General features: G+C 32.2%; 8 protein-coding genes across 8 annotated transcripts; 2 read left to right on the top strand and 6 right to left on the bottom strand.

Annotated features, from left to right (window-relative positions):
- Positions 1-12,407: 12,407 nt before the first annotated feature.
- Positions 12,408-15,331, bottom strand: LOC122589019. Its single transcript, XM_043761252.1, has 2 exons — positions 15,042-15,331; positions 12,408-14,152 (listed from the first exon to the last, which is right to left on the bottom strand). The coding sequence occupies exons 1-2, from the start codon at positions 15,145-15,147 to the stop codon at positions 12,612-12,614; spliced, it is 1,647 nt and encodes a 548-aa protein (XP_043617187.1). The 5' UTR covers positions 15,148-15,331; the 3' UTR covers positions 12,408-12,611.
- A 10,257-nt stretch (positions 15,332-25,588) lies between these two features.
- On the top strand, positions 25,589-27,223 carry LOC122587536 (protein CANDIDATE G-PROTEIN COUPLED RECEPTOR 7-like). The gene has a single exon (XM_043759721.1). The coding sequence runs from the start codon at positions 25,589-25,591 to the stop codon at positions 26,900-26,902; it is 1,314 nt and encodes a 437-aa protein (XP_043615656.1). The 3' UTR covers positions 26,903-27,223.
- A 2,284-nt stretch (positions 27,224-29,507) lies between these two features.
- On the top strand, positions 29,508-33,107 carry LOC122588505. The gene is made up of 9 exons (XM_043760637.1): positions 29,508-29,773; positions 29,861-29,923; positions 30,039-30,086; positions 31,193-31,325; positions 31,415-31,491; positions 31,865-31,963; positions 32,063-32,133; positions 32,211-32,301; positions 32,802-33,107. The coding sequence occupies exons 1-9, from the start codon at positions 29,522-29,524 to the stop codon at positions 32,910-32,912; spliced, it is 945 nt and encodes a 314-aa protein (XP_043616572.1). The 5' UTR covers positions 29,508-29,521; the 3' UTR covers positions 32,913-33,107.
- Positions 33,108-34,479: 1,372 nt separating this feature from the next.
- LOC122589877 (CDT1-like protein a, chloroplastic) lies at positions 34,480-40,056 on the bottom strand. The gene is made up of 8 exons (XM_043762204.1): positions 39,835-40,056; positions 39,107-39,226; positions 38,557-38,782; positions 36,846-37,403; positions 36,073-36,271; positions 35,903-35,993; positions 35,306-35,372; positions 34,480-34,798 (listed from the first exon to the last, which is right to left on the bottom strand). Exons 1-7 carry the CDS (start codon positions 39,993-39,995, stop codon positions 35,324-35,326), a joined length of 1,404 nt encoding a protein of 467 aa, XP_043618139.1. The 5' UTR covers positions 39,996-40,056; the 3' UTR covers positions 34,480-34,798; positions 35,306-35,323.
- A 3,217-nt stretch (positions 40,057-43,273) lies between these two features.
- On the bottom strand, positions 43,274-48,986 carry LOC122588594 (exosome complex component CSL4). Its single transcript, XM_043760737.1, has 6 exons — positions 48,680-48,986; positions 45,686-45,760; positions 45,059-45,147; positions 44,820-44,904; positions 44,600-44,681; positions 43,274-43,841 (listed from the first exon to the last, which is right to left on the bottom strand). Exons 1-6 carry the CDS (start codon positions 48,854-48,856, stop codon positions 43,750-43,752), a joined length of 600 nt encoding a protein of 199 aa, XP_043616672.1. The 5' UTR covers positions 48,857-48,986; the 3' UTR covers positions 43,274-43,749.
- A 7,449-nt stretch (positions 48,987-56,435) lies between these two features.
- On the bottom strand, positions 56,436-81,359 carry LOC122589911 (protein ILITYHIA). Its single transcript, XM_043762242.1, has 59 exons — positions 81,094-81,359; positions 78,572-78,948; positions 78,349-78,480; positions 77,188-77,716; positions 76,485-76,669; positions 76,272-76,398; positions 75,818-75,891; positions 75,551-75,627; positions 75,412-75,448; positions 75,168-75,331; positions 74,402-74,585; positions 73,952-74,029; positions 73,599-73,718; positions 73,456-73,515; positions 73,158-73,283; positions 72,520-72,619; positions 72,260-72,429; positions 71,871-72,170; positions 71,298-71,414; positions 71,108-71,209; positions 70,872-71,021; positions 70,205-70,369; positions 69,955-70,131; positions 69,205-69,333; positions 68,983-69,063; positions 68,792-68,908; positions 68,490-68,662; positions 68,239-68,316; positions 68,011-68,158; positions 67,622-67,744; positions 67,257-67,313; positions 67,060-67,170; positions 66,786-66,977; positions 66,251-66,424; positions 65,841-65,951; positions 65,644-65,713; positions 65,433-65,511; positions 64,943-65,045; positions 64,313-64,483; positions 63,787-63,909; positions 63,599-63,712; positions 63,399-63,505; positions 63,263-63,314; positions 63,080-63,186; positions 62,918-62,977; positions 62,711-62,828; positions 62,211-62,321; positions 61,934-62,071; positions 61,737-61,859; positions 61,283-61,354; positions 60,626-60,738; positions 60,146-60,304; positions 59,974-60,070; positions 59,691-59,873; positions 59,018-59,212; positions 58,511-58,690; positions 58,287-58,419; positions 57,963-58,041; positions 56,436-56,753 (listed from the first exon to the last, which is right to left on the bottom strand). Exons 1-59 carry the CDS (start codon positions 81,200-81,202, stop codon positions 56,711-56,713), a joined length of 7,884 nt encoding a protein of 2,627 aa, XP_043618177.1. The 5' UTR covers positions 81,203-81,359; the 3' UTR covers positions 56,436-56,710.
- Positions 81,360-94,135: 12,776 nt separating this feature from the next.
- LOC122589488 (GDSL esterase/lipase At5g33370-like) lies at positions 94,136-96,095 on the bottom strand. The gene is made up of 5 exons (XM_043761781.1): positions 95,824-96,095; positions 95,480-95,607; positions 95,147-95,389; positions 94,540-94,792; positions 94,136-94,433 (listed from the first exon to the last, which is right to left on the bottom strand). Exons 1-5 carry the CDS (start codon positions 96,086-96,088, stop codon positions 94,210-94,212), a joined length of 1,113 nt encoding a protein of 370 aa, XP_043617716.1. The 5' UTR covers positions 96,089-96,095; the 3' UTR covers positions 94,136-94,209.
- Positions 96,096-101,750: 5,655 nt separating this feature from the next.
- LOC122587535 (GDSL esterase/lipase LTL1-like) lies at positions 101,751-106,580 on the bottom strand. Its single transcript, XM_043759720.1, has 5 exons — positions 106,163-106,580; positions 105,908-106,035; positions 105,542-105,784; positions 104,984-105,236; positions 101,751-101,986 (listed from the first exon to the last, which is right to left on the bottom strand). Exons 1-5 carry the CDS (start codon positions 106,578-106,580, stop codon positions 101,751-101,753), a joined length of 1,278 nt encoding a protein of 425 aa, XP_043615655.1.
- Between the last annotated feature and the right edge of the window lie 8,421 nt (positions 106,581-115,001).

Here is a 115,001-nt window from a genome sequence, read left to right as displayed (position 1 = left end):
GTCGTACGAATTTTCAGGAAATCACGCAGGAAGGAAAACCTCCTATTAATGTGCTAGTAAACCTTGCCCTCAAACCTAGGTATGACAAGCTAATCTCGAGCCCTCTGAGGTAACAAATCCTAAAATAGTAAGACTATAATAATGAGTCATAAACCTCATTGTTCATTTACTCTTTTTTCCCCCCCTTTTTAAGGGTATATATGTTTTTTAACATTGCTTTTCTTATTCATATTATCATTTATCTTTTGAAACAAAATAAGTCAATCTAATCAATTCATTTGACTTGATCCGTCTTAGACGAAATTAAATGAGTTAAGAAAAGACAAAAAACAATAGATAGTGTAGTGATTCAAACCCAGATAAGAAAAAGCTAATAGTAGTTTCAAAGATGAAAAAAATCAACACAAAATATTGAAATTCAACCTTCAAACTTTTTATTGTATCCCCCTTCCAAATTCGATCTTTTTCACGACAACAAACAAAAGTTAAACACAAAAAATAAAAAGTGTTAAGTAAGAGCCAAGCTTCAGACTTGCCTAAGTGATCACATAGACATGAACTTAATGATTTCTTCGACGGCGGTGTTCCCGAGAGGCAGCAATTCTCGGGCTCCATACCAATAATCCAAATGACCAACCCGAGAATCGTGGCCGTTCAACTAACATCTTCTCGACCGTTGCCATATGATGATCCGCTTCCTTGTGGCTAAAGAAATCAAAGTGTTTTTTTTTTTTTTAGAATGAAAGGAAGAATGAAGAAATGATAACTTGGTGAGTTGTTTATAATGAGTTGGCATTGGTGGGATTTTGTTAGTTTTCATTTGGTACAAGAGCGGATTCAACTAAGAAAAAGGTGATACGTATTTAATAATACAATGAGACACATATTTGTAGGGTCCATTTTGTAAAGAGACATATATTTCGTTTAATTAATAATCTTTTTTATTAAATTAGTTTTGCAAAATTAAATGGCTTGCTAGATCGAGACTAGTCACCATTAAGTTATTTTTCTCCAATTTAAAAGATTGTTTAAACAACAAGGTTTCAAGCAACTCAAAAGTTACTACTTTATTTACTTAATTTTTATGGTACGTACCACTTACCACTTGATCTTAAATTCTTATGTTTTTAACGATCTTGATCAATGAATTAAGGTTTTGGAAGCGTAGAATTTTAATTCTTATATAAACTAGTAATATCTTGATCAATTTATTGCTTGTTTTATGCTTGTAAATTAAAGATGGAAAATGACAAACATAACTTCAGGGGTTATGATTGATTTGTTTGTACATGAATATTTTTCTTAGACTTCGCTAGGTGCATTTTGGAGAAATAATTATAATCAAGAAACAATATTTTTATACATGTTCTAACTTTGAGCAAAGTTAATTATAACCCGAGGGTTATGTTTATCATTTCCTATCAAAGATTTCAAATATGTTAATCATGTTTTGATTATAAACTACATTGAGTAGATCATAAATAGAAATATAAAAAAACATGATATTTTTTGTTTTTCATTTACGAACATTTTGACGTTAATTTTGTTTAAAACAGAAAAATATATCTTTTGATATCAATATATAATAATATAAGTGGTTTAGGTTGGGCTGTGAACATAAGTGAAAAATTGAGGGAGATTGAATTGTATAAATGGAAAAGAGAGAAATTAGTGTTTAATTAAAGATTAGGTTGATGAAGTTCACTGTTATAGCCATGTGGGTAGACGGTAGTCTAATGAAACATGTGGGTAGTCTAATGAAATTTGGAAATGTAATCTGAGCATTTCAATCGGTGTTAGAGATAGTGTGATTTTTTACAAAAGTAATACATAAATTTTAGCCAATATAACTTTACTTTCTGAATATAAAAGAACAACATCGGGACACGAAGGATGGGGACCGTAACGTACTATGTAATCCATTTCTTCACGTGAACAAAATATAGGATCACTAGCCTTTTTGAACATGAAAAATCTCATGACCAAATTAAAAAGAATATTTGTAAACAGAAATCCGAACATTACATAACTTAATATGTTTACAATTTACAGGAATGCAATTTCTAATTAAGTCTTTATTAATTAGTTTAAGATTGCATGCATAATAGTTTTTATGTTGGACTGTAATTCTTTAATATTACTCATTCATATTACTCATTCAACTGATAGGTTTACGTGAAAACTATTCACATATGAACATAGATAATTTTCAGTATAACTTGATAGTTTATATATAAACGAATATCTTCACATATACCATTCGTATATGAGCATCAAGTTATAGTATAAAAGTTTTCATGATTCTTTCAAAATAGTTTTCACATTAACCTTTTTCTTTTCAACTCTTGGTATATATGTATTTTATTCGACTCATAAGTATTATATTGACATTGTATTGGATTGATATTATATCTGTATTATTTATGAGAGTGATTCGTAATAACAAAGAATTGCTTAATACACGAGTATGGTGATGTAATTACACCATTAACTTTAACTTTTGAACATTTTGGTTCCAATCGATATTTTATTGTACACATCACCTTAAAATGTCATTATATATTTTGAAGGTAAACATGGGATAATGAATGAAAAAGATACATAATTGAAATCATTTAATTAACTACATAAAGCTTGCCGATATTATCTTTTAGCTGTATCCATCATAATTAAGGACCAAATTATGTGGTTTGTTGGTATATAACGTACATATCCAAATACTAATGAAGTTAGTAATAAAAAAAAAACTATATTTTATTTATAACTTATTTATATTATTAGTTTGGCATGTTACATTGTTACTAACTTGTAAATTCATTATGCAGAACCTTATGAAGTTCCATAACTGACATAGAATTTTAAAAGGATTTATAAATATGATCATTTATCATGTATACGATCTTTCTCACAATAAAAATTTGATTTCATAAATCATCCGATATGTCATATCTTATTCCCATTTCCCACGGCTTAATTAGTTGTTTTGGTATGGTTTTAGAGTCGTTTTCATATATATTTGGTACGTTTATGGTGTTTGTTAGTGTTTCAGGTGTTAATAGGTCCTTAAGCGTTTGTCTGAAGAAAACGCTGTTTCTGGAGTGAAACGGGTGCTTACGGACGATTTACGAGGCACGAAACTGAAATTCAGAGTCGGTCAACAGACAAAATATATGAACTGAAATTCGAATTATGAACTTCATTTAATGTGCAATCTAGACATGTCGTTGAGCGAATTCAAGATGGGTGTCCTTTAAATTATTGTTTTTAATCAAAACTCTCTTTTGCGATTAATCCTTTGGAATTACTAACATATTTAACTAACTTTTGCAAAGTGGCAACTCGGCCACAAAACCCCCCTATTTCTTGAATTACTCTATTTTTATAATTGCTTACAAAAGTCCTTATGAACAGGGATGGAGTCAGGATATTTTTTGCGATGGGGCAAAATTAAAAGTTATTTGTCATATTTATAACAGTTGTATCCAAAAGTAAACAAAAAAAAACAAAACAAAAAAAAAGCCCTAGCTTGAAAATAGAAAATGGACCCTCAAAAGAATTTGTTATCTACACCAGGTCTAACACTCATATTTAAAAATACTAGTTTTTCTTAATAAATAATGACCACACGTATCAAACAAGATCTTATTAAATGAAAACGTATTCAATCATATAATACAAGAAACCAAAAGCATATACTTCTTTAGATATACTGTAATCAGCTTATATATATATATTCTCTACATTATGATAATTATAATTAATTGTTTGTGATAAATATATATAATAAATTTAAAAAAATACATTTTCTATAAACAATTCCACTATCATATACTACAAATTTACATACCCAAACAACGAAAGTTTGTCTCTCTAAACTATATTTCATTCTTTCTATTAGAAATCAAAACAATTCGGGTTTTTTTAATCTCTTAATGAAAAAATCTATATTAAAATTAATGCTTGATGACTAATGACATCCAAATAATAAGTTTATGACAAGTTGACAATGAAGGTAACATTTATAATTATGTCCTACTTATTTTTTCTTACTTTTATAAGAAAATTACAAATATACCATTTAAATTTTAAAAAATTACATTGTACTAAAATTGGAGTGGGGGCAACTGACCCCGCTACCCCCAAGCTGGAATCGTCCCTGCTTGTGAACGATCTTGACTTACCAGTTTTCACTATACTGCATGCGATCAGGTACACTGCCTGTGAGTTTGTAGTAGTAAGTCTTTTAATAATTCGTGTTTATAAATTTATTACTCGATTTCACACATCATCATCTCAGTTAATTATAAACATGAAAAAGATAGATATCTATACTATCTATATAAACAAACTACCCCTTCAAAATTTAACATTCTACCTTTAAAATCTCTAATTTATCCTTTTAATTTATACTACCATCAAACACTTCATCCCTGAAATTCCAAAACTACCCTTAAAAAAAAATCTTACGCGTGTCCTTCCCTTCCCTGAAGTTGCTCACATAGTATACCAAAATAACACACATACGTTACTGAATTTAATAATCAATCAACATAAAAAAACGTTCGCTCTAAAACAACGACGACGGTTTGCACTTTCAGCCGGACTAAGAAACACTTTAGTTGAATCATACATTCACGTAATAACATGGTACCGTTACTTAACCAACGTTTTTTCCAATGTCTCGCTGCATCACGCGGGTACAAGGCTAGTATAAGTTAAGTGGTTTACACTTTCATAAAATTGTAATTTACGGAAAATATCGGTTATGTTAATATACAACCCCTATAATATTTTCTAATAAATTTAACTTTTCTTCTCAACTACGTTTATCATATTCTTGAATTTAGTGTTAAACTATATCTAGAGTAAATTATAAAAACCGTTATGGGGATCCCGGGAAATTACGGATTTTGTTCCGATCTTTTCAAATTTTCACAGGGGGTCTCAACACAATAAACTTTTCGGTCATTTGGTCCCTTATTTTGACAGACGTTAACTTCGTCTGTTAAATAAGTTTACGTGCTTTGCACACATGGACGTTATGATCGTTTCTTTCATAAACACAAACCACGAGAACGATTATGTAAATAATTTTTCTTTTAATTTCTTCCCCAATCACTTTGTCCCTCACCCTTTTCCTAAAGGTTTAAAAAATTATAGACGCACCAAAATTTTCTCCAAAAACTCATGGACGACTTTTTGTAATTCACTTTCACTTTTAACTACAAAAATCAATGTTGTAAAAACCGGTATTTTAGTTATACCGGCGCGAAAAAAATTTCTATTATTACCGGTATTATCGGTAATACCGGAAATACCGGCCGGTACGACTATTTTTAATTTATTATATTTTTTTGTGTAAAAATCTTACAAAACTTGTTACAATTTAACAAAAATAGTCAAAATGCAATTATAATTTACTCAAAAATAATACCAAATATGTATTTCATAACAAAATATAGGTTTTAAAGTTCACAAATAAAAAAAAATAACATTAAAGTATCATAAAAATAATTTTAAAAAAAATCAAAATTTATTTTTTGAAAATACTGGAAATACCGGTATAGTAATAACGGAAAATACCGGGAATACTGGAAATATCGGCCGGTATTTAGTAGTGAAAGTACCGGAAAAATACCGGACTTAAAATACCGACATGGTCTCTAGTACCGGTAATACCGGTTATACCGGTATTTAAAATATTGAAAAAAATTAAGAAAAACAGGAAGGGGAGTTAGGAATCCAAGGTACAAAAGGGCGTTGGTCAACTGCAACTCTTTCCCAAAAGAAAGTGAAAGGCGAGGTAAGCGGGCCCAAAACGTTTTGGGCTGCCCAGAGATTGTGGGTTACCTTTTTAGTCCCTAAACTATAATTCTTTTCGCAATATTTGGTTTGTAGTTTCATTATTAAGAAAATGTGCGTCCAACACATCATTCAAATGCACAACTTTAGTCCCTTTTTTCACAGTTTCATTTTGGTCAAAGACCGGTCAAATATGTATAATTGCGCTAACTTTGACGGTGTTAGCCACTTATCTGTTCTATCTATAAAAAAAAAACAACAAAAACTTGCTAATATAAATACGTGCACACACTTATTCATCTGTATCTATATTATATTATAAAAAAATAACTCCCTTATTGAAAGTTACATGAGAAGAATTGTCTAAAATGATCTTAATGATTAATTTGTACTATCAGTCATTTATCTTTTAAAATATCGCTATTAATTATTTACATCTATTAGTTTTACATCAATTATCTACATCACTGGACGCCGCATCTACCACCAATATTCGCCCCCACCACTACACTGTCGTCGTCATGACCACCGCCGCATTGTGCTAATACCGAGCTAGTTATTATACATATAGATGCGAACTCTTGTAAACTGCTATTATGACAATACTAAAAAACACACCTTAAAACAAGATAATCAAATAGGCGTGCTTACGGGAAAAGAAAAACATGAATTTTTCGACTAATCATTGTATCAATTATTCTTATAATCTTAACTAGCTTTAGAATTATTACCAAAAGTTATGAACCTTTTGGAGAAATGTAAAATTGATGTTAGATCAACCGAAAAAATAACCATTTTTATTCTTAACATCTAATTTCATTTTAATTTTTTCTAGATCGAATATCCACTTTTAAGAGGTCAATATCGTTGTTAGATCAACTGAAAAAATAACAATTATTATTATTAAGAATTTGCATTTTTTAGTGGATATTTGAATTGGAATCGAGTGAATACCTAATAAACACTTGGCATCTTTTTAAACACTGATTTGGATTGGCAAACAAGATGCTAGAGTGGATAGTTTTTATACTCGTATTAATCACATTGCTTTAATAAATGCTTAATGGGCTAACGGCTCTTGAGACGAGTATAATCGTGATAAAGAGCTATATATCATCAAATAGTTAACTCATATAATCAATCATTTAATTCTCATTTGCTTTCACAAGACTCCAAAACTCATGGCATTAGTTGTTGCCATTAAAATCCTGTTTATCACTTAAGATATGCTTTGATTTCGACTATATAAAAAGTTACTTTATACTCTCATATAGAATTGTGTTAATATGTAAAGTTATTGGTTTTTGTCCATGTTCACATTTAGTTATAAACAATCTGAACTTGAAATAAAGTAAAAGAATTAACAACAAGTGTGCTTTATAGATAGTGGTATTTGTTATATGTTCAACTAATTAATTAATTAACTAAATTTGTAAGTGTAGATCCAACTAACATGTAACTCATGCGCACCTAAATATTATAGCAACTTTTTCCAAAGGTCATCCTATCCCATCCTCCACGTCCCCCAAGTTACTAAAGGGTAAATTTTTCTTACACACAGTAAACATTATAATCAAAGTCACTAATATTTACTGTTTCAGTAAACATTATAATCAAAGTCGCTAATATTTACGGTCTCTAAGGTGTTGACAGGCCCAAAGAAAGAGATTTTATTTTGGGCCTTAAACTTTTTCAATTTAGAATCAAATTTTTAATTTATGATGGATTATTTTTATTTTATCAAAATCCATTATTTAGCTAAAACTAGATATGCACAAGTAGTTTAATTATATGCAAATGTTATAACATTAGGACTCACTCGGAGTAATGTGGACACGAAGGGTTTTCCTTTACTGAGCAACGTGAAATTGATTTCTCCAGTTTGTAAAAAATATAAAATAAGCCCACTTAGAAAATTGTTATTGGATATCTAATATAAATATGACTTCCCTTAGTTGATTGACAAATACACTAATCTATATACACGAGCCATATGCCAGCACAATGCGACAACGATGGTGACAGCGGCGGTCTAAGCAACGGTGACTGTGACGGATAATAGGGGTGACAATGGTGAAAAATGTATAAGTAATTGATGTTAAAGGAAGTAATGTAGTTATTATAAAGATTGAGGGATTTATGTTATAAATCATTTCATTAAGGGTATTATAGGTATATTATGTGGAGATGTTTCAATCAAGGAATATAAGAGATAAGTATTTAGGTATACAGTGGCAGAGCCAGAAAATTTGTTCGGAACGAGCCAAATTAACAATAATAAGTCAAAACCCATATAAAAGTCATATATCAAGTTTAGTATACATATGCTGCATGTTAAAAAATCAAAGTCCAAGGCGGGCCACGACTCATCGAAGTCATAAGGTGGCTTCGCCACTGTAAGTATATCAATTCATCTTTTGAGATTTTGTGAAAGAAATTCCGTTTTATAAGGTATTATAGATTATAGATAATTTTGAAACTTTAAATTCTTAAGACCTAAAACGATTACTTAATTTATTGACCTTAAGGTTAAGACAATTCTCATTATATGAGATGGTAAGTAAAGGTTAACAATATTGATGTCATTGGGTTGGGACTTGGGGTTGAGTGTATTAGTGGTTTCAACAATTTTAGTGATGAGAATAGTATTGGTGATCCACTTTTATTTTACCTTTTGCCCTAAACCCGAGCATGATTTTTCTCATTCATTTTAGCAAAACTTGACAGCATCAATATGAGTCCAAAAGCTGAAGGAATTCATTCTGGCGACATCATTCCACTTCAACACGACCCTCTTACCTATGCTATGACTCTTGATGAAGGGTCGTGGGTCGTGAATTAAAATTCCGGGCTAAAGATTGTCCAACAAACCAATCTATTTGTTAGTTATGAGATCAATGATATTGCTGATACATTTGAAGGATGCAAAACATTGTGACTTGGGTTGTGAACCTAACATTGTTGTATTGTTTATGTTTAAGTATCATTCAAATTACCAAAATGAATTTGAAGCTATAAAAACACTTTTGCAAATAAGTAGTAAAAGCAATAAGAAAAAATAAAATAATATAGCACAACCGTGTATACTCCACAAGCATACCAATCTTTTGATTCATACATTGTATCATCTCAACTAAAATAAATAGATAAGTACAGTCGATACTGTCTTTCACAAGTTAAGTCTTATAACATCTACGACCATATAGAAAGTTGAGATGTAAATTGTTTTAACCCTACTTAAGGTAATTAACTGTTTTCAGATTTTACATAAGATAAAAAGAGGCTTTCAATCTTGTAAATTAAAAAAAAATCAAAGATCTATCTTTGTAAAAACCAAAGTATTAACCATTTAACCCTATGATTCAAGCCTTTACCAGTCTCCTTTCTTTCATTTTTATTCTATATAAATACATACAAATCATCTCAAATGTTGAAATGTATCATCCAACCTTGACTATCATCTCAACTATTAATGTTAAATAAATAAAGTAACTAATAATATAATAGTAATAATGCACTAATCATTAAGACCCCATGCAATCTTTGCGGATTTTCTTTACACCTCAAAAAACTTCACTTGTAATTCAATGGCGGCGGTTCTAGTCTTCAAACGTGGCTTAATGAAATCTTTATTTTAGTTTTCTTAGGAAGCGAAAAAATAAATCCATTTTCCTTAATAAAGCTATGTCTCTTTACTAGTCATCATGTAACAAAAACTACTTGTAGAAAATGATGAATCAAAAACAGAATTCAATGGTCTTTTTATATACCCGTGTTACAAATTTGACACCAAATTATAAAAGTCTAGTGACAAAGCCAACAATGACAATTGACAAACAACCATTTTGTACCACATTTCACAGGGGGGCAAGTATATGATGTTATCCAAGTATACATATCATATAAAAAATGTGGGCATAGTTGATGGAAAGTATAATACAATGTTGTTCGAATAAAAGTATGATCTTATTTGAGGCGACTAGCATGGTATCCGCGCAATGTAGCGGCGGTGGCCGTGACGGCATTCTGATGTTGTCGGCGACGGGTGGAGATGACGACGACTATTAATGGTAGTGACAGCGTTGAGTGGTGCAAGTTGATGTAAATGCGAATAATGTGAAGGTGGTGGTGTAAATACTTTAGAAGATAAAGGATTCATGATGTAAACTAATTTATTAAGGGTAAGATAGTCATTGCGTAACTCTTTTTTTCAACAAGAGTGTATAATCTTTATATAATAGTCAAGGTTGTATATATCGGTTTCGGTATCGTATTGGCCGACCCACGATATGCTATATATCGGATATGTCGGGGATATATCAGATACCCTAAATTGTAAAGGAATTTATCTAAAATATATATTTATATACTAACAGTATATACAATTTGACATAAGTTTACATACCTTTCAATCATAATTGCTATGTTACGAAGCAAATTTTACATACCTTTTAATCTTAAAATCAGATTCCCTATTTTTGGTTTTAACCCGTGTTTTTTTTAAAAAAAAGGTCAACTTTTTTGACCGATATTAACCGACATTTGATCAAAACGATAAGTTCAGCCAATAACCCATATATCATATCAGTTGAAGACAGATATCCGATATATCGGCCATATACCGATATTTGCAACCATGATAGTATAGATGAGAGTTTATATATCAAATGTTTTTTTTTCAACAGGGTCATAAGTACCATTGGTTATCGTATAGAGACTCGCCAAACCCTTTAACGGATCCTTAAAATAAAATCCAGGAGGAAAGGGAGTAAGACTTCTCTAAGAGCCTCCTCTTTTCTATTGATTTAATGTCTATATTTTGCTCTTACAAATATGGTACTCCATATATTAACTTAATTGACAGCTAATCACTTTTAATATAGTCGCTATGATATCGTATGTCTAAAATATGTTACAAAACAATTTAGATGACCAATTTTTTTTACTTTGGACTATTATTTGCAACCAAACCTACTCATGTCTTTAGGTGTCATTGTCGCACATTATATTTTTTACAAATTCTCGTTTCATTTATCGTCCTACAAATATTCTTATCATCTATGATTTCCATGTCAACATCTACCCATTTTACACAATATATTTGATATAAAACCTTTTTTTTTTTTTTACTTAAGGCATTCCTCATTACATGAACCAAAGCAAATCCATGTCTTTGTGCAGGGGCACCACATCGAAGAGCTTCATGCCTTCTATAAGGACATCCAACAGGGGCGGTACTAAGGGGGAGCAAGGGGGTCCAATGTCCCTCTCCAAATTTAAGTTTTGTCATGTATTTTTAAATTTTTCATAAATTTTTAAAAAATTTCTATATATTTTTAACATTTTGCCCCCTTTTAAATTTATTTTTCATAAGTTTTCTAAGTTTGCCCCATTTGAAATTTTTTCCTAATACCGCCTCTGACATCCAAGTGTCTCAATGAACATATTATTAAAAGGCGTCATTGAAGTGACAATTATAGGAATTATTATTAACTTATTCTCCATTATAGACAAATTATAGGCTTCACGGTGGGCTTAGTCCAGTTGAAGTGACAATTGTTACTCAATTGGGCTTAATTTTACTCTCTTTATGATGAGCTTAGTTCTTGACATTCCGTTACACGTTCCGATAAATTTTCATATTAATTCAGTTTAAATAAAAACATTAAAGAAATCTTTGAGTAAGGAATGGTTTTGCTTATTCAGCCAATAAGTATTGTCGATTCAACTCATTACATGGTCAATCATAGTATTCTGATCTCATGTAAACATATTTAGTGTCGTACGACTTACAAATAAGTGGTGGAAGTATCAGAGCCGGCTTAATAGTTTTATGGGTTTAGGCATAGGTCTAAGGCCCACCAATAACAAAGGTCTCCAAATTTTCAATAGTTTAACATATAACTACACGATTACAATTAGATTTTTCCTAAAGGTTAATAAAATTTATAGTTAAGGCTAACATCTCCTTTGTCTATGAACACAATCAATACTTTTCTTAGAAATCAAAGTTCTATTACTCTCCTAGAGAAATTCGAATATAGATATGTTGAATATGACATTTAAGTTTATAAAAGGCCCTCAAAATTGATATCACTTAAGCCCCTTAAAAACCTTAAACCGGCCATGTACGTATCCCCTATCATGAAATATCCAATAATATGTATCACTATTGATGCATGTAAGTATGTAACAAAGTATTATTAACATTATTATAAAGTATAAACTATAAAGTGCCCATTGCCGTCTTGTAGATTCAACACACTTCAATATAATATCCGGAAAAATACTGTTATTATTACATTCTTAAATCTTTTTAACCACATAGCCTCTTTAAGAACAATATAGATAGCCTCTTTAAGAGCAATATAGATAATGCAACATGAAGATTGTTCGGATGAAAAAGATAACTTCGTTTTTAACCTAAAAACAAAGATTTTTTTTTTTTTGTTCCCGAAGTTATCAACTATCTGAAAGACTCAAAGACATTGATTTATGACAAATCCGTTAAAACGCCAATAACTCGAAACGATCTCCTCGTGTCTCTTGCAATCGTTCTAATTTAAAAAAGTTCTAAAAAGTTCCAGATAATTATATAGAACTAATAGAAGTAATGAGGCAACACACATGTTTGTCTATTTTTTTTTCTTTCTATTTTACAACAATACATACATACATCATTCAATATTTGAATCAAAATATTGTTTCAATATAATTGTGGCAAATAGCAATACCACCGTCCTCATAATCCGTGCATTAAAAGCAGTACACAAACGTACAACCATCAATGCATAAATATATATACACATTTAACATCTTTCATCTCCGTACCAGTTATCCTTTTCTTTAGGCCCTGTTGGTCCTTCCTCACCATAAAGCTCTACCGGGAAGAGATCGATGAGTGTCTCGACCGTCAGTCGCATGAAAAACGGAAGGTGTTTGATGAGCTTCTCGAGCTCTGACCGACCGTCATACAACACCGTTGGCCCCCATTCCCGCATGTATTGTAGCCAGTCCGGCTCGTCCACTAAACCACCAAGATACTCTGCTGCTATGATCTTATACCTCTTGCTCGAGTCGATAAACATATCGCTTTTATCAACATCGTTCTTGACTCCAATCCCGAGCTTTGTAGAACCTTGAATGTATGTCCCGGCGTTTGGGAAGCTCGCGTGTCCACATTTTGATGAGTAAACGATAGGTTTGTTTCCCTCGATAAACTCTAAGTTATTAGCGTCGACCCATTCACCGCCGCTATGCTCAGAAAAGTATACGCTCCAAAGCTCCCCGTCGAAGTTGCTTATCCGTAGCGTGTAATGCTCCCAATCGCCAACGTGTTCGCCAACTCTGTTCATCTCGATGTTTAAGTTCAAAAGCTCTACCGTAAAAGTAATGGGCCCGTTAAACGGACAAAAAATCCACATAGCGATATCAGTAAATGTACCACCTAAGGCTGGTTTAATGTGAACGTAAAGCTCTGCACTCTCGAGATTACCGTGTTTGACGAACGTATCGTCATTGTCCTCCTCCGGTAAATCCATCCAAAACTCACCATCGTTTTTCCCACCTTGAGGCAAGTTCGACCCACAAGAATCAATCGATATGCCGTCAGACTTGCCTTTTTTAAACAGAAGCGCGCCATTTTCAAAAAACCATTCAACCGACGAAGGTAAATAAACCTCTTTAGGGTGAAAGTAAACTGTGGGTCCATAATGGTCGATTAATGCCTCTACTTGCTCCAAATTCGGCATTGCTTCAAGATTCTGGTTCATATTCCTCAAGCAACATATATCCAATTCGTCACTAGAAGATGAATTTGTACTACAAAAAAACGTCCCAACGGTAACACCTTTACAAAACATGCCTGTTTTGCAAGCTTTCGTGTTCCAAACTTTAAGACTCGAAGAGTTGCCAAGAATGACATCATCAACTTCACAATTTTCAGTAAGATCATCTCGAACACACCTAACTTCTTCAATATCAGGTTCAATCTCATCAGCAGTGACAATAAATCCTAAAGTTCGATAACCCAATGGAGGACAGGGTTGCCACACATAAACAGCCCCAGAACTCCATATAAGTTCGTAGCCTAGGGGCGGTCTTAAAGGAGGAGACACGGTTTCTACATTTTGGGTATCCCGGGCAACAATAACATACCCCCTTAGTTGCTGATCACTTAGTTGACTGTAGTGACCAAAAGTGAAAAACCCGTCAGGTATTGAAACGGGTTTATAAAATGTAACACCACTCTTATTTTTCTTCGGGGTGTAACTCGATATAAATTCGAAATCTTTCACCAATGCAACTTCTAATTCGCCAAGGCTTATTCTTCCAGTAGCAAACCCCTGACCTGAAAAGGGCTTAACAAACTAAGATATCTAGCAGGGTTTAGTTTTGACTTTAGAAAGTCAATCTTTCTAGTTTCAAATTCAAAATTTACATTGAACTTTTGTTTTGTTAGATCAATTACTTACTATTTTTATACATCTTTACATGTTAAAGCTGCTTATGAAATTCTATTCTCGGATTAAACAAGTTACTAAAAATAAATTTGAGTCAAACTCAAGGTTAGTTGACTGTTATAGGTCAAACTTTAACGACTACTAGCTTAATAGTTATCATTTACCCACAACACTAGTTAGGAGGCAGATTACCAACACTGGAAAAATCTTCTATCTATATTTAGAAACAGTTTCTAAATTTAACTCTTTATGGCCAAATTACTTAAAAGTCAGTGTAATTTATTGGTGAAACTTTTGTAAAAGAGCATAAACTTATAATTTGTAAACCAATTGAAAATTTTCTAAAAAATGTGTGTCAATTCTAAAGTAAAGAATCATACCGACATTAAATCTGGAACTAAAACACAGAAACTTAGCATTAAAAAATAAAAGTCAAAGTCAAATATGATCAACCAAGATTGCAATTCCATTGGATACAATTAAGTTGTAACTCTAGAACAAAAAGATCAACTCCAATAATTCAACATCCTTAATCCTTATTAACAATTTAATATTGAAAAAATTAATTACCCAGATGATAAATTTGGCAATTAGTAAAATAATCTAATAAAGTCAAACACATAGAAACAGAGTATAATTAATTAATTACCAAAAAAATCACTAAAAACCAAACCGATTTCCAAGATTTTCTAAACCCATATACAATTTCACCCAAAATCAACAAAAAACACAAAAAGTTTAAATCTTTGTAACAGTAAAAAAAAGAAAAAATGTTACCTTGGGGCCATTGAGGAAGTGCTGAAGGAAGAAAATATGGTTTTGGTTGTTGAGGCAAAAGATGTTCAAATTCATTATCTTTATCATCACTGCAACAACCAAACATCTCTAATCTTTAATTCACCAAATTGGGTTTTCAAAAAAGTTAAAAACTTTTTTCTTTTTACTTTTGATTATGTAAATTGGATTTTGGGAAAGAAAAAGAGAGAGAAATATTGGAGATAATATTAAAAACTGAAAAGAAATAGCAATAATTTCTCTCTCTCTCAAAAACACACACAAAAGATGGTGTGTTAAATAATTAGAGAGACTTATACTGAAGATTGAGTGAGACAACAGCAAACTAAAATGGGATGATGATATAATATTAAAAAAATAAATTAAATAAAAGTATAATTTGAGTATGACTTTACTTTTATCGGTTTAGAAGTTTGATAGGAGTGACGTGTTAATTTAAAATTGTTCTCTTTTTTGATACATTTCTGTGTGTTTTAACGTCAAGATATGATATTCTTGTTTATGGCCTAACTAATCGGTTTTAGAACATTTTTTTTTGGTGTTACGTGAATTTTATAACTCCTTGAAGACACCGTTTGTTGACATAAAAACAAAACATCCATGTTATAATTACGAAAACCGTATCTAATCCCGTCATAAACGTATAATAAAATTAAGATGTAGATAGCCTTATATTTACTTAAGATAAAATTCTCAATAACAAGACACAACCAAAGCAAAAGATGGAATCGAAAACTCGATCTCAGATCTAAAAAGAGAGAAAACAAATATACTTGTATGTAATTTACAACGTTCTATTGTTTATGTTTAGTTTTTGAATACTTTGTTGTATTTGTATGTGGTACATTGACGTATTCTTAGCTAGGTTGATATGTCTAAATCATAACTAGATCTTAGACCCGTGTTTAATACTTGACACGGGGTTTACGGCATTATCAACATAAGATATTCGTATATTTAACATGCAAAAGCTTTTAACCTGAAAGTTGATACATATTAAAAAAACACTCGTTTTATTCCGATGTGAAAATGTAGTTAGTAAAATGTTTGCTAACAGGAGACTAAAAGAAAAATGTAAGAAAGATGTGAACAAAGTAAACATTAGAAGCATGTATCCTCGTTCATCTTTTGCAATACTTTTTTGTAAAAGACATTCGTTGTAGTGTTTTTTGTCTTTCCATCTTTGTTGCATATCAGCACCTTGAGACACTTTTTCGACTTAACTCGAGAGATCGCAACATACAACTGTCTGTGTGTGAAAACTGGACGTTGTAGGTACAAACCAACGGTGGATAAAGATTAATTGGTCTTCTATGAAACCTACAGGGTTTTTTTTTTATCTGACATGTAAGTTTTGTACCCAATATTGTTACCAGATATCACTTCTGCTTCAATCACATGCTTTCTCATCTTGTTTTATCTATTAATGCGAAACACTATTTTCCATACACTTGCATTGATAAAGTCTTTATGGTTTATAATTACTGTAGGTCTAAGTAAATTGCACAAGAAAAGGATAAAAACTGTGTTGGATTCCAATTAGTAATAAGAACAACGATTAACGGGTAAAGGGAATGGATGCACATATGGACTCTTTGTATTTATCCAAAATTCTAATGAGACTATCTATGTTGTATAGATAAAAGTTACGTGTTTTTGTTAGTGTATTTTTTATATTTATTTCTATGTTGTGTTAATCCATTTGTTATTTGTTAAGTTGTTGTGGGTTTTTGGTTAGTTAAAAAATAAATGATGACATAAGCGAGACTTAATTTAATGAAATTGAGCATTTTGATTGACTAATAAGTCATTAGTTCAACTGTCTTATAGTATATATTAAGATTAAGATAGATAATGATATTTTATGATTATGTTATGGCTGAGTATTTCCAATTGTGGTTATCCACGAGATCTAAAGCGGCTGCTACTAATTATATCTCATGTTTGGTTTAGGCGGTTTTATTTTTATGTTTTGTGATGTATTTGATATATTGAGGAATTGTCTAGATATTAGTGTTTATATTTTGGATCTTCTAGCACCTTGCTAGTTGGTCGTTCTTATATAATATTTCATCTTTGTCGTTTAAAAGAAATAAAAAAAATGATATTTTAAAGTATGAACGATAATAATGATTATGTTATTTCCTACAGCTATAGAGTATATTTAGTATAAAAGCTATAGCTAGTAGCTATGGCCGCTTTTTTATATCACAATCATTTAATCAAGGAAGCGGCTATCTACACACATCAATTGTTTGAAGCAAACGCTACTGAAACGGTCAGTTTTATGTAAAACGCCGTGTTTATCGCTCCCTTTTATATAAAATGCAGTGTTTGACTGGTGTATTGATAGTAAAAGCTATAAAGAGAATTACACGTGGCCTGACATACGTGTTAGTCATTCCCCGTTTTATGTATCATTTAACCTAATACGTAGCGCTTTATGTAAAACGGTACCTAAAATGGAGGAATAACTGATATGTGTGTCAGACCACGTGTAATTCCACTTTGTAATTTTACTATCTACACACTGGCCAAACATGGTGTTTAATATAAAACGTGGTAACCAACGAAGCATTTTACATAAAATGACACTTTTTGGTAGTGTTCCTATAAATAGTGGACGATGTATCCATAGGATCACCCATCTTTAATCAAATGATCTTAGTTTTTGATGTCACGTATTTCGACAATATTTTATTTCAATCAAACCAAATGAGGAACACAAATTAATCTTTATATGATTTTCCAAAAACTTAAGATGACTTGTAAATTGTAACATAAGTTCCGTAATATAAACGCGATTCTCACTTACATGTTAGTAGTCAACGATTGTAATATCACAAGTTTATAATCACCTCAATTTTATTTGTGGAAAGCCATCTTCTATATATAAACGCGATTCTCACAACGATTGTAATATCACAAGTTTATAATCACCTCAATTTTATTTGTGGAAAGCCATCTTCGTTCGTTTGTTCGTTAGATGTGGCATTAATAAGGATCACTACTTAATTGGATTATTATTATTATTATCTTTTATATATATATATATATATATGAGACCCTTATTTTGAGAACCCATTTTTTTGTAAGAACCGTGAGAACTCTTAAATTTTATATTGGAACACATGTTTTTTTTGTCATTCACATGTGAAATCTTGTAAAAAAAAAGTTGTAGAATTTTTTTTTTTTCGAAACCTTATGTATAGCCTTTTGTTACATGTGAACAAAAAACGTGAACAAATTCATTCATAAGTTCATAAAAGGCTAATTTGAAGAAACTTGAAAAAGTTTCTTCTACAACATATATTTTTATATCATTTCACATGTGAATGAAAAAAAAAACATGTGAACAAATATATAATTTAAGAGTTCTCATGGTTCTTACAAAAAAAATGGTTCTCAAAATAAGGAAACTATATATATATATATATATATATATATAGGGTTTGGGTATTGTAAAACAAGTATTAAAGTAAAACAAATAGGACAAGATCTTGACCCTTAGATTATGTTTAATATGATGCATGAAGATTCACAAAGCTATTGATGCACGATGATTATCATGATGTACGATGATTTTCATTGAAGAAAAACTTATTGTTTTATGTGTTTTACGTTAATACTTGTTTTATTTTACCTAAAACCTATATATATAAAACAATAGGTTTTTCTTCAGTGATAATCACCGTGCATCATGAAAATCATCATACATCAATTACTTCGTGAATCATCGTGCATCAATTTAACCATGATCTAAGGGTCAAGATCTTGTCTTATTTGTTTTACCATAATACTTGTTTTACAATACTTAACCCCTATATATATATATATATATATATAACTTAAAGTGTTAGCTATATATGGTTCATATTGAAAGAAACAAAATTGATAGAATACGGTACATAATCATCTCTAAATATATATAAAAGACAAACCTTATTTCATAATTGGAGAAGTATAGACTATATATGAAGTTCAACTTTTAATTAAAGCTATTAGATCAAATGATAATATCATATACCTTATTTAACTTTTTTATATTAAATTTTATTTTAACAAATTTAAGTTATTATTATTATTTCTTTATCTAAGTTTGTATACATTAATAATTAATGTTTTTAATGTTATAATTATGGAAACTAATATTCTTATATATTTTACATCATTTTTTATCTTTAAAATTAATTTTAACTTTTTTTATAATAAAATTTTCTTTATTAATGTAATACGTGTTGATTAAGTAATATTTTTCTATAAGATTTTTATCATATAACAAATAAAATTTGGTTATAAGGATTTTTGTATAGGATTAAATTTGGTTACAAGGATTTTTGTATAGGACTTTTATCATATACCGTTTTTATTAAATCAATGTTTTGAAAACCGCACCGAATGTCAAACCGGCCTTCTTAATAAAGAACTAAAAATTAAATACGGAGTTTATAATAAGTTATCACAATTATATATTAGAAAAATAACTGTATGAAAATATGCGATATATAGATTGATAATTAAATTGCTTAGTAATTTTGGTATATAACTAAATTATTCGAGCAAAACGTTAAAACATAAGTACATTAACGATGCTGACATATCATGAACGAAAGACATCCAAATAAACGAAAACCTTACGTAGCGAGACCTCTAATAGATGATCTATCCATTTTTAAAATATCTGGTCACTGTTAACTGAAATTTAAACGATCACTAATGGAACTTCATGTTTTTTAGAGTTTTAATCATTATCTGGTTAAATATTTGTCAACTTATGATATAATAAAAATTTAACATGTCATTAATTATATATATTTTCCACAGGTAATAATCTAGTACACTTAGACTAGGAGGAGTGGAGGCATTCCCTCCAAGTTGGGAATGCCCCTCCACCACTCAGACGTCGACACGTGGCACTGATAAATGATTGGAGGCATTTCATCCAAGGGCATTCCCTGATTTTTTTTTTATTAATATTTTTTTTAAATAATGAAATTAAATATAAAAATAAATACAGATTTTGAATATTAACGGATATATTAAACAGTAACGGCTACTTTTCAAATTCAGAATTTTCATCTATAAATACCCCATCATCCTCTCATTCTCAAAACACAACTCAAAATTTCAAAACATTCAAAAACACACACAGACGAGATGAACTTTGGGTGAGGAAGAGCACGAGATGAACCAACCCGTCCTATCGGACAACCGTAACCCCACATGAGGCAGAGGTCGAGGCAGAGCAACTCGTGCCCCTGTTTAGTCACCCATTCCACCACCTGTTCAACGCCGACGTGAACCTAGAGGACTGCATCCTCGTCGTCTGGAGTTCAGAATGACGGCGCAGTTTTCAACCCGCCTAAACCTGCAATCAACAGACGACTTCACTGATGAAGAGTTGAACGCGGTATGGGATTCTACCATGGCTCAAATCGAGAGCGGCCAACTTAGGCCATGCATTCCAGGGCAGAACCGCATTCACAATGACGGGAGGCCCGAAGGATACGAGACTGATCCTGGTGAAGAGTACGTGAACTATTTTCGATCGGAAGAGGAAGATCACTACGAATACCAGCGCCGTAATGACGGTGACAGTGACATTTCCTCGACTGATTCCCTTTATGGTTGGCATTACCTACCACTCTCTCCTGATCTTTAATTTTAATTTAATGTATTTGTGTTAAGTGTTTTAATTTCATGTCAAGTGTTAAGTGTTTGAAATAATTGTAATGTTTCGTTTTTAATAAATGTAATGTGTTAAAAAAAACCTTTATTATAAAAACACTAAACTCGTACATAACATAAATTAAAAATAAATAACATAAATTAAACATACATAACATAAATAAAACATAGATAACTTAACTAAAACCGAATAACGTAGATAGATAACTAAAAATTCATAAATATCGCACTAGCTCGTAGAATATTCCACTCCGCGATGTACTAGAAAATCAGGATGGGTGAGACGATACTCGGCTAAAGCATTTTTGAGAACCATCTGGTTGTTTTGGTTGATTTGGTTGTTCAAACGAGCCACGATGTGCTAGAAATTCATAATATCCCAACGCATCTTCCGCCATTTTCCTTGCAAACTCTCAATGGTCCTTTCCTCGCCTTGATTATTTTGTAGATTATCAAACACTAACTTTATACGAAGCCAAAATGTTCTCCCTTGTTGGTAGGTCGCTGCGTTTGGATCTTCGGATACTTCAAGCCAAGCTCTCTCTAAATTCGTAGTCTCATCTGCAGTCCATAGTCTAGCCATTTGTTGTTTGATTTTTTATAAGATAAAGAGAAGAATGGAGAAAATAAGAAGATAATGAAGAAGAAATGGAAGAAAATGTATAAAAATGAGGAAGTGGTGGTGTTTAGTATATATAGATGGAGATATTTGATTAATTAAAAAAAAAAGGGTCAAAAATGAGAAAAAGACAAAGGAAGTGCAGCCTCCCGGACGCGTTCGAAATGCAAAGGGGCACGCTTTTCAACCAGCCGGAACGCCCCCCGGGACCGAGCTCCGGCGTTCCGGGGGCGTTCCCAGGCGTTCCCGGTGAGAAAATTGAGAGGGAACGGGCTACTCCTTGTAGTCTTAGGGTGTCACAAACCTAACCAAATAGTCCAGGATATCTAATTATCACACACTTAAATGTCCACTTATGCTACGGAGATAAATAAGAAGAAAAAGAAACTCTATTACATATCCTAGACTGCTATAGTACACTTAGGGTGTCACAAACGTAACCAAATAGTCCTGGATATCTAATTATCACACACTTAAATGTCAACTTATGCTACGGAGATAAATAAGAAGAAAAAAAACTCTATTACATTTCCTAGACTGCTAGAGTATATAACATGTCCCATAATTTATGATGGTATGAGTTATCTAAGCAGTGGCATTCTTGAAAATTCAAGTGCCCAGTCCGAGTCGAAAAAAAATGCCCCCACATCTTAGGAATCCAATTATATCAACAAATTATTTTTATTAAAATTGAGACATTATAACAATAACAGAATAATAGTATTAGACTGTTAGAAATACATATAACCAATGATTCGAGAAACTCGTCTAACATTCTTCATAGCAAATTGGTTGGTTAGCTTTTCGCAGTCTATACTCTCTAAAATTCATTATTAATAGCTATCATCGCCAATCCACTAAGTCTTTCTTAGGACATTGTTGATCGTAAATAAGATTTCAATAACTTCAACCTCGGGAAACTCTTTCAACAGATGCAACCGTGATTGGAATAGTCAATAATATTCTATATGCAATGGTTGCATTAACTTGTTTCAAATACATTTGTGGGGGTAGATTAATAGGGATGTTTTGAGAGTCTTGTGTTTCATCTCAGACATACGTACAATTTAAAAGTAGAGATATGAGTAGATTAGTTAACCGTTCTAAAATATATATATATATATATATATATATATATTATACCTTTACATATCTAATATACATAGAAAATTTTAATATTTTTGTGTCCCTTCAAATTTTGTGCCTCGGCCAGAGGTCTTGCTTGCCCCTCCTTCGGGCCTCCCATGTATCTAAGCTTATCAATAGGTACTAAGCCAATTCATTCATAAAAAGATTGATTTGGGAGCCTTTCAATGATAACTTAATTTCGGAAAACTCATGTTCATGTTTAGGAGCATCCTAAATTATTAAGTTGACCGTCAAATTAAATAAAATTCAACTTTTTTTTTTTTTAATAATTATATTTTAACCTAAATAAAACAGGTAAATGCATAACTCACTTGAAAAAGACTCTAACTCATACTCCAAAAAACCGGATTCGAAATTTTGTGGAAGCGTGTATTTTTGTCTCATTCAATTACCATTTTTTTCTAACCTAAATAAAGATCGACTTGATTTAAAAAAATAATAATTTAGTCACATGTTTAATAATTTAATCTAAAAAAGTTTAGTATTGTGATTGGTCAATTGAAATTAAGTTAGTTGTCTTTTAGTTTATACTCGTATCGTATATATTAAGATTAAAATTATTATTACTGTTATTTTTATTACTCGTACTATTATTTTTACTATTAAAATAATAACATTGAGAATTCATTAAAAGTTCATTTTTAATTTGGTGAATTCAAATTTAAAACTATCACATTAGTCGGTTACTTAGTCACATATTACTATTTGTATGAAAAATTAAAAGATCGTTTCTAAAAAATATAAGTTTTAAAGATATTTTTATTTTCGTGAATTCAATCAAAATTTAATTTTAGTTTGTGCCGTTATTCCTTAATTTTAATATTTGTTCAAAGGCGTCTAAATTTGACACGGAATATGCTTTAGTTGTTTCCGTATATCCATGGGCACAATTTTATTGGAAATTAAATCGACCCAAATGTGGGGTTCAGAATTCAGATTATCATTTTGTAAGCTTTTCTTTACAAACTTCCAGTTTTGGAATCTTTTTTATTTTATATTTGGCACTTTCAAAGATATACTACTAAAATGTCATTAAAATACTTTAGTAACGCAGTAAAAGTATATAATAAATTGTTATCATACGATGACATTTTTCTAATGAAATATTAATAACTAAAGGAAAATAATAAATCCTCATTAGCTTAAAACGATCCTAATACTATAACAAAGGATATGTGATATCTATTAATTATCTTTTATAATTTTGCCCCTGATTTTTTCACATGTCATCATCTAATAATTAGAAGGATTTTTAGGTCATTTTCTTAAGAGAATTAATCATTTCCCAATAACGAAAATATAGTACAAGTTATAACTATAAGCTATTTCCAAGTTGGGAGAGGATTCCCTCAAGTCCCTTGATTGAAAATCAAATGTCAAGATTCAAAGATCATCTTTGAATCTTGTCCCTTGATTCTCAATCAATGGTTATGATTTTCCCAACTTAACTCAAATTGGGAAAATAACTTGAGAGAATCTCTTCCCTTCCAAGTTTCCTATTAAAGATGTTGAGTTATGAATTATTAGTGTTTATGTTCATGCCTAATGAGTTATAAAATAGAGTAATCGATGTTTCTTCATATGTCACTACTCACGTATACACTATATGTACAAATTTTTGATACATGAATAATGAATTAATGGTATACGAACCAAATAGAGATCCATATCATCACTTATAGATCACAGAGATGTGACAAATAGTATTAGTTAGATATTTTATGTGCCTTGGGCCTTGAAGACGTAGTTGAGTGAGTTGCACTAACTCATATAAAGATACTTTGACTTGAAAGGTTACAAATGTTATATCCATCCATAATTCGTTGAATTTTCAATATCTTATCATGATGATCAAGCAGAAAATAAACAAAATCCTAATTAACCTTTTGAACCTTATGGATTTAAGATCAGTCTAAGTCATACCATAACGTGATACATTCATTTTTTAAGCATATATTCGTTGTTTTTATTTATTTTTTGATGCTAATTATATGTTGTTTTTCCTACAATAAAATAGTTGACTTGCTAAAGTTTTGTGTCATTGCCATTGACTTGCCCCCACCCCGGTTAAGAAGTTTTTTTTTTAACCATTCTTAAACCAAATTAATTCGCCACTGTTCAGATAACTTGTACGGAGTAATTGATTAATATTTAGAATTATTAACTATAATTAAGCCTAAAAGCTAGTGTTGATGTTGATTGTTATACGTGGAGCATGATCATTTGTGGACTGTGGAGAAGCCTTTATATTTGACGATATTACGACGCAATATATACATAGTCATATGGAGTACATTAGAAATCATAAAATACTGCTAGAAAACCCAAAAGATCACCCAAAAATATTTGGTATATATACTTAATTAGTTGTTAATTCTACATTTCTACTAACTGACGTTTGGTTTCGAAAACATCCTTGCTTCCATTTTTGTTGTTAAAAAAAATGTAAAAAAACAAAAAATGCATTTCAATCAATCATAGTTAATCTTTCAATAATATTTATATATATAAAAAAAAAATTACAATGTTTTTCACTTTTCAATGGGAAAAGTTAAAAACATCTCTTTCTTGTTTCATATTTTTCAATTTCTTTTTTCATCCTCCACTCACATCTCTAATACATTTTATAGTTTTCTAAAATGAAAAATAAAAATAGAATTTTCTAATTATAACGTGTTTTTAAAAATTTCTATTTTTTTTCAATGAAAAATCCTTTTCAATTTAAAAAAAAAAAATAGAAATGAAAAACTCGAAAATATTTTTCAAAATCAAACGCGCCGTGAGTTTTTCTGAAATTAAAGCACTAAATATTTCTTGTTTTGAGTAGAGACATGATTCTTTATATATGGTGTGTCTTCACTTGATATGTCTGGCTCCCAAAACTCTTGCCACTTGAACCGCTCTCCATGTTTAAACACTTTCACAAATACATTCCAAAAACACTATCAGAACCAATCAAACCCTCTTACAAAATTTTCCATTTCATCATTTAGCATTCTGTTACTTAATTAGCATCGATCCATGCATAAAATATTAACAATCACCAAAAAGCTAGCTTTCAATAACACTAATTATGGGTAATTATTCATCTTTAACAACACATCTAGTCTTCTTCTTGTTCATCATAGTCTCAACCATCAATCTCGCCCACGGCGAGATTAAAAACATTCACATACGCCACGATTCCAGACCATTGATCTTATTCCAAAAGTTCGGATTCACGTCAAAAGGCCATGTATCCGTGACTATAAGCAATGTTTCATGGAAATCAGAACATGAAAATGTTGAATTAAATCCTTCTTCCCTTGGTTTCTTTCTTGTTAGGGACAAATCTTTCTCAAGAATCTTGAATGGATCCGAACACGCCCATAGATTTTGCTTGATTTCAAGCCATTACGTTAAACTTGTATTAAAACTAGACCACCTTGATCCACACGTTGATAGAGCCTATAACGGATCCTTAAACGTGAAAAAAGCCGATGAATATAGCTTGGTTTTTGGCAATTGTCAGCCTGAATTCAAAGTTTTAATGAAAGTTCATACTGAAATGTATAACATTGATAACAAAGGCGAAAAAGACTTCCTTTCGGCTGGCCAACATCCATTACCAGAGCTCTATTTTCTCTTCTTTATCGTGTACTCAACGTTCTTTTTAACGTGGGTTTGCATCTGTTTTAAACAAAGATTGATAATCAAAAAGATTCATTTGATTATGTGTGCTTTACTTATATTCAAATCAATGAAAATGTTGTGTGCTTCAGAAGATTATCTGTTCATAAGAACAACAGGAACTCCTCATGGTTGGGATGTTGCATTTTATTTCTTTGGCTTTTTTAAAGGGGTTACACTTTTTATCGTCATCGTTTTGATTGGAACCGGTTGGTCTTTTTTGAAACCATACTTGCAAGAACGAGAAAAGAACGTTTTAATGTTTGTGATACCGTTACAAGTGTTAGAAAACATTGTTGCAACTGTTATTGGAGAGACCAGTCCAGCTACTAAAGGATGGTTTACGTGGAACGAAATGCTATTGATAATTGATGTCATTTGTTGTTGTACTGTGTTTTTCCCCATTGTGTGGTCTATTCGAACGTTAAGAGAGGTTTCAACAACGGATGGAAAGGCAGCTAGGAACGTGAGAAAACTAAGTTTGTTTAAGAAGTTTTATATGGTTGTGATTGCGTATTTGTATTATACGCGAGTTGTGGTTTCAGTTATGGGTTCATTATTGGATTATCGGTATGAATGGGTTGCTAATGTAGCGTCTGAAGGAGGAAGCTTGGTTTTCTACTTGTTTATTTTCCGTAACTTTCAACCAGCTGATAGGAATCCATATTTGGTGATTCGAGATGAAGAAGGAGATCAAATGATGGAAGGAGGAAATTAATCTAATTGAAGACTAACTATGGTGAAGTTTCACGCGATTTCCTGGTTAATCAGCCTATCCTAGCGTGCAAGATCGAGGTTTCAAGCTCGATTCTTAACTGCCACATCTGCCGAGTTTCTTGAGAGCGTCGGGAAGGTCCAAAATTTGTAGAATTTATGTAAACTGAACGTCTTGAATGAAATGGTGAACTAGTTGAGTGAAAGGTGCTAAACACAATGGTGAAAGTAACAAACAAGGGTCATGTAAATTTAGTTTTATACATTGACAGAGTGCTACATATTTAAGAAGGTATGTCTAATATGGATACATTTTTGGGTATAATGGTTGTTTCATAATTAACTAGTGCAAGTTTTATTCAAAGCAATGTATTATGAATAATTGTTACTTGGGAGTTGAAAGAAAGTATATCGCAGGGTCATCATAGAAAGCGTCATGAGTCACATTACATCGATGAACATAAAAAATAAATCTGTGATGAAAATACGATTTAGTCCACATATTGGGCGGCAATATCTACAATAGCAAAGATACAAAATCCCTTGGCCCCTTTTGGACAAGCATGATCTCCAGGATGTCTTATCAAGGTAAAATCTACTGGAGGGTTGTTATTGATTTTTGATGCAGCCACCTATGATCATATCCCATCACAAAAATTTAATTTTTTTAAAAAGGGGCAAGCAATAACAGAGGTAGCAAAATGGGTGGGTTAAGTTTTGTATTGGCCGGGTTGACCTTAAAGAGCACGTACGTACAATTTTTGATAAAAATGATCAGTTGTAAGCTCTGATTGGATAAAATCTATACTAATTCAATAGGAATCTGACTTTTTATACTGAAATGATTTAAGAAGTTCCACTAATTCATTTAAGAAGTACTAACGTTTGCAAGTAAGTCAGGCTTACCACAATATTAATCAACGATATGCCTGCTCCTGCAACAAGCCAACAACTATCGACCCTTCATATGTGTGCATTGTTCCCAAAAGTTATAAGATTACTGAATGCACAACTCTGTAGTCTGAAAACTGCTAAGCTAGTTTTAACAATAAGCAAAAAAAAAAAAAAATTACCGTGGCAGTGGTTGTATGAGAGTCCAGAGCCTTCAATGTTAATAACCCTTTGTTCTAAAGCCTTAGCCTGTTCCATTGCCTATTTATTTATATAACACAAACAGATATAGCAATTTACCAGATGTTTTCATAGTTAGTTGACACAATTTTAGTCAATAACAACAAAGAATTGAATGAAAATAATGCATGAGTTTTCAGAGTCTAAACATGGAAATATGGAATATTCTTGCCTATTATTCGTTTAGAAGAAACTGCTTTTGATATTTTATGCACTAAACAGATACTAACAAATTAATAGGTGAAAATCTGTGCCTTAGTAAAGGAACAAGTCAATTTCGTAATCTATATACTAAGACCATATCCTTAAGCGTTCAAAATTCTTAATAGTTATGGGAATTAATGGTATTTTGGGTCTAATATATTTGGGTTTTGTTAAACAAAGTCTTAAGGGCTGTTGTTAAGATACATTAGTTAATTGTACACTAACTATAAAATTTAGAGGATGAATTTTTAATATAAAAATGTACAATTTTTTTATACACGTAAAGTGAAGTACTAAGGGTTTCAATTAGCATTTTCCTTTATATATTTATGTTTGTAGAATGTTATCTTACTTTTTTTATAATATAAATAGAATATAAAAGCATGCAAGGATATTGTGAAATTTTAAAAATTTGTAAGACTTTTTACAGATCCTAAGAATTTTAAGCATATTATGTGGTAACTCATTAGACAATTAAAGACACCTTGTCTTTACAAATAAGATAATCTAACTTTAAAAGATATTTTGCATTGGGTTTTCAATATAAATTTTTGTTATCAAAAACTGTATTTGAAAATGCAATCTTTTTACTAGAGTTTTTTTTAAAAAAATTTTTTTTTTTACAAACATAAATTGTCACTTCACTTAAAATATTTTATCTGATTTTCAATGTTTAAACCAATGCTTTTACAAAACTAATTTTTAGTTGGACACATTCTATTAAAAAAAGTGTAAAATAATAATAATAATAATAATAAAAGGGAAATGATTAATTTTTCTAATAAAATAGCCTATAAAGACGCGTTTGGTTCACAAAATGTTTTTAGAAGTAATGAAATCTTTAGAAAGAATCTAAATGAATGGAATTTGACGGAATGTTTTTGATTTTTTGAGAATTCAAGTGACGAAATGAATCAAATTCCTTCCTCTATCCCAAGGAATGGAGATTCCATCAAATGTTGGAATGTTTACATTCCTACGGAATGAGATTTCTCCTTATTTAAACAACCAAACGCACTAAGGAATGAAATTCAATTCCAATTCCATCAATTTCCATAAGATTATGTGAAACAAACACGACCTAAAAATCTTCTTAACTATTGGATGATGACAAGTGAAAAAATCAGGGACAAGATTAAAAAAATAGAGATAGTGGATACCATATCACCTTCTTAGAATAATAGAAGGATTTTTAGACTATTTTGTTAGAAGGATTCTATCTTTCGTAATAAAAACATAAATAACAAAAGAAAATAAAAACGGTCATTAATTTTCAGTGGCCAAGAAAATGTCATCATCAACATCATCAACATCTCTGCTTCTTCATCTTCTCCGACCACCGTCACAATCACCACCGCCGCCGCCGCATTCTTCCACCATTAACAACTTTCATAAAACCCCATCAAATTTCACTCCTAAAATCCATTTTATTCACACATTCAAACAACCATCTTTATTATTAACAGCAAAAGCTCTAACAGAATCATCATCATCATCTGATTCACTTGACCAACAAGTCCTTCTTCTTCAAGAACTTTCTGTAACCTTTATACTAACAATTTTTTACTGGTTTTACTCTCTTTTTTATTTAAATTATACTAAAAAAGAAATTGGATGTAATTTGCAGGAAAGTTTTAATCTTCTTCCACCTGATTACTTTTCTCTGCTGCCCAATGATCTTCGTTTAGATGTTAGTTCTTATTGTGCTTATGAGCTTTATCAACTTAAAAATGAGCTAATTGTCTTCTCTTTTTATTTTTTTAGTTATGAATGTTGTAACTAACTTTTGTGAGAAAATTGTGTAGCTTAATGATGCTGCTTTCGACCTCTCGAATGGGCCGGTGATGGATCAGGTATAGAGTTTATTGTCCTTGTTCTGGTTCAAGAATTTTTGTGTGTGTGGGTGGGTGTAGCAATGTGTTTTGAAGCTTGAAAGTGATCATGTGTTTGGGATCACCATGAGATATTGCTATTTATGTTATCTGAGGTTATAATAAACTCGAGTGTTTGGCAAGTTATAAGGATTTACATTTAGAATTGATCTTCGAATCATTGGATAATCTACAACAACATTAAAACCCAATCCCCGCATGCGGGGTATGGGGGAGTTGAGACATAGACAGTCTTGCCTCTATCCGGGGGTGTGTGTTAAAGAGTAGGGGAGAGTAGCAAACATGCCCACCTAGGATAGTGCCACAGTCTGAGTATCATTGGATAATCTGATAGTCAGAATTGGTTTTGTTGTAGTTGCCCCTAAACAACTGATTATCCAAGTTGGTTATTTGACTCTTAATTAATCAGCTAATTTTCAAATATTGGCATGGAGTAGTTTAGTATTATTGGGGTTGTATAGGAGTACTGTAATTTTCCGTTGTGAATCGGCTTCACTAAACCGAAATTTTAAGTACCGGAAAGTGATTGTGACTTGAAAACTAATAATTAAATGTCACTATGATTTTTATTTCTTAAAAAAGAACACTTCAAGAATACAATACCACATGCCAACTTGAGTTTCCATAGATGTAGTTGTGTACTAGCTTGTTAAGTCTTTAAATACTAAATAGTGAACCAGTTCTCAAGTGTAATGCAGTTTCTGGTTCCACGAACAAAAGTAATCGATCAATAAAAAGATATCTTGACATTTGATATACATTCTGAGACTTGGCGTATTGATTAACCATAGGAGAGTACACTAAAATTATGTGAAGCCTTTGTAAGTTACATTCAAATTCAGTGTCATAAATTTCATATCATAAACATATGATGTACGTTAATTCGTACTCTTTCTTGGTGAAGCGTTGGCTTACTTTCGAAAAATTTGAGAACTTTCATAGTATTGCATATTTACATGTGATAAGGTTTGAATTTAAAAGCCAAAAGTGTGTTTTTGTTCCAAGACTTTATAATATGGCAAAGTGCGTATGATTATGTGAACTCACCGTTTTCATTATATAATCAGTGTGGACAAGAGCTTGGAATGACATTGTTAAATATATCTCGAGCATGGGAGTCGGCCGATACGTCGACTTCAACAGCTTTAGTCAATAATCTTCCTTTGCTATTCAGCTCGCTGACCAGCAACAACAAATCAGGCAAGAGTAAAAGAGAAAGGTTTGCAACTTTGCATACAGTTCTTCATGTGTGGGCCCTTTTAGCTGATTTATATCTTATTACTGATTAGCATTGGGCAAACGGTTGACCTCTGCTGGAAGGAGGTTTCAGTCAATGGGACAATATGGACAAGGTGAACTACAGAGGGTAACTTGTTGAACCTTTAATTATCTGTATATCAAAAGAATCCTTGCGAATTTACTACACCTTTATTATAGGTGACAAGACGGGCAGGGCGGATAAATGTTTTGGTATTGGTCGAAATGGGTTGTTTTGTCCTATGTTACAGTTTTTTCCAACTTTATATATGTGATATATATATGGTTAACAATTAACAATATTAGTAATCTAACTCTTTAGATAAAAGGAGTTAGAAAGTTTTCTCATTAATACTCCTGGCCATGCTTGACCAGATCGACCCACTTTCTTAATTTTACCTTTATCCCATTTTCGATACACTCATTTAACAATTAGAAAAAAACTGAAACATAAAAAATATTATGGTTTTGTATTGGTCTAGATTTCCAAAGCTATGATTTCAATTGGGAAGCTTCTTTCTTCAATTCCTGTTTCCGAAGAAACAGATAAAGAGTCGAAAGGGGAAACTCGGATGTTCAAGGTATTCTAGAATTTTGTAAACCGAATGAGATTTTTGGAAAATTAAAAGTCTTGTGGCAGTAAAAGTGGTAATTTTATTGGATTGTATTTTGTTTTGCAGTTTGGTGAGCTTCAGGTTGAATTAACACGAGAAAAAGCTTACATTGGGGCAGTAATCGCCTTTGTTTACGGGTATTTTCTATCATTAAATATGTATTTTGTTTCATGTATGTTTACCGGTATATAGCCGTATAAAAACACAATTGTAGGATTATTTCATGGGAAATAAGTCAAGGACTACAGAATGTACCAGAGAGCTCATTCCAGTATGCAAATGAAAATGCTGCTTTGATTGCCCAGGTATTTGATTCCCCAGCTTTGATGTTTAAGTCACGATAGGGCTGCTTGCTTAACTTTATTTGTCTATAGAATAAAGTAATAAGTTAAATCTATTTAGTCAAATATTTTGTTAAAAAGGAAAAAGTTTTATCAACTGCAAATATTCTTGTTCAAAAGTAAAACGCAAAATAGAAGCCCCAGTGAGGCCGTGTTTAGCCCATTCGGGAGGCCTATTTAGGTTAGGGAACACAGTTATTCCCGTCCATGTTTTTTAGCGCGTGCGTTTCAAAAGTAGTTAAGCTCGGCAATTTTGAACTAGTTAAGCTCAGCAATTTTGATCCCAGCGCGTGCTTGAAACTTGTGCACTAGCATACTCTATTTGTGATTCTAGGTTAAGGGGTTTGGCTAAAATAAACAACTAATATGTTAGCGTGTGCGCCTTTATGAAGATATGCATATCGAATTATATACTTTCATCATAAAATAATATAATGTCGGATATGTGTTCTATGTGCATGTAGTCTTTGCGTGGAGCTTTACTTGTCACATTTTACGGATCCACGGTTTTGTCTGGTTTTGCAACCATCGGGTTACTATTACTTGCACGGGAACTCAAGTCTGGGAAAAGTTGAGCACGTACATTACACTATTATGTATGTGTGTATAGTTGTTACTTCAGCAAATATGTTATTTTTGACAATAGGTATGTGTTATTTGAGCACTGTATATAATGTATACATTCACCTTATTGTCGTTTTGATTTTGAGCTTTGTATATTATAGCTATTTTAAAGCAAGAAGTGTCTAGTAGTATGTGTTCTTTTTGTACTTATGGCTGCATATTAATTGAAAAAAAAACTATTACTAATAGATATAATTTTGTATTTAAATTTCCATTACCAACAAATCAATGTGAAAAAAAAAGGATAGAAAAAAAACATTACTCCTGCACCTGTAATTCTGGACTCCAACCCAGTTTGGTTTCAAGGTGTGAAACAACAGCAGTTACCCGTGTCACCGGTTTGACCAGGAAGGTACAAACACTGACCATGGGTCCAACCACGAGGAATGCATGCTTTGGTGCAAAACCCATCACCTGCTCCCATGGTACATTCTAAAAATGTGCAATATTTTTTCCCATCACCATTCGTTTCCAACCCTGCAATTATATTAATTTATAACAAATGTTAAACGAATAGTTATCATTAACGAATCTTAAGATACCACACCAGTCAAATATGGGATTGGTTAGTATTTTCTAAGTCTAGTTGTTTTCGCCTTTATCGAGCTAGGCTTTTGGAGGAAGTTCTGTACCCCGTTTATGGCTTAATGCGAATAAATAATGGGATGGTTTCATATCAACAGATTAACAAAAGAAAAGGACATCAGACACATTTTTGGCACATTCTGAAACTTAATACTTATTGTTTGACATCATTAAGATCATTACAATATTTACATACAATCTCAAGAAAACTAAAAATATATAATTTTCATTATAAGTAGAGAACATAAAAAGAGTTTAATATCTGAAAAACTATATTAGTTTACCAGTAGTTGCTGATACAAATGTGGCTGTAAGAACCATAAGAACAATGATTAAATTCATTTGAATGCTTTTCTTCCCCATTTGTGTAGATGGAAAATAGTTCTTATTAACGTCTGTTTATATATAAACGATAGAAATAATTGAATAAACGCAATCGTTAATTGAGTTAATTGTGGCATTCAAATAATCTTTATTAATTAATGTAATATATTACTTTCTTATGAAGATTGTGTGTTTTTTTATTTATTCCTGTTTCTGTCATCTATAATCCTTTAAAAGATATTACCCTCGCATGGTTTTTTTTTTTAATTAATAAATGTAAAAATGTAAAAAAAAATTTATAATTTTTTCATTTAAACTATGACCATCAAATGAAATGCCTCTGCACTAGATAGTACTGCCTTTGAAAAAGACCACCACCAAATGAAAGAAATAACTTTTTGTTTCTAAAAGATAAAGAAAATAATGTTTATCTCAACAGAAATAAAAAAGACTAACTATAATCCTTTTAGGACTATCATATTTTTATCTATGTTTTTAAGACTCTGATAATGTTTTCGTACAAGGCCTTTTAAAACTCGAAGACGGCCTAAAGAACATCCAATCGTTACATGGATGAGATATGGAGAAGTGAGATGACATATATTCGTGTTGGCGGTATATATTTTTAGTTTTTCTACCTATTGTGTCACCTTTCACTTTGTGAAAAACCAGCACTAAATTTACACAATTGGACAATTGGTGTTCAAAAAAAAAAAAGAACACTGGTGAGCACCTCAGCTGAGTAACTTTCATCAATACAAATTTTTAATCAGCTAGCAGTCTTGATTTGGCAAGACCTCTGACAAAACACAACAATATCCGGCCAATGCCAAATTTCGTACAATTTTTCACCATGAAAGATTCCTAGGTTATAAGTTCTCCAAGCTACCAAAAGTCACCCAATAATACTCGACCACCATGGAATCCCCTGTTCAAAAGCAAACAAGTCAAAGTCATTACAATTTCTGAGATGGGTGTAGCTCTAGGTCATTTGGAGCTTGGCAAAAAAAAGGGTTTGTATAAACTTTTGCTGAGCATATGGACAAGTTAATGAATTATAGGTGGCCAATTTAACCCATTTACTAACGACTGGGTCGATACAAGTCATGTTTAACTGCTAAAAGGTCAAACGGATACATTTAAAAATCAGATAAGAAAATGGGTGAAACATGAATACATTGAAACTTGATAAAGTGTTTATTCGGGATAAAACGACCTAAATCATTTTATTCAAAAAAAAGTTAGATCATTGTTGAGATGATTTGTAACCATACTTAAAAACACCAACCTTTATAGAAGAAATTAGATTTTTGGGCCAAAAAGCAGTTTAGGTCAGCCAGCATTGCCCGGTTGTACCCTTAGCCAGCCCTCCCAACTAACTCATATTGCCACCTTTAAACAAAATAAACAGAGATACTGTTACAAGACTGCCAACCTTGAGCATGTTGTGTAACTATGCAAGCATTTCAGTGATGGACTTCAACGTTAAACCTCCGGTGATACTGTAGAATAAAAGCTATTAGTTCGTGAACAAGGATGCGAGCATCAACGATAGCACAACACCTTCGCAATCAAATTTTTTTACTGCTGCCAAAACTTAACACTCACTTCCTAATGCAACTACTCCAAAAACTTTTGACCAGATTACTAGTGAGTGGTTTGATTTGGGTTAGTTTTATTGTTCATAGGTCACAATGGTGATATATAAAAGCAAGTTGAAAAGAAACTGAATCACATGGGTCAAAAGTCGCCCAGGAAAAACATTTTTTCATTCATAAGACCTCCTATATTGCTTCATAAAAAAAATTAGATTATTATTAAAAGGGTATAGTTTCTGTTAACACGTCAACTATTAAAAATACTGGAAACAAACAAGAATTCAATTATCAATCGGCAACCCAATACTGCATGTATGAACCTGCTCCAGAAAAACCCATTTCAACCAAAACCAGTTACCCAGCCCATCCGACCTGCCCATCTTTTCACCACTAAAAACGTTGTATTGAGTCACCAGTTATAAAACAGTACTTACTTGTACATGAGATCCCCACTAAGATCAACCTTCTTGCTAATCCAGTCTGGTACTTTGTTCACGAGAAGCTCAATCTGTTCTTCAACCTCTCCTGTTCAAAGAGACAAAAAATTGATTTTGATGGTAAAAATAACTACAAATAATATGAAACCAAAAATAACTGTACATACCTCTATCTATGATGTCTAAGTTATTCACCAAGATTTTGTAAACAAGTTCAGTTTCTGTCATTGAAGAACAATGTGCAGACTGAAATATGTCATGAATTGTCTTGGCAATATCAGATAAGCCAGATGCAGGTCGATGTGCTTTTAATCCACTTTGGGTGCTGACATCATTCTTGGAAGTAAAACAGATCTGATTCTCCTCCTAAAACCGAAAAAGTAGGTTCTTATAAGACTTATCAAGCTGTAGACAAACTTAGATAGCACAAAACTAGAATCAGCAAAACTAAGGAAGTTAAGTAACAGGTCAAAACAGATTCGAACCAAATTGACCAACCTCCGCTTATTTATCTATAATATATAAAATATGTGTTATAACAGGTTGCACGTGTTTGAATACCTTTTGTGCCAACTTCCAACTCTAACGTGTTTGATTTTTTTCTAATTTTTAAGCTTTTCCAGTTGAACACATTACAAATCATATATGGAGTATGAAACCACATGCCCTTTATTATGTAAATGGGTCAATATTGTCATGTCTATCAGAAACTTACTTCAATAGTTCAACTGAGGATATGTTAGATGTCTAATACCTTGTGTACATTATATTATACCCACAAACAAAAGTACTTCAGTTTTATCTTTTCGTCATGAGGCCATAGACCTGGCTAGTCCAACAGGTACAGGCAAAGTGTACACATTATCCATATCAATATCACAGCATCATAAAGTTCCAAATTTAAAATTTAAAAAAAAAAAAAAAGGTCTCAGAACTGTACCTTCACAGAGAGATCGCTTGTAGATGTGGTTTTCCCCTCCAAAACTTCATCTCCATCATCAGTCTTCGAAAAATCCAGGAACCTCTTTGCAAATAAACTGCTTGCCATTGATTTCTGGCTAACCATGCTCTTCAGCTTGTCTTCAGTTGGTACTGATCTTTTTGGAGTTGACATGTCTGGAGTTTCGATCGTTATTTCACCATGAACTGATGGATTTTTCAACGGTGTATCTCCAGCAGCAACTTGGAGAACTTTCTCGTTCTTAATTGGATCTGAATATGAACTGAAACCAGTTTCTTTACTAACTGTGATGTCAGATTTAAGTAGGGAAGGTGAAAGTGGAGATGGTGAGAGTTCAGTCTCGGCTAAATCTTTAACATCTTTAGCTGAAAAGTATCTCCTAAAAGATGGTGAAAAATGAGAAGGCGCACGTAGCTCAGCTTCATTGACATTTGGGAGCGCTTTCGTCGATGAACCCAAAGACAAAACGTTTGCAGAAACTGTGATCTCTTTTCGGTTAAACGGCTCCGGAAGTTCAGCCTCGGGGATGTCACAATCCTAATTCAGTTATAACTTGTAAGTATAATATCTGAAAACTTCCCTAAACCAAATGTAGAGGTAACAGATGGGTGGCTCAGCTGTACGAGTTGGATAACGGGTCAAAACAGATTTAGGCTGGAACGACTCTTTTTTGGTACGATTGGAAAGAGGTCTGAACGTGTTGATATACAATTATTTTTTGTACAGTTTAAATATTATATATATGATTAATGTGTTACATAAATCATGACAAAATCAGCACAATAACAATATAAATCTTTGAATAAAATAAATTAAGAGGTTGCATAACATCAGACTTTGAGTGACATTCCAGTTTCACCCATTTAACCTATTCAACTGATTTGACAGGTTGGTTAATGGGTCAAAACAGGTTTAAATTGAAACAAGTCAACAACTCTTTGTTAGTATAATTAGAAACAGAACCAGACAGGTTGACCCACATTCAATTTTTGTCCAAATTAAATGTTTTATGAAAGATTAATGTATTAAATACAATTACAATAACAATATTAGCACAATAACAATATAAAACTATTGAATAAAACAAATTAAAAGGTTGCACAAAATCAGACTTTGAGTGACCTTCTTGTTTCGCCAGTTTGACCTATTCAGCTGATCAGGTGGCTCGGACAAATGGGTTGAATAACGGGTCAAAACAGGTTTAGGTTGAAACACCTCTATTTTTAGTGCGACTTGACAAAGGGGCAGAACTGTTGATCCACAACCATTTTTTTGCCCAATTTGAATGTTTGATGAATGCTTAACATGTTAAAATGCGATTACAGCAACATTAGCACAATGACAATAGAATGCTTTAAATGAAACAAAATAAAAGATTGTAAAACATCAGACTTTGAGTGACATTCAAGTTTCACCGTTTAACCAATTCAACATTTGAGATTAAACACAACCAACCTCAATTCACTTATGAAGTTATAAGATTATAAGTCAACATTGTCACTCACTGCTACTGCTAGACAGCTTTTAAGGCCCGTGAAAGATCACATATGCAAGTGCTTAGTTAGCATGAGAATTGATATTATTTGAAGACATACTGACAATATTCCCATATTATCGAGTCAATTAGATGTGAGGATTATTTGAGAATGTAGAATTTATACGCGGCTAATATCAGAAAAGACAGAATTACCTCTGAATGTAGGCTGACAAACTTCAAGAGCCTGGAGGAAAAGATACGAGAAAGAGCTAGAAAATCGGAGGGTTCGGTGTGACCTTCTATGACATCAAAGACAAATGTAACTTTTAAGTGTGGCTCCATGCAAAATGTCTTCTTATTTTGTAATAAGATCTTATCAGTCTGAACAGCCTCAGGAAGAATGAACTTCATTTGTGCAAGATTTATGTACGAGAACTTCCTGAAAAACACAAGTGGATATACTGAATGACTGTGTTCTAATAAAAGGGAAGTTAAAACATATTAACTCGGTCACTTCTTTTGCAGCCTTTTACTCACAAAGAACTTCTTGATATAGACAATATGTAACACAACAACAATACCCCATCCCAAAGGTATGTGAGGTAGGGGAGGTAAGATGTCGACAGCCATACCCCTACACAAGGATAGAGAGACCTTCGTCTTAATGTGTCTTACATATTGATAGACAATATGTGATATATGTGACAATATATAGAATAGAAAACCAAAACAAACATACAAACAGGCTCCAATTGTTATTTACCTTCCTGTGAGTGTTTCAACTTGCCGGCATATATAATGAAATATAGGTAACTGCTTACGCAGATTAAGGAGCCTCACTGAAGTAGTCATACCATCAAAAAGCTCTGAAAGAAGTTTGTATCTGGCATAAAACTCAAAAGAAAAGTCATTACAGATTACACTAACCTTGGTTAGCTAGAAGTGCCAATTTTGATCCACTTACCTATGGAAAATGATTAATCCTCCTAAAGATCTTCACAACAATCCTCCTAAAACTTCCAAATCATGACAAGTGGATTACACTAACTCTCTTTCTTAATATTAACTCTTGATTTTGCCACATGTCATGATCTTATAGTTAGGAGGTTTTATTAGAAGGATTTATCATTTTCCTTTAACTATATATTGGTCAATGTAGACTATATCCAAATTTTTAACTCTATCAGGTCAAACAAGAAGAAAAAAATATCATAGCAGAGTCATAAGCCGCCGTTTACCAATAAAGAAAAACAGGTCAAAGTTTGTCTGAAGTGTATATTCATTTAACGGTACAAGCTCTGTTATCGTATCATTCAAATAATCAAACTATTATTAAGAGCATACACTTTTTTTGGTCATATGTATGACATGTATTACTTTATAAAAAAATAAAGCTTTCAACATAGTTGTTTAATGGCCAACCAAAGCCGGCCTGTGCACAAATTTAACCGTCTTGAGACACAGTAGTTTTGTGTTTAGAGAGCAACTCACTTTTCTGGGAGTTCAGCAGTTTCCTTTCTGCCCCTCATGTTTACAGTCTCCTCAGTCTTCTCAGGTGTTGGAGTGACAAGGCTAGCATCTAGATGTTGCATTCCATGGATATGCAGTTTTTTTACTGGTGTGGAAGATTCCAAGGATAATTTGTCATCCATGGGTAAAACAGTTTGACGTGCTGAGTCTATGACAGTCTGTTCACCCTCTGGTTTTTGATCCATGACTTTAAGAATAACAGTAAAGTACACAGATAAGAATCTAAAATCTATAAACATAATCAACTCATAAAAGGGTAAAAAGAAAGTGTGTACAACACTACAAAAGTGCATTGGCAGGAACACGATTTTCACTTCATTCTATTCATAACAAGCATATTATCTAAGTAAACAAAAACATGTAAAAGACAGACAGATTAGCAACCTAGTGATGAAGTATAGCATAAAGTTCAATTATATCATTAGTGATTTATCTTTTACTCGCAACTTTAAGGCAATGGTCCTATAATTTAGGAATGGCAGAACTCAATGATCTCAGCTCTGCATTTCATATTCTCGTAACCCAACATCCCTTGCTTTTCCACCCATATAAACAGCACAACCCACATCAAACGCATACCACAAATCTATAAACACACACAGCTTCTGTTCGATTCTGCCATGAGTACAAGTCTGGTAGTCTGAAAAGCAGCAATTGTCCAGCTATGTATTAACCAATTCATGAATATTTCGAGAGCATCTTTTGGGATTGTGTTTAAAGAAAGATTATCCGATTTTTTGCAAAACTGAAAATACTCCTATAATAGTGTTCTATAAACCATTTAAAAGTGATTGTCTGCCTTTTATCTAAACAAAAAATCGTCTCTTGAACACAAAATCTGTTTTGAAAACACAATCCTAAATACCGTCCGTGTCATGTGAAAACTTAAAAACGTCATCTAAAAGTGTAAATCTATCAACCATTGTTGCCACTCTTATTTCAAACTATTATACTTATACCTTTCAAAAAGAAACACCAACCAGATACGCGTAATCTAAACACGGCATGTCACTTCTTTCCGCGTCCAATAAAAATGTTACATAGCCTCTCTCACATGAAAAAAAAATTGAAATTCTTTTTTTAAATAAAAATAATCAAATTGATGCCTAAAACTATATACAGTTTTTAAATAATTAGTCATTTAAGGTTTTCAGATAAAGGCATTTTCGAAAGAAAGAAAATACGGATTTTAACTTTCGGAACAATAAAGGTAATAACTTTAGTAATAATAACAAAGAATTATCAACTACAAATAACTAAATGCATAATTATAACATAAAGATTGAACAAAAAATGGTGAGGCTTAACGAACAGGTAAAAACCTATATACTATATTTTATATATTTATACTTGTAATAAATTATTATTGTATAATAATGAAATATATATAATGAAAGAAAGAAAAATGGGGAGAGATGTACCTGGGTGTATATATTGATTGAAATGAAATTGAAGTTTGAAAGATTTTGGATTTAAGATGTACAGCGGCAGTGAATAGTTTGGGGGAGATAAAGAAATTAAAAAAAAGGGGGGGCAAAAGAGAGGGAATTTGAGTGAGCGGACAGGCGGGCGGAAAGATAAAATTGCAAATTTAGTCCCCCTCGATTTGAGTTAATCAACACCCTTGTTTTTCTTTTTTGTTTAAAAAGAAATGTGAAAAATAAAAAACCGTGATAAAATTATAACTTTTAAAAACATAGAAATACTTTTCTATTTTTCATGGAAAATTAAAAAACATTTTTCTTTATTTTTCACTTTTTAATTTTGATTTTTCAAATTAAAAAAAAAATTATATTAAGGAAAATGATTTATCCTCTAAAAATATTAACCTAAAAATCGTCCTAATAACTTTAAATTGTGACATGTAGATATCACTAATTATTTTTTCTAATTTCACTCTCTGATTTTTTTACATGTCATAATCCTATTAATTAGGAAGATTTTTAGACTAATAACTTAGAAGAATTGATCATTACCCTTATATTAGCTCTCTCTCTACATCCCGGCCCTGTCATCCCTTGCTTCGTCCCACCCACTTAATTAATTATAAAGTTTTTGAATGTATTTTTAAAGTCTTTTTTTGTTTTCTTGAAATGGAAAACTCTTTTCGTTTTCTGAAAAATTAAAAATAACTAAAATATCTTTTTCTATTTCTTTTTTTAATTATTATTTTATATATATACTTTTTCTATTTTTGGTATTGGGTTTACCACGGTAAAGTCTTATACATAACGAAAATTACAATGCGATGAAGGGACTTCCAAAAATTTCAAGTTTAGCACAATAAAAAGCTGTAGCCTATTGAACATTAGCAGATCAAGACATTTGAGCTCGTGAGGGCTTAAAAAATCTCGAAAGGGGGCCTATTCTTCTTCTTGGAGCTAGGTTCTTTCTTCTATTTTGGTTAATATATGTAGTATAAAATATATCAAAATTCTATTACCAGGCTACAAGTCGTTAGGATCGGTCTCTCCTTACCCGTGAGTTGAATTCACTTATGCTCTTGAATAGATGTGTGATAGGGATTTTCCGTAGCTCTTTAGCTTATTGAAGACTCTCATTTCATTTTAATCCAAGAGAAAAAAAGTTTTATGAAATGTATACATGTATCGATTGATAAAATTGACTTACTGTCTGTTGAGGTTTTTTTAGTGTGAACGTGTGGTCTATTATCTTTTATTTACCATATTAAGCAAGCCGATGCATAAAAAACGAGTCTACTAAATACTAATGATTCCATAATATCCTTGCTCTTCGACTTCTATTTCAAGCTATTGTCTTGCCAAAGGTTAAGGACAATCTTTAACTTAGAAAGCTTTTTAATCGGGATTTACACTTGTATAGAGTAAGTGCATTCCATAGAACAAATGTTGGTGGATCTCTTCGTGTTGGTCACATAGTAGACATTCATGAAGTAAGTGGCCAACATAACAGCCAACCATTTTATCTTGTATTGTAAGTTTTTTTATTTTTTTTTCTTTTTATTACAAGTCAATGACAAAACTAAATGAAGACAGATCTTGACTCATTTAGTAAGGACCGAAACTCATAGGACCGAACTCATTTGTGTGGTAAGTTTTTCTTTCATTATACTATATTTCTATGTCACAAACTTCAGAATTTGAAGAGCAAATGGCATAACAAAAAAGTTATATTTTAGGTTAAATTTACTATAATGTACAAAACCTTTTGAATTTGTATACAAAGTATAATATTCGCTTGGTTGGCAATTCTAAGGACTTTTTTCCCAGACCAACCAATTTTTTGTACCCTAACCTGTTTTTATTGAGCTATAAAGTTAACAAGACATCAATCAATTGTGTCATTAAACGTCAAAACATTCAATAACCAACCAGACTTCTTTTTATGTCATGCTACAATAAAGCGTAGAGTATAGTCAGAAACATCAAAACATTCAATAACCGTTAAAAAAGAAACGTTCAAGACCCATAAAGAACTATTTCGCCCACCTGGTTACCAGGGATAATGTGTCGTAAACAAGGAATGAGAGTAGAGTATAATGTTACCAATCATTCGGTTATGATTCTTAGGTCACAATAACCACTGCAAAAGAGCAAATCTGAAATCTAAACACCCATAATAAAGTCGGGGAACGAAAAGCCTAACAATCAATTAAATTTATAAGGCCTGAAAAAATAAAACTCTAATCAAATTGGGAAGGGTACAAAAACTTGCCCTTAAATCTAGTTCTGAGTAGCATCTCCATACTATTAAAAGACTACATATACAAACCGTAACAGAACTGTCTACCAACATTGACAACAAACCATTGATGATTCAAGGCTCAATTCATATGGGGCTAATCTTCCAAATAGATAAGCTTTTGCAATGAGATTGGACATAAAAATGTAGATTTCAGGCTCCAACTTTAGCAACTTTTCTCTGCTCGATTTGGCCTGTCAGTGGACACTGCATCTCTGTCCAACTGATTGGAACCATTGTCCCCCCTACAAAACAGCACCAGAAAATCCATTTACCAACAACACTTTTTTTGTTTGTTTCAAGATTAGAAACTGGCTAGCAATGTAAGTTACTCCGTATTTTAGTTCCTAAAGCGTGTAGAGATGGCAAAATGGACTGAAGCTGGTTGGCTCACGAAATATAAATAATTAGAGTCAAGTATGATAACAAAAACATCATTACTATAGAACATTAAAGGGTTAGTAATGTTTTATTTCCTTAACTTTGGCCCGATAATCATTTCTACCCCTTAACTGTTTTTTGAATCATAAAATCATTAAGTTAAGCTGAGTTACAACTTTAACCCCTTCACTTGTTTATGTATCTAAGAGTAACCTTTGGGTGAATTAACCGTTTTGACTATTCAATCAACTCATTTAAAATAAAAACACATCCCAAATTAACCCACCCATAAGTAAATGGCTTGAAGTTGACACTGACTATTATGATCAAAGAAGCAACTATCATATATAAAGCAAAAAAACTGTTTTTATAATCAGAATATGTTTCTTATCATAATTAATCTTCTATCAATGATTAATTTGGAAACTTATCAGTTATCAATGCTATGGACTTAAAGTTAAAGCTGTAGCAGTAACTTGTTTTGTTCTTACCCATTCAACTCACACATATTGACATATGTAAAACAAATAATTAAAAATTGACCATATAATGCCCATTATGAACCATTGCCATGAAATTAAGCTAGAAGAGAACTACTTATAAAGCGAAAAAGAGCTGTTACCTGCCATGCTTTCTGCTGATACAACACCCAGCTCATTCTGTGCAGTAGAAAGATGATATGCACGAGCATCTCCCAAAGAGATCTTATCGACAAAAAATTAAGTTAAAACGAGACAAATTGACAACATTGCAAATTTGCAACATATCGATGGTTCATTGCTGAAAAAAAAAAGAAATACAGATATTGATTTGCGAAAAAAAAAAGATAAAACAAAGGATACGACTGAAGCTTTCACAATGTCACCAGGACGGAAGGATGTATGCATGTCTACTTTGTCAATCTCGGTTGCTCTGACGTCTTGTTGCCTTAACATATAAAAAGTTTACAGAATTTAGACTATGCAGATTGATTGTGGGACAAAAAGGCATGCATCTTTGTGAAATATAATCACTACTAAATTCTAAAAAAGAGTGTTGATTCTTTAGATCACTCCAAAAGAGATTGAGACTAGGTGATTACCTGATGATACCAGAAAACTTTTCTCGAACTGATTTTGAACCAACACACATAATATCTGCTGAAGCCATCCTAGCCATCACCTTTGTTACCTATTTCAAGTATTTTACCACATCCACTTATATATAAATCTAACTCATGGACTCAAAACATTTTAATCTGGAAGCAAAAACTATCAAGCAAAAAAAATATCTGTTTTCGTCATGAGAGATAGATTTAGTTGCTATATATATATGGTGTTATGATTATAAATTCTCATCATAACAGCATATGTCTGAGAAGTTTCTGATTCTTGTTATTAGACATATTAGACCATTAATGTATCAGCTACATGTATAGGGATCTAAAGTGTAATTATATATCCTATTTATATTGCCTGTACTTACTGATTAAAACACACAATGAAATATACAATACTTTACCAAGTTCAATGTTTCATCATCGAGATTTCAGAAGGTGATATGAATTTTTTTGTGTGGTGAAAATCTAAGTAGGAAGAAAATACATTAGATCGACATTTGAGGATGAAGATTTGGGTTTTCTTCATACGCATTTTTTGATAAAGAGACGAGATGTTTAAAATATGACCAAAATTCCCTTCAAAGAGAGCATAATACTAAAGATACTTACTCGTGCAATAACAACACAACCTGGCTCGGGAACAGGACCATGGGCTTTGTGTCCAATCACTTCAACGATTGGCCTCTGGAATATTATTCGAATAAATAAATTAGAACAAAAGGGAAAAGAGAACCATAAAGCAATATTTCAATGAAAAAGGAAGGATAAATGGTGCTATGGTAGAAAGACCGGGAACTCAATATAGCAACCAAGATGTAAAACAAAAACATCACATAATACAAAACAATCAATATGCTGAAAATACATAGAGATATTAATTAACTTTTACTAAAAGTGCAGTTAACATGATCATCAAAAACTTCAATAGTCAAAGTGGGATCTTATTCTTTGACCTTCACAAATCCATCCCTGATGGCATGCTTCAGATTTTAATCGGTGAAGTTGTGTTTGTGGCAACATGCCCTTGCTTTGATAAACATGGAAGTCTATTCTCCTATTAGACGGTTTAGGACATCCTTTTACTGTAGCACTCTTGCTTCCATTAACATCCCCTGCCATCGGAAATTTTATATGAATTTTGTCACCTATATAGTAGACACCTCTATGAGCTCAGGTGTCCGAATAGCCTGTGTGGAAGATAGCAACTTCCATTCGACGCTTTGTTCGTCCATGACTCTTATCATTTGGCTTATTCCCTTCAAATTGCATAGCCCTATTCTTTAAGATCCAGTATGGATGAAAATGTGGATCTCAGGGTTGTTTCAAAAGAGCCATTAACTGGGAACATAATGTACATATAACAAAGATGGGATAAAAATAATTGAACTGAAATTACCATGACTGTTTCTTTCAGCTTCAACCACCTAAACGTCATGTTCACATATTGCAGATGGAGGTTAGCATTACCAACTTCATATTTCTCTCTCTATCTTTGTACCAATAACTGAAGGGAGTTACATTTCCTACAAAGTACAAATGATATTCTATACCTAGAAAGAGAAAAAGATGAAACTGCCAAGTTTCATCCGCCACCATTTGATGTGAAAACTATGCCTTCACCGGTATCACCAGTATCATTACTTAAAACTTACATCAACTGTCAGTATGGTAGAGGTTGAAGCTTTTCATGGATAAAAATTCTAAGTATATTTTGCTCTATGTACTTTACATTGAAAAGCAGTTACTTTTTTTAGCAATCGGGCTAGATATCTCTTGTTACACGTGGATGGGAAATTGTGGTATTACCGCTCAATATCTAACAAAATTCATATAAGGTTCCAAGCATGGTTTGTTGATAAAGACATGGGTGATAGTGTATAAAACATCATGCTAACTAACGAGAAAGACTTCCACGAAGTTCCACATGTATTAAATCAAGTACATATTGACACACCAATCACAATTTCATCAAGCAAGATATGAATTATCCAGTCAAGGATGCAGACAGAGCATCGAAGATCTCATTAAAGTGTATGACCAAAGTAAAGAAGCACGCTACTAATCCTGTTAGTTGTTTATTATGTATTTATGCTCTTCTTTTCTATTGAACAATATAATTTTGCATATGATACTTACATATAGGATAGAGATCAAATGAGAAGGTACCTTAAGGAGAGAAGGAAGACAAGGTTCGTTTTTTATTTTTATTAACTTGTTTTCTTGACTTTTATTCTTTTTTTCACATTTTTCATTCTCTCTTTAATTAACTTATTCCATATAAAAATTTTAAAAAAGTTTTAAAAATTATTTTTTTTTCAAAGGGCATAGCCCGTAAGCTATAGGCGAAGCCTTTCGGCTTATGGCAGAGCCATAATAGCTAAGGGCGAAGCCTGTTAGGTAGATCACCCCATCACCGATCACCCCCTATGACCTATCACCCTCTATGACCTATCACTCCTACCAGCTACCCCTTATTAATATCCTTAAGGGCGAAGCCCGTACCGTACCCTTACATGTATAACTCACTAACTCGGGTTAGAAATTTTTTATTTTTATTTATTTTTTAAAAATTTTTTATTGTCAAGCTCGTATTTGTATTAGTACTTATATTGTCAAACATGTTTCTAAGATATCGGTAGGACGCATGAGTGATAAACGTTCGACTCGCATAGTAGCCGGACCCAGCAGACAGGTATTTCTTCTTTTCAGATTCTCGGCAGACAGGTATGATTTTCTAAACATTTCTCATTTTCCGTCTTGCACTCCTTTGTGGCTGGAGATCCCTATGGAAGCAGTCTCTCTACCTTTGTGTAGAGGTAAGACTGTCTACAGCTTACCTCCCCCATACCCCGCGCAGGGATTGGGTCCTGTTGTTGTTGTTGTTGTCTTAAAATTTTTTTATGGATTGAATTAATTAAAAAAAGAATAAGAAAAGTGAAAAAAAGAATAAAAGTAAAAAAAAACAAGCTAAAAAAAATAAAAAAACGAACCTTCTCTCCCTTCTCTCCTTAAGAACCTTCTCTCTGGATCTCTACCCCTTATATATATATACATATATATATATATACTACATTATAAAGCACTTACACCCTCTAATTTTTTCAAATTTAAGTAGTTGATAACCACAAAATACCCTTGTCATTTATTCATAATTTAAATATCTCCACCTAGGCACCTAATATACCTATAATAAAATTATTTACAACATATATTTCTTTCCCTCAACTACTAAAGTGCTTACACTACCTCTTTTATATGGAGTATCAATTAGTTTTACATTAATAATCACACTGTTACGCCGCTACCACCGCCACATCGCGCGGACATTTGTCTAGTAACAACTTAATTCATCTCTACCTCATAATTCAACATCACCGAATTCTACGCACACTAAAAAATATCCAAAAATATGCCACGGAAGTTTGAAGCAACATATAATATGCAAGTATGTAGATATCACAAAAATATAAATATATTGCCAGAGGTCTTTCTCGAAGCAGTTACTGTGTAGCAGGATTGAGTTTTGTTATTATTGTATATAAATATATAAACTATAACGATATATATCTATACATATAAATATATGTATATGTATGAATAGACCTGGTCTGGAGAATCGGGTGGGGGAGGAATGAGAGAGCGGCGGCCGGTGAGAGAAGCGTAAACAGTGTTGTGGTTGTCACGTGACAAGTATGCTCCCTTTCCTGGTATTAAATCAGTTCCTTTCCCCAATATTTCACCTGGTGTCACCATCTCTTCTTCTTCTGACCTTTCTTGCATTCTTAATTTCTGAGTATTTTTAATCAATAATTACTATTATTTTGTGAATTGAGCAGCTTAATTAGGGTTTGATCTTTTTGAAGCTGGCGGCAAACACATAACAAACAAGAGACCGATAGATTTTTTTTTATTTTATTTTATTTTTTCCCTTACAATGGATTTTTTTAGTGTTCTTTTATTTTATTTATTATATATATATATTGCCACCGGTGAGTCTTATTAATATTAAATCCTGATCATCCAATTGAATTTACTTTTGATCCCAGCCGTATAAACTCTCCAATTAAAACGGTAATATTGTTAAGTAGATAATAGAAACATGTTAAAATTTACTAGCACCACACTAACTAAATCCCCTCAGTTTTAGCAGAAATTTTACTTCGAATAGTTATGCTGGAGAATGAAACGTGCTAATTTGTTTGCAACTTATCCAAAAGTCTCATGGTTTTTAGTTATTTACAGTTATATGGAGTAAACAACATGAATAAATCACGGATAGGTAGCTACTCTTATAATATAAACATGGATAAAAATAAAACAAGATAAGCAACAAAAACTCATATTTAAAAGTCATTTAATATGGGATGGGTAGTTACTCCTGGATATTAATTTGAAGTCGATGTCGAAAACATCTTAAATATATATATCTAGACAAAATTAATACCTCAAAATGGAACAATGATTTGTTAATACTATAATCTGACCCACGAAGTGCTTGATGCCTTGATCACAACAGTGATTACGAAGAATTTCGGTGGTTACGTTTTCCGATCAACGTGATGGCAATAAAGAGTATTTCCAATCATATGCATGGAGAAGACGACACCAACAACCGTTTCTAAGCAGATAAACGAATTTTTCCAATAACCACTTTCGCGTGTGTGTTATTATCCAATGTTGAAAGGAGATTTTGCTTTTTCTTTTATGTTTCTAGGACAAGTAAAAAGAAAGGAGAGTTGAAAAAAAAAATATACAGAGCAGTTGAAAAGAAAAGAAGCTTTGGTAAATATTAAATTCTTATTTTTCTTAATAGATTTTTATCATTTCTCCGGGTGTTTAATTTAGTTCGTTGATTTAGTTAGGAGGATTTTTAGGTTGTTATAGGAGTATTTATTACTTTCTTTTTTATTATTCTTAGACAAAGCCTATGTGATCCGGAGACGATGGTAGCGGTGTGGTAATTGTGGCGACGGGGTGGTGGCGGTGTGGTTATTATTAAAAAGTTAATTGATATAAAATCAGTTTTAATAGATGAAGAATTGATGTGAAAAATTATTTAATTAAGGGTATTTTAATTAGGTATATAGATTAATTATAAAATAAAGCTTAAAAAGTTTAAAGAAGTTTAAAGAAGAAAAGTTTAAAAAAGTTTAAAGAAGAGTTTAAAAAAGTTTAAAGAAGTTTAATTAGGTATATAGATTAATTATTTAACTATGGGTTTTTTAAAGCTTAAAAGGTTTAAAGAAGAAAAGTTTTGTTTGTTTTATTAAGAAGTATAGATAGATTATTAGGTGGGATGAACTATTGTCCACTTGTATGTCTTTTCTTTCTATTTCAATTTGGTATATTGATTAATACATGCAAGTTATGAAAATTCTAAATATTTCAAAAGGTAGACTAAAGTTTTTTTGAACATTTAACTATTTTACAAAAAAAGAAACATCCATAACTGATAATTAGATCAAGCATAAACGGACCTAACCTATATTGTCTTAAGATTATAAGATTGACTTTGACACAAGCGGTATGAGCATTTTTCAGTATAAATTTGTATTCCTTATAATTAAGAGTAATAAAGTTGATATATTGAACATAAATGGAGTACAAGATAACATGTGGATATTAGATTCTATTTGAGTTGCTATTTAGCTATGTTTAATTTAAATGTAATTTATTAAAGACATCTATTATGTTTAACCCGAGCTATGCACGGGTATTATTCTAGTTAATTTAGCTAAAAGTTTACTGTATTATTTTATTTTTAATCCGACCCGTTTAGTACTGATGTGTAAATGGCTAAAGCTTTTTTTTTTGTTAAGTAAGTTTCGATTCAGACGTGTTGAAATCAATTTTAACCAAAGATTTTCTGGACATCCAATTTCTTCCTCATGAAAAATTCTTTTGAGATAACAACCCCAAGGCTCAAACCTGAGACCTTGGGTAAACCCACCCCGAGACCCAGATGGTAGATTTAAAATATATCACTGGCTACTGGAGTTTAAGTTGGTTAGCCGAGGCTACGCCTATATTGCAAGAATGCAAGGTACATTTTCTTTATGTTGTAGGTGTAATACTTTTTTTATCAAAAATTTTCATTTGACCATTCAAAGAAAAAATTGGAAAATTTAGTAATAAGTGTGAATTACGAGTAATAAAAACTTAAATTTGTAGTACTATATCCAACATTTAAAAAAATGAAACTTAAACTAAGTGTAAATTACGAGTAATAAAAACTTAGATTTATAGTACTATATCCAACATTTAAAAAAAATGAAACTTAAACTTATAGTAAGTTTTGTAATTTTGTTTCTGTGTGACTGCGTTGGATATTTGGCAAAGGGTTAATAGTTGGTGTAAAATTCCACCCATTTTCCTTTTTTCAGTTAAGGATTTGTTCGAAATATATCAGTAAGGAAGCAGAGGAAAGGAAGAGAAAGAAACCATAAAGTGCATTATGTTCATTGCTTGTTGGTGCATATGGAAGGCGCGGAATGAAAAAAGATTCAATAATGGCGTTATCAACACAGAACGAATTTTTCAAAACATAAGATCTATAGGTTTCTTTTGGTATAGAAATAGGAAGAAACATTGTAATATAAACTGAAAAAACCGGTGTAGTTTTGTTTTGTAGATTGCGTTTGTATAGTTTTCCAACCCACTAGTTGGTGGGGAGGGCCGTGTGAATAAAAGTTACCTTTCAAAAAAAAACTAATAACTATGTTTTGAACAATGTATTTCTTTTTCTGTTACATGTTGTATTAATTAATTTCAACAGTAAATGCAAATGTAAATAAATGGAACTTTATTTGATCTCTCTTTCCATATAAGTATATGCAAATTACCTTACACATATGCTAAAGTGCTAAACGACATTATCATCATGAAAAAGTCATTGATTTTTGTCACATTTTTCCTTTCTCTCATGACAATAGGTAAAGGTTTGACTCCCTTAATTATTCTTTTCTTATGTTAACAGTTTGCTATAAGTTATAATCTGCATCTAGAAATAATTTAATTAATTGATTTTAATAGGCATCATATCCAAGTAATAAAACTATTACATCATATTATCGATGTGTTTTTTTATTTTACCATAATTGTTTCCCCTCATGATTGATATAAAATAAAAGTGGTTAGGAGAATTTATCATTTTCCAAAATAAAATATAATTATTTAATAAGAGATATAAGTATCACAAATTTTTGACTTTTTTTTTAATCATTTATACTATATTATAGAGAAAATAACCTCCATTAAGTTACATGACGGAAATTGTCTAAAATGCCTTTAATGGGTTAATTACACTATGGGTCCTTTAACTTTTAAAATATTTGCATTAATTCTTTACATAATCAATTATCTACACCACTCGACGTCGCCTCTACCACCAACAGTCGCCTCCACTACCACACCGTCGCCGTCATAACCACCGCCGCATTACGCGGGTAACGTGCTAGTAATTTATTACTTTTATAGCAAAGCAAATAAGTCACTAGTGCGTAAAAATCAAAAAGCATGGTAAATTTATCACCTTCCATATTAATTTTAAAGTTACGTGTTGACTATATGTATTTGTAGGTCTGGAGTTTCATATGGCCCAAGAACAAGATCTTTGTTATAACATCTACATTATATTTAAATGTCATAAGAAGGAATGTGAAGATGTATGCCATTCGGAACATGGATCTGATTCACAAGGAGAATGCTTACCATACTTTCGTTGTAAATGTGTTTTTAAATGTAATCAGGATGATCCGCAAATGGATGTCAAGAATAATATTCATGAAGTCGCTCCCATTCAGTCCCACCTTATATAATCACACATTGTAAAGTTTAATCTCTACGATTGATATTAATAGAGCAACTTCATAGAAGCACTTAATTTGTTTCCTTATGATATTGTCGTTGCTTATTATACATATGTATGTCCTTAAAATGATAACAATTGTATGTTAAAGTAATTAGATGTTATTTTTCACTAAAAAAATAAAAAACTTATCCCATTACCGCATTATATAAGACTAAAAAAAAAAAAATGGTAATTGGGAGGGAACCACTTAACTCCTTGTATCTTTTTGGGTACCATGCCACACTACCACATATTGGCATCCCGGTGACTTCCCCAGGGAATAGGTGGGAATAACGAATACTGGGTTGCGCCAAGATTCGAACCCGCGTCTTACAAACTCTTATATCCCTTGTGAAGGGGGCGGTGGCCACTGGGCTAGCAACCCAGTGGTTTGCATTACGTAAGACTATAACTCATCTCAGGTATCTAATAAAATATTGGAGGTGATATAACTATACAAATATTGCAACATTCGATTTATTTATCAGATTATATAATTTTTTATTGCAAACTGTATATTGTTATGGTATCTAACTTTTTTTTCTTATAAAAAAACAACATAATTTATTATAAAAATAAAGGGTAAACTAGCAAGGCTAGTCACCAAAATACAATTACATGAACAGTCTAAAAAAACAATAAGACAACGAGATATGTGATAGCTAACTGTATCATCTCCCATATAAATATCTTATATGGGTCTTGTTTATTTTGAAAGACAAATATCTCAACGATTACGAAACTTAACCATTTACACATTTTTGTCATGAGACATGAACCTAACCTTTCTACATGAACCTACAACTTGGTTGGTTTGTCAACTCAATTTTCTTGGTTGATTACTAAAAAAAGCCAATACAACTACCGATTCCTTGACTGCTAGTAATTTATATTTTCTTAACACTATATACATGTAATCATTTATAATTCATCTTTGTTGGGCTCTTTTATGGGCCTCATTAATTCTGTATTAATACGTGTAGATATTAACAACTGTTTTGTTTTTTGTTATTTTTTTTATATATATGTCAACCCAAAACTTGATGGATCACCGTGACTACCCAATTTTGTACATCAAAATTTCTTAGGAATGATTTACGAGGACCCGTACTATGCTTGAGACAAGATTATTATTTCGAGCCAGCATATATGAACATATGATGGTCGACGGAGAATCTATCAGCATATATCTAATAACTAATACTTTCTTATAATGTATTTTACCTTTTTTTTAAAAAAAAAATAATAATTTGAACTACCTAAATTACTCTTCTTCTTTATTCACTAATTTAAACATCTCTACCTAATATACTTATAATACCCTTAAATTTCAACAATTCATCTTTTCATCTCTCTTTAAATCTCAACCACTAATATTTTTCTCTCTCATCCATATATCATTTTATTCCTCTAATTCATTCAAAATCTTTTATCTCAAAAACCGTATGTTGATAATTTATAAAAATTATATGGGTGTTCTTAAAATTTCATGTTCTTTCATTAGAGATGTCATTGAATATACTTTCGATAAATTTTTAAATCTGATGGCGGTGCCCGTACGGCTAAGGCATTTGGGTATCACACTCTACAACTTGACCTATCACCTCTATCATCTCCCCACCACAACGCGCGGGCACTATCTCGTTATAGTACAAAATGCGAGTACAAAATATAAGAAGAAGAAATGGTTTAATGGTATGGAAACCCTTATTTTGAGAACTCATTTTTTTTAAGAACCTTGAAAACTATTAAATTATGTATTGAATCACATGTTTTTTTTGTTCATTCACATGTGAAACGTTATAAAAATATATGTTGCAAAAGAAAGTTTTTTTCAAAACCTTATAAGTACCCATTTGTTAACATGTGAACAAAAACGTGAACATATTCATTCATAAGTTCACATAAACGCTATTCTGAAAGTTTTTTAAAAAAAGTTTCTTCTACAACATACCTTTTTATATCATTTCACATGTGAATGAAAAAAAAAAAAACATAATTTGAAAGTCTTAATGGTATTATAATATGAGCAAGAACAAAAAGAAAGATGAAAAAAGATGGCTGTTCTTTCGTGCTAGCAAGATGAAGACAAGATATGTATGCAATGTTTTCAAACCGGCCGGTCCAACCGATCGGACCGCGGTTGGACCGCCTTTTTGAGAAATCCGGTCCAATCAACACCGGTTGGATGAGTGGAACTGAACCGCTGCAAACCGCTTGAACCGGGACTGTCAGATCGAACCGGAAGGGCGTTTAAACTGGTGTAAACCGGTCAACGCTTAGTCAAACACTTAAATCCCTTTTCTTTTTTCATCACGATTGGAGCTATGGCCGAGCTATTCATTGATTTCACTCTTCAGAGACCACAAAGTTTGAAAAAAATGAAAAACAAACCCTAGCCATCGTATATCTTCATCCGATCATCCACCACTACAGCTCCACCGCCGTCGCTACCCACTAATTGAAGTTAAAGATGTCGACGGAAATCTAAGTCTATATCCATAATAATAAAAAGTGGAAAGTGATCTATAATAATATAGAATCAAAAGGGTGTGAGGGACTGTGTGTTTATGAGTGTGTGACTGTATATGTTTGTTAGTGTGTATGGTTGTGTGTGTGGATGTATTGAGTTTTTTTGGTAGTGTGGTACATATAATATATGATGCTTCACACTTTCACCACGTGTTTGGTATTTCCATTTTATGATCATTTTAACATTTTATAAATTTATTTATCTTTTTATTGAGCATGGTCATAATCTGTGACTCAAAGATTAGTATAACTACGTAGTATTAGAATAGTGTATTATGGATTTTTTTTATTAGAACAAAGATAATAAAAGGAAAATAATGATGATTAGCATTTTATAATAACTTAATGTGTTCAAACTTAATATGTAGATTATGGTGTTTGTGTTAGAATTTGGTTTTATTTTGAATAATTGATATTAAAATTATTATTCTTAAACTCATATTACGTGTAAGTTAAAATTCCTTTTGTATTAATTTGATAAATATATATGTAGTTAAAACCCGGTTCAACTCCGATCCAACCGATCCGACCAGTAACATATTGTGAGACCGGTTCAGTATCCAGTTCAGTTTTCAAAACATAAGATTCAACGGAAAGAATTGATAAAAATACATATAAATATTACTCCATAATATTTAAATTTATAAAAGAGGGTTTAATAGGAATTAAAATGAATCAATACTGGATTTTTAATAGTTGGCCAGATGTAACCATCTAAAAGTTTGGCTTCTTTTTAGGCTTATTTATCAGGTTTCTTTATCAATTCTCTTGTTGATATTAGGATCAAGTCTTGTGAACTCGGTAATCTTTTTTACAGTCAGATAAATGCATACAAGATAAATGGGTCAATGATGACCGACAGTTTTAATGAACATAAATTGGCGTGAAAGATCATGCCATAAACAGGCAGCCAGAAAGGTACAAAAGAAATATATGACTCTAATATTTCATCAAGAAACTTGATTTTACTAACACAAGTACAAAACCTTTCCGCTCTTCATTGATCACAAAATTAAAATCCAAAATGCCAAAATTACAACTTCAGAGTACAAACGACCTTATATATGACGCAGAAATGAGAACCCATTCCTCAAAAATGGGTATTGTCTGTGTACTCTATAAATAATTGCATTTAGCTTTTTCTACGGGTACAAAAATGTAGACGGTAAAAGCCTATGTCTAAGCCTCTTAAGAACAAGTATGCTATAGATGAACACCAAAAACACTGAATCTACATACATATTGACAACTTATCAACCACTTGCCGAGTCATCTTCACTGTCATCACTATCATCACTGCAAACATTTAACACAAAAAAAAGTTGGAATCATAATATAAAAAAAATCAACAATAAAAATACAAGAAAAGCAAAACAAAGCAACTGATTCTTCATCTAGGTCCTACGTGTGCGGTTCTTGACCCCACAAAGCCGTCTATGGCTTCAACAAACAATGTTGTACAATGAAACTAAATATTGAAAGCACAATAAAAAACAAAGCTCAAGTTTGAGCTTTAATCAGTGATTTTTTACTTCACATTGGCCCGACTCAAAAGTCAAAACCTACTTTTGATTACCATTTTTTCTGTACCAGCCTTGCATTATTTGAAATTCCAACTTAGTGACAAAACTTTAAATTTCATCATTACAGCTAAGGCTGTAAACGAACTTTTAAACGAACTAACATGAACAAAGAGAATCCATTATTTAGCTCGAACGAATATGAACATAGCTCTCAATATTCGTGAACATTCGATAGTTCGTGAACATTCGATAGTTCGTTCATAAACACAGTTGCCTAGAGCATTAACACAGTTCTATGTTTGGCTACTTTTTCATAAACAATTAGTAAAGTGTACGAAGGTACATCAACAAGGTCTCATATGAGTTTGTTCGGTTTCTTTACAGCCCTAATTACAGCCTGACTTAAAATATGTAGTTCAACATCCCTCACTGGAAAGGGCAAAGTAACCGAGCAATAATTAGCAAAAATGATGCGGAACCTTTTCGCATTCACCTTCCTTTATTTGGACTCTTTAGCTTACTATGCATTTAATACAATTTGTTAAACTTTATGGTTTCTTGTTATGTTCTCATCTATAAATTAGGACCTAAACTTTTTTAATTATCAGTTATCAAGAATATGAAAATCATGTTTCTCCTATCACTAATGTGTGTTAGTGTGAATTTTCCTGATTTTCGGTATTCTATTAGAATCAACGAATTTTAGAAGAATTGCTCCTGGTATTCTTAGGAATCAACAGGTTTCAATTGTTTATCCCTTTTTCTCTCTGCGTCAAAAAATATATCTTTTTTGGGTGTGTGATCAACTGATCATGTAACTCATAATTCTAGATAGTAAAAAACCATGTAAAAAACAAGTTACCATTTAAACATACATTTCTAGGTACCTAAATTGTCTATATGGATAAACACAATGAAGTATATATAAAATGAAAACGTGAAATTGAACCATTGTTATGATGCAAATCTAAATACACAGTACCTGTATTCAGAAAGCTTTGATATCCGTCTTGCATCTAAACCAGTTATAAACTTTTGAGCAGCTTGAACATTTTCTGTCCCTGAAATGCATAAGATATATCAGAAACAAAAAAGCATGGGACAACAAAGTACTGCCGTTTAACCATACATCCCCTACCTAAACGTGGCAATTAACTCTTCTTATTATGAAAGAGTCAAATCGATTAGTGTTCAATTCCAAATGGGCCATATAAAATAGCTGAGAGGAACGGGCCATATGGGAGAAATAGAACAAATAACAGAATAATGCTAGACAATGCAGGTGGTTGGAGATCGTTCACTGTACCTTTTGTTAACTGAAGGGCATGCAAAGCACATCTTTCAGCAGCAAGTCGCACGGGTGTACTTCCATCCTTTAAACATTCGGCAAGCATAGGACCATATACCGTAACATGGATCATAATCACTGAAGCATGTGTCTGCAATAAAACGTTAATGTCAACTCATGTCTGAGTATAATGAATCCACCCTTAAATCAAGAAAATACAAGAGAGCTAAGTTTTGAATTACTTTTGCCACTGCTTTAAGTGCATATAATGCCCTCCTCCTGACTTCACTGGAATCATCCTGCATGGCAGATGCAATTGACACAACCGTGGCCTTGTGTGCATTTGAGTTGGAAGGATCCTTTTGAACTTGATGAAGGAGTAGTCTTCCTAATGCTTTAGTTGATGTTTCACGAACAGGGAACTGCATAAGAAAATATTCAGAAGACCCAGTTCCAGAAAAGACGCATTGAAACAATGAGTAGAGGTGACAGTTTTGATCCATTATGTTAAAAATGATTCATTTAGTTTTTTTTTTTATATAAAAGGTAAAACTAGCTTCAAAAGAAAAAAAAAATTCAATTGTCTAAAGTAATGTTTTAATGCATAAAATTTCCTAGATAATTTAACACAATACTTTGCCACAATCTAGCCCAATTTGTCTGTTCAAAACTAAAAAATGAACCTCTCTGAGACATTACCCAACCCGCTCATTGTGCCACCTCTATATGATGACAGAAACGTGACAAACCTTCTCATCCTTCAAGCTATTTTTGAGGCAGTCAGCAACCATTGTGAATGACGGAGATGCTAATATTATAGTAGGAATGTGTCTTAGCATTGATGAGATGGTAAGAAGTGAGCCATGCCTGGCAGACCAGCTAGAAGATGAAGTATTATGTGGAAGTTCCTCAAGTAATTCAGATATTTGATAACCTTCCAAATGCTGCAGATATACCATTGAAAATAGATGTTAGAGGACCACTGAAACCAATCAACAAAAAAAAAAAAAAAAAAAAAACAGATATTGATAGCTAACAAAAATACTCGTATTAAGGAAGGCAATATCCATAAAATCCACAACCTTTTAACTGCCAAAATTTAACAAAACTATACTTAGTAAGTCGGTGGCAAATTCTTCTAACTGCTTATTAACAGAATAACAGGCTAATTCAGATATAGGTTGTATCTATAATGGGTCATGCAGGTAGTAGCATGAAAAGATAGCTTTGAAGTCCAGAAACCAAATGTTGTAGCCATACTTGACACAACAATTTTTCGGTGAGAAGTTTCTAGGTAAAAGTATATTCAGTTTTCACCTGACCAACTTTGAACCATTACCGAACCTGTCCGACTCTCCCTTTTCTCTATAAGAAACAGAAGGTAACCAATGGGATAAGATAAGTTGCACAACTAAAACAAACCTCGGATATGATGCCCAGAATTCTTGCTGAAGAACATCTTATTTGGTCATCATCATTATATATCAACTCCTTCAAAAGATCATAAAGACGAGTCTTAACGGGAGCACTAACACTCTTTCCGGCATACTTAACAACACCTTTCAAAGCAGCCAATATTGCCTCACGCACCCCACCATCTGATGCCTGTTAATATGATTTATGAACTTTAGACAAACCGAAACTCCTTACCATCTGTTACCATGACAACACAACACTAGAAACATAGTACACACACACACATAACCTGCAAGTTGGATAGGAGATCGCCAACTAGAGGATCAACCCTGGTACTTAATGCACTAAGTTTCCCAAGGGCCGAGGCAGCGCTTGAACGAACGGTCCTGTATTGGTATCCATATAGTCGAATTAGTGAATGCCAAGGAAGAAAAATAGCTTATTGAATTATATTAAATTACCTTGTGCTGTCCTGTAAACATTTGACGAAGGTAGTTTGTAGCTGTGGAAGAAAAGGTTTCAATGCCATACCACCTTTTCCTATTATGATGGTCAAAGTTGAAAGAATAGCACTTTTCACTTGCCATGGGAATCGATCACCAATAATTCTAATCAGGGGCCTGGAGAGATTAAAGTATAGCACTTGCATCAAAAAAACAAAAAAGCAGAGAATAATAATGATAATAATATACCCATAATAATTATAACAAACCCAATAACAAGACAACTTTCCTACGAGAGCACAAATCCTTGTGACAAACTTTAGACATTCGGAAAGGATCAAATGGGTAGGATGTAGCATATGTCATAGAGTGTATTTAAAATGCTTAACAGGCTTCAGGTTTGCAGCCTAATAAACTAAATTATATGACAGAAACGTATTACTATTTTCTAAATCATATTACTGCATTAATAAACAGCAATTTCAGCATGTTACATACCCTGTAATAGGGATAACAAACTCTTTCAGTGCCTTTTCACTTGTTACTTCAATTAATTCTCCAAGACCCTGTGCAGCCTGTTCTCTCAATTCTGCGGACCCACTTATTAGGCCCTGAGGTTAAAAAAAAATCATTATTTACCTAACAAGCAATTAATATCAAGCAAAGCTGTAAGGTTAGTGGCCCATTGGGAAGGTCTTTGACCTTGGGGTGTTCCACCAGGTTCGAGTCCCGTTTCCTACATTTGTAGGGGTGGATTACTGGGGGGTTTTCGAGAGTCCTGAGTTTTATCTTAGGCATTCGTGTAATTTAAGAATAGGAGTAGATTAGTTTGCCATTAACAATATAAATAAAAATAATATCAAACAAGCCTTTATAAACCCCAAAACATTAAATATAAAAAAAATGTGTTACATATTGACATAAAAAGAAAAATTTTCCTATCATATATAATACAAAAAAAAATGTATCAAGATTTGACTACCTTTGACCAAATAAATATCTCCGACTTTTGTTGCATTTAAAAAGTGTACAGTACATTTAGTTTTGTAGTTGACCTTCGTAACAATTCGTAAGTAATTTGATGTTTTATTTGGCTTTAAATTTTTACATAGTTAAATTCCCAACTAAGCTTACACGGGGCAATAAAAAAGGTACCTGAAGATATATAGGAAGCAACGGTTGAAGAGCTTTTGGGAGACATAACCCGGGAATAACAATTGGCCCTCCCTGTATGTTCATCAGCAAATAATTTGTGTTACAAGTATGACGTATAATAACAAAATCAAGAAATCGTTAATGATATGTTAGGTGAAATTCTGCATCACTGAAAACCAGAGGTGGTGATTAAGGGAAAGTCTGGAGCAGATCAAAACCCGTAAAACAAGAAAAGCCTCGTGAACCATCTTTAAAAGGTAAGGTTATTAGTAGATTGACTAAACACTAAATACATTTGAATAGTTGATGACAGTGTTTTGGGTCAACCAAAAGTCTCATCCTGCATTGAAAGACTACCGGCCAAGACAACAGTATTATCCCATTATCCACCCATCCATTTAGCTACCTTCAGCGTACAACTGCAAGTCGTATTCACATGTAAACATATTTTCACCTTTTTCTTTCTACGTTCCTTGTCTCTAGATGTGGATACAGCATCCCGAACTAACTTGATATATGACGGGAGAACTTCTTTAGGAACTGAACCAACAACTCTCGACAGTGCTTCCCAGGCAGCCTGTTATAGAAATATCAAGAATTCAAGACACTGAAGGTAGATAGTAAGTAACATTAAGTTGAAACAAAAATTACCGATACAGTAGCAGAGTCTGCGTCACTTAGTAAAACGATAAGGGTAGATATCATATTCGGAGCTTCATCCACCAGATACAATTTACTGTTTTTGAAAAAATAACCAATCAGATATGCAGAACTGCGCCTAGTTGAAGCCTGCAAAAAAGAAAAGCATATGTGAGATATGTGTATGTGCACAAATACATACAAAATAAACATATATACACACATATGTATGTGTGAGTGTGCGGGTGTATGTGAGAGAGAGAAAGAGAGATTTTCATAGAAGCTTTACTTGGTTATCCCCAACCCCCTTCAAAAGTTCTGATATCAAATACTCAATTCCCTCCTCATCAATGACTAGCACCACGATTTCTGCAGCCTTCTTGGCAAGATTCTGGACATCCTACATTGCAGATAAAGAAAAATTAGCATGTAAGAAAGTATCAAGACTAGAGGTTGCACATAGGCGGGGTACCAACAGGTTTGGGTGTTACATTCAGATGGTTTTCACTTTCAAAACATTTTTCACTCCTTTTCTAGAGCTTCATAAATAACTGTTGTATCAAGCATGCTTACAAATGCTACGTTATTTGCAAAAACAAAAGCTATTTTTGGAGAAAAATTAAGAGCTTCACATGTTCTACTTAAAACAACATATTTAATCTGAACCAACTCTTTCTAAGATGGGTTGAAACAATCACCTTGAATCATGATCACAAATGGGGAAGTAGTAAAAAATGCAAATAGATAAACGCACTCTATAAAAAAAAGGAAATGGGAAAAACATCATACCACATGATCATCGTCTCCCATTGCAGAGAGCAAGGCAGGAAGAACTGTTGAAAGATGGACATTTAAACCGGCACCCGCAACCTCTGCAACTGCTCCAAGAGCATGTGCATTGAATGCACTGAAAATAATGTTTCCATTAACAGTTAGCATCAATGCTCTATTTTCATGTCTAACTAGCAAAGAAAACTCAAATTATAAGGTACATACGAGAGAGGGAGATGAACAAGCTTCGGCAATATGTGAGGCAACACAGCCACAGTCCTGACACTGTCAATATGGAAATTTCTCATTAATACTCATTCAAGAGTTGCAGAGAGAACTATGAAGAAAGTAACAATCAGCAGCCACATAAGATGTGTTTCTTAGTACCTCAATATTTGTTTTAGACCATCAAGCGCAGTATCTGCCATATCATCATCTTCCAAAGCATGGAGAAGAGTTGGAACAATTTCATCAATTGCTTGCATTCCAGCACTCTACACAGACATAATTAGCATTATAAACAGAGTATAAAATCATGAAAAAGTAAGTGTAAAAACATGCTCAAACTACCTTATACAGAGTACTGAAGGCAACCCCTGCAGATTCCCGAACCTCGACCGTGCTGCAAAAGAAAGAAATCGATAATCCCAAATGATAACAAATTTCATATAGATGATACATAGAAGAATTAAAAACATAAGAATACCTATCACAAAGAGCAGTACGGATGGTAGGGATAAGCAAATCCATATAACTTATTAACTGGCTCCTGCCAGCACTAGCCATCACTTCACTTAGACCAATGCAGACACCCTGCAACAAATTGGAAGACATTAAAATAAGATGATTATACTGAACAGATATAAGATTACCATAACTGAGGCATCGGTAAAGAATATAAAATACCTGTCTTCTGCTAGATTCGGGGTCCTTCAAGCCTTTAGATAATATAGGAATAACCAAGGGAAGAACTCTCTCACCAAGTTTCCTAACAAGCTCACCCAAAGCTCGTCCAGCGGCCTTAAGATAATAAGCAAAACTTTAGTTTGGAATTATAGATGAATAGCATGTGTAGAATATAACCAGAACCATACCTGTCGTCTTTCAGAGGATGGTGAGGCAAGAGAAGTGATAAGGGTATTCATCAAAACCGGCATTATCTCCTTTAAGGTTTTAGGAGTATTTACAACTATAGTCTTCCACACATGTAAGGCAGCCTACATAAGAAACATGTAAAATTACATATCGAACCACTTAAAAAAGATATTTAAACATTTAACTAGAAGTAGCAATTCTGAGCCACTTGCATATCCCTCCCCGTATGATGTTTTTTCTGCAGCAGGTTGACTAGTAAATATAAAAAGAAGCTTGGAAAAATGGGTCAAACAGGTTGAAAGTCCCTCAAAATGTATTTAAATCATTTCATACCAAAAAAACAAATTAATAATATAATTGATATTATTATAGCATCTGTAATTATACTTTTGAGGCACTAAATTGTTATTGTACATAGCCAATTTTTGGCAAAACATGCTTCAAGTTGACCTAACCTATTTCAAATAGCTACGAACCCACCCTTTTTGCTACCTCTACAAATAATATCAGCCAATAATATCATACCTGGCGAACTGAAAGGCTGACATCTGTACGGACCATATAGAGTGCAGCAAGCACTTCATTGCGCTTCTCTTTTCCAAGTACCTCAATGATTGCACGTCCTTGTGCTTCAGTACTGGCACCTTCATCATCACTACCACCCTCGAGAAGCGCTTTTCCAGAAGTCCCAGCAACCTGGATGAAACAGGTTACCAAACATGAATAATAGGTTCAGGAAATTGAAAATGCAAAGATGAGTCTACATGTAATAGGTGGCTCAGAAGGCTTGAGTAGCAAGTCAATAAACAAGTTTGGATCAGAGTAGTCAACTTTGATAGGGGTTTGTCAGAACTATAAGCCCGTAACATTTTATATTCCTTCTTTTTGAACTTATATAAACAGAAAATAATTAGATATAAATAACATAAACTATACTGTGATACAATTAATCTAGTTTTAAGTTTATCGGTTTAAGAGGTTGTAAGCATATTAATTCAAAATATGTCTTATGCTCTTCAACACGATAGACACATTACACTTTAACCCAAGCCTTGAAATTTGCCAATGTGACCCGTTGTAGGTGAAATATCACCCAGGTCAATACATTTTATGGTGAATAAGCTGAATTTGCCATCTTTAATGAGTAGTTTGTACCTTAAATAAGAGGTCACCCAAAAGTTCTACAGAACTTTGACGTATACGCCAATTATCATTAAATATACCGTCTTCTACAGCCGGAAGAAGCAAAGGCAGAGACCTACCATGGAAACAAAGAAGACCATAAGCAAAGAGAAAGTTTCATGGTACCGAAAAAAATGTCTAGTCATATGTTCTTGTGAATATGTTTAGATAGGGATTTGGTAATTTGTTTTTCTGCTTTGTAAGCATGGCTGATGTAAATGTCATCCTATCATTCAGATAGGATGACAGAACTTATTTTCATATATGATATTGAACAAGGGGTAACGGCCTTTTACCAGAAAAAAAAAAAAAGTTTTATGGTACAAAACAGTTTGAACACTCAATTCATGTAACATGAAATACCCTTAAATAACATAATCTACATGGCACTTGGTTAATAAAAAAAGAAAGCGACTGGCATCATCAAAAACACTTGAAATTCTAATATCATCCTAGAACTTACGATATAGCATAATGTTCCACCAGTATGTGCCCAGCTCCAAGTGCAGCTTCACGCACAGACTCGTTTTCATCTGCAAGACCTGATGACACATGTGTGTGAAAATAATTAAGTACACCCCCCAATGTGCGAAAAACTTTCTAAATTAAATGTATTATAAGTATACTAGAAACATAACCACCAAGACTTGGACCGAGGAAGCACTTTTACTTACCATCTAAGATGGATGGTAGCACTTGCTGCAAGTAGTTTTGGAACTGTACGCCTAGTGATTTTGGCAGATACTACAAAAGAAAGAACCTTAAAATTACAAGAACAAACACAATTATGCAAGATGACAAGAGGCAACTATTAATTATCTACAAAACATAAAGATAGTTCAAACATAATTAAGTGAACAAACTGGCTCACCTTGAAAAGTGTCAGATAACCATCACGTACGGATGCTTTTTGATGAGAGCAGTTCCGGATGATATCAGGAAGAAGGTGCTCGAAATACATAGTTCCAAGAGCAGCCACTACCTATAAGGAGTGAGGATGTTTTTTTAATTATTGCTCTAATGAATACAAAAGGTTCCAATATAAATTGTCTAGAGTAATAATACTAGATTCTACTTTTAAACATTTATAAAACCCAAGTATGACGTACATGCACCGATGCACATATAATATCTATAGCTCATATAGAAGTGCATAAATTTAGAATAAAATAACCAATAAAGCTTCTTATTATAATTAGATATGAGTGACACACTATCACCGGATATTATAATGAACTAAAAAACCCTTGGAGTACAATTCTTTTTTTAAGAGTTTCTGACCTCACTCAATCCTTGTGCAGCACCGGAGCGTTCAACATTACTACCATCAGACTTGAGTGTTTCAAGCAACCACGGGACAAGATCTGGGAAGTTCTCTTCGCCCATTCCCCTTATCAGAGAACCAACGGCTCTGGCTGCTACAGACCGAACTTCCGGTATTGGATCTACTAAGACCTGTTTCAAGTGACGTAGTAAACTACAAAGTAACTATCAACACTAAAAAGAACAGGACGGTAAATAGAGGTGGCAAAATTGCTAATTTTGATGTGGGTTGGGTTGAGAGACAAGAACCACGTTTGTCAAAAAGCTGTTAAATGTTATTACTTCAATAAATACAATTAATTAAATGCTATTATTTCAATAACAATTCAACTTTTCAGATAAGTTAAAAAGGCTTTCTGCATAAAAATAACAAAAGATAACCAGAATCGACCCATTAATAAGAAAATCTATATTGCCCAGCCAAGGATAACACTGTTCTTTAAAGATAGTATGCATTTTTTTTAAACAGCATAAACAATATACGTAAGCATACCTTCTTGATTTCCGGAAGGAGCAATTCTATATAAGGAAGCATATCTGTTGGATCAGTGACTAACGAACACATATTGCCAGCTATTTGGGCAGCCTTCTTTTTTGTTTCAGAGCCCCTCTCCCTTAATCCACGATGAACAATGGGTACCAAAAGGGCCAATGAAGGAGCATCAATTGAATTTATAAAAGTTGTCTGCAACACAATAATAAGAACCCACAATTTTAAGTAAAGCTTCCAAGCTAAAGCATAATTATCAAAAGTAAGGAGTTATTACCTGAAGAAGAATATCAAGGGAATACTTCGTATGATCATTAGGATCTGTAAGCCCCAGCAAAAGGGTTGGGACAAGGGATGCGATTTCAGGATTCTTTATCACGCTACCAACCTACATATCATAAAAGAAGTTGAATCTTCCCATAATCATAGAAATACAAATAGCAAATTCTATTAAAAAAGAAAAAAATCTGAGACCTGCTGGAGCGCTGTTTGCCCTGCAGATTGCACTTTCGGATGGGTATCCGTTAGCACCTGAAATCAATCCGATGATAACTTAGACATGCAAATATTTCGACTGATGAATTAGAGGCTGTAGATTTTTCCAATTTACTATGCAATGGGTCAATTTGAGTTAATTTTTCTCTCACAACTCAAAAAAGTAATTGCAATTATTATATATAAAGTAAATATATAAAATGGGTCGAACAAAAGCAAAAAAGACCAAAAATGGTTTTCTCAGACTACTTAGATGATTAATGGTGAACTATAACACTATATTTTACATTAGTGGTAGCATTTTGATGCAAGTCATCATACATTACGTTTTATGTTCACATTACCTCTGTCAATTTTGGCACAATCCTAGGTAGGCACTGAGAAAGTTGTTGTGGAGCACAATATGCCATAGAGCCAAGAAGTTGAACACTACTCTGCTTGGTCCTCCAAGCTTTATCTTCAAGACCCTGAAAATATCAAATAGCCATAAAGCGTATTAAGATTTTCAAATAGCCACGTAGTGATAAGGTGGAGAAAATGTCGGGCTATTTTTCCTAACACAGACAACAGGAAACAATTACTCTTCAATTTATGTTTAGAATTACATCTCTACAGTACCCACTAACCAAGTTCGTTTGGATTAAAAATTACAAATGATAATATACAAGGTTATTAATGTCGTAAGACTCTTGATTACGTCAAATTTGACGACTATAATAGGAAAGAGAGAAACCTTCAGAAGTGAAGGAAGGACAAGCTTCACTCCCTGTGCAGTAAGTTGAGACATCATAGCACGAGCAGCACCTTCAGCAGCTTCCCGGACAGCAATGACTTGATCAGAGAATGAAACCAGTAGCAATGGTAACAAGTATATTACATACCTGTCAGGCAGTTATCACCCACAGTGATTGATTAAACTAGAAAATGTATTGTTTTGGACCAGAATAATGAATTGACTTACGGTTCAAACAGTTTCCCAAGCTTTTCACAAAGGCACTCAAACGCCAGCAAAGATCCTTCACGGCATTTAGCAGAATTTCTAAATATATAAAATTACAATTGTAAGAGCAGATACGAAGAAAAACCCGAGAGTTCATCAACATAAAATTTGATTAAATTCGCTTATTACAAAGTTTTGTTTTTGTGATTTCAGCAGAAGAGTTACAAGGTACACAACATATGGAAGGTGCTGGAGAGGTTTTAAGAACAAACCTATTTGCAAGTCCTTCCCGTAGCACTGTGGCGACACCATATTTCTTCAAACTAGAGATTCCAAACCCTTTGATAACCCCGGCAAGCCCAAAAGCTGCTCCACGCCGCTCCCCATATTTCTCACTCTTCATCAGCTGATCCAATAGCCTGGTAACAAGTGACATTGCATCTTCCTAACCAGATAGAAAACATCAGAAAATGTAATTCCACTCTAAAGTATAGTTGGAAAATAAAAAAGCTGCATCTAACATAATAAACTTCAAGATGATTTAATAAAAAAAGATGGCATTCATAAACCATACTTGCTTTGATTGCATTAATGGAGACAGACAACTTGAGACTGCCCTCTGGACAGCTTCTGATGGGGTGTTTAGCACCTCCAGTAACTTCTCTATAACAGTATGGACCTTAGGATCATCCTGTTCCAATCAAATTAATAAGAAAACCCTTCTAAGATTAATTCTAGCAGATTGCTAAAGAAATGATATGAAACCTTGGATAAATGCTTTGCTAGAGCTCCAGTAAAGATGACGACACCCTCACGTACCAAATCATATTTTTCTTCATCCGACACCTAAAAGATGTACATGTCAGATATTTTCTTATATAATAAGCATGATGAATAACTAGCAGTCTGGCACTATCGATGTTCTTAAGCACAAGAATCAACTTAAAAGACCTTCAACAAATGTGAAATATTAAATTTACGACATACACTGGCCTTCTTGTTTAAGTAGTTTTCGAATATCGGAAACAACAGTGAGACGTTATCTTTTCCATGTTTATCAATGATCATGATACCGGCATTGATCATTCTTCCACGAACATCGGCATTGGTATCAGCCTGCAGTTAAAGCACAAGAAGTTCCAAGCAAGGTGGTCAGAACTACCATCTTTAATAGAATATCTTAAACAGAAAGCAGTGTGCTAGTGTTTTTAATGTACAAGACAAATGAATCAACCCATTCATGCCGAACAGTACATTTGGAGCAACTTTAACCAAATTGACCTGTTTCTTCTTGTAAAACGGTTTTTAATATAGCACTTTGACCCCTTAGAGATAGATCATAACCAAAATCAACCAATTTATCTGAAAATCTTCCATTAAGTCCACTTCAGCCAAGCCATCTAATTGTTCATCAAGATCTTTCACTTCAACCAAACCATCTAATTAGGGTTCTTTAATCAGATTGGGTGGACTTTATTGGATTTGGTCTTTTAGTTTCATGGTATATTTTAAAAACTATTATTTTATTATATTGTGTTTGATGTTGGGCCCAAAAAAAAAACCCAGAATAGCGCCTTGAAGACCGATGATTGGCCGCTATTTTGACCGATCGATAATTATGACCGATAATAGTAGGACTGCTATGTTCAACGCTAGTTTGATTTAGAAGGAACCCCAATAACTGCTATCCCACCAATATTGACTACACAGTAAACGAAGTACAAAAAAGTACATTACCAGTGCTCGAGATATCAAGAATGTCATAACAACAGGAAGGTCTTTTGTTCGAAGGACATCAGCAGCAGCATGCAAAGCTAAAGCAGTCCCTTGTCTACCTAGCCAGCCAGAATCAATGCTGTCCACCCCAATACCACCATCACGAATATAAAGAGAGAACAAAGTTGCCAAAGATTCCTGAACATACATATATCTGTAAGGGAGAACAGTCATAAGATATTTAAACGGCTCATTAACGACTATTAGTCACCTGCAACGTATCTGGGTATTCATCTAACACAGCAGCCAATGCATCGGCAGCAGCTATTCGAACATTATAATTAACATGAGAAAGGGCCCTGAAGAGTCCAGAATAATCGGTCCCAAATTCGTGATCGTAACGATCCCACACATCCTCTGCCACCTCGGCAACTGACTGAGTATTAAATAAGCATTACATAGAATAAGAAGTTGGTAACTGAAACCGACGTATCATAATCCAAATAAAGCAAAGAAACAAATGAAAGTACTGAATTTTCTATTTCTATGATACCCTATGTAGTTATAGTGGTCCAGAATCATATATGGGTAAAGGACTGATATTTGAGATATTAGTTATCGTGGTGGTATAACAGTGAGATAGCGGTAATTTTAGTATTATCCAACTTTTTATATATATGATAATAAATACTTTATACTTGATATACAACTCCACTCACTGCAACTTTAAAATTCTAATATTTTAAACATTAGTGTCAATACTTGTAAAAATTAATGTTTCTTTATGTTTGGGCCAAAAAATGTAACAGATAAATAAAACGCTACAGCACCGGTACTTGGACCGCTATAACACCGATAGCGGGGCCGCTATTTTGACCGCTATTTTACATGAGGACCGCTAACCACTATAGTGCCACTATAAATAACTTAGATGATACCTTTTCGGGATCATGCAAAGCAATCCAAATGCTTGTAGCAATTTCCACATCCTGAGGAACAGAGCGGCTAGATACGGCTGGAATGCATTTTACAGCATTTAAACACGCCATTCTTACATGAACGTCTTTCGCATAAACACCAGATAGCGCCTGTATGTAAAATGTCAAGAAAGATTAAGTAAGATACTTATTATGGGGCAACTAACATATGTTCCAAAACTTCAATTGCAGCATACCGGTGCAAGTTCTTCTGGTCGCAAACCAAGACACAACTCATTCAATGCTGGTGCAACAGATCCTTGATACGCAGGAATGGCACCGAGCACATGATACAAAACCTGCCAAAAAGCACAGAAAATGAACATGCCATGCAATATAAAGAAACAGAATAATGATATGAATAATTCAGATGAAGTGGAAACTTACTGAAAGCATTTGAAGCCTGGGAAGGGGTAATATAGGATCCATATGTAAAAAAAGTATGCGAAGTACATCATCATGAAGTCGTGTCTTCTTAGGAGACGACAGTATTCTCTCCAGAATCTTTTCAGAACAATGCAACAATTAAAATCATCAGTCCTTGGAAAGATGCAAGATATAATGCTAATTGAGGTGTCAGTTTCAACTCATTTAACTGTGCATGAGTTGATTAGATTATGTTTTAGATGTAAGGTGTTAAGCAGGTGAAAGTCATCCAATGTGTATGTCTGATGCTGATGACCTTAGGCACAGCAGATTATTAATGTAAGAACATGTATTCTTTAATTATATTTGATACACTTCCGTTTATAAAACATATGAAAACTTTTCTAAACAGGTAAATGTTTCCAGTCCAACCAAACCATATTAAGCTATGACAAAGTATTACCCATCTTAAGCATGTAAACCAACCCACCCAACTAGCCGTAGGCTACACAGCCAACACCTATAAGGCTATAATATTGTTACGGTAAGTTTCTGTTGACTACACACGTGATAAGAGAAATTAGTAAAAATTACCGGGAAAACAAAACTAAAAGAATCAACTGGAATGGGGTAAGATTTGCATGATACCGACAAGCCATGCATTACTCTTTCAAAGAGACTCGATGAAGACCTGTCGTGATCACCATCATCAAGAGATGAAAGTTGATCCCACGACACATGAGCTTCGGTAGTGGCAATTAACCTTAAGGCTGTAGCAATATCTAAACCCCAATTAGATAGTGGAGGAGCTGTACATTTTGATAGCTTCACCATAGTTTCATATGCCACCTCATCAACTATGGGTGAATGCAGTAATGGGGTAACAAATTCAACCTGCCAAGTGATCACGGGTAGCTTGAAATTAGAATTAAAATAGTAAAGCAGCAAATAATATACCATGTACATAATATAAGGATACTAACCAGCGAGGGTAATTCACTATGTGTGAAAACAGGATTAGCAATAGCCATCTCTCCTAACACTTTCAGTAACAAAGAAAGATTCTTCCGTATGCTCATGACCTTCTCACGAACAACAGCTTCCTCGCGAAGCTGCAAATCACGTGCCTCCTCCTTTGATGTCTTTTGTTTATCTATATTGACAAAAGAAAGAGTAGAGTAAAAATAAACAATCACGCTCATATATGTGATTGGGTGAGGAAAGATAGAATAAAAGCACATGCCAGGCTTTTTTGTTGGTTTCCCCGTATCCTTTTTTCCTGCAGCGGCGCGTTCTTTAACAGCAGTTTCTTTCCTTCCAGAAGAATTGGAGTTGCCATTGTCCTGCAGCCAACAAGATAAATCCTGTCATTAATGTTGCTCATGAGATTATAAATACGTTTGAAACTGATTAAGTGATATCAATTAATCATAATTAACTAGCTTATCAGGTGTTTAATAAGTTCTGATTACTTGGTATGTTGATAGAAAAAATTACCAAGAAAATGGTTTTACAAAACTGTTCAGGTATTCAGATAGATCTATCACGATCTCGTTTTATCAACTATACAATTATTTGATAACAGTTTTTTTGACATGTCATAGTAAATTCTAACTATAATATAGTTTAAAAAGATTACTAAAAATTGGATCTTAGGTAAGAAAAAAAGGGTATATAAGTAATCTAGGTTATTCTCATAGTGTTGTGCAGAATACACATAACTAATTGCCGAAAAGGAAAGATACCTAACCCTTAAAGAATCAGACAATCAACATGAGAATCGTCTTTGCTTTTAAACATAGATAACTAATCATAATGCAGTTTTAGAATGCACATTCACACACCCACTATATTAAAAGAGAATTAACAATTGATAATCACCATGCTGTCATTGTTCTCATATGCCTTGAAACGGCCTTTAGCCTGTTTCACGTTATTAGAAGCTACAGACTCGGCGATATAAACGCCTTGCTCAGTGGATAGCATCCCTTCAGGGGTACGGAAAATCTGCAAACGTGAGAATGGAGGGGACAAATATGAGATACCAAGAATGCAGTGGTTAAAAGCAACTTTGATGTTTATTCTTTTTTATGAAAACAGAAATATATTATGTACACCAAAATCAAACAATAAGGTTGAAGATATTTTAAATCGTGATAAGCGTAGGTATCAAGCTAACCTGAACATCATTTTCTGATAGAAAATTGTGCGCACTCCGATCGGGAGAGCTTTTCAAGTGCTGTAAATATTTAAATGTCAAATGATAAAACAGTACTGATGCTTAATTAAAAAAAATTCAAAAAAGAGAAATATGCCGTTAACCTTATCAAATTCAGCATAGGTTTCCACAGGTGTGATAGTCATCAAGGTTGACAAAGCATGTATAGAAGCTTCTTGTTCCAGAGGCCTGATACTCATCAACCCCATGGGTCCAAGTAAACTCTGTAATAAAAGTTAGTGACAATGAATGATATAAGAAGGGTAACTTACGAATCAAAGATTCAAACTTTAACAGCCAATGAAGAAATCAAAATATAAACCACACATGTGACACTTCATATAGCATTCTTTGTTCAACAATTTTGAACTTGAATTTGTATATCTAAGCAACTATTTAAACGTAATCTTGAATCGCACTTTTCAGATAAAGATTCAACTAAAAACGCTAAAACTACCTGACACAAGTTACTGACGTCGGCCATTATATGTTCAACAGCATCAAAACCAATTGCTCTCAGACACCTTTGCAGTCTCTGATAAAAAAAGAATATTAAATATTTAAAAAAACGAGTAACTAACAATATTAAGTGAGGCTGCAAATGGCCAAGCAGGTCAAACCAAGTTTGGTCAGCTTGGGTTGACTAGCAACATTTCAAGCCCTTCTCTATAAGAAACTAACTTACTAACATCTTGAATATTAATATAAAGACTATCCTATTCCACCAATGATCAAAAATTTAATATCACAAAAACTGAAGAATCTGTAAGCTCTAAAAACACATTTTTGATGCATTCAACCACTCTTGACTCGTTAGGACTTGAGTAAACGTGTCAAAATTGCCACCTCTAACACAATGTAAAAACCTCACTTTGGACTGAAATTGGCATAAATAGGGTTGACTAACCTTCCAAACTGCATCTTTTTTTGCTGTACCAACTAGGCATGGATGATGAGAGCAAAATAGCAGTTGTATGCAGGAAACAGGTGTAGCAGCCAAGACACCAGATGAAATTACCATCAAAGCCTTGACCAAAACCTCCACAGATGGCACAAAAGCTACCTGAGTGTCCGATGAGTTTTCTGTCTCGCTGCAAATAACATCATCAAATCAATGTATATTAAGATACATCCTATTTCACCACCCACAGAAAACAGGCGACGCAAAGACGGACATTTGTAATATGAACCACCTTACTCAATACTCGTAAAGACGAAAATATAACTAAATCACATTAGAATACAAATGCCATAAATGTTAACCAATAACAATACGTTAGCTTCACGCTCTAGCTAAAAAACTGAATCAGCTACCAAAATGAACAGGTCTAGTGATCAGTTAGAGGGTGAAAACGAAAAACTCTGGTACAAGTCAGGCTGTATTGACCCACAATACGATTTTATGTCTGATACATTATAACAGTGTGCCAATATGGTCACAAATAATAATGTATCATCAATAATACATTTTTAGCAGAAAAATTAGGAGGTAGTACACAATAAAAATATGCTTTGATCGACTTTAGACCCCATTTAACGCATTTCTAGCTAAGCTACTTCTATTCATTTCGGTTTGAAACCTTAGAGATACAATGTAACCCAGATTCACTCACATAAAATTGGGTCAAAATTGCCAGCAATAGTATAGCTAAGCTCACTCGTAAAAATTTTACCTTGATTTTGCTAAAACTTTTTCCCCAACAACAGTGAGGTACTCAGAATATTCAGCTAGAAGAACTTCAAAGAGCTTTGGAGCAGCAGATAGAATCCTCTTGGTACAGCCATAAGCTGCTTTGCGTATATCCCAACTTGAATGGCATAGAAATGTAAGAATAAGCTGCAGAATAAAAAATCAGCATGTGACCAAACTCCTAAGAAAAGAAATAGAAACTATGTTAGAACTTCATAGTACTTCACCTGCATGAGTGACTTCACATGAAGAATGTCCAAAACCCTATAGCAAAGATAACAAGTTTATGAACATTTGTAGAACTTGATAAATATAATAGAAGAACTACATGATTAACAGGATCAAATAGTTTGCAGAAACAAAAACCTGTGTGAATGATCCACAAAGAGTGACTCAAGTAAGTCAATGCATGTTTCACAGTCGTCGACTGATAGTTTGGAAGCCTACATAGCGATTAGATTAGATATATATATATAGATAGATAGATCAAATACAGAAATATATTAAAAACCTCCGATTCTCACTGAATGTGTCTTGAATATGATAAGCATTTTGTTATATACCAGAACTTGCTAGTACCTCCTTTCATAAGTTCATAAATCAGAAAGACACAATCAAAGAAGATAAAATTACCATAGCAACAGGGACAACTGAAGGCTCATTCTGCGCAATCAAAGACCAAACCTTTTCCTTGGACACCGTTTCATCTTCAGCAAAAAACATTAAAAACTTACTATTCTGAACACTATTAGGGCATTTTTGGTTAAGAGAAATGAGAACATAGAGAAGTGGCTTTCCCTGTCTGGTAGAGACAGAGAAATGAGATCAGAGGGGGGAGGGGATAGTTTCTCAAAAAATGCAACTACATGTATTACGATATTCCACTGTTTGCAAATGAAACGTTTCTTGGGAAATTTAGGGTATATAGGTGAAAGAAACGCAAAAAATATTTCTCAACGCTTCACACATTTGATGACAAAACCAAAGCTTTCATCCACCTCATTTCAATTCTATATATTTCTCCCAACCAAACACGTCCTTAGATGAAATAAGTAAAAACAAACATCAAAAATAGATTACCAAGTACCTGCTTTGATATCAGCAGCTGCCATTTTCAACACAATGAGTAATGCATAAATGCCATCCAACCGTTGAACTGCTTTAGTATAACCAGTTTTCACTAGCTGGATAAGAGACATAAGCAAAGAAGATACCTGATGGCAAGCATTAGAAAAGCTTTAGTGACAGTTTTAAAGAAATGTACTAAAGAACAGTGATTTTTTATAGGTTAGTTTCGCACAGGTAAAACTGCATCGGCATTTTTGCATATGACTCGTATGCATCGAAGATGACCTCTTCTTAATGATTCCTTCTCCTTGAGACCTGAGCTAATAAATGTAACAAGCTCTGGCCCAATAGCATCTGTTGATCTTGCTACCCAAGATGCTAGAGCAGTTAAGCACGCAAGCTTTACTTCTTCATTTCCTGGAATCAAAGTCAATCTCATGTCACTCATGCATATGTTGTAGAGGTGACAATTTTAACCCATCTACTAGTCAATATGTCAACTAGGTCCTTGTTTTGTCTCAAAAGGACGTGACATCAATACAATGAAAAAGAACCGAATAAAGAGAAGGGAAAGTTATGTGATTAGTCCATCACAGATGCCACGTCATTTTGTAGAAATCTCTTTGCAATTAGTTTGTACATATAGCATTTCTCAATCAAAAACTGTAAGCTAATATGGAGCATATCAAATGGGTCACAAGAGTTGAAGTCACCCAAAAGCATATTGTTTATGCCTAAATTCACCTAGATCATCTTATTTAGAGTTTAAAAGTTATAATAACAGGTCTCTTTTGTATTATAATAAAAACATAAGGTGACAAAGAGTATGCTCGTAAATCATCCAACACTGACCTGTTTTAACCAGTATTGATAATGACCAGGTAAAACTTGATAGTAATAAATAAAGAAACAAAAAGACTCGAATATACACCCACCATCATCCTTGTAACTGGTCATGAGAAGGCCACATACAGTAGAAGAAAGACCATTAAGATATTTCCCTTCAGGACATCGAGACAACTCCTGGAGAGCATTAATCATGCCAACCCTCTGATATGGAAAAGCGAGTCTTCCCTCAGAACCTCGAATTACAGATCTGACAGCATTGACCATTGACTCAATAGCATCGGGGTTACTAGACTTTTGACTCAAGCAACTGACAATATCTAAGGCGGCAAGTCTTCTTACTTCGTCTGCATGTCGGGCCTGCAATAGTACCACTGACAGAATCTCGACACCATACTTACTCAAATCCAGGTTAACATATCTCAAAAGAACCCCTATGGATTCCAGAACAAGCTCGGGATTCCTTTTCAGCATCTTCACAGCTGAAGGAACAATAATGTTCTTAAAATCTTCATGTGTTAGATGACAAAACAATGAACGGAAAGCTTCACTTAGAGTTTTTGTTGGATTATCCTTTGCATTCAAAACAGCTTGTACATACATATCAAGATATACCGGCTGCATGATGCAGTAAAAAGAAAGAGAGTGAGAAATTGCACCAATCCATGCATATAATTTCACAAAATATATTACAATGTTGTGTCTACACTCTACAGGTCAAAACATCAACTCACTAATCCATATGAGTTAAGTTGAGCTATTTTTTGACTCGACTATGCCATACAGATAGAGTCAGAATATAACAAAAAAACAAAAACAAAAAAACCACTTCAAAGAAAACAGATCAGAAAACTCAAAAGTCACCCAAGCGTACCTTCAAAGAATAAAACCTGATTTAATTAAAAAAAGGTGATTTACATTTTTTTATATATACTAGACACAATAACTATTTTATAAAAGATTAACTTGGATAAAGTGTTTCAGGTTAACCAAATCAGACCCATTTTGACCGGTATCAATATTACTGGTATTGAGCCATTTTGACCTATAGAACTATTGATGGTACTAGCCCATTATCCAATCCTGTATAGATATTACTGGTATTGATCCATTATGCAATCCACCCAATTTGACATATCTATTTATTAAGAAAAATAGTTCTGATGTTTCTTGATGGGTTCACATAACATTCACAAGAAAAAGTAATAAAACACAGCAGTGTAATATATATCAATTAGAAAGGTTCATACCTTCCATTGCTCAAACAGTGACATCTTTGAACTTGAATAGTCCAACAATACACAAAGCATTTCCGAACAATTTTTATACGAGATTCTTGCGTTTTTTACTTCTTCCATGTACAAACTGAAGATGTCGGGTGACTGAAATATGGAAGAAAAGATAATAAGAATTAACTAAACAAGTGAACTTTGTCCAAGAAAAGATCTATAAAACTTCATCTCATTAGTCAACCTCCAAAAAAGAATGAATAAAAGTTCTTCGGCAAGCCCTGCGTTCATGAGAAGACCCTTGTAAGCTTACTTGAAGACACAAAGCCTGTGCTGCTGCAACTTTGCTAAAGGCATTTTTTGATACGGAAATAAACTGACTTTTACTAAGAAGCAAGCATGACCAGTTCATAAGTCTATAGCAGCCAACATGAGACTGCAGTTTCAACTGTTTCTCCATGGCCTGCACAAGATTTGCTGCAAATGTTTTCATAAATATAACCTCGTTTAGAGCTTTTTTAATCAGATCATCCACAGCTTTCCTTGAACCTCGGTCATCATAAATATACAATGTCATGAATATTAAATCCACCAGTTGTGATGAAAACTCAGCTGACATCTCTGTAAATTCAAGTGAAATGTATGTCAAACTAATAGCGCGCCATAAAGAAAGAAATGGTATTAACAATTGCTTTACTGAATAAGAAGTATGTGATTAGAATTTATAAAGATAAGAACATTACATACCAGTCAAAGTGTAAAAGCTAACCAGTAAACTACAGTGGGTTCAACATTATAAAACAAAAAAGATTCTGAAGTGTAAATATTATAAAAACTAAAAAGCACTATATATCACAATGAACCATTATATTGCCCAACTAAGGCAAATCCACTATGAGTCAACGAACATTGAAAATGAAATAGCATTTGCCCAACTAAGTACAAACTCATCTTGAAAGAGGACAACCGTTCAAAATTCTTAACTAAACTCATGAAGCAACCCATGCTACTAAAAGGATCTTCAAATTCCCAAAGGATGCTTTTAAACGGGTGATTAATAAATACACACATACATATATAAAACACAAAGTTGGCTTTTGGTTTGTACAAAATCATGAACTGAATCATGACACTATAATAATAAACCAAGCTGTGAATCCAAATTTACTTGCTAACATTTTGCAGTCCAATAAATCCTAATTTGCTATTGGTAACAGAGAGTACGGTTTGTTCCAATAACAGTTGATGGGGATCATCTAGTTCTAAGGTTTAGGGTAAACGGACAAAATTTTTTGAAAGAACAATTGTTAAAATCTCTCTAAAATTAACCACTGAGTGCGACATAATTAGTTGTTACAACTACTTGGCGATATTATGGGTTGACTTCAACGTTCAATACAAACCTTGTGATCAGTGTTCATCCCAAGAAAGTTTAGAGAATTGAGGCCTTTCCCCTCCAATTCGTGTCAGTGCAAAGAAAGGTAAGATATTCGCACAAAATTGAATTCAATTTAAGATGAGGATACTACATCGACAGTGTCATGGACTCATGGTTCATGACAACATATCTATTCTACATTATAAAGCATTTGATCCCCTCCTAATTTCTAAAAAAAGAACAAGATCTACCCAAACTCCCTCTCTTTTAGTCACTAATTTAAATTTCTTCACCTAATATACCTATGTTACCATTAATGAAATTATTTACAACATACATCCCTCAACCCTTTAAATAACTACACTATCCCTTTTACATCAATTACTTTTACATTAATAACCACACCTCTACCGGCACCGCACCACCGCCACGTCACTACACCACAGCATCACGCGGGAATAAGACTAGCAATGGTTTAAGTCGTACACCCATGATACATTTCCTCTTGTGAGAAGTCCAACAACTTGGGTAGAGACAATATGCAGTAGATAGACAATGAAGAAACCCAATACCTTATTTGACTTTCATTGGTGTGTGGCATGAACTAGATGGCCTATTATGTAACAAGAAGCGTTGACTTAGTTTATAAACCCTTCTAAACAAGTAAACATTCTTTTCATCTTTTTCAGGTCATACCAAGTACTTATAACAGGCAAATACAAATTCATACCAATCATTGTTACCAACATACTGACGTCAACTTAAAGGTTACGGTATTTAGAATAAGTTAGACATATAGTGACCTAGCCAATTCTTGTTCCTGATGATAAATGAAAGTGTGTATCAAGCTGTCATTATTTCCTGCTTGTATCGCTATGTACATATATCAAGATTTCAAAAGAATTCACCTAGTATTACAAAACTATCAATACTAACTTACAACAAATGTTATAAGACGTGTCGATAAGTTGTCAATAAGCTCCGATAACAAAACAAAAATCACAACGTACTAATATTCGCAATTGTTAGAATCCGATAAACAAATAAACAAGCTTCTTAAAAGATAAATAGCTGCTAGTCTACATTTACGATATCAACGCTAAATTGTACATCAAAAATAATTAACCATCAACATTTCAACTAAATACGAAAGAAATTGCAGTCACATATCAGCTACCGATAATATAACATCACAGATGAAAATCAGTGAGCAGCTTCTGAGTGATATATATTAACATATAATCATATATGTATATATATATAAATATATGTGTGTGAGAGAGAGAGAGAGAGAGTTGCGTGTGTATATACATATATATATATATATATATAATGTATCGAATTGAAGTGAAAGTAAACAAAATTAGTAAAAAGGAATGAAAGAAGACCTGAATTGAGGAGTAAAATAGAAGGAATATCGGATTGAAAGATCCGAATCCGTTTTTTAGTGGATGAAGTTGGAACCGAAGAAGCAAGTGAAGATAACGGCTGCTCCATTTGGAAACAGTATCAGCAGCAGCAAATCAAAGCTGAAAATATATATATATAGATCTTTGATTTGAATTTGATTAAAATATCTTAAGATAGAGATATTGGATGTGTTTGTGTGTGTTTGAGTTGGTGTAAAGGAGTGTGTGTTGTTGGGCGGATGATATGTGTGTGTGTGTATTTTTTACTGGGTGTGTGTGTGTTGGTTTTTAGGGTTTTAGGAAAGATGAGGGTGAGTGAAAGCCAAACGCAATATAGGCAGGGCGCATGTGCCTTCTTTTTCTGTTTTTACTTCTAATTTTTACTTTTTTGAAAGGTGAATTTTATTAACAAACGAATCCAACCAAAGTGGTAGAGCACAATACAATATTATTTACATCCATTCGAATTTACACGAATTTTTAGTGTACCTTAAAAGATAGCTTAATGAATTAATATCAAGTAGAATCCTCACAATGTTGAAGTTCACATTTAAAAACCCCCGCACTAAGAGTTTTTATGTTAATTCTCACATGCTTCGTACATTTTCACAAGATCTTTGACTGAAAAAAAAAAGATAGAGGACCTTATCTTACAAACTGTTATACCGACAAATTGTTATACCGACGTAGCAATACCACACGAAAAGCAAAAATATACTAAAAATGGTGGAGGATATAAGTGCATATAATGTTTTTGCATGAGGTTCATACATGTTGTCCAATACATATACAAACCAAAAAAAAATACGAAAAAAACAAAAATGGATAGAGGGCCAACTTTTGGATGATACTAGTCAAAGTTTCCAAAATTATATATTTTGATTTAAGATAATGTATATAACTTTTGTAACGAAATTTTAAAGTTATATATATTAATTTTTTTTACCGACGTGTTTATATATACTTAATTGTAAATTTTGGATATTAGAGACTAATTTTGCTCAACATGTGCGTTGTTGGACACACGATTCTGCCATAATTCTAAGAGCCCTCAGTTTAACAAAGTTATCTACCGTTCATGTAAACAAAAATGTTTCAGAATTATTAAGTAACATTCATAATATACTAAAAATAACCATTATTTAATGGCACAAAGTTTTTATGGCATGTGTAATATGTGACACTATAGTTTGCTTTTTAATAACAAATTGATTTATGCCACTAAAGCTAGTAATAATTATTGGCATTATCTCATACGTGTTACTATAGGTCAATGGCACTTCAATTATTTTCGCCTTTAAAATGTTACTAGAGTATTAACTTTTATGTGCCATTATATTTCTTTTAACATAAACTTTTTATAAATCAATTAACTAACTGTAAATGTTTTGAAACTCTTTTATTTTTTTTAATTAAAAGCCAAAACAAAATAGTCGGTCATTTTTCCCTCTCCCAATTTTCACATCTGTGCCCATCTAAAATCTTTTTTAAAAAATGGTGACCATATTCAAAGGTGTAAATAAAGTTGGTATACACAATCACAAACTTTGAGTTAAATTTTATATATACATACGATGTGAGATCTTAGGGCTTTAAAGCATTGGGTATGGATTCCGACCCCGAACATTGGGCTTTAAAGCATTGAGCAAGGATGTCGACCTTGAACATGACATGGCATGTCGGCACCACACCACCCTCCACCCCACCCCATTCGGCGTCGGACCACCCTTTGGGGTTCTTGATTCCCTTGTCGATGCTCGACATCTTTTTTTCTTCTTTTTTTTTTGTTTCTATCGGATATGAAAGGGGGCCAGTGTCACACCCCTAAAATGCGGAATCGAAGGTGTGAACAATATTCATAAACAAATCACACATTATAACAAACGACCTCTAGAATGAGACGTTTTTAGAAAATATTAAGAAAATAGTTTCATTTATTGATCATAAAAGGATAACCGAATTCACAACTAGTACAAATGAGATTCTTTAAACATGATAATATAAACTAAGACACCTCGAAGGGTTTTCTTCTAGTATGCAATTGTGACTCCAAAAGTATGCATCTATCTTATGCGTCATCTAGCTAAGTACCTAAGAATACACGTTTAAATTTTGTCAACTTAAAGTTGGTGAGTTCACGGTTTTTATAATAAGGATTTATCTTTGGATCAAAAGATTTATATAAGATATCGCATGCATTACGAATATCAAGATAACATGGTTATTTAAACCAATAATATTTATCACATGCTTATATCTTAGAAACCGAATACCTTAACATCATATGATTCACTTATATATAATAATAATACCCCTTTGTGATGCTAAAATGCTCATCGCAATCACGATATAATTCAAATATTAATTATCTCTTGCGTGTGTTAATGCGACTAACCAGGATAGGGGTGTCAACCCAATAGTACTATTTATAATATTCGTGTTGTAAATTTTAATCGGTCCAAGTTTCATATAGGGGATTTCGAGCCAGAGCATTGTAATAATAAAAATATAAGCATGGATCATTTTAAGCAATTGTGTCCATAAAAACAAAACAATTGTGTATTCTCAGTCCCAAAAATAGTAAATAGGGATCCATGAAACTCACCTTAGATTGGTGATTTGATTAGTAACGTAAAAAGGTTGAAGATGACAATGATGACGAGCAAGTCAACTAGCAAAAGTACGTATCCCTAAACATAATGTCATTGATTTACTTCTCGGTTTAGACTTAATTTATCTTATAATGTTATTTATTAATATGCTTGTCAACGTAAGAGGCTTTGGGTTCTTTCAATAACCTTTTTAGTTTATTTTGAAATATTTATAATTGATACATGAGTTTATATATTGGAGATTTCTTTATAAACCATTTTTGAAATACCATAAATAAGCTAAGTAGTTAGCTTAGTAAGCAAATATGTTTATTTATAAATGAAAGTATATTTGATATGATATGATTAATATCAATACAATATCCTTATGGAATGAATTCATGGATGAATACATTTGTGTATATATATATATATGAAGAGCTACTTTAAATAGTAGGATTATAATTAATACAAAATTGTATTAATTACAATTTGAAGAGATACCTTAAATGGTAGAAAAAGAACCAAAATTATATTTCAAGTTGTGTTAGGGTTGACGTTGGGTCATGTAGTATCCATACGGTGAACCAAGTTGCGTTTAGAATGTGAATCGCAAACCGTTTGCGAACTACAATCCGCTCCGTTAGTATACCCTAGAGATGCCCAAGGTCAATGGCAATCACGTTTAGAAATATAGTACGGTTAAAAGCATATCAAGGATATATTCTATCCATAAACCAAAGAAATCGAAAGTGCAAAAACAATTCACAGATGGTGAATAGCAACTATATGAATATTCATTTGATTATACTTCATTGGAAGTATATATATAAATAGGTTCATTAATAGTGTAACACCCATGCATTACTATAAAAGTACAAACAATTTATTACACGTATAAAAGAGATATTTAAAGTATTTAAATACAGATACATATCATTTAAGTATAAAATAAGTTGACAAGCATTTCAATACATAACATATATAGTCATATAATCATGTAAATATTTAAAGAATGTATTGAACAAGGTCTTATGGAAACTTACAATGATAGAAGACTTTATATAATTTAAGATCAAAATGAAGACGTGACAAAGAACACCAATGATTGTCAATTGAAGATGGAAAGAACTTGGATATGCAAACTTGATAATAACCTTAATAACCTAACTTTAACTCGTCATTATAACAACCCCAAACATGATGTTCTTAAAAGAATTCCCGATAACAACCTTACTAGATGATTCCTTTGCAAAATAACCTTACTTTACTTAGAACTTCTACGAGTTCATGAGATTTATTATTACTAAGAGGGAGGGGTGATTAAAGAGTTTTGGAATACCAAAATGAGGGAGAAAGAATTGTGGGAGGTGTGATTTTGAATGAAGACATAAGATTAGTATTTATAGTAAAAGTTTACAAGTAAAATGGTAAGAAAAGGTGGAGAATTCAAGCTTAATCACCAAGTTTGGTAATGTGTTAGAAAGTAGTGGTGGCGAAGGAAGGAGGTGATGTGGTAAAAACTTGGAGGTTAAGTTTCAAATAGTAAATGTTTATGTGGCAAGTTTATATCCATGGTAAATTTTATGTAAGACTTTAATTTATATAAATGTATAAGTTTTATACATATAATACATATACTTACTAGATATTTTATAAAATATTAGAAGGTTTATTTAGTTAGAAAAGATAGTGTAAGTCATGGTATAAAAGTCTTGGTAAAACTAGTTAGTTTTCTTTCTTTGTAACTTCCAAAATGTCTTACTATAATTATTTAGATTTTTCCGACTTTTTGAGTGTGATAAATTATGAATTAAAAATCATAATCGAGTGTAGAAATACTAGAAATAATGTTTCCCCAAGTCTTAAGTTCATACGAGAAAGGCTCACGCGAAAAATAAACCTTTTATGAATTTTCACGGAATATAACATTTTTATTTTCTTAGTTGCTCATTAGCATGGTTTTAAATCTTGCTGAAATAGTTCATACAATAGATTGATTACTTATATAATCAATAAGAAAGTTTAAACATGCACTTGCTCACCTAGTCATGCTTTAAATAGCTTAAATTACTTTGGAAATTAAGCAAATAACATCTTAATTGATTTCAATTAAGAATCTTGTTGAATGGAAATTTGACGGATGTCACACCAAGGTAGTCACATTAGATAGATATATAAAAACTCAAAAAGAAATACAAAACCTACCGACATTTTATTTTTCGTCGGCGGTTGTTACAGGCTATAAATGCATTCCATTTTCAAGAATATATGTGATTACCGCTTATATATGTATTGCTATTTTATTATGAATATTTTTTTATTAATATATTTTTGTCTAAAAGTAATTTATATAATTTATAAAAGTAAATAAAAAGTTTTATGAAAGTGGTGTTTTTCATTATGGATAATTTAGCATCCATAACAGTAAAAAGCTAATGAAATTGTAAAAAGCTGATTTGGCTCTAAAGTGGCGTTCTGGATGGTTGAATGATGATAGTGGATCTATGTATCTAGTTTTTGCTAACCAGGGTTTGCGATTTCAGTTATGACGGAGCGAGCCATGAGGGTCCTCATGTGGTGCAAATGAGCCTACCCCACTATCATCTAAGGGCCCATGATTTATTTTGGTACCTACCTCACTGACAAAATAGTTTGTAATAATTTTTTAATCCAACAACAACCGAATTACGATCAATTTGTTTAACTGGCTTTGGCATTAACAAATGTCAAATACAAGATATTCTTTGAAATGCCCACATAAAGACGACATTCTTCAAAAATTTATATAATAGGAAGTAATATTTTTGAAATTCATTTTAGTTATATTTTATTTGAATACACCTCACCTCAATATGTCAAACTTTGCTTTTATTGTCAAAAATATTAATCGGCGTAATATTATGCTATTAATTCGCTACTTTAAAGTCCCATTTTCTAGTTCTCGAGCCATGCCTCGAAATCTTTCTACACATTCGGAGACGACACTGAGTTATGATGGGTTTACGAGTATCAACGGTTTGAATATACAATTAAATTTTACTGCTATTATCATATGAATGATAGCTTATACAGTATAGGTCCTTCAACACTTCCACTAATATTGATTAATAATATTGCAAATATTGACTTGGTAATTCACCATCACTCTAGTAGTTGTTGATTTAATTTTGTGAGTAGTGTAGATACATACATATCGCTGGTTAGCTAAATGGTTATAAAGAATTGTTTGCATATATTTTCCCAACAGCTCATTAAAATCTCAATGGTATTAGTTTTTGCTTTTCCCATTGCTTGCAATATTGTAGTTATTGAATGTGTTTAAGTCTAAGATAAGTTCTTCGATTTTCTTTTGTTTTGTTTCCTAGTATCTCTCAGGTGTACCCTTGTGAGTCCCATAAGGATGGGATTAAGTTCCGCTTGCTACAGTTGTCCATCAGATTTTTTTAGGTAATCATTTAGTGCCAAACTACTTGATTTTTTTATATGGGTCTGAATATTCAAGTTTTATGAACTTGTTAAAGAGTTATGTACTTTCAAGTTTCAACTAGAACTATAATATATAAATAAACTTTATATGAAGTTATGAATGTAGTCATTAAAAAGTTTGAATAATTAAGGAGCATGGTGTTATGATTCATATGTGTGTAGTCTTGTTTAAGCTTCATTAAACTTAATTGTAGGACTCATAAAGTCTAGGGTGGCTTGCACGAAATTTTGCTACAAAGGAGTCAATTTCTAATTTCATCTGCGTAGGTATGTCACTTAGCTTATAGTTGTAATCCGAATTAAGGTAGTTTCTAATTCACTTTTGTCGTAAAAAACTGGAAACGATGAAAACACTTAGTCATTAATCTCTCCACTACTGCAACTGTTTGGCTACCGTTAGAAAAAAAAAGTTAAAATTCGACTAAATACCGACTATTAATGTAGTAGGTTTGATTAAATGAGCAAACTCAATCACCATATGTAATAAATTGTTTACATGTGTTCAAAAGAAAGTAGACTTTAGCTATTTGATTTTGATTAATTTTGATCTTCAACTCATGTAAATTTCAATGAATATCATCCTCACAATATTACCTTTTCATGAATGTCTTAAACTTTCTTGTTTACGTAGGAAATTGCTAGTTATTTTTTGAAGAGTGAAGTATGTCTTCTTCAACTACAAAGCTGTAGAAGTGGTTTGTATGAGTCAAAATTTTAAGTTAATTGCTTGATAAGAATTTTGATAGCATGAAGTAGTGATTTTATATTTTTATTTAACCTTTGGTTAAAGAAGTCATATAAGACAATGTAACTTATTGTTTGGTAATGAAGTTATATTTTTTGATTTCTTATTTTTGTCCTTTTATTGTTTTGCATTCACCAAAATAAAAACTCGGTATTATAACTGCTTAATCAAGTCACTAAATGTTGTACAATGATTTATATGCCAAATATTTAGTGACACAAATATTGTGTTTTTTTTTTCAATCATACTCTAATCTATAAACCCCATAATACTCCATTGTCAGGATCTGAACCCTGGTCTTTTCACCAAGAGGCATAAGTCTCTACTACTCCACCTAATTTTGTGTTGCAAAAGCATTAAGCATCTACGTGCCATAAATAAAAATGCCAGTAAAGTAATGAAATTATGTAGTGGCAAAACTCGTAAGTGTCACTAAAGGGTTTTAGTGTGGCAATGGTACTAATGACACTTTTTTATGTGCCACCCATAAACAGATTAAATTGTTTATCATCTTTCTCTCCCTACTTTAGTTGGTAACAGAGCCAAATATCCTGATCAAGATGTCTTCTTGTGATGATATAATCTATGATTATCCATCCGTGTATGACGAATACAAGAATGAGGATTGGTATCTTTGGTTCGGGTTTGATAATTGTCCATTATTATATTATATACTTCCACCTAATTTGCATGACGATAATTCTCAATACCAAAAACAACATCATATTATGTACTTCCACCCAATTTGCATGACGATAATTCTCAATACCAAAAACAACATCTGATACATACAATGCCCAAAACCCATAAACATGGAAAGTTTACCCAAACAAACCCAAATATATCCATGCGGGATCAAATTGCCAGGCATAACCATAAAAGACCTTCACAGTGCAGTTAACACACATAAGAAGAAATTACTGATCTACGCATGCTTTTTCAATATTGATGGTGCAAAACCTTGATGTACTCATCACTTTGAAGCAACAACATGTTTTTCGCCATTTTATTTTGCTTTTCCTAGAACACAATTACTCGTATTTTCCTTTACTAGAGTATTCATGAATATAGTGTTCCCCATAGTCACTACCATGCATAATCAATATATATAAATATACCCAACTTATATAGATATATATAGAAGTGATCGAAACAATTACTTTTCTCATCGATCACAAATGGGAGATAAAACACTTACTTTGATCGACATATTTCTCACCAAAAAAGAGTTATATGACTTGAGAGATAAGTTCTGGAATGCGAGTACCGGAATAAGAAAGCTAAATCTACAAGACTATGATCGCAATCAGGATGACGACCCCGATGTCAAGTTATAACCCTTACTATTTTTATATTCTTTAAAGCTGGCAGTTTTGTACCCACATTCAAAAACATGGGTAATTTTGGGTAAAATTACTATTTCTCTATTGGGTTTGATTTGGGGTAAGATTCAGCCAAATCGTCGGTACATCTGATGTTCTATATGGTGGTGGTGGTGGTGAATGATGAAGATGGGAGTTATCCTTTTTTCCTTGACGGTCGTCATCTTTTTTCTTGTATTAGGAAAACTATGGTTTGTGGGAGGGTAGTGAGTTAATCTTGTACAAAGTTTCTTTCTTTTGGAGAAACTTTTGTTTTTCTTTCTCCAAACATATCCATTCACCTTCAACGAGAGCATCCTCACAGACCTCTACCCTCCGTTGCCCGGCTGTCCAAACTCTAAGTTTTCCATCTTTATAGTCGGGGAGAGGAACGACATCTTAGATCTTACCATTATATTCTTCAACGTTGATAAGCGGAAAAACTTCATACAAGGAATTTTCTTTCAATTCCTCCATAAAAGGTGATGGCGCGGGGAAGAACCTCCCAAAAATGTCACTCCTCTCGGTATATGGCCTTCTGATGGTGACGTGGACGGAATCGGTTTCATTGTTGAGGTGGTGTTTGTCAAAGTGTTGATCTTTGTTAAAACCATAGGGTAGTTGTAGACATGCGGTAAAACGCCTTTCTCCGGTGATGTCACTAAGTCTGTGAATACATATGATTCTGATTCTGTTGAATTGCTTGTTCGTGTCCTAGTCGAGCATCATTTCGTCTTGTCTGAACCCCGCCAAGGGTACTATGTAAGTTATCAACTGCCCCTCTTCGTCTCCAACCACATCCAAAATAGGTTTTTCCAACAGCTCTCTATATCCACGGAAGTATTCTTCCTCCCATTCTCTAAACTTCTCCATAGCATGTGAGATTTCTACAATTAATTATTTAAAAAGTATATTAATATTAACACATGTACAAGAAACATATATATATGATAAAGCAATTCCTTATAATAAGTAAGAAAGAAAAAGGTAGAGGTTCATACATAAACCAACTCAAAAATGCGAGAAAGGAAAGGAAAAGAAAGAGAATTAATAGCTTTTTGCATTCTTGAGTTTTTTTTATCAAAAAGAAAGGAATAGAAAAGAAAGGGAATATTGGGGGGTTTTGTTCCAAAAACTTTCCTTCAGAAAATGTGCAGAATAAGAAAAATTAAATCAAATGATGCAATTTTGCACCAATCAAATGACTCAATGTTAAAAGATTAAACCAAAGAACACAAATTCTTCAATATAATATCAAAACTAAAACTGTGTGTTACAATGGAAACCCTTATGATATTTAAAGGAAAACAACAGTAGAGAAACTAGGAAATATAAAATAAAGTCCAAAAATAGTTCAATTTAGAAAAGATTAACAACTTCAACACCAAGAAAACACTTCCATAATTTGATCTTCCTATTTAGATAGACTGTTGATGGACCATGTGAACAATCTTGACCCAAAGGGCTTGTAGTTGCATCACATTTGACATGAAACGAAATTAATTAGCAAACCACCAATTTGTTCTGCCATGATTATGGTAGAGTGTAGACAATGAGCGGTAATTATTTTAGGTTCGTTTTTTGGTGATTTGGTGGGTGATTAGAGGGTAGATGATGATGCCAAAATCGTTAGCTCTGATACTATGTGAATCTATATAGAATGAAAAAGATGTTTTTTTTTTATTGAATTTATGATTGATGATTGACATTGAGCCAAGACCCTTTATATACTGAGAAAAACACTCTTAATATGGTAACAAAATCAAAAGCATTAGGGATCTGCAATCTTCTTTGCAAGAAAACACCTGAGAAACTTTAAGCAAAATGTCCACAAGAAGCACGATGGTGAAACTATTGAAGTATGCACCGCTCTTTGGCAGGTCAAATTGTGTTAGGCGGGTGCTAATCTCCAGGCCCTCGTTGGCCGTTGCTTTTGAACCACATTCAACTACAAGACGCTTTAGGAGGTACGCTCCCACTTTTACCAAAAAATATAAATCAAAAGCATTTGACTTGAGTCGATCCTTTTCTCCATGCCTAAGAAGAAATCGTTTAATCTTGGAAATGATGATAATCTGATCCTGGAAATTATTTCTAACACCAATGTGTGTGAGTAATCTCGCATTTCATGCGATTTCGTTCATGCTTCTACCCCTTTTCAACAACCAACCCAACATATTTCTTTTATGTGTTTTGAACTTAATTTGTTTAGCTAGTATGTATATATATATAAAGCTATTTGTTTAAAACTTGAGCTAAAAGTATTGGTTCTTAAATTGCTTACATTGTATTGTCTTATATTTGGAAATTTGTTAGTTATTTCTTAATTTGTATTGACTCCTAAATACTGGCTCATATATTTGAATGAATTGTGGGGACGACTCTAGAGTCTTGACAAGACAAAATGGACCCAAGCCCAAAAACTAATAAGAGCCCAAAAATGTTTAGGTTCTATTTTTCAACCCAACAAATTAATAGCATCAATAGATGGTTCTTAAATTGCTTACAATGTAATGGCTTATATTTGGATGAAATATATTGGTTACTTATTTCTTGATTTGTATTGGCTCCTAAATATTGGCTCATATATTAGAATGAATTGTGAGGACAGCTCTAGAGTCTTGACTCTTTGACAGAACAAAATGGACCCAAGCCCAAAAGCCCAGCAATCTTTTATTATTTTTTAGAGACTGATTATCTGGAAGGAAGAGGGCTCGCATTTTTTTTTATTATTAGTATCATATCTTTATTTTCTATTATTTATATTTTTAGATTTATATATTATTTTATATATATATATATATATAGGTTGAAGACATCATTCTGATGGATAGATATAAAGCAAACAAAGTGGTTGTACAATTCAACAATTGGATCGACATAAATGGATGACGCCCTTTTGAAAGTTTTTGCATCTCTTGGCTGTATGAATTATTGTAATGATGATTGATATTTATTGATGAGTTTTTAGACATGGGTTTTTCTTCTTGTTTTTATGGGATTTCATTTTGTTAGGTAAGGTGGTTGTTTTTCTAAGTTCATTATTGGTGGTGGTATTGCAGCTTTCATGGATGTCTTTTGTTGTAGGTTTTGAGAATGAGACAAAAAGGTTAGAAATAAATGATATATAGATACATATTTTATGCATATGATTGGAATGAAATTATGTAGATCTAGAGAAAAAAAATGGTTGGGTCGGATATTAGTGTTGGTGGGTGGCCGGGAAAAGGGAAGAGGAAATGTGTTTTATATGTAAACAGACGATTTTACCCTCATGTGCAGTGCACATGAAGGCGTTGACGGAGCCACATTAACGTTCGTTAAAGACAGGGTGTGAAATGAAGCAAAATGTCACCTTAAAGAGATGTGATGACAAAAAAAAAAAAAAACAGTTCAGGGGTAAAACTTAATAAAATGATACCTCAGGGCATGTAATGAAACTAACTTTTCAAGAGAAAATAGCTACAATAGCCAATTTTCGTTGCGATCGTACCAAAATAGCCAAGATTTTTCGGACTATCACAAAATAGCCAACAAAATCGCAACAAAAAAGCCAAAATCACAACAAGAAATGCCAAATCGCAACAAGAAATGCCAAAATCGCAAAAAAATGCCAAAATCGCAACAAAAAATGGAAATCGCAACTCGCAGTTCGCAACTCGCAACAGTTTGACTTTGACTCTTTTTTTTTCTTTAAGGATACTAGTTTATTATATAATACATGAATACTAGTTTATTATATGATACATGAATACAAAACTTCAAAAACATAAGAAACACACAAGAAACATGCTAGAAACATACTAATAATCCCCTAAGTTAACGGTCCCAAAAAGAGATAATTGTGAAGTCGATTTTGATTTTTCTTTTGATTTTGATCTTGATGAAGATCCATACAACATACTCTCTCAGTGGAAGAAAAGATGTTGTAGAAACATTTAGTATGTTTTTTTTATGTATCTGAAGCTTTGTATTCATATATTATATAATAAACTAGTATCTTTAAAAAAAAGTCAAAGTCAAATTATTGCGAGTTGCGACTTGCAATTATGTCATTTCTTGTTGCGATTTTGGCAATTCTTGTTGCGATTTTGCATTTATTGTTGCGATTTTGGTTTTTTTGTGATTTTGCTGGCTATTTTCTGATAATCCAAAAAAAGTTGGCTATTTTGGTACAATCGCAACGAAAATTGACTATTGTCGCGATTTTCTCTATATATAATACCAATTGGAAGATTTTGTATATTTATAAATACCAATATGTTGGGTATGTATATGATTATTGTAGGATTTTTTTTTAGGAAGATGATTATGTGTAGATCTTTCTAGATATAAATAAAAATATATACATATGATGGTGATTATGGTTTTCTATGAAAAAGTAAGAAAAAAGAAGGAAAAAAAAAATTACATATGGTGGTGATTATGTTTTTATGAAAGAGAAAGGAAAAGAAAGAAAGAAAACAAAAAGACAAAGATATCAAGTTTGGTCATTTAGTGATATGAAAAGACATTATACCCTCACGTGAGGGTCACGTGTGGGGCTTTACGGAATCCAGCAAACAGCCGTTATCTTAAAGGACTAACTTTGACCCTTATCCTTTTGTAAAGGAAGACGACTGATAATATTGAAGTACAAGGACAAAAGGTGATATTGTGTATAAACCACGGGGATGATCCGTATATTTATCTCTATTTTGTATTTCATATTGCAATATTTTGATTATGATCTTCAAACTCACGTCACATAAAATGTTCCCCAAGAACTATGATTTAAAATATGTGTAGTTTAAATGTCTAATTACACACAACATGGAAAAGTAGATATAGGAAAGATAAACATATTAACATCATATAAAATACACGTAGACGGGTAGAACCTACACATATGGCTCGTAAGATAATCTATTTAGGATTCCATAGCTAGAAAGGTACTAAGATTCATGGGGTTCATGTACTTTGTACCATTAAATATCTCTTGCACGATGAGCCGGTTTGCCCTTTCGGAAGGGTGATATCCATCCCAAAACACATATTTGTTTCTATCTTGACATAAATTTGATAATGGGGTGCAAAGTCCTAATCCATTATACGGTCCTTGTCCACAACATGCATCTTTTGATGTGTCAAAGCCTACATATTTGATAAAAAAAAAAAAAAAAAAAGAAACAAAATATGATAATAACATAATAGGGTAAACATAAAAAAAACAAGAAAAAAAAGTATAAATAGAAATTACCGAAAGCTTTTGGGTTATCGATCATGTTCACATGTAAAAGATGTGTTTCGATTGTTATGAATATGGTGTTGCCGAGCTTTTTGTTGAGTGAATTCACCATGTTGATGAGTTGTGGATTAAATAATGTTGCGGCTTCTTGGAGATCGGCTGCACATTCGCCTCCCCTACTATGTAGTGCCAAGATCGCGGGTACACAACCTAGTGGTCCGGTTCCTGTCACCAGCACTTTGCGTGCTCCGAGTTCATAAAGCCTCTGGTAGAGTAACAGTTTATTCTGTTAGTTTGTTTTTCTCTTTATAGAGAAGTGACATTCGTATATATGTTAGCATACATGTGCCTTACTTTAATAAAAAGTTGTTTAATATCAAATAAAAATTGTATATGTTAACATACATGTGCCTTATATGGTTGAATATTAAACAACTTTTTATTAAAGTGTAACAGAATAAAAAGTTTTTTTTTTTTTTTTAATAAAACAATTTAGTAAGTTATATGCTTTAATAAAAAGTTGTTTAATATTCGAACAATTCGACTCAATCCCATTTTAAGTGGCTTTTAGTTATAATTAATTTGTATGAGATAAAGCAAAATATAGAGTACACTATACCATCAAGATCTTCTCGTACTCAGAAATGATGAATGGGACATAGTCAGGGATTTTATATTGAAGCGACCTAATTGAGTTAGGCACCAAGAAGTAGTTGTTCACAAAATCGTTGCCTCCACAAGTGATCAAATACAATGCGTCGTTGACAAGCTTGTTGGCTTTATCTTGGCCAATTAGATCAGTGACTCGTCGTTTATATGTCTCAAAGGCTTCCAATTGATATGGCATCCGAATTATATTTACCTAAATGGTCGTTTCAAAAAAAGAAACAAAAAAAAACTATGAATAGAAAAGCTTAGTGTATGATGGATGAATAATTATTCACTAGCTCACAAATTGGATCCCGGTATCATTGAGGATCCCAATCCCGGCAGAGGCAAAGTTGGCTCCGTTCAATAGTTTTTGATCAGCGAGTTCTGGATCCAAGAACGGCAATACTGGATCGACACCAATGTGCTCCCCTAAACATATATATTTTTTGAACATTAAAAATGTGTATCAAACTTGATAAATGATTGTAACATATGTGAATGAAAAATTGGGAAGACTCAAATGTAGTAAATGGGTAAAACTAAAAGAGACAATGCGAAAAGTTATTTTGTTTATTTACACTAATAAAAAATAATGTAATATGTTGATTTTCACATCGATAATTCAAGTCTTTTTGAGAAGTCAACCTATGCAATCCGGGAGATTAAGGCCATTGGAGAAACGACCAGTTGGACGATGAGTGGGATAGTCGATCCCATAAGGAGCTGAATCTGCTCGTGCACTAGTAACCAAAAAATTATTGTTTCCATTGTCTACCAACGAGTCTCCAAACACAAAGAATGCTCGGCGAGTGCTTTTAGTAGTTGGGGTCGAAGGTGGGTTATTTTCAGCCCTTGAAACATGACTAAATGCAAGAAATATGACAATGCTAACAAGTTGTAAGCTAGACATTGTTGTATAGTTGTGTACTTAGTAGTGCTTGTGCATGAATGAGATATATACATGATGCTACAGTTTCAAACCACACAAATTAATGCCCATTTTCCCTGGGTAGATTGTAGATTATGAGATGGGCATTAGAAATTTAGAAGTCTTTAGGAAGGTGAGGTCAATTACTATATATAGCAACACCTTTTCAATGTAAAAAGACTTACACAAAATTTCTAAATTCAGATTGTATTTGTGTTTAATTATCGATGGCTATATGAAGGTATTGATGATTTTCCTTTTATGGGTTTTGTTAAACGAAGCCCTAAGGGCTTTCGTTAAGGTGCATAAAAAAGTTATACACTTACTATAAAATTTAAGAGTTGAGCTTTTGATATGAAAACATAAACCTTTTTTATGTACGTTAAGTGAAGCCCTTAGTGATTCGTTTAACATTTCCTTTATTATATTGTATGTTTATCTTGATTTTGTTACATTAAGGTGCATGTAAAGAGCTAAACATTGCCATTTTTTGCCATATTTTATTAATGATTTCGTTAATACAATGCATAATAATAATGCTATTAATAATGGGGAGTGATACTGCTACAACAAATTTTAACAATCTACAACAAATCCTGCATAATACAGTTGTACACTGCATAATACAATTTGTATCTTTGTTGTAGATGATTAATTTTTGTTGTATAAATATCACTACCCATTAATAATACTCACCTATATATAGTAAAGTTACAAGTTACAACCTTAAAGTGTGCGTAATGGTTAACTTCAAACTTTACTTCTCAAGGTATACGCCACTTTAATTTATTTAGAATGTCAATGTCAATATATACTACCTAAATCCTAACACCCAACATGACTTTACGTCCTAAAGTCCAAAGACATTTACTTTTTACACTAAGTATTTTAATGAATGAGATGTGGCTTACTGTCTTAGCGGTCCCAATTAAAACATATAGATTTCATATTCAACGCCTATAATAAAACATACCCATAGAAGAACAAGAAGTAATGTCACTTCAATAATTTCGTGTTTTCAACCAACTTTTGTTGGTTATAGCATAGACATTGAAATTTTGCAAGAATCAAACCATGTCAAATTAGAAATGTCAAAATTTGATTTCATCCGCAGTCTACATTCGGTCATAAAGCTGATCAAGTATGTGACGTTACACGATAAATATGTTGGTTCGAATAATGCTAACTTGAAAGCTAAGTTATCGATGTCTATTGTCATATGAATTTTTTTTGTTACATTACTAGCTCTAGGGGCAAAATTTTGGTAGAATTGTCAAAAGGTAAAATATTACGAGTAATACAAATATTTGGACGTCAACCAATGTATCATGTTTTAATTGAACTATACACATAAGACCATTTGCAATGGTTAGCTGTTTGCTCGTGGAAGGCTTAATTTACACTTGACCGACCATGAGCCCACACCCATTGTGTGGAACTTGTGGTTCGGTTGGGGATAGACTCGTGATTTATGGTTTGTGGTCGTGGTAATGAGCGGTTTTATTTTTCTTTTTGTCTTATACCCAACATCTATATAAAAATAAAAAATAACAAGTCTCAGACTAGTAATTGATTAGTGATGAGTTCAGAGTATAATGTAGATAGAGTTAGTGATTAAAGAGTGGTGAGGAGAATTTTTTTGATATGAATGGGTCAGGATGGGTAATCATTAAGAATAACAGTTACCACTGTGAGTGTTCTAAGAACTAAAACCTTAGTATGTTTTAGGTATCGAACCCACCCGATCCATTAACTTTAGTAACTTCATTGCAATTAAATTTCGTGATAGTGGGAACGTTGATACCTTAGAGTTAGATAAACTTTCAAAATTGCAATGACTAAAACCATCTTATAAATAGGTATTGAAGGACTCGATATTGTCTCATACATCATGAAAGAAACTTGAAATGGAGTTTCCCATTCTCAAAAAATCAATATACGTGGATACAATATTGTCACATAGTTAAGTGACATGATGACATTGTGGTCACTTGTTTCAGAGTGTTACATACTTACATATAGCAATTGTAAATTTTTTATGCTTGCTCGTTCAATATGGCAAAAGGTATCTCAAAGTATATACGAGTACTTATCTATATCTTAAATTTATACATACAAATTTGACTGCATTGAGCATGGACCAAGCCCATTGAATGGTCTATATCCACAAGTCATTTGCCATGAGAAATGGTTTTTAAACCATAATCCTGGTCATGGATGTATACACCAAAAGGTAAAAGAAATTAAGTGGTGGTAAAATTAAAATGCTTATGAAAAACGAATCCAAAAAATACCAATGTTGTTACTGGACCTAATTTGTTATGTTAGGGACAAAGTTAAAAAAAAGTTATGAGAACGATTTAAAAATTCAAAAAAAAAAAAAATCAACTTTAAGAGGACGTTGGCTCCTTTGTATCACATTTGTCAAAATATATCATCTAACTATTGGAGCATAACACAAAGTTTCTAGCGAAATTCACTTTTAAAAAAAATAAAATACTAATGCATAAAATTGATTAAATAGCCTAGGAATCAACCAATTTCATCATGACTCAAAACCCACTTAATTTTGGTTTATATAAGAGCATATGTAATGGACCTAAGACCAGCGTGATTGATTGTGGTTTGACTGAGCATGGATAGTTCCACGTGACCACGTTGAGAGTGAGGAACATGTAGGGATTTTTTCGTTTTCATTTTTTAATTTTATATTGAAATTCAATTGCTAGTTAAATAATAAAAATTAACTGCTAATTTAAAATTTCAAAACAGTACCGTACTATATATATCTACATTCTACACACTACACTACTAATCTTCCACATTTTCATCACATCCCAATCTTCACTCATTTTTTTTCCACACACAAAAATCTCAACATTCACTAATATTCCAAACGAAGATGATATTATTAATTACAATGATAGAAATACATGGCATTAGAAATTTTTTCAAGATTACAAATATTATTTGTATAAAAATGTCTTAGTTATTAGTTGTCAATAAAACCAAAGTTTTGCACCCTATTTTCAAGCTAGTGAGATAAGCGATTTCATATGCAACATTACAGTTGTTATAAAGATTACCAAACCCACCGACTTAAATAATAAAGCTGCTTTGTTCATTTTTCAACCCAACATTTTTATGGTCGTATTTCATAGACAACGTATGTTATTTTTGTTACAAACAAAAAACAACTACGTAACTTGATGGTTTAATGAATGAAACTGTTAGCAAATCGAATGAATTTCAACGATGTCAATATTTGTATTCCCAAATAACTTAAACCCAAATTTGCAAAGCGTGGTTACAATTTAAAAGGTATAAATTTAGACTCTGTTTAACAAAGTAAGATTTTTACGTAATTTTTCTATAAAGGTAACATTTCTAATGATATTCTTTTTTTATTATTATTTTTTAAAAAGTCAGTATGTTTCGTTAAAATAAAATAAAATAAAAAATGAACAATCTGTTTTTAAGTGTAGAAAAATAGGTAAAACTGTTACTTTTCACGTACTTATAGGCGCGAGTGAGTTGCATAAACACTAAATAATATAATATCTAGTGAATAAAAAGACTAAATGAATAAATAATATCTCTATATAACTTTTTTATAATAGTTTCATGGCTTTTTTGTTGAAATGTAAAAAATTATGTAATATTTTCAAATACTTATTACAATATAGGGTTAAATGCAAATTTCGTCCCTGTGGTTATTCGAAAAACGGCTTTTTCATCCCTTTGTCACTTTGAGTTTTTTTCATCCTTGTGGTGCGACTTTGTCCCTGTCTTTGTTAAGTACCCCCACCTGCAAGTCACGTGAGGGGCATGTATGTCATTTAACATTTTTTAACCTATCTTCTTCTACTTTCAAAGAGGTATATCTCTTAAGGGATGTAAATCTATGTCTACATCTATGTTTATTCACTATATCTATATATACATACATTAAATCAAATCAAATCCACAGGGACAAAATTTATATACATACATCTATATCTCTATCACTGTATCTACATCTATATCTATATCACATACATATATATACAAATATAGATTCATACATATACTAAACCTAATCAGAAAACCAAAATCACTAATCTCTCCCACCAAATCTCTCCCGCCGGCCACCACACTCCACATCCACTGTCGTCGTCACCCCACTCAACCGCCACGCTAGGCGCTGCCACCCCTCTCTTTCTATCTCTTTTTAGATCTGACGGTTGGTGGTGGCTAATTTATATATTCGTTTATAGATCCATCTAGTGGTGGCCGGCTAGCTTGGGTCTTATTATCCAGAAAGTATGATGGGTTTGCGGTTTGTGGTTGGTAGTGGCCGTGGGGTTTATTTGCGATTGGGTTTGTGGTGATTGATTTGGGTTAGTTGTGATGGTGGCCGGAATTGGCAGGTCAGGTGGGTGGTGATGGTGGCCGGAGATGGCGGCTGGTAGTTATCTTTCGGTTTTATATTCCAGATTTCAGTTTCAGATTTTAATTTCAGTTTTGTATTTCAGTTTCATGTTTAGGTTTCAATTTAAACAGATTTTCTTCATATTTTTTTATGATGGAAAGAGTACTAATGGAAAAACTAACTGTTAATGTTTTCATTTTTTCATCTTTATATTTTGGATTGATTTTATTTGTTTTGTATTTTAACAATTCATGTATGATTTTGGATTGATTTTGTTTGTTTTAGATTTTATCTATAGTTTGTTTAATTATTTGATATAGATACAGATGTATGAATTTATATATAGATATAGATGCAGATTGATGAAGATGAACAAAGGCTGTAGGTGGGCGAAAAGACAAAAATACCCCTCAAGTGACTTGCACGTGGGGGGACTTAACGACAGGGATGAGTGCTTTTTGACGAAGTCCGACCACAGGGATGAAAAAAAATCAAAAACTAACGGAGGGATGAAAGAGCCGTTTTCAAAAAACCACAGGGACGAAATTTGCATTTAACCCTATAATATATTTTACATTACTCCATTAACATTAGTTATATTTAAATCAATCACCTATATTATTTACCATCATCACGTACCAACGATTACTGCACTGTTATCATATTACGTGAGTACCCTCTAAACATAATAAATATAATAAATCTAAATAAATATGTTTTTATTAGTGTAAATAAAAGACAAATACTAATTAATTAATCATTTCTAATCAAAACCATTAAATCTTAAATAAATCACTGTTGTAATATATATTAAATAAAAGAAAAAAGATCTTTTTGAAATTTGCTAAACATATTAAACACTTTGTCATTTTATAACCTTCATCCAAATAAATTTCATATTTGTAGTACCAATAGTAGCTTATAAACCGGTAAAACAATCAAAATGGCAATGACTTAAGGTTATTTAAAGGGAATTGAAGTGATATTTATACAAGAAATATTAGCTATCTACAACAAAGGTACATAATTTATTACACAGTATACAACTGTATTATGCAGGATTTGTTGTACAAGGCTAAAACTTGTTGTAGCAATATCACTTCCCTTATTTAAATGTAAACAAAATCATAAATAGGAAACGTACAAACGGATTAAATCAATAATAATGTAGCATTACATAAAACATTTGAAATCAAAAATTGTGTGCCTCATTTTAGTTTGATTAATACAAGATCACACGTTAGAGTCGAGAGACATGATAACACTCAGGTTCATTGGCTTCATGTACTCGAGTGTACCGTGCATAATTTGATGCACTATTATTCTGCAAGCTCTTTCAGTCGGATGGAAAGCGTCCCAGAATACATACTTGTCCCTATTCGGGCACAAGTTTGAAAGTATCGTGCATGAAGCAGGAAGACCGTTGTATGGCCCTAATCCACAACAAGCCGTCTGCGATGTTTCAAAACCTACACGATAGTTGTTAATGTGAGATCATAATTCACTAAACAAACCTCTTATTTTTTGAACAAATAAATTATATATCACAGCCCAATCTTTGTGGGTCAATTTCAACTTGTGGGCTAATCTCGGCCCATTCTGAAAATTTACCCACAAAATACAAAGACTATATAAGGAGGAACTAATCAATCGTTGTGAGTTAACTAGATGTGAAGCAAGTTTGAATTTTAACCCTTGGATTACTTTGCTTGCATCATCTACTTTTTTTAAATCTATTCCCTAAATTACTAAATATTAAATTGCTAAATATTAAACACTTAAGTAATTCATGTTATACAAAAACACATCTAATAAACTACTCGTATCAAATTAATATCTTCCCACAATTATAAATTAATATTGACATCATAGTTTTACGTTTAGATATACTTTTAACATTATCATTATAAGTATTTTATATGTTATAAATTTAGGAATGTAGCTGGAGTTTTTGGTAGATATAGATTATAAGTTACCAATTAACTTTTGTAATTAAATTAAACAATAAATTAAATTAATTAGATAATTCATTATTAAGTTTTGTTAACTGAAGATAAACATATTGGCAAGAATAATTTAAAAATATAATAAAAATAATACATTAGTAAATTTTTGTTTTAAAAAAACCACAATGTATTATCTTGTCGTTAATAATAATAATAATAATAATAATAATAATAATAATAATAATAATAATAAGAAGAAGAAGAAGAAGAAGAAGAAGAAGATGATGTAATCCAAAATTTATAGTTTGATATAAACTTTATAAAATTTAGAGTCATGTTAATTAACTTAATATAAATTAAAAAAAAAAGACAGGTTTGATGCCACATCTCATCTTAAAAGATATATAATCTTTAGATATATAATCTTTTTTTAGTTTATTGATCGATAAATGTTTCAAAATTTACTAAACATTTTAAATAACTTTTAGTATTTATTTATAAATACTTTTAAGTTTGTTGATTTTTATATGATTTTAGCTTATGCCTTTTTATTTATTTAACCTTAAATGTTATAAATTATTTTACTAAAGATATTTTTGATAAAACTCTATGTATTATCGATATCTTTGATTTTCATAACACATGATATTTTTATAGTCTTTTCCCTCATATTTATTATTGTTGGTTTTAACCATATATTATGTATTATTATATTCCATTAATATTAGTATCCTATAATGATAATTTGCATAACTATATTTATAGTTATAAGAAAGTAACTTAGAACAGATTTGTAAATATCTTTTATAATTCTTATTCAAAATTTAAATTTAAAATTTATATTAGATATAAGAAATTAATAAAAAGAAAATGCCTCATATTAAACACCTAGCTATGCTAATTTCTCAAAGTTAATAATAATTTTTTAAAAATATTATAAATTAATGTGGCGGCTGTGGGGGTAGTAATGGCGGAGGTGGTAGTGGTGGTGACGATGGTGGTGGCGGTAGTGAAGACGGTAATGGGGGCGGTGGTGATGGTGAATGTAAATGTAATTGATGATAGAGGTGGTATTGTAATTATTTTAAGTGTTAGGGTATTTATACTGTAAATTATATCATTAAGAATATTATAAATATATTAGACGAAGATGTTTAACTATTTTTGATTATTTTTTTTTAAGGTAGAAAGTTCAAGGAAAGGAATGAATGGTTTATTTGTCATATATGTTTTTATTTCGCTTAGTTTTTATATTTTTCTCTCTCTCTCTCTCTCTCTCTCTTTTTAATGTAATATACATTTAAACATTATAGTATCTTCTGTAAAGAGTTATTAATTCATAAATAGTTATATAAATACTTATATGTGGATCCATTAAGTTTTTTCCTTTAATTTTCCAAATGTTATTATTTCATGGTTAGGTTGATATTTAGATTGATTTTTAGGTTGAATTATTATTATCATTATCTATGAAAAATGATAAATCAACCTAACTCATTAACCTAAAAATCAATCTAAAACATAAAAATTTTGACACGTGAATTTCACTAAGGGTGTGCAAAAAAATGAAAATGAATTTTTTTTTTTGTTTGGTAAAGAATGGACATTGAAGACATGAAGATATAGAATTCTTAAGAAATAGATTACTTCATGTTTTGATCTTGATCCTATTCAGGAAGAAATAAGTTTCATTCAAAGAATTTCTCCGTGTTTACATATTGAAAAACAATATAACTTTATGCAAAAAAAGACATGCATATGAAAGTCGCGTGGTCTGCAAATTACCATCCATATATGAAAAAATCATCTCTTCTTTCTATCCTTTTTGCATATGTTGTTTTTGAAAAATATATTTTTCTTTCAAATTATACTTCTCTATTTAATCACAAAAATATGTATATATATGAAGGCTACATACTCACATTCCACTCTTTGATTAAATTCCTACAACCTTATTTTTGGAATATTTTTTTATTGTATCATTTTTGTTTTGATTTGCAAAAGCCGAGAAAGAACGACTCATGGTGGTTGGGTTCATATCCAATTATAAATTATATAAAATGTGAGTTTTAATTAACTCAACTCAATATTGTGTAATTTTCAAAATGTCAGCATCTTATTGTTGAGTTGATTTTAATTTTTTTAGGTTAATTTATTATTATCTTTTATTTATAGTTATGCATGCATAGTATTATAAAACATCAAAATTTCATTAGTAATATATGTTCACCCGCGTATTACGTGGGTTAATAATCTAGTAATTCACTAAACAAACCTCTTATTTTTTGAACAAATAAATTATATATCACAGCCCAATCTTTGTGGGTCGATTTCAACTTGTGGGTTGATCTCGGCCCATTCTGAAAATTTACCCACAAAATACAAAGACTATATAAGGAGGAACTAATCAATCGTTGTGAGTTAATTCACCTTGTACTAAAAATCGACCCATTTTGACAAGTTACCTAGCCCACCCAAATCGACCCATTTTGACTAGTTGTAATAATGGTTAATTCTTACCAAATGCCTTAGGATCAGAGATCAGATCATGGTGCATGAGTTTGGAGTTCGCGGCGATGAAAACATCAGCATGATATTCAGCATTCAGATCTTGAACCATTTTTGCGAGTTGTGGCTCGAACAAGGAAGCTGCGGCTTGAAGATCAGGGGAACATTCACCATGTGTGTTGTGAAACATCCGCTCACCTGGTGCGCACCCCAACGGTCCAGGACCCATAACAATGACCCTCCTTGCTCCAAGTTCATACAATTTCTACATTGTAATTTAACAAACTCTTAATGTATGCTCTTATCAAAATTTCATAGTAATAAGAGGTACTATTTCAACCCAAATGACAGGGATCCAATATGGTTCCAGGGACAAAGAGTCTTCCTTTATTATTATTATTATTATTTACTATATTAACCCAAATGATTTAATAAATACTCATTTAGTCTAGTTACGTTTCGATTCCAAATGAATCATTTGGGTAAAACAAAAAAGTTAAGCTAAAGAAAATGAGTCAAATGTCATATAAAGTCTTAAAAGCATCCAATCTACAAGTAGAAACACTTTACCTCCAAGATCTTGCGATATTCGGATATGAGGTTAGTAACATAATCAGGAACAGCCGTTAATAGAGACTTAATCATAAACGGATTCCGCCAATAGTTGTTTATGAAATCGTTGCCTCCCAACGAAACGAGGATTAATGCTTGGTTCACGAGTTGTTTTGCTTGTTTTTCGTCTGTCACAAGACTAAGTTTTTTTTGGTACTCTTCGAAGAGTTGGAGTTGTGCTGGCATTTTCAGTACGTCCCCCTGAAAAATGAACCCATCTTAATTAGATTATGATCATTGTGTATGTCATTATTCACTAATTGAACTTAATTAATATGTATATGTATATATACACGTATATAACTTCTAATGATTTTGACTTACAAAAAGCATCCCGGTATCTTTACGTATTCCAACTCCAGCAGAAGCAAAATTTGCACCAAGAAGAAGTTTTTGACCCGTGAGTTCCGGACTCAAATATGGTAATACGGGTTCTGACCCAATGTATTCACCTATATATGGACAAAATAAAAAATAGACAATTTATACTCAAGCGTTTTTAATTATATGGTATATGTAATGTTAAATGGTAAGTATAAGGTTAAAAATCGAATATTAATAAGGATATAAAAACGGAACTGATAATATCTGGAATGTTGAGGCCATTGGAAAAACGACCAGTAGGACGATGATCAGGAGAATCGATGCCATACGGTGGCATATCAGCTCGTGCTTGGGTCATCAAATGATTATTGTTACCACTATCAACCAACGAGTCACCAAACACAAAAAATGGTCGGGCTTGTTTTGGTTTAGAGCTAACACTAGGCCCTCTAGGTGTACTAGGAGCCTCCTTAGGTGCAATATGAGTCTCATTAGGAGAACCGTGATTGCGTTTAGGTGGACCGTGATTGCCTTTGGGTGCAACACGGCTTTGTCTGGGTGCATTATGATGCCCGTTGGGTTCAAAAATAACTTTGTCGAGTGCATTACTAACCCCGACGATTAAACACAACGCTAAAACGAACCAAAGGCTAGTCGATTGAGACCAAGCCATCGAGAAGATAGTGTTGTATCAACAAGTGAAATTGTTAAGGAGAAATTTGGGAAGATAATGAGGTAGAAGAGAAGAATAGTTCGTGGGTTTATATAGAAGGTTAGCTTGTTAATGCTTACTATATAATCTTTGAGGCAAAAAAGGCATGAAAATATGAAGTTAATTCTGGTAGTAAATAGTCAATGTAAAACATTACATATTTCAACGTTGACCAAATCATAATTTTTTTGAAAAAGGTATTATCATTCGATGTACTTAATTAAATCATAAAAATTAAAATTTTCTAATTAGTATGTTTTACATTGACTTTTTTCAAAAAAAATATATATGTACTTTAATTTAATGTCATATTTTCTTAATATTTGACTAGTTATTATTTTGTAAATCCGCGTAAACTGATCTTTTTCAGCAAGCATAGTTGTATGCATACTCATTACTCAGTTTTGACTCATATGGTTATAAAGTAATTAGCTAGGATTATGAATTATTATATGGAATTCAAATAATAAATTCGAGAGAATAAAAGGGTCAATCTTTTATCAAATGCATATGACATTATGACCTTTTCTTTATGAAAATAACGTATTCACCTATTTGGTAGGGTATCCACAACTTTGATACATGAAAAACTTTTGAAAATATAAACTAAATTTTCATAATATGAGAAGGTTTATAATGACATTCAATAAGAAATGAACCTGTTAATAATTTAATGTGTGTTGTGACTATAAAGTTTCTAAAGGGTTTTTACATAGTAGGTGTAGGTTTATAAAATGAACATTAGGATTAAGATTTTGAGAAACTTCCAGTTAAGGATGAAATCTTTAAAAGCTTTATAAAAAGCTTTGTACGAGATGCCTACAAGCAAGAACTTTATATAGAGCTTATTACGTCAACGAAATAGATTTTCGATAACTTTATATAGAGCTTATTTATATGCCATTCCCGTTGGTGAACATATATAACCGACCGACCATTCTCCTAATACGATTGAACTAACTTCTTTCTTGCCTGAAATATTAATTAATAGCCCAACTTTTCATGGACACAACAAACGAGTTTGTCAGTTTTTGAACTTGTTGATCAACTATAACCAACTGTCCCATTTAGAATATACTCTTAAAATAACTACAGTAACACTTTTTACATTATTGACTTTTATTTTAATAACCACACTGTAGCCGCCATCACCCGTCACAGCCACCACTACCATCTTCGCCACCACCCGCCGCTACCACCACCACCACTTTCATCGTCGTCATTACTGTCACCACCCGTCGCATCCTACTGGTGTGTATCTAGTTATTAATAACAATTTTAGTCTTCAACTATTTCAACCCCATAGACGTTTGTTTATTTAAACTTTAAAAAACACCGTTAATTTTTTGCCCGTACAAACGCTTAAAGGAAAAATGTTTGATGATAGCAAAATTAGAAACAAGAGTTTGTTTTGTAGATAATTGACAATATGAAGGATTCAAATATATGTATCTTAAATTTTACATAATACAAAGCAATGTTTATTTTACCTGTACGAGTTAAAATAAAGTATTCATTTTGCCTGTATTAATTAATAAAATAAAATACTTCCGGTTGAAAGTAATGAACTTGGAATAAAAGAGTTGTCTAAACCATAAGAGAAAATTGCGACAATAGCCAATTTTCATTGCGATCGTATCAAAATAGTCAAGGTTTTTTAGATTATTACAAAATAGCCAACAAAATCGCAAAAAAAACGCGAAATCGCAACAAGAATAGTCAAAATCGCAAAAAAAAGCCAAAATCGCAACAAAGAAAACGAAATCGCAACTCGCAACAGTTTTAACTTTTACTTTTTTTTTTTTAAGGATAAGATTTCTTGCAATGTTGTCCTTAAAAAGATAAGATTTCTTGCGATTTTATCCATATAAAGATAAGATTTTTTACAAGATTTTCTGATCACACAAATACAAAAGTTAACTAGTATATATCATGTTCATTGTATTTGTTCTAATGATCAGAAAATCTTGCAAAAAAGCTTATCTTTTTATTGATAGAATTGCAAAAAATCTTATCTTTTTAAGGACAAAATCGCAAAAAATCTTATCCTTAAAAAAAAGAGAAGAAGTCAAAGTCAAACTGTTGCGAGTTGCAAGTTGTGATTTTGCGTATTTTGTTGCGATTTTTACTTTTTTTTGTTGCGTTTTTGGCATTTTTTATTGCGATTTCGTTTTTTTTTGTTGTGATTTTGGTTTTTTGTTGCGATTTTGTTAGCTATTTTGTGATAATCCGAAAAACCTTGGCTATTTTGGTCCGATCGCAACGAAAATTGGCTATTGTCGTGTTTTTCTCAAATCCCTTTCATAACAAAATTACGTACAACACATCAAAACAAATCCTCTTTTTCTCTTCTCACTCTCTTCTCCATGTCCATCCCAACTAATACATACTCCACAAAACAACATCAAAATTTCATTAAAATACTTTTACATTAACCGTCGTTTTAGTGCGTGTAAAATGCTAGTTTTATAAAACAAAAATTTGAGGAAACCATATGTGCTGTTAGCTATACTTATGCCAGGAGATAATTATGTGTATTTATGGATTAAAAGGGTTGAACGGTAAATTTTTTCTTTGCAAACACCAATTTGATGCACTTTGCTGGATTATATGGGTAATGATCGATCTTTTTAAATTGTTAGCCTAAAAGTTTTCCTAATTGATAGGATTGTGATATGTGGAAAATCAATGTCAACAAGGGAATATATTTAGAGGATTGGTACGGGCGAAGCTCTTGATGCCGGCGCTACGCCGTGGTTGAGGTGGTCGGAGATGATAGTGGCTAGTGGTGGTTGTCTCGCGAAGGAAAAAACCTAGAAATTTTAAACCCTAAAATGCTAAAAAAAAAAATTGTACTTACACATGTGTAAGTCTCGTCGGAACTGGTTGCCGTCGTCGGAGGATCATGGTGGTGGTCAGATATGATCATGGTGGTGGTGGTCGGAGATGGAAGGAAGAAGAAGGAGAAAATACCTTGTACTTTTTGTACTTTTTCATACCCTTATACTAAAAATAACTTTCCTCTATGTATATATATGCATAAATATTTGGTTTTAATAAATCAACTAGTGAAATTTGGTATTTACGTTGTTGATTTTCTTTTTTGTTCTTGATAAAAACCGAAACTGATGTATATTATTTAATTATTTCAAATTTCTTGTTTATTAATTTCAAATTGATATTTATATGGTTGGTAAAAATGGTAGATTTGAGATTGAATATATAGAGGGGTGTGTTTTTGTTGAATTGAATTCAATGGATGAATCTGTGTTGCAGCAACAAAAATTTTGATGAAGGAATTTTGTGGGAATTTGGGGACTTGTTCTTGTTTATTTTGATAAAGGAATTCAATGAGTCAACGTCCTGCCCAGTTTGTTGAAGAGGCAGTCAACACCTTCAAAACACACACAAAACCATCATCATGTAGATGGATTAAAACCAGATAGCAGTTTTGTCCCCTATGGTATTTGTCATGATATAACCTACTGTATATGAAAAAAAAAACATTGACCCCCTAAATAGAAAAAAGTGACAAGTTCGGGACCTTTAAAACCAATTAGCCCAAATACTTATTACAAATTTGTTTGGTGTCCAAAATACTAAATAAAAACTTTGGTTATATAAGGTGCTCTTAAAGTAAAATAGGTTAGTTTGGTGCTTAAAATAAATAAAAACTTTGATATGATCATATGAAGGCAAAAAGATAAAAGTTCAATATTCCTATCAATCAATATTATTGCTAAATGAAACGCGATTAATATTTTAGTTTTTGTGTCTAAGGTTGCAACTATTTAGACACGTTAAGTTGATTCCTTAATTTGAGTTAAATTGAGGTAATTTTAACCTTTGAATGAAAATCAAGGGTCAATATTTAAAGATCACATTTAAATCTTATCTTTGATTTTCATCTAAAGACTAAAAATACTCTGACCCTCAAGTTAAAAATAATTTGAAGAGATCTCACCCATTATTTATTATTAGATCTACCCATAAACAAAAAAAAATCATGACATTTGAAGGACTTGAGTAGATCATGTATAAGCTTTTATATTATGTTTTTTGTTTGTAGTCGTGATATCAAGTTGTTTTTGTTTGTAGTCATGCTTTATTCGGATCCTAATATGTTTGCAAAAGAGTAAATTAACATAATGGCAGTAGATTTCGTTCTTAATTACAGACCAAATTATAAATTTTGTTACTAATGCACAATTAATATTATGTACGTATATATTATCTTTAATACGAGTAAAATTATTATTAACGTATATCCTTCAGAAACATTAAAATAAATAATATACGAAACATAATACTGTAAACCTGAAAATATTGTATTATAATATCATTAAATGTCAAAGGTTATGAAGGTTGTCATCGTCACGTGTTTCACTCTTCTATTAGATAATTTTATACCTCGTATTACTATTCGAATTTTATCATATTAAATTTTGTTTGAGTTTTTTCTCTTTTGAGTTTTTTCTACAGATTTTTGTGAATAGCAACATGCATGTCTGATGGCTTGCTATTTGTTCGTGTCACATCACGAACCACTATTTAGTTTTGCCACATATGCCCTTTTAGATTTTTTTTTTATTACGGGTTATTCTTTGTTTTTTCTTTCTTTCCTTTTCTTTTTCTTTTTTTTTTTTCTATTTTGAGTCATTCAACCTTTTTATGGCACACATCATACCACTACTTACATTTTGCTAAATCGCATCTGCTTGAATTCTAAATATTGTTCTATTGGATAATTTTATGCCCCACACCACTATTTGGATTTTACTATATTGAATCCCATTTTAGTTTTTTCTCATTTGGTTTTCTTGGTTTTTTGCACAGATTTTTTGTGAATAGCAGCTCGCATGCGTGGCGAGTAACTACTCGTCAATGTCACACCCAGTACCATTATTTGGATTTTGTCACGTATGCCCTTTCAGATTTTTTTTTATTACGAGGTACTTTTTTGTTTTTTCACATTTTTTTTATTTTGAGTTATCCAACCTCTTGTGGCACACGTCGTACCACTACTTGCATTTTGCTACATCGCATTCCCTTGAAATCTGAACTAATATATTGGTGTTTTTGTCATATCACATCCCATTCGGGTTTTACTATTGATTACTTTTTGGTTTCTTGCACATTTATAACAAACATATTCATGGCAAAATCATTTTAAATTAAACGGTTGAAGGTTTAAAACAAGTATACTAAAAACTTGAACACTTATTATGGAGGGTCGGGATTCAATGAGACATAAAACTTAGCTTTGTTAGAGAAGCAAATATGTATATTACGAAAATTATTTTTGAAGAATATATAAGAAATTATTATTAAAATTGAAATCTTTTGGAGGGGCTGGAAAAAATTCCATCTTTGACGTAACCCTTTCAACAAGATAAGCGACGTTTGAAATTTTTTACTTTACGATATGAAACGTGTCAAATAGGTTGAAAACATGTAGTTAATGCATGAACCGTGCTATATAACTTCAATGAAATATTGAAGTCGTTAACTAACTAGTATTATTTTGGAATCATATTTGACAAACATACCATATTTGGTAGAAATCAAAAAAATTTTAGTAAATCACAAAAATGACACCTAGTGTTTGTACAATATAACACTGACCATGCATGTATGAATTTATTTACCCGAGATATATATACTCAACTTTTCCAAATATGCACGTTGATCATACATAACCTTAACATAGACAAACGAAACATTTAGCTGTGTCACATGCCGCACACATGGGGGTATATTCGTCGTTTCACAAGACCAAACAATGCGTAAATAATTCCAAGTGCAATTTGCCATATCTGTCGTATAATCCAAACAGAATGTAATATATCTTACGGGTGTTCAAAAAAGCCATACCTAAATTAATAATCTGATGGGTTTGGGTTATTTTGAGTTGGATTATTTAGGTTTCGGTTTTATTATTTGGTTAACCAAAACCATATAAATATAATCGTTTGGGTTACAAGTGATATTTATTTTATTTGGGTTACCTATATAACCCATATAAATTATATTTTATATTGTATGAAAGTAACATATATGAGATAAATATAATATCGTTTACTTAATCTTTACGCTTTTTTCAAGTTTCAACCATATATGATTCTTGCTCGATTATTTTGTATTTTAATGATTACGGTAAACAAAATAAAACAAGCGTTTTGCCTTTTATTAGTATTATACTAGATTTTAGATTCGTGTCCAATACTGGATACGGGGCTTATGATATTATCAATATTAGATCTTCAAATATTTAAGTCATAAATGCTTTATAATTTTGAAGATATACGGTTCTAAGTGTTATACTTTGCGAGTTGTAGTATAATAATCACATGTTCGTCACTATTATTATTAGATGAGACATATTGATGTAATTGCTTGCCGTAGACATTCCACATTCACATGTTATAATAATTTGTCTATTATAGAATTTTTTTAAACCAGTTGTACTCATAATCTGATATTATTATAAAAGATAATTAAAATATAAACATATTTGTGATTCTGTACTTGACATTCAAGTATGTATTTTAATCATGATGCAAGCTCATAACACGAAAAAGTTTATTTTCAATCATATGTCCAATGATAATTAGATAACAATTAGTATTGTTTTCATATTATTTGATAACAATTAAGACTCTTAATTTGATTGACAGTTGTAACTTTAAATAATAACAAAAAAAACCAATATATAAAAAGGGAGAAAATAATTGATGGCTAAAAATAAATATAAATTAAGTATTCAAGCTAAAAAATGTAAATATGTAAATTATTGATGGAAAACAAAAAAGTGTAAATTAGTGAGATTTTTTCTACAAATATTAATATAATAATATATTTGGGTAATGATTATTAAGATTTTTAAATTATAATTAAATTAAATGATGACATAAGCGAAATTTAATTTGAGCGATTTGATTGGTTAATAAGTCATTAGTTCAACTGTCTTATAATATATATTAAGATTAAGATTAAGATTAAGATGTGTTTTATATTAAAAATTTATATAACAATAGCTTAACTACTTTTTTAGTTAAATAATATTTGAGTTATATGTCGTCAAACTGTTCAATTACTAAAATGTTTTATATTATTATAGATAGTTTGTAACTTTTCTATCTTATCTATGTTGGGTTATTATTCAATTGATACAACCATGTTGTAATAACCATGTTGTAATGCATCAAATCAAGAACACGATAATCAAAATTGTTAAAATATCTTTATATAAACAATTTGTTAATTTATAATTTTACAAAGTATTATTTTTTATGTTTTTTTAATTAAAATTATATTGACATATAACTAGAGTATATCCCACATAATACGCGGATAAATATATATAACTAATAAAATACTAATATTTCAAGATATCGTATAGACAAATTGTAGATAAAAGGGTTCAAAAACAGTAATGTTATATCTGTTTACATATAATTAAATGAGTTTAAATATATGTGGAAAAAAGAATTGCATGGTGTAGATATATAGAAAAAGAAAAGAGATTTTAGTGATCAAATATCCATATACCTAATCTTTATATTATATTTGTATCATTTTGTTAATTTAACAAATATAAATAAAGAATGCTGAAATTCGGTGATGTTTTCATTTTTATAACTTTTATTATTTGATTATTCTAGACACTATAAATAGATTAGATTTATTTTATTTAAGTATCATAAGATATTAACGATGTAAAGTTAAATACTTATAATTATAACCAATATTTATTACGTTATATGATAAAAACATTTATAAAGTCATAATTAAATAACAACTTAAAAAAATTCAAAAAGTGATTTTCTAAAAAGTATAATAAAGTTTATGAATTAATTTACAAAATTATATCAATAAATTAATTACTTTTGATTAGTTTCTAAGTTTCCATAGTTAATGATCATATTTAAATTTATTAAATTGAAGATTAATCTAAAAAAGTTATGAAAGATATATGACATCATCATTAATTTAATAATTCTAATTAAATGTTGAGTTTTATCCAATGGTTCAAACTTTTCCATTTTGAAATAAAGGTTTCTCTTTTATATATATTTAGAGATTAATTTTTTTTTTCTTTTTAAGTTTAGTATGCTTCAAACTCAACATCATGTCTTATTTGTGTTACTCGAACCCGACCCAAATAACCTGAATCTTATTTGGTTTGGGTTTAGGGTTAATTTATTATGCTTCAAAACCCGAAAAACCCGAACCGAATAACCCGAAATCCGAATAATACGGCCGATCAACACCAATGATATATCCTATGCATAGGCATCTCTATTTGTTCAGAAGCTATATATAATCTCTTATAATACAAAATGAATTAAGAAATTAAGCAATTTTCATTATTCCTAAAAT

Source organism: Erigeron canadensis, chromosome 2 (assembly GCF_010389155.1).
Source record: "Erigeron canadensis isolate Cc75 chromosome 2, C_canadensis_v1, whole genome shotgun sequence".
In the NCBI taxonomy this organism is placed as follows: domain Eukaryota; kingdom Viridiplantae; phylum Streptophyta; class Magnoliopsida; order Asterales; family Asteraceae; genus Erigeron; species Erigeron canadensis.
This window is presented reverse-complemented; position numbering and strand designations above follow the sequence as displayed.

Bases quoted from the DNA above. Each gene is read 5' to 3' on its own strand.
- LOC122589019 (XM_043761252.1), bottom strand. From the start codon at position 15,147: ATGTTTGGTTGTTGCAGTGATGATAAAGATAATGAATTTGAACATCTT. The intron at 14,153-15,041 runs GTAACATTTTTT...AGCCCTTTTCAG, and splicing joins ACTTCCTCAATGGCCCCAAG to GTCAGGGGTTTGCTACTGGA.
- LOC122587536 (XM_043759721.1), top strand. From the start codon at position 25,589: ATGGGTAATTATTCATCTTTAACAACACATCTAGTCTTCTTCTTGTTC.
- LOC122588505 (XM_043760637.1), top strand. From the start codon at position 29,522: ATGTCATCATCAACATCATCAACATCTCTGCTTCTTCATCTTCTCCGA. The intron at 29,774-29,860 runs GTAACCTTTATA...TGTAATTTGCAG, and splicing joins TTCTTCTTCAAGAACTTTCT to GAAAGTTTTAATCTTCTTCC. The intron at 29,924-30,038 runs GTTAGTTCTTAT...AAAATTGTGTAG, and splicing joins CCAATGATCTTCGTTTAGAT to CTTAATGATGCTGCTTTCGA.
- LOC122589877 (XM_043762204.1), bottom strand. From the start codon at position 39,995: ATGGATGACAAATTATCCTTGGAATCTTCCACACCAGTAAAAAAACTG. The intron at 39,227-39,834 runs GTGAGTTGCTCT...GTTTTATGCCAG, and splicing joins ACTGCTGAACTCCCAGAAAA to ATACAAACTTCTTTCAGAGC. The intron at 36,272-36,845 runs GTACAGTTCTGA...TTTCGGTTTTAG, and splicing joins CAAGCGATCTCTCTGTGAAG to GAGGAGAATCAGATCTGTTT.
- LOC122588594 (XM_043760737.1), bottom strand. From the start codon at position 48,856: ATGCAAGAAAGGTCAGAAGAAGAAGAGATGGTGACACCAGGTGAAATA. The intron at 45,761-48,679 runs GTCTATTCATAC...ATAATATTCCAG, and splicing joins CACCCGATTCTCCAGACCAG to AGGCCAATCGTTGAAGTGAT. The intron at 45,148-45,685 runs GTAAGTATCTTT...TACTTGAAATAG, and splicing joins GTTGTGTTGTTATTGCACGA to GTAACAAAGGTGATGGCTAG.
- LOC122589911 (XM_043762242.1), bottom strand. From the start codon at position 81,202: ATGGAGCAGCCGTTATCTTCACTTGCTTCTTCGGTTCCAACTTCATCC. The intron at 75,892-76,271 runs GTACTTGGTAAT...TTTTTGCTGAAG, and splicing joins AGCTGCTGATATCAAAGCAG to ATGAAACGGTGTCCAAGGAA. The intron at 63,506-63,598 runs GTATTTTATATT...AATTTGTTGCAG, and splicing joins CCGAATCTAGCAGAAGACAG to GGTGTCTGCATTGGTCTAAG.
- LOC122589488 (XM_043761781.1), bottom strand. From the start codon at position 96,088: ATGTCTAGCTTACAACTTGTTAGCATTGTCATATTTCTTGCATTTAGT. The intron at 95,390-95,479 runs GTGAGCTAGTGA...ACGACCATTTAG, and splicing joins ATGATACCGGGATCCAATTT to GTAAATATAATTCGGATGCC. The intron at 94,434-94,539 runs GTAATTTCTATT...TCAAATATGTAG, and splicing joins CGATAACCCAAAAGCTTTCG to GCTTTGACACATCAAAAGAT.
- LOC122587535 (XM_043759720.1), bottom strand. From the start codon at position 106,580: ATGGCTTGGTCTCAATCGACTAGCCTTTGGTTCGTTTTAGCGTTGTGT. The intron at 105,785-105,907 runs GTAAGTCAAAAT...TTCATTTTTCAG, and splicing joins AAGATACCGGGATGCTTTTT to GGGGACGTACTGAAAATGCC. The intron at 101,987-104,983 runs GTAAGAATTAAC...ACTATCGTGTAG, and splicing joins CTCTGATCCTAAGGCATTTG to GTTTTGAAACATCGCAGACG.